The sequence below is a fragment of the Salmo salar genome, chromosome 13 (genome assembly GCF_965601325.2).
Source record: "Salmo salar chromosome 13, fSalSal1, whole genome shotgun sequence".
NCBI lineage: Eukaryota > Metazoa > Chordata > Actinopteri > Salmoniformes > Salmonidae > Salmo > Salmo salar.
This window is the reverse complement of record NC_138303.1, coordinates 56,115,460-56,237,355: the sequence shown is the minus strand read 5'-3', so window position 1 is coordinate 56,237,355 and position 121,896 is coordinate 56,115,460. Positions and strand designations below refer to the sequence as shown.

The 121,896-nt window shown below is 42.4% G+C and overlaps 2 protein-coding genes across 11 annotated transcripts in view; one reads left to right on the top strand and one right to left on the bottom strand.

Annotated features, from left to right (window-relative positions):
- Positions 1 to 12,555: 12,555 nt before the first annotated feature.
- Positions 12,556 to 81,429, top strand: LOC106567420 (ankyrin repeat and KH domain-containing protein 1). Of its 8 annotated transcripts, none has more exons than XM_082960210.1 (34): positions 12,556 to 13,011; positions 33,161 to 33,314; positions 36,168 to 36,324; positions 36,717 to 36,879; positions 42,660 to 42,807; positions 43,608 to 43,841; positions 44,025 to 44,119; positions 44,227 to 44,464; positions 45,574 to 45,765; positions 45,940 to 46,049; positions 46,296 to 46,383; positions 46,549 to 46,676; positions 46,908 to 47,051; positions 47,173 to 47,275; positions 47,462 to 48,355; positions 49,477 to 49,607; positions 49,724 to 49,835; positions 49,994 to 50,139; positions 50,475 to 50,617; positions 53,687 to 53,900; positions 54,040 to 54,215; positions 54,317 to 54,479; positions 54,728 to 54,823; positions 54,952 to 55,068; positions 74,386 to 74,551; positions 75,676 to 76,186; positions 76,424 to 76,579; positions 76,802 to 76,951; positions 77,069 to 78,675; positions 79,389 to 79,562; positions 79,829 to 80,083; positions 80,300 to 80,475; positions 80,589 to 80,753; positions 80,851 to 81,429. In XM_082960210.1, exons 1-34 carry the CDS (start codon positions 12,742 to 12,744, stop codon positions 80,908 to 80,910), a joined length of 7,836 nt encoding a protein of 2,611 aa, XP_082816336.1. In that variant the 5' UTR covers positions 12,556 to 12,741; the 3' UTR covers positions 80,911 to 81,429. The 8 variants fall into 8 exon arrangements, with proteins under 8 accessions (XP_082816336.1, XP_082816340.1, XP_082816337.1 ...); XM_082960214.1 differs by having other exon boundaries at positions 12,557 to 13,011; positions 36,201 to 36,324; positions 36,732 to 36,879; positions 80,270 to 80,475; XM_082960211.1 differs by having other exon boundaries at positions 12,557 to 13,011; positions 36,201 to 36,324; positions 80,270 to 80,475.
- Positions 81,430 to 121,155: 39,726 nt separating this feature from the next.
- Positions 121,156 to 121,896, bottom strand: part of LOC106567418 (teneurin-2) — a 132,539-nt gene continuing 131,798 nt past the window's right edge. For all 3 annotated transcript variants that reach the window (XM_014136636.3, XM_014136638.3, XM_014136640.3), the window contains one exon: positions 121,156 to 121,896. This exon is cut by the window's right edge and continues 902 nt beyond it. The gene's annotated coding sequence lies outside the window, so the exon portion shown is untranslated.

Sequence of the window (121,896 nt, the reverse complement as noted above, 5' to 3'; positions counted from 1 at the left end):
TTATCCAACGGACCAACAGCCATTTTGTACCCTTTTCTCTCTTTTGATCTAGAATCTCCTCCACGTCAAAGACTTTGTCTTTACCCATCTGTACCTTCTGTAGTTCCTTCTCATAAAAAGATCCCTCTATAAGCTCCCCGTTATAATCTTTTAACTTGTAGACAGGGGGTATGCGCGGTAGACATTCGGTAATGATGAACACCTCATCGCAGTAACCTTGCTCATGTTTTTTGTCGAAAACACCCCTCAACTTGGATATACGTACCAAGTTCCCACTATGAATTTAAAATCAATTTTTTTCTTACGGTGAAGGGGGAACAAACCATACAGATTTTTAAAGACTTGAAAAGAGTTTTCAGAAGAGACCTCGGAGGGCTTCATCCGTATACTCTAATGGTAGATGTAGTTGTAACCCTTTTCTAAATCTTGAACTATATCGATATATCTATGTGTGTTGTGAGCTGTAAAATATCTCCACATCTGCTCCTTCAGAGTTATGCTAAAGCGTTCAACAACTGAAGTTTTCAAATCCGAGCCTGTAGCAAAATGTGCTATATTGTGCTTCTTCATGAGTTTCTGAAAAGTATTATTAAAAAATTATTTTCCGCCGTCAGTCTGCACTTTCTTGGGGGCTCCTCCTTCCTTCAAGATAGAGTCAAAGGCCCGGGTCACCTCTGCCCCACTCTTATTTTTTAAGACCCTTACAAATGCTATTTTAGAGAAAATATCTATAACCGTTAGCATGTAGCTATTTCCATCATTTTTATCGGCAAGGTCCTGCATGTCACATAGATCCGCCTGAAACATGGACAAGGGATGAGTAGAAAAAACTATATTTCTTGGAAATTGTTTTCGTACAGGTTTATGCAGTGTAAGCATCCTGCTCTGCTAACCATTCATTCACTTGAGCAACGCCTCACCTGCCACCTGTTTCTTCGGCTATAGCTCTCTGTAAACGCTCCTTACCCCCATAAGACCCTGGGTTAGAGGGGGTATAATAAATGTTTTTCAACATCTGCTCCGCCATCCTTCTTGCCTCTCTGAGGTACAATAATGTTAATGAGCCCCTTTCAAATAACGACATTTCATTTTCATTTTTATTTTTTATTTTATGCAAACGTCAAGTATTACGTATACAGACAATTCAGGATTCGTAGCAGGATACTAGTCCCCGTTTTCTCAATTATCCTTTAACGGCTGTCGTTAGAAGAAAGGGACCAAAGCGCAGCGTGGTAAGTGTTCATAATTATTTAATACTGAGAACACTAGAACAAAAATAACAACATCGAAAAGCCAACAGTTCTGTCAGGTAACAGATAACAAAACAGAAAACAACCACCCAAAAACACAGGTGGGAAAAGGCTGCCTAAGTATGATTCCTAATCAGAGACAACGATAGACAGCTGCCTCTGATTAGGAACCATACTCGGCCAAAACAAAGAAATACAATACATAGAATGCCCACCCCATATCACACCCTGACCAAACTAAACAGAGAAAAATGGCTCTCTCAGGTCAGGGCATGACAGATCCAAGCATGCAACACCCTGTATATTTGGTTTAGATTTACAGGCTTGTGTCGCTGAATTTTTAAAACACACACATCCGCTATATAAGTATATAAACAACAAATATGATACATGTTACCATTAAACGGTGTTTCAAACAAATAAAGTAAAATCTTAGACAAGGTTGTTTCTAGTTCTTCAGAATCATCCACAAGACGGGATACCAGTTGTGTCCATTGTAGGCTCTCGCCCGTATGTCGTACATGATTCATGATTTGCTCCCTTTTTAGCACACGCTCTGCATTACCCCAGGTATTGTGTGTTGTGTAGAACGATACATTGTTCACTTTATTTTCAATAATTTGCTGCATAACATTTGTAAGTTCTCTCAAAATAAAAATTGTATTTATTCTCTCTAACATCGTATGCATATAGTTACCCATTGCTTTACATCGAAATTAAAATATGTATTGTTACTCGGTCTCTTGCGGTTTATTGAGCCAGAAAGTCATCACATCAGCCACCACAGCTTCCTTGTATTTGTTGTCGTTCACCGGGTGTGTCGGATTTCTTTGAGTTTCTCATGGATGTAGATCGCCTCCTTCAGTTCATGTAGGAAAGCCTTGGTTACCCCGTAAACTCTGGGAATAGAAGGCACAAGACCCATAGACTCCAGGGCTCTGACCAGCGAAGGTATAAACCGGCTGGACCACAGTCTTTTCACCAACTCCTCAAAATGGTTGAAGAAGTAGTACCTTGGGGGTTCATATAAACACTGATGACGTCATTGGCTGGGGTGATTGATCTCACAACCGATGCATTTTTCTCTTATATACTCTCCAATCACCACATCTAAAAGTGCGGCTACAGAGGCCTTGATGGTGTTCACAAAAATAGTACTGACCACCGCATCAAACACATCCTCAGGCTGTGTACATGTAGGGAGTGTCGGGGGTCTTGCCTGGGGGGAGTAGAATGGTGGGCTGCGAGGCATAGAGTCCTTAGGGTCTGGCACCCATGACGTATCGGAGTCCTGGTATGTTGTATGAATATCCATGGTATATGCTGAAATGAAGAACCGGAGGCTTTATGGGCACTCCTTTTATTGTTGAACCAGTCCTTTGGTATCAGGGCGTGGTTAACGCAGCCGCGTACTTAGTGTTCTACTGGGGCTGACACTTCTGAGGATGACCCTTCTTGGGGTTCCTTTGAATCATAATCCTCAGGATTCGTATATATTATGCACTTCCTTAGCCGAACAATGCTCTGCCGCTATTGGCTCTGTACAAAAAGAGCGTCCAACAACTCTAACATTTTCATTTCCATTAGATCCCAACTTTTAAAAGGAATAAGCATGCGCAACCTAAAATCCCCAGTCAGGCCACCATCACAAATGTTTTGGTTGCGGGTTTCCTCGTTGCTGATATAGAACTCCACGCACCCATATGGAAGTCCATTCTTTCTTTGTATTTTCACCCTGTGAAAATACTCTTCCTGAGGAGTCAGGGGTACCTTCCCAACGGGTCTCGTAGCCCGTGAACACGCTATACCCCTTTGTGATAACTCTCAGTTCGGGACACACCACCTTGCAAAAAACCTGCCAGTCTTCAAGCCCGTAGTCCACTCCTAAAGTCTGGTCTGTATTTTCTTCTCCTTCGGCTATGGTATAGAGTTTCACTCTACAGGCCGGGTAATCAAACTGATAACCCCATTGCTGTCCATTAGACATCATCACTTGATCTTTCAGCGCAGTTGCGGGCGGTATATGGGTTCTATAAATATTTAGAAACCGCTTTTTTGGCGCATCGTATATTGTTGCTTTATACCTTGACCTTTCTCTATGTTTCAACTGAGGTCCTGCTTCCGTTGTTACAGTCATCACTGCTGTATCACTGATCACAAAATCCATGTTTAATTTCTTTAGTGGTTTATCATGGCCGCATGTGTTGTTCTGGGTCTTATTTATAATGTGTCTGCCCCCTACAATACCCCCGGACATTCCTGCTTCATAGACAACAGCCCTAAGGGCAATAAAATAGGGGGTGTGGGGCCATCCTCTTTGAAATGTTCAAACACATACCCCCCAGTTCATCGAGGTCCCTACACATCAATCATCATGACAACTTCAAAGGAATAGATGCAATATATGCATAAATTATCACACACTCTAACACGTGACAACAGGAACAGGATGCCCTTATATGGGCATAACCACGTGATAACTTCCCACCAGGATGTCCTGACCAGATGCCCAAATATGGGCATGCACACGTCATCCGGACATAGGGTCATAAATCAAACGTTTGACGCGTGCCATCTACTGTATTCTCTCTAGCAGGGCATTGACCCTGGATGCTTCTGTGTGTCGCTCTGAATGGGAGTCTGTTGGATTACTGGTGTAGTGTAGTTCACTGCAAGTATATTGTATGTTTCGGATATTCAATAAAAAAATGTAAAAAATACTTTCAAGTACTTAAGTAGTTTTTTGGGGTATCTGTACTTTCCTTTACTATTTATATTTTTGACGACTTTTACTTCACTACATCCCTAAAGAAAATAATGTACTTTTTACTCCATACATTTTCCCTAACACCCAAAAGTACTCGTTACCCTTTGACAGGAAAATAGTCAAATTCACACACTTATCAAGAGAACATCGCCGGTCATCCCTACTGCCTCTGATCTGGCGGGAGCCGCGCGTCGGGGGGGGGGGTACTGTCATGACTCCCACCGAAGGTGCCTCCCCCTCCTGCTCGGATGGCACTCGGCGGTCGTCGTCACCGGGCTACTAGCTGCCACTGATTCCCTTTTGTTTTCCCTCTTTCCGTTATTGTTTGCACCTGTTCTGTGTTGGGGTGATTAGCGGGGCTATATTAGCCAGTAGGCGCGCCTGCTCTTTGTGCGGGATTGTTTCTCTTTTGTATTGCTTGTGTACATACTGTTGGTGTTTTGCGCTAGTGCGTGTTTTTGCGCCGACTGTGTTTGTCCCCTGTGTTTGGGGCACTTTGTTTTGTGTGTGCTCCTATTGCTATTTGGTGTGGCTTGTGTTTTTGCCGTTGGGCTCATTAATAGCCATTACCCTATATTGCTGCTTTCTGCGTCTGATTCCTCTCCCACAATGCTCAAGCCTTGCAGCGTCTCCTTGCCTATGTAACAGACATACAGTTTTTGGGAAACTGAACGACCTGAATGCAAGCATGAAGTGGAAATACAAAAACATTCTACAGATGAGTGACCGAATCAGTGGATTCAGACTAAATAATTCTTATTGTAAATTATTTTTTGAAGCTTCCCTTGGCTGTGTATGTTTCTAACAGAAAACCGCATCAGTAAGTGTCCCACATGAATGATGACTGCTCATGTCCAACACTTGGAAGAGCACTTTGGGACCTATTTCTCAATACGTTTGACTGTGATCCTGGCGCAGTTGGCATGCGGGTAAGTGAAATAGAACAGCTGATCAAGCTGTCATGTGACCGAATGCATTCACGGGTCACTACGGATGAGTTTTGGTTTCTTCCATCTCCCTCTGAGCATTAATTCCGCGTTCAAAACAACTGGGTACTCGGAAGTCTCCAACTTCAATTAGTTCAAGATAACTGGGAAGTGTGAAAAAACTAGCTTTGACTGGGAAGAATAGTTTAGAGCGGTCATCCAACTCGGAATTCCAGCTCGGGCACTCTGGCCTCTTTCCAGAGCCCCGACTTTCCGACCTAAAGATCACTGTTGTCATGATTTGACGTCATATTCCTCTGAGTGCCCCAGTTGTCTTTAAAGCCCCAGAAAACTCATTTTACCCCTCGCCAGATCATATCTCTGTGAAGCTGGATTCAGTGCTTTCGTCTGCATTAAAACCAAATATCGATCCAGGTTGGACGTGACATCAGCGATGAGGGGCGCTCTCGACCACGACCCCTGACTTTGAAAAGCTCTGATGGGACAACAAGGGCAGAGCACGCCCCCATTCACATCAACGGGGCTGTAGTGGAGTGGGTCCACATCACTAAGGATCTATCATGGTCCACACACACCAACTCGTTACTGGTACCTCATGTAAATAGCCAAGTTATCGTTACTCATTGTGTATTTAGTTTTACTTTTATTATTACATGTTATTACTTTTCTATTATTTCTCGATTTTCTTGCTCTCTGCCTTGTTTGGAAGGGCCCGTAAGTAAACATTTTACTGATAGTCTACAACTGTTGCTAATGAAGCATGTGACACATTCCATGACACATTCCAGGGGTTGGAGCACTATTTTTTTTGTTTCGTTCCACTGTTCCGACCAGTAAAATAAAGTTATGAACCGGTTCTAACCAAAATGAAGTACAGTTTATGTTGTTCCTTTCTGTTCCTTTTTTAACCCGTGAAATCAACAGTTGTTTACTTAATTACTTAACCAATCAGTGCGGATAGAGCAGGCAAGCTTGTTGTTTACATGCGTGATATACAGACAAGTGTGACTGACAATTTTTACATTAATTTTACCCCTTTTTTTTCTCCCCAATTCCGTGGTATCCAATTGGTAGTTACAGTCTCGTCTCATCGCTGCAACTCCCGTACGGACTCGGGAGAGGCGAAGGTCAAGAGCTGTGCGTCTCCTGAAACACAACCCAACTAAGCCGCACTGCTTCTTGACACAATGCCCACTTAACTCGGAAGCCAGCTGCACCAATGTGTCGGATGAAACATTGTGCACCTGGCGACCGTGTCAGCATGCACTGCGCCCGGCACGCCACAGGAGTCGCTAGTGTGCGATGGGACAAGGACATCCCTGCCGGCCAAACCCTTCCCTAACCCAGACGATGCTCGGCCAATTGTGCGCCGCCCCATGGGTCTCCCGGTCACGGCCGGCATCGACAGAGCCTGGACTTGAACCCAGAAACTCTAGTAGCACAGCTAGCACTGCGATGCAGTGCCTTAGACCACTGCACCATTCGGGAGGCGTGACTGACGTTTTGCGGTTGGGGAGAGAAAGGCTTTAGGAGGAGGCTTAAAGCACTGGGCACGTTGTTACGACGTGTATTATATGAATTAGGTCCACAGAATTAAACCTAAGAGGAGCGGCTTCTATGGATCTTCTTTGAATGTCCTTTGAGCTAGCTAGCTAACAAGCATGTGTGTAGAGCTTCACCAGAATTAAAAACACGTCTTATTTTTTTGTAGTTGATCAATCCAACGTGATAACTAGGCCTATAGAATCCTTATCTAGTATTGAAAAAGTTTATCCATTATTTTCTAGTTAATAAAAAATCTCTCCCCATCTTCTCAATCAAGCTTGTAACATCAGTACTGTAGCCTATGCTTCGTAGGAGGGAGGGGCAGGTAGCCTAAACACGCACATGCAAAGGCAAAGATTTTGCAGGCAGACACTACTAAGTTTCTGAGTGACAGAGTGAGCATTTCACGTTTTGTCGTGGGACTAGAAAAAAAATGCCTGGAACCTAAAATAACGTTATTAACCGGTTCCCATGCTTTTAAAATAATGTTACTGTTCCAGAACAGTAGAGATCACTTTCATTCCAGGTTCAGTTTCTGTTCCTTGAAAAATTGTATACTGCTCAAAAAAATAAAGGGAACACTTAAACAACACAATGTAACTCCAAGTCAATCACACTTCTGTGAAATCAAACTGTGCACTTAGGAAGCAACACTGATTGACAATAAATGTCACATGCTGTTGTGCAAATGGAATAGACAACAGGTGGAAATTATAGGCAATTAGCAAGACACCCCCAATAAAGGAGTGGTTCTGCAGGTGGTGACCACAGACCACTTCTCAGTTCCTATGCTTCCTGGCTGATGTTTTGGTCACTTTTGAATGCTGGCGGTGCTTTCACTCTAGTGGTAGCATGAGACGGAGTCTACAACCCACACAAGTGGCTCAGGTAGTGCAGCTCATCCAGGATGGCACATCAATGCGAGCTGTGGCAAGAAGGTTTGCTGTGTCTGTCAGCGTAGTGTCCAGAGCATGGAGGCGCTACCAGGAGACAGGCCAGTACATCAGGAGACGTGGAGGAGGCCGTAGGAGGGCAACAACCCAGCAGCAGGACCGCTACCTCCGCCTTTGTGCAAGGAGGAGCAGGAGGAGCACTGCCAGAGCCCTGCAAAATGACCTCCAGCAGGCCACAAATGTGCATGTGTCTGCTCAAACGGTCAGAAACAGACTCCATGAGGGTGGTATGAGGGCCCGACGTCCACAGGTGGGGGTTGTGCTTACAGCCCAACACAATGCAGGACGTTTGGCATTTGCCAGAGAACACCAAGATTGGCAAATTCGCCACTGGCGCCCTGTGCTCTTCACAGATGAAAGCAGGTTCACACTGAGCACGTGACAGATGTGACAGAGTCTGGAGACGCCGTGGAGAACGTTCTGCTGCCTGCACCATCCTCCAGCATGACCGGTTTGGCGGTGGGTCAGTCATGGTGTGGGGTGGCATTTCTTTGGGGGGTCGCACAGCCCTCCATGTGCTCGCCAGAGGTAGCCTGACTGCCATTAGGTACCGAGATGAGATCCTTAGACCCCTTGTGAGACCATATGCTGGTGCGGTTGGCCCTGGGTTCCTCCTAATGCAAGACAATGCTAGACCTCATGTGGCTGGAGTGTGTCAGCAGTTCCTGCAAGAGGAAGGCATTGATGCTATGGACTGGCTCGCCCGCTCCCCAGACCTGAATCCAATTGAGCACATCTGGGACATCATGTCTCGCTCCATCCACCAACGCCACGTTGCACCACAGACTGTCCAGGAGTTGGCGGATGCTTTAGTCCAGGTCTGGGAGGAGATCCCTCAGGAGACCATCCGCCACCTCATCAGGAGCATGCCCAGGCGTTGTAGGGAGGTCATACAGGCACGTGGAGGTCACACACACTACTGAGCCTCATTTTGACTTGTTTTAAGGACATTACATCAAAGTTGGATCAGCCTGTAGTGTGGTTTTCCACTTTAATTTTGAGTGTGACTCCAAATCCAGACCTCCATGGGTTGATAAATTGGATTTCCTTTGATTATTTTTGTGTGATTTTGTTGTCAGCACATTCAACTATGTAAAGAAAAAAGTATTTAATAAGATTATTTCATTCATTCAGATCTAGGATGTGTTGCTTTAGTGTTCCCTTTATTTTTTTGAGCAGTGTATTTTCAGTTTTCAGTTATGTTCCCTGAACCGGTTCCAACCCCTGATTTGAACTATGGTGTCACGTCCTGACCAGTGTAAGAGGTCATTTTCTATAGTAGATGGGTCAGGGCGTGACAGGGGGGTGTGTGTTTGACAGTCTGTGTTGTGATTTCTATGTTGTGGGTTCTAGGTTTTCTGTTTCTATGTCGGGTGTTGTTTGGGGTTGATCCCCAATTGGAGGCAGCTGTTTCTTGTTGCCTCTGATTGGAGATCGTATTTAGGTAGGGGGTTTTCTTATTGTATGCTGTGGGTTGTTAATTGTGAGTAGTGTGTTTTCCTGCTCTGTGTCACGGCTTTATTGTGGTGTATTTTCAAGTTTATTGTATATGGCCTTCGGTTTCACGATTCAATAAAAGATGTGGAAGTACGATCACGCTGCGTCTTGGTCTCCATTCATCGACCCCTGTGACATATGGAGTATGCGAGCACGGTCGTGCGCTTACGCCTAGCCAAGTTTTGCTAGGAGCAAACAGAACCTAGTCTGCAGTCGCTTTGAACGTGTACAAAAGTTAATCCTGGCTTGCAATACGTTTTTGGAAGCATTCGGAACTTAAAGGAATAATCCACTCAAACTATCTTTTGTTATTTTTTTTATTTGTCCACTATTGATACAGTCCCAAAATGTTTTTCATGCCAGCAATCAAGTTTTCAAAACATTTTTTTTTATTCAGAGCTTGAAAATGTCATTTTGAGGCATTCATTGTGCCGCTTAATTGGTCTTTATATTTCTGCCTGACAAAGTAACTGACAAACATTTAATGTCTGTTACAGAGATGTATGCAGAGGCTGCACCTCAACAGGACAAGAGGAACGGGAAATTCCGTTTGACTCTCTGGAGCAACTGCAGTACAAGCATATGTTCTGGCTGTACCACCGCAGTGCTCAGTAAGTCTTTACCCATATGCAAGAACAGGTTTAGAACCTTAACCTTAACCATGTCTGAAGAACCACAGAATACCTCAGTGAGGCTTTATATCAATCATTTTATCTGTCTGTTTATTGATACTGGCATTACTGCACAAGAAAATGTTCCAGGAGTGTAGCATATTGTTTTATACCTCTGTGTCATAGGCTTGATTTTGAGTACATGAAAGATATCCCCATCTTGGTCCTGGATATTAATGATGACTTCAAGAATGGTCGAATTGAACAAGAAGTTGGGGTGGACAAGGTAAATGTTGGTTTGTACTTCCTTCAAGATATTGCCAATGTCAGACAAATTAAAGTTTGTCTGACATACCCCAAAAGAGTGTTCAGTTCAGGCTTATAACATATTGGACAACTATCCCATCAGGATGTAATGAAAACGCATTCCAAAATGTCAGGGGTGCTGTCCTAAAGTCTGAAATGTTTCAACATGCTATAAGTTCTTACCATGTGATAAAAAAATGATCCATGTCGCCACACAGGTCAGAGAATTCCTCAGCACATTGTGACCTGGAAATGATACCTATGCTACGACTGCACCAGTTCACTGGCCTTTCATGCCTTAAAGCTTATACCAACTACCATGCTGTCAAAATTACACCAGCTCACTGGTCCTTATGGTCTTAGACAACACTGGTCCCTTATGCTTTCTAGCAAGGATATATCTAACTCCTGAGTCCTGGAGAGCTATACTGGGTTTGCAAGCTTTTATTTTAGCTCAGCACATTTTTTTTATTTAACTTGGCAAGTCAGTTAAGAACAAATTCTAATTTACAATGACGGCCTACCCCGGCAGAACCCTAACCTGGATGACGTTGGGCCAATTGTGCACCGGCCTATTGGAATCCCAGTCACGGCCGGTTGTGATACAGCCTGGAATCGAACCAGGGTCTGTAGTGACGCAAAATGCAGTGCCTTAGACCGCTGCACCACTCAGGACCCCTGATTCCAATATTGAGGTTCTAGAAATCAGTTCTGGGGTGGAACAAAAGCCTGCATTCCACAGTAGCTCTTCAGGACTGAAGTTGGAGACCTCTGCATTAGTCTACACCAGCTCACTTGTCCTCTTGTGTCATTCAGACTATTGGCACCATAACGTGCATGTCCAGAGATTAACAGGGATTGTAAATGTATTTACCTGCTAATGACAGTCAGTATACTTAGAAAATATATATTTTAGGGTTGCCAGATTTAGGTGGAGGGGGGTAGATCTTCTGAATTCCTAGTGAAATTTGAATATGTGTATATTTTAAATGTAGCGTGTGTAAAATATGCTCTGTGTTTGTTTTTAATGTAGTCAGTTTAGACTTGTACGTATTTATATTTTGGCACTTACATATTTTTTACACATGCTTAACTTGTGTAAATACATGGTTTGCTGGACAGATTAAGGCTAGTCCTTAAATGTTATTTCAAAGGAGATTCTCAATTGAGCATGAGTTACATTCAAAATTGTTAGATCAAATCTGTTTCCCTTTGCATTACGTTTTTTTTGTGTGTAATATAGAGAAATAACATTGCTGTGATGAAATATACCCCTTACTTACAATTAATATAAGTTGTTTAATGGCAGTTACATATTTGTTCCTGAAATAAATGGTCAAACATGATTGTGAATGCTATTCATATGGCCCTCTTTGAAAAAAATATCAGCCTCAAGTATGATTGAAAAGGGGTTTGTGGTAGAGGAAAGTGTGAAACCATGGCACTGACTGGTGTTTTTTGGGGAGTGGCTTGACTGAGAATACTCAATAGTCCCCATCCATTTTTTGGTCTTTTATTTTTATTGCAGAAACACCAGTATACATACAATAAGTATTATAACAGAGAATGATAACATATGCTAGGGGTACAACAAATTACAGATTATACAAAGACCATAAAAGATACACATGTATTGATTGTTTTAACAGCTTTCTCATGGAAAGAATGTAGAATGGTCTTAATGTACTGCTCGAATTCCTTATAGAAAACATGGAAGAGTGTTTTTTTTATTAGTGAATTTTCATTTATGAATATGAAATTTTTCCATTAGCACAATTTGATTGAGGTAAAAAAATAAATCTTTATCATTAAAACCGAGCAGCACGTTCTCCTTATATTAAACAAAAGTCATCAAGAATGTTAACAATTATAAAACTATAAATATCTTGCCATAATTTCTTTACATGTAGACAATGCCAAAATAAATGCGAAACTGTTTCTGGATGCTCAACACAAAAAGTACAGTTAATGTTAATGTCTTTTTTGAGTTTCTTCAGGTAATGATCGGCAGGGTAATACTTATGGCTCATTCTGAAAGAGACCTCTTTGACCTTGTTAAAGCAGGTGTTTGTGTAATAGTGCCCATCCAGCACAGATGATAATGCATACCAGTGACACATTCTGCATATGCTTACAGTCACCAACATTTGTTCCATGAGACTGTTATATGGAATATCCCGTTTGATCTTTTCCTGCCCCACAAGCCTCAGCCGCGACCCATATGCCAACCTCACCGGAGGCGTTGGAAAAGGGCTTGCTTTTATGGTCTATTAAAAGTGTCATGCTTCAGAGAGTTTGAATGAACAGTGGACAGACAAATGCATTAATTGGTAGCAGTGACTGACATGAAACTGGAACAAAGTAACCACTTATTATTGCATTGGCTATATACCCATGAGAAGTCTGTGGGCAATACATTTACTAACACAGTGCACTGTTTTATTGATAGGTGCAATGATTGGCGTATCACGAAAGTTGGACTTTTTAATACAGTGCAAGGGTCCAATCATCTTCCAAATATTCAAGGCGTTAAATAGCAAAGCCTTTTCGTAAACCTACCTTGACGTCGCGTGCGTTACTCTGACAAACCGTATCCAACCACATTCTATCCAACCATATGTCGGTATTATATTTTCCTGACCAATAATATGCATGATTCTGAATGGAGGCGGGGTAAGATACAACTTGGTCAAAGTAGTTAGGTTGTTAGAAAGTTAATGGCTAGGGGAAAAGAGAATCTCTTCTCGATTCAGGAGAGTTTCTGGATTTTTCTGAAGTATAAACATAATTACTAAAATAGCAACAACCCCAAAGAAAGTTTAAGACAATATTGCGTTAATTAGAATACAAAATACTAAGGGAAGTATGCAGGATGCAGTAGCCGGGGCGGCAATGCTGACGGACGGCTTCGAGGACGAGATTGACTCGGTGACTCCGCGATCCTCTGGAATGGGGCTTGGAACCACACCAGGAGCCAGACTCGGGGGCCTAGGGATTGGTGTTGGTGGAAAGAAAGTCCGCTTATTTGGAGAGGCTGGTGGGCCTGCAGCTGACAGGCTTGATTTCAAACTCGCTGCGGCCGCCGTGCTTTCCTCTGGCCCCGGATCTGGCAGCGACGATGATGAAGTATCTGAGGTAAGCCACTCATGCTAGCTAACCCAGCGAAACTGGGCAAGAAGATAAATGTTAGTCAACGTTCCCTACGAAAAGCCCGTTCCTTTCGACGATATTATTAACCCCCCTTCCTTTCTTCTATCAACTAAAATAGTATCAGTCAGATTTATTGTGTTTTGGCTGATAGTTTGCAGAGTCTATTGGCTACCAAGCTTGCGACATGTTTTGTATTTTGACGTGATATGAGCAATATTTTGGCGGAGGCTTCGACCTAGGCCTAACGTAGTACTGTGGCAGCACACACACAGCGCCATCAACTGCTAGCTAACTAGCTAGCAAATGATTGACATGTAGGTAGCTAAGATTAGGTATACGTTTGTTAGCGTGTTTATGTCAAACTAGACAATTGTTTTGAACAGGTAAGTGAAGACAAGTCGTTCTAGCTCCTGTTAGATATAATAACTGGCATGCAATCATACATCCGCTTATTCACTGTCACCCCAGTTGTCTATTTAGTTCCAACGTTAGCTGGCAAGGCACATTTTCCCTCCTCTCAGAATAGCACGCTAAGTAGTTACAGTAACAAGTCCTCACGACTTAACACGTAGTTTTATGCATTTTTACAGGTACCTCGCTAGGGTTGATGGCACACTTACCAAACCCAACACAGCCTGATATGTTTGCTACAAGCTTTACGTTGAGCTGTCAGTGAAGACGTTAACTCGAGTGGTGGTGATGCAACATCATTCAGTAACTTCAGGGGTTAGAAATGCCCCAGTGATCAAATCAAACGTGACATTTTAGAGTTGGCAAATTATTTCCTCTACCTATTCTGGTCTCTAACAATTTTCATGTTGACATGTTATTGTTTAGGTTTTGTAATTAAAATAACGAATCTCATATGTATGATCAATTAATGTGAAACATTTATTTGTAGGTTCAAGGCAACACACTCGCACATTGGAATGGGTACCTTTTCATGTGATGAGCAAAAATGAACTACAGAATTGCCAGAATTTTTGATTTGTGTACACTTAATAATAATTTTGTCGGTGTTTATTTTACCTATTTCACACTTGTACAAGTGTGTGTTATACGCATGTGTTAATTGGAACGTTTTTTTGTTTGTTGCATATCCCAACTGGTCATGAGACACCCTTAGAGAGTGGGGTCACAGCCAGGGTCAGCCATTATCAACGGTGACCCTGGATCAATTAGGGTTAAGTTACTTGCTGAAGGGTTGTGACTTGAGGGAGTACAGGTACGACTGGAAGTGGCTTCTCGTAGCAGGTTAGGAGAGCATTTTAGCTAACCCTAGCTGTTTTCCTAACCTGCCACGTTAATTATCCTAACATGCTGCATAAATTGTCCAAACCTGCTACGAAAAAGTAACTTCTGGTCGTAGCTGTACCTTCTCAAGTCAGAACCTTGCTCAAGGGCACATCAAATGCTAATCTCTCGTTATTGGTAATGGTGAGGAGTAAGCATGTCTTGGGGGTTATGGTCTTTTTGCCTCTAACTTTGTCACTCATCGTTATTCTCAATTCAGGATAATCCGTAATCATGGTAGCAGCCACTTTAATGTAGAAGATTTTAGAAACATATTATATTCATATTAAAGTGACTCCAATGACAGTACATTATTTACAAAAACTATGTATTTACAAAATGCACAAAAAGTGCTCTAATTTCTAAAAGGTTCGCCCGATATGAATGCCCTCAAATTAATGTTGACAGTCTGCACTTTAACCTCATAGCAGGGTCCAATGTTAACTTTTTTTTATCACTGGCCCAGTCAGGCCAGTTGGCCAAAGATCTACTGGCCGGATCAGAATTTCTACATGGGGTAGTTTGTAAATGCATTAGGGTCATGCAGGGCCTAGGTTTACATGCATTCTATATGTATATATACACTGCTCAAAAAAATAAAGGGAACACTTAAACAACACATCCTAGATCTGAATGAAAGAAATAATCTTATTAAATACTTTTTTCTTTAGATAGTTGAATGTGCTGACAACAAAATCACACAAATAATCAATGGAAATCTAATTTATCAACCCATGGAGGTCTGGATTTGGAGTCACACTCAAAATTAAAGTGGAAAACCACACTACAGGCTGATCCAACTTTGATGTAATGTCCTTAAAACAAGTCAAAATGAGGCTCAGTAGTGTGTGTGGCCTCCACGTGCCTGTATGACCTCCCTACAATGCCTGGGCATGCTCCTGATGAGGTGGCGGATGATCTCCTGAGGGATCTCCTCCCAGACCTGGACTAAAGCATCCGCCAACTCCTGGACAGTCTGTGGTGCAACGTGGCGTTTGTGGTTGGAGCGAGACATGATGTCCCAGATGTGCTCAATTGGATTCAGGTCTGGGGAACGGGTGGGCCAGTCCATATCATCAATGCCTTCCTCTTGCAGGAACTGCTGACACTCCAGCCACATGAGGCCTAGCATTGTCTTGCATTAGGAGGAACCCAGGGCCAACCGCACCAGCATATGGTCTCACAAGGGGTCTGAGGATCTCATCTCGGTACCTAATGGCAGTCAGGCTACCTTTGGCGAGCACATGGAGGGCTGTGCGGCCCCCCAAAGAAATGCCACCCCACACCATGACTGACCCACCGCCAAACCGGTCATGCTGGAGGATGTTGCAGGCAGCAGAACGTTCTCCACGGCGTCTCCAGACTCTGTCACGTCTGTCACATGTGTTCAGTGTGAACCTGCTTTCATCTGTGAAGAGCACAGGGCTCCAGTGGCGAATTTGCCAATCTTGGTGTTCTCTGGCAAATGCCAAACGTCCTGCACGGTGTTGGGCTGTAAGCACAACCCCCACCTGTGGACGTCGGGCCCTCATACCACCCTCATGGAGTCTGTTTCTGACCGTTTGAGCAGACACATGCACATTTGTGGCCTGCTGGAGGTCATTTTGCAGGGCTTTGGCAGTGCTTTTCCTGCTCCTCCTTGCACAAAGGCGGAGGTAGCGGTCCTGCTGCTAGGTTGTTGCCCTCCTACGGCCTCCTCCACGTCTCCTGATGTACTGGCCTGTCTCCTGGTAGCGCCTCCATGCTCTGGACACTACGCTGACAGACACAGCAAACCTTCTTGCCACAGCTCGCATTGATGTGCCATCCTGGATGAGCTGCACTACCTGAGCCACTTGTGTGGGTTGTAGACTCCGTCTCATGCTACCACTAGAGTGAAAGCACCGCCAGCATTCAAAAGTGACCAAAACATCAGCCAGGAAGCATAGGAACTGAGAAGTGGTCTGTGGTCACCACTTGCAGAACCACTCCTTTATTGGGGGTGTCTTGCTAATTGCCTATAATTTCCACCTGTTGTCTATTCCATTTGCACAACAGCATGTGACATTTATTGTCAATCAGTGTTGCTTCCTAAGTGCACAGTTTGATTTCACAGAAGTGTGATTGACTTGGAGTTACATTGTGTTGTTTAAGTGTTCCCTTTATTTTTTTGAGCAGTGTGTGAGTATGTGTGTGTGTGTGTGTATATATCTATATGTGTATATAGATAGATAGATAGTAATAGGTGACGTTTGGTTATGGTATGTATTAAAAAGCTGTGTAATATAATTTAGCAATGTAAGACCATTATTTCAAATTGAATTATATTAATTACATTCAGTTAACTTTTGTTTCCGAGGTATGTCAAATTTTTTGTACATCCCAAATAAGTAGTTGACCCTTTTAAGAAAGGTCTATTTCAAAAGAGATATCCATCTGGCTAGTGGCTACAGTATCAACAGTATGTTCAGAATTGAAGGTTTATTTTTGTAAGTCACTTTCCCTATAATAAATAAGCTCAGCAAGTGGATTGATGAGTGCTTCTTTTTACTCTGGACAGCTCATGTGGGCTGTGTGAATGCATCAATTCATGTACTGCTCGAGTGCTAAAGATGTGAGTTGCGACGAGAGTGGTTGAATCAACGGCCAATCGTACTGCTCAAGTACAAATAGCATGACTTTTCTGCGTGTAGTCTTCAATGGCAGACTGCAATAGAGCAGGTAAATGTCAAACTGAAACATCAAAATGGGCTGAGTACTGGCCTGGTCAGGCCAGCGACAGACGAGATTAAAGGTCGACCGATTATGATTTTTCAATACCGATAATTGGAGGACCCAAAAAAGCCGGTACCGATTAATCCGCCGATTTTTATATAAAAAAAAAATTATATATATATATATTTTTATTATTCTTATTTTTTTTTAAATGCTTTACATTTTTATTTATTTATTTTTGTAATAATGACAACTACAATGATACTGAATGAACACTTATTTTAACTTAATATAATACATAAATAAAATCCATTTAGCCTCAAATAAATAATGAAACATGTTCAATTTGGTTTAAATAATGCAAAAACAAAGTGTTGGAGAAGAAAGTAAAAGTGCAATATGTGCGATGTAAGAAAGCTAAGTGCCTTGCTCAGAACATGGGAACATATGAAAGCTGGTGGTTCCTTTTAAAATTAGTCCTCAATATTCCCAGGTAAGAAGTTTTAGGTTGTTGTTATTATAGGACTATTTCTCTCTATACGATTTGTATTTCATATAACTGACTATTGGATGTTCTTAGGCATTTTAGTATTGCCAGTGTAACAGTATAGCTTCCGTCCCTCTCCTCGCTCCTACCTGGGCTCGAACCATGAACACATCGACAGCAGCCACCCTCGAAGCAGCGTTACCCATGCAGAGCAAGGGGAACAACTACTCCAAGTCTCGAGTGACTTTTGAAACACTTGGCGCGCACCCGCTAACTAGCTAGCCATTTCACATCGGTTACACCAGCCTAATCTTGGGAGTTGATAGGCTTGAAGTCATAAACAGCGCATTGGATTGCGAAGAGCTGCTGGCAAATGCAGGAAAGTGCTGTTTGAATGAATGCTTACGAGCCTGCTGGTGCCTACCACCGCTCAGTCAGACTGCTCTATCAAATCATAGACTTAATATAATAAACACACAGAAATACAAGCCTTAGGTCATTAATATGGTCGAATCCGTAAAGTATCATCTCGAAAACAAAACGTTTTTTCTTTCAGTGAAATACGGAACCGTTCTGTATTTTATCTGACGGGTGGCATCCCTAAGTGTAAATATTGCTGTTACATTGCACAACTTTCAATGTTATGTGATAATTACGTAAAATTCTGGCAAATTAGTTCGCAATGAGCCAGGTGGCCCAAACTGTTGCATATACCCAGACTCTGCGTGCAATGAACGCAAGAGAAGTGACACAATTTCATGTTAGCAGGCAATATTAACTAAATATGCAGGTTTAAAAATATATACTTGTGTATTGATTTTAAAGAAAGGCATTGATGTTTATGGTTAGGTACATTGGTGCAACGACAGTGCTTTTTTCACAAATGCGCTTGTAAAATCATCTCCCGTTTGTCGAAGTAGTATGTGATTGGATTATATGCAACGCAGGACACGTTAGATAACTACACATGGTTGATGATATTACTAGTTTAACTAGTGATTATGTTAAGATAAGTTTAACGCTAGCTAGCAACTTACCTTGGCTTCTTGCTGCCCTCGCGTAACAGGTAGTCAGCCAGCCATGCAAGCTCCTCGTGGAGTGCAATTTAAGGCAGGTGGTTAGAGCGTTGGACTAGTAACCGGAAGGTTGCAAAACGGAATCCCTGAATCCCCCCTGAACAAGGCAGTTAACCTCCGTTCCTAGGCCGTCATTGAAAATAAGAATGTGTTCTTAATCTGACTTGCCTAGTTAAATAAAGGTGTAAAAAAAAATACCGATTGTTATGAAAACTTGAAATCGGCCCTAATTAATCGGACATTCCGATTAATCGGTCGACCTCTAGACGAGATCCACTAGCCCAACACATGGTTTTACTGGCCCATTAATGGCCCATTAATGTCAGACCCTGCTCAGTCATTGTATCATTTCAAATCCAGTGCTGGAGTACAGAGCCAAAATAACTAAAAATGTCATTGTCCAAATATTTTTGGACCTCACTTTATACCCATTTTCTCATTTTCCTTTTCCGCATTTTGGTATTTCATGCAGGTTCGTTGACTTCTAGCCAGGGAAAACATTTTGAGAAATAATTATTTTAGTCAGCTGTTAAAGGGTTTCTATCAACTTTCTGACTTTTGTAAAAAAATATAATGTAAATGGAAAGCCGCAAAATTAAACTGTTGCCGGCCAAAATGACCAGGAGAAAAGAATCCTGTTGCAAAAATGTTTTTTAGTCATTGATGTAAATACCAGTTGATGTAAATACATTTGACTGTCATGCTTATCGGCCTATAGTATAATTTGCATAATTTTGTGGAATTATATTGTGTGTATTTTCGTTAGTTATCCAACATAACTGTCGAACGCTTGCAGCATACAGATCCTATTTTGAGCGGGATTTCTCCTGCTCAAACCTCAGCTGGTTGCTGCTGGAGTAAAACGTGATTTTATAAGCCCATTTATTGTGCAACAATTCTAAATGCAATCTGTGTTATTAACAGTTTTGGTGCACAACTAAAAAGAGCAACAATTATTTTTTTCTCAACTGGTAATTGAAGCGAGCCTCCCATTCAAGTTCAGCCAACCGGCTATCAAGCACATCACCCACCACTTTACAATGTGAGCTGGAGGCAGTATGCAATTTGAAACCATACTTAATTGTTTGAAACCTGAATGTTTTATTTCATATTATGTGGCATGTCTTACCTTGCTTCAAAGTAGCCTATACGCAGAATCCGACCATGGAAACATAGAGGCAATTATTTTATGACTTCATAGTCGGCACGTGAGTTTCAAGTTTGGGGAAGCTTAAAATGTATCCTACCATTTCTACCGTTCTGCGTGCCAGTTAAGATTTTTATATGCGCATTTTTGTGGAAAAGTTTCATTTCAATAATAACTTTTTCAAAATTATAATCAACTAATGTTAGATCACCAGTCTGCCATATGGACACATTGATATACTGGGATCCATTGGCGACTAAAGAAAAGAGCGCATGGAACTCATAGCCTATAGGCCAATGCAGCAGTAGGCCTATACAGTGCAAAGTATTCATACCCCTTGACTTATTCCAAATGTTGTTGTGTTACAGTCTGAATTCAAAATGTATTTTTCTCACCCATCTACACACTGTCGTTTCTCTTTGCTTATTTGAGCTGTTCTTGGCATAATATGGACTTGGTCTTTTACTAAATCAAATCTTGTCACATACACGTATTTAGTAGATGTTATTGCGGGTGTAATGAAATGCTTGTGTTTCTAGCTCTAACAGTGCAGTAATATCTAACAATTTCACAACAATACACACACCTAATGGAATTAAGAATATATAAATATTGGGCGAGCAATGTTAGTGGCATAGACTTAGATACAGTTTATACATATGAGATGAGTAATGGATTATATGTAAACATTAAAGTGGCCGGTGATTCCAAGTCTGTATATAGGGCAGCAGCCTCTAAGGTGCTGGTGATGGCTATTTAACAGTCTGATGGCCTTGAGAAAAAAGCTGTTTTTCAGTCTCTCAGTCCCAGCTTTGATGAGAGCCCACAGTCCTTGGTGGCACTGTGTTATTCTAAAAGCAGGCAAAGAAGGTGATTAGCTTGTCCGGAAGCAAGATGTCGGTGTCTGCAACGTGGCTGGTTTTCCCTTTGTAGTCCATGATTGTCTGTAGACCCTGCCACATACGTCTCGTATCTGAGCCGTTGAATTGCGACTCCACTTTGTCTCTATACGGACGTTTTACCTGTTTGAGTGATTGCCTTTACGGAGGAAATAACTACACTGTTTGTTTTCTGCCATATTCCCAGTCACCTTGCTTGGTTAAATGGAATGGTTCACGCTTTCAGTTTTGAGCGAGTGCTGCCATCTATCCACGGTTTCTGGTTAGGGTAGGTTTCAAAAGTCACTTCCTGATAAACTCAGTCACCGTATCAGTATATATGTTATTATTCTTGGAGGCTACCCAGAACATTTCCCAGTCTGCGTGATCAAAACAATCTTGAAGAGTGGTGGATTCCGATTGGTCAGACCAGTGTTGAATTGTCCTTAGCACAGGTTATTTTTGTTTGAGTTTCTGCCTAATAGGAAGGGAGGAACCAAATGGAGTCATGATCAGATTTGCGGAAGAGAGGGCGGGGAGGGCCCTGTAGGCATCCCGGAAGTTGGAGTAGCAGTGGTTGAGTGTTTTTAGCAGCGCGAGAACTACAGTCAATGTGTTGATAGAATTTCGGCGTTCTTTTCCTTGTTTGCTTTGTTAAAATCCCCAGCTACAATAAATGTGGCCTCAGGATATGCGGGTTCCAGTGTGCATAAAGTCTAGTGAAGTTCTTTGAGGGCCATCGGGGTATCAGCTTGGGGGGGGGGGGATATACACGGCTGTGACTATAACCGAAGAGAATTCTCTTGGGAGGTAATACAATTGGGATTTGATTGAGGTATTCTAGGTCAGGTGAACAAAAGGACTTGAGTTCCTGTATGTTATCTCAATTACACCATAAGTCGTTAATCAGAGATATTTATTCCTGTCTGCGCGATGAACTGAGAACCCAACAGTATATCCCAAGAGAACCATGTTTCCGTGAAACAGAGTATGTTACAATTAGAGGTCGACCGATTATGATTTTTCAACGCCGATACCAGTACCGATTTGGAGGAACAAAAAAAGCCGATCCCAAGTAATCAGCCAATTTTATTTATTTGTTTTTTTTATAAAAAAAAAAAAAACCTTATTTTTTTGTGTATTTTTATTATTATATGTGTGTGTGTGTGTGTGTGTGTGTGTGTGTGTGTGTGTGTGTGTATATATGTATATGTGTATATATATATGTGTGTATATGTATGTGTGTAATAATAACAATTACAACAATACTGAATGAACACTTTTATTTTAACTTAATATAATACATCAATAGGGATATCTTCTGTATAGCACCCCTACCTTGTCACAACACAACTGATTGGCTCAAATGGATTAAGAAGGAAATAAATTCCACAAATTAACTTTTAACAAGGCACACCTGTTAATTTAAATGCATTCCGGGAGACTACCTCATGAAGCTGGTTGAGAGAATGCCAAGAGTGTGCAAAGGGTGGCTAAAATATATTTGGATTTAACACTTGTTTTGGTTACTTTTTCCGTATGTGTTATTTTGATGTCTTCACTATTACTTTACAGTGTAGAAAATGGTCAAAATATTGAAAAACTCTTGAATGAGTAGGTGTCCAAACAGTATACTGTATCTCTTAAATATATTTTAGATATTTTGGAGATTTCGTTTTCAAATAACCGAAAGTGAACAGTAAAGTGAAAAAGGCCATTCGTGAACATGGGGTGAGACATTTTTACTAATCTGGAAGAGAACCAGTTCGGATTTAAGTATAACTTTTGTATGACTGGCACATTTAGTGAGAGGTCTAATGCTTTAATATTTAATCATTTCTGCCCTCCAAATTCATATTCATTATATAAATAGGCCTGTTTTAATTTTGTTTGGCTTGCTGTTCCAAATAAAATTGAATATGTTTTGCTCATATAATTAAAAAAAACGGTCGCTATGTGTAGACAGGACCATAAGCAAATAGGTAAACTGGGATATGACTAAAGAGTTAATCAGGGTGACTTTTCCACAAATAGACAGGTATTTTCCTTTCCATGATAGGAAAAACGAATCCATTTTTTTGCTAACTTTCTATGCAAATTTATTTGGACTGATAATTTCTTTGTTTCGGGATACGTATGCTAGAGGTTGACCGATTAATCGGAAGGGCCAATTTCAAAGTTTCATAACAATCGGTAATCGACATTTTTGGACCCTGATTATGGCCGATTACATTGCACTCCACGAGGAGACTGTGTGGCAGGCTGACTACCTGTGCAGCAAAGAGCCAAGGTAAGTTGCTAGCTAGCATTAAACTTATCTTATAAAAAAAACTATCAATCTTAACATAATCACTAGTTTACTACACATTGTTGATGATATTACTACTTCATCTAGCTTGTCCTGCGTTGCATATAATCGATGCGGTGCCTGTTAATTTCTCATTCAATCACAGCCTACTTCGCCAAACGGGTGAAGATTTAACAAGTGCATTCGCGAAAAAGAGCACTGTCGTTGCACCAATGTACCTAACCATAAACATCAATGCCTTTCTTAAAATCAATACACAAGTATATATTTTTAAAACTGCATATTTAGTTAATATTGCCTGCTAACATGAATTTCTTTTAACTAAGGAAATTGTCACTTCTCTTGCGTTCTGTGCATGCAGAGTCAGGGTATATGCAGCAGTTTGGGCTGCCTGTTGCGAACTGTGTGAAGACCATTTCTTCCTAACAAAGACTGTAATTAATTTGTCAGAATTGTACATAATTATGACATAACATTGAAGGTTGTGCAATGTAACAGCAATATTTACACTTAGGGATGCCACCCGTTAGATAAAATACAGACCGCTTCCGTATTTCACTGAAAGAAAAAAAAACGTTTTGTTTTCCAAATGATAGTTTCCGGATTCGACCATATTAATGACCTAAGGCTCGTATTTCTGTGTGTTTATTATACACTGCTCAAAAAAATAAAGGGAACACTTAAACGACACAATGTAACTCCAAGTCAATCACACTTCTGTGAAATCAAACTGTCCACTTAGGAAGCAACACTGATTGACAATACATTTCACATGCTGTTGTGCAAATGGAATAGACAACAAGCGAGCTGAGGCACGAAGGTTTGCTGTGTCGGTCAGCGTAGTGTCCAGAGCATGGAGGCGCTACCAGGAGACAGGCCAGTACATCGGGAGAAGTGGAGGAGGCCGTAGGAGGGCAACAACCCAGCAGCAGGACCGCTACCTCCGCCTTTGTGCAAGGAGGAGCAGGAGAAGCACTGCCAGAGCACTGCAAAATGACCTCCAGCAGGCCACAAATGTGCATGTGTCTGCTCAAACGGTCAGAAACAGACTCCATGAGGGTGGTATGAGGGCCCGACGTCCACAGGTGGGGCTTGTGCTTACAGCCCAACACCGTGCAGGACGTTTGGCATTTGCCAGAGAACACCAAGATTGGCAAATTCGCCACTGGCGCCCTGTGCTCTTCACAGATGAAAGCAGGTTCACACTGAGCACATGTGACGGTCTGGAGACGCCGTGGAGAACGTTCTGCTGCCTGCAACATCCTCCAGCATGACCGGTTTGGCGGTGGGTCAGTTATGGTGTGGGGTGGCATTTCTTTGGGGGGGCCGCACAGCCCTCCATGTGCTCGCCAGAGGTAGCCTAACTGCCATTAGTTACCGAGATGAGATCCTCAGACCCCTTGTGAGACCATATGCTGGTGCGGTAGGCCCTGGGTTCCTCCTAATGCAAGACAATGCTAGACCTCATGTGGCTGGAGTGTGTCAGCAGTTCCTGCAAGAGGAAGGCATTGATGCTATGGATTGGCCCGCCCGCTCCCCAGACCTGAATCCAATTGAGCACATCTGGGACATCATGTCTCGCTCCATCCACCAACGCCACGTTGCACCACAGACTGTCCAGGAGTTGGCGGATGCATTAGTCCAGGTCTGGGAGGAGATCCCTCAGGAGACCATCTGACACCTCATCAGGAGCATGCCCAGGCGTTGTAGGGAGGTCATACAGGCACGTGGAGGCCACACACACTACTGAGCCTCATTTTGACTTGTTTTAAGGCCATTACATCAAAGTTGGATCAGCCCGTAGTGTGGTTTTCCACTTTAATTTTGAGTGTGACTCCAAATCCAGACCTCCATGGGTTGATAAATTTGATTTCCATTTGTGATTTTGTTGTCAGCACATTCAACTATGTAAAGAAAAAAGTATTTGAGATTTATTTATTTCATTCAGATCTAGGATGTGTTGTTTAAGTGTTCCCTTTATTTTTTTGAGCAGTATATTATAATTAACTCTATGATTTGATAGAGCAGTCTTTCTGAGCGGTGGTAGGTACCAGCAGGCTCGTAAGCTTTCATTCAAACAGCACTTTCGTGCGTTTTGCCAGCAGCTCTTCGCAATGCATTGCGCTGTTTATGACTTCAAGCCTATCAACTCCCAAGATTAGGCTGGTGTAACCGATGTTTAAATGGCTAGCTAGTTAGCGGGTGTGCGCTAATAGCGTTTCAAACGTCACTCACTCTGAGACTTGGTAGTGGTTGTTCCCCTTGCTCTACGTGGGTAACGCTGCTTCGTGGGTGGCTGTTGTCGATGTGTTCCTGGTTCGAGCCCAGGTAGGAGCGAGGAGAGGGACGGAAGCTATACTGTTACACTGGCAATACTAAAGTGCCTATAAGAACATCCAATAGTCAAAGGTATATGAAATACAAATCGTATAGAGAGAAATAGTCCTATAATTCCTATAATAACAACAACCTAAAACTTCTTACCTGGGAATATTGAAGACTCATGTTAAAAGGAACCACCAGCTTTCATATGTTCTGAGCAAGGCACTTAGTTAGCTTTCTTACATGGCACATATTGCACTTTTACTTTCTTCTCCAACACTTTGTTTTTGCATTATTTAAACCAAATTGAACATGTTTCATTATTTATTTGAGGCTAAATTGATTTTATTGATGTATTATATTAAGTTAAAATAAGTGTTCATTCAGTATCGTTGTAATTGTCATTATTACAAATAAAGGGGAAAAAAATCGACCAATTAATCGGTATCGTTTTTTTTTTGATCCTCCAATAATCGGTATTGGTATCGGTATTGGCGTTGAAAAATCATAATCGGTCGACCTTTAACTTATACCGACTATGTCCATCACCGTCATTGCATTTTATTGGTAAACTACACGGTAATGTTGAAATTGTATTTAGTGATCCAATACGTGATCTGGTGCATTTATCATTTGTTTGTAAACCAGAGAGGTTACAAAAAACATGTAGATCCTCTGAGGCTGTGGAGGGATCGAAATTGTGGGTTTAAAAGAAAGCATGTATCCTCAGCTTACACCTTTTGTTTTGAAGCCCTTGATTTCTAACCCCTTGATATTATTGTTGGATCTGATTTTAATAGTTAACATTTTGTTGGCCGTAATAAATATATATGCCGATATTGTACTCCTCATGACAGTTTAACACTTTCACAGATGTAGCCATTATTGACTATTTTACACCTAGGGGTACTATACATAACTTCAACCCATTTTTATAAGATATTCTCCCGCTCTCTCAAACAGAGAATTAGTGAACATAAAAGTTCAATCAGGAGAAACGACAGGGATTATCCAGTCGCAGTACATTTTAATGACCAAAAGCATGACATTTCTACCTTTAGATTTTGTGGTATAGAGAAAGTCAAGATATCAGACAGGGGAGGTGATATTAATAATACTCTGAGCAAAAGAGAATGTTTTTGGATTTTCACCCTCCAGACATTATTTCCTAAAGGACTTAATGATGAAATGCCTATGTATGTTATGTTGTGAATTTAAAATATGTTCCTATTCAAGATTACTTTGGTTTTTCGTATGATGTACCCAATGATTAATGAAAACTTGCTATGTCCTCGTTGTGATTTTATGGACGTGTTCGGTGCGTCTTGTCTATACACTTTTGTAATATTTGTGAAATGCCATATTGTTATGTTTGGTAGCACTTATTTATTTATTTTTCCTTCGCCTCCAACCCCTTTCCATACGTGGAACGGATGTGGGTGGGGCTAGGTCTACATAGAGGTGCTGTTTTCAGAAAATTCACAAAAGCTCTGACGAAGGCCGTTAGGCCGATACGTAAGCTTATTAAATATCAGTGATACTATCAAGAGCAGTGTGCGGTTTCCTTTATTTTCTCCTTCATCCTGTTTCAACTGTTGCCATGCACCTGTAACAAGATTGCTCAGATGTGCGAGTGCCTTTTGAATCTTATAAGATATTCTCCAAAATTGAAATATTCCAGATATTTATACAGTGCATTTGGCAAGTGTTAAGACCCCTTGACTTTTTCCACTTTTGTTACATTACAGCTTTATTGTCAAATTGATAGAATTGGTTTTCTTCCTCATCAATATACACACATGGATGACAAAGCAAAAAACAGGTTTTTAGAATTGTTTTCAAATGTATACAAAATAAAAACTGATGACCTTTACATAAGTATTCAGACCCTTTACTCAGTACCTTTCAGCAGTGATTATAGCCTCGAGTCTTCTTGGGTATGATGCTACAAGCTTGGCACACCTGTATTTGTGGAGTTTCTCCCATTCTTCTCTGCAGATCCTCTCAAGCTCTGTCAGGTTGGATGGGGAGCGTTGCTACAGAGCTATTTTTAGGTCTCTGCAGAGATTTTCGATAGGGGTTTTGTCTGGCCTCTGGCTGACATTCTGAGACTTGTCCCGAAGCCACTCCTGCTTTGTCTTGGCTGTGTGCTTAGGGTTGTTGTCCTATTGGAAGGTGAACCCCGCCCCAGTCTGAGGTCCAGAGAGCTCTGGAGCAGGTTTTCATCAAGGATCTCCCCTGTTCTGTGCTCCGTTTATCTTTCCCTCGATCCTGACTAGTCTCCCTGTCCCTGCCACTGGAAAAACATCCCCACAGCATGATGCTGCCACCACCATACTTCACCGTAGGGATGGTGCCAGGTTTGATGCTTGGCATTCAGGCCAAAGAGTTCCATCTTGTTTTCATCAGACCAGAGAAACTTGTTTCTCATGGTCTGAGAGTCCTTTAGGTGCCATTTGGCAAACTCCAAGCGGGCAATTGTGGGCCTTGTACTGAGGAGTGACTTCCGTCTGGACACTCTACCATAAAGGCCTGATTGGTGGAGTGCTGCAGAGATGGTTGTCCTTCTGGAAGGTTCTCCCATCTCCACAAAGGAACTCTGGAGCTCTGTCAGAGGGACCATCGGGGTCATGGTCACCTCCCTGACCAAGGCCCTTCTCGCCTGATTGCTCATTTTGGCCGGGCAGCCAGCTCTAAGGAGAGTCTTGGTGGTTCCAAGCTTCTTCCATTTAAGAATGATGTTCTTGGGGACTTTTTTAAAGCTGCATTAATGTTTTGGTACCCTTCCCCAGATCTGTGCCTCGACACAATCCTGTCTCTACGGACAATTCCTTCGATCTCATAGCTTGGTTTTTGCTCGGACATGCACTGTCAACTGTAGCACCTTTTATATAGACAGGTGTGTGCCTTTCTATATCATGTCCAATCAATTGAAATCACCACAGGTGGACTCCAATCAAGTTGTAGATGCATCTCAAGGATGGAAACGGGATACATCTGAGCTCAATTTTGAGTCTCATAGCAAAGGGTGTGAATACTTTTATGTGCCTTTTGGTGGGGGGGGGGGGGATTTTGTGTTGATTGAGTTTTTTTATTTAATCCATTTTAGAATAAGGTTGTAATGTAACAACGTGGAAATAGTCAAAGGGTCTGAATACTTTGCGAATGAACTGTAAGTATTGAAATATATGCCTAAGTAAGTTATGGTATTAAGACTAAACAGGATGTGCTCTAACCCTGCAGCTCGATTGGTTATACAAGGCTGCTATACTAAGCCTCGTAATGATAATGGCATTAGTTATTATTATAATGATCATAATAGTAGTAATAACAATTAGAAGATCAAGAAAAATGAGTTATTGTTATTATTTAAAAAAAATACAATTGAACAATTTGGAACAGTGTAAACACTAAATAAATTATAATTAATTTCAGAGTGTCTGTTCTAATGAAAAAGTGTAAAACCTTTATTACAGCATAGCAAATATTAAAAACAGACACATTTGTGAAATTGTTTATCAGGTAGCCTATATATTGTAGACCTAATTAAGTTGGTTTCCTCTCCTCAATTTACTTAGAACATTAAGGCAAGGGCTATTTCTCATCTCCTAACTCTGATGCTGTCTCCGCCACATTGTTCTCAACACGAATAAATGAAATCACATTTTATTTGTAACATACGCCAAATACAGCAGGTGCAGACCTTACTGTGAAATGTTTACTTACAAGCCCCTAACCATAAAGAAAAAAAATAAGTAACAATAACGAGGCCATATACAGGGGTTACCTGTACCGAGTCAATGTGCTAGGGTACAGGTTAATTGAGGTAATATGTACATGTAGGTAGGGTATAGTGACTGCATAGATAATAAACAGTGAGTAGCAGTAGCGTAATATGCAGCTGGACTTTGCTATTATAGCAACATGGTCTAGGAAAAGGGCTGGAACAGAGCGCTGATGTTTCAGAACCACGGACAGGGACTGCTATCCAATGTGGGAGAAAGCGCTTTCGTTATAATATAATTTTTAATTATTGTTGCACCATTATTCTTATGTAATAGAACCATATACAATTTCAGTAACACATGTCTTCGAGTGATTGACTGTGCCTTCCCCACAGCCTCCACAATGATTTAGTCCACTGAGACGGCGCAAATCACCCAGTGTCTTGTTTGCCATGGAAAAAATATATTTTAACGCTATATTTGACTTTTTGTAGCAGGTTAGCAGAATTTAAGCAGCAGGTTAGGATAATTAACATAGCAGGTTAAGAGAATTATGTTAAGGTTAGGAAAAGGGTTCGGGTTAGCTAAAATGCAATGTGTGACGTTAATTTGACAAGCTGGATCCCTTCTAGCCATGGCCGGGCCGGCCCGCCCCACTTCCCGTTCCCGCTGCAATTCAGCACCACAGCAGTGGAAGGAGGACACTCTAAGTGGCCACAAAATGAAGAAATTCTAAAACTGATGTTGGACAAGCAAATAAGTTATCTAAATAAACATAATTCGTTAATGCTGGTTCATTGAGCGAGACCTTATTTTACAATGCTTTTGTGAAACGAGGCTTGCGCCATGCATTTATGAAAGCACTTGTTTCCAACGCTCAAATTCTCACGGTTTTTACATTTCTACTTGATGATGTTAGTAAATGTTATGAATATTGTAACTTGAAATATGGTGGGGTCGTGGCTTGTGTCGTTATATATATGTGTGTGTGTGTGTGTGTGTATATGTATGTATGTATGTATGTATGTATGTATGTATATATGTATATATGTATATATGTATATATGTATATATATATATATATATATATATATATATATATATATATATATATATATATATATATATATATATATATATATATATATATATATATATATATATATATATATATATATATATATATATATATATATATATATATATATATATATATGAATGATTGTGTGGTTTATTGATAACTCTGTTTCCTACTACAGGCAGTTGGCTACCTAGTGATTGTAACGCTCTGATGTGAATCATTTGTTTCCAAGTGCTACTGAATAAGCTCAAGTTAAATGCACATGATACGCATTATTAGTCTATCAATCCATTCAATCACAGTATTTATACTATACATGACACGGGCGACATGTGGATCTTGCCTAGGGCGGCAGCAGAACTACTAGGACCGGACCTGCCGAACACAATTTGCCTCGATTTGACTCTTTTGGGAAAAGAATCCCGTATCGGCGGCCCACTGGAAACGGGGATAATCAACACAATCTTCACCAATTTTACCCAGTCGGGGTACACTTAGCTGAAGTGAGGACTTTGCGTCTTTTGCTTGAAGCACGCACACACCGTACTCTAATTTCCAAGCAGTTTTAACATTTATTAGCCTATGAAATATATTTGGAGCACATCAACTGGTATTTCCATCAATGAATAAAAAGCATTATTTTGGAATGGACATTTTGGGGCCAGCAATTTTATTTATCGGCTTAAAAAAAGAAAATGCTGCCAAAAGCCATCGTTTACCAGCTTACGGAAACCAAGTCATAAAAATATCTGTGGAAATAATTATAAGAAATCTCTTGATTTTTTACAGTGATGTTGGAGGGTAAAGGCAGATGTTGTTACTGGAGAACTAGTGCTTTACATTGAGTGGTTTATTCAAGGTTCCTTGACCACAGGATGTTCTAGTCTTTCATTCCCTGTGAATGTATTAGTTAGCGCTCCCAAAATGTAGACCGACGCACATGCACACATATTTGTGTTGAAGCCTCGAGTACTGGACCATGTTAGTGTCCGCCCTGAGATTTAAAGGTTGGGACTTCGATCCCTGGCCGAGTCTTACCAAAGACTGTAAAAATGGCACCCAGTGCGAGCGTCTCTCTGCTTGGCACTTGGCATTAACAAGATAGAATGGAGTTAAGGCCCTGTGACAGACTATTGTCCTATCCAGGGGGTGTACTTGTACATCAAGCTGACTCACACTACAGAAACTGACAAACTACTGACTGCAACTACTGCTCTGGTCTGCACCAGTTCTGGTCAGGCTCCTGCTCCTAAGAGCTGCTCCGGCTCGCAAAAGCCACCACTCGTGCAAGGCTACTTACTTTGATTACTGTAGCAGCTCAGCACTGTACTGTATTGTCAGTGTGTGGCTGAGGGTCAGGGGTCGACTAGACTATTGGACAGGAAACTTTTAATTACAGAAAGGACCAGTGTCATGTAGATCTGTAGGTCATCACTACACTACACTAAGTTATGTGTATGTTTCTTTGTGGCCACTGACTTGCAGGTAATCTCTTGTGCGCAATACTTGTTGTTTTTCATTGTCATAAGGTTCACATGGTGGCGAGTCAGATATTAGATGGCATATGTAAGTACCGGTTAATGCCCGAGCTTAACATTATGCATTTGGCAAAACAGTGTACCCTGTAGATTGATTGTGTGGGAATGATGCCAATATTTAGACCTTTTTTCATTATTCTACCATCTTAGAAATGATTAACTAATAACCTTAGCAAACATGAGTTTATTGTTGGAATGTCATTGTCACATTCAATGTCGTTTTTCCTCATTGTGCTCCGGTTGAGAGATGTTCTCAGAAGTGCAGGATAATTTTGCAGAAGAGGGATTTGACCAAGGAAGCTTTGCCAGATTGTTGGGAGCAATGATGTCATGTTTCTTGACGATTATTAATCGTCTTCTATTTAACTCAGCATTCTCTGATTGAGTTTCTCCTTACCAGTGCCCATTACCTGCAATTTCCTTGCAGACTAAGTGTAATATAAGATAACGTAAGATAATTTACAGGCTCCATCTCTCTCTGCTGCTCCCTGCATTAGTGTCTCTCTCACACACTTGCGCAGACAGACGTGCATGGACGAGGTAATGAGTCACTTTTTTGGACGTGGTCTCTTGTCTTGCGCTCTCGTTCAGACACACCCCCTGAGACAGATGCTTCCCTGAGTTGAAGCACAGCGCACAACAGTTCCAGCTGTACCGCAGCCTCGGAAGTGAGAAATACCCCAGTATGGTTTCAATTACAGTCACCAGTTTGATCATTTTTCTCTGAGAGCGACATTCGTGGAAGAAAACTTGAAGTGCTGACCATACCCTCCCTCTCTCCTTCCGACTTGGTTCCGTTCATTGGGTCAGTTCTTTTGGCAGAGCCTCTGCTTTTCAGGTCCCTTTGCGCCAGGGACGCTTGTTGATATCATACAGCTATGGAGTTGTCGGTTGTCCAGTCTGTAAAGAACATTGTAGGGATAGTGTACGATTGGGTGTGTTTGTGTTAGTAAACAGATTGTGCTACATGAGCGGCTTTCAGTCTGCTGGTATTCTCGTGATCCAACACACAGCTGTGTCCCTGAATGGTGACTGTGATGGCTGGGATGTATTAGCTCTGCTATGCTGTGCTCTCCCCTGTAGACCATGAAATGACAGATGGACAGAGCCAGCCTGCTGGGTGTCCTGTCCAGTGCAGGACGTCCTGCCCTGACGGCCGTTAGACAGGTGTATGGAGGTCAAGGTCGCAGGGAGGGGAAACGCGCTGATCAGTTCATGTAATTCCACCAAGGCTCAGGTCCTAAGCACTGTACTGCTCTGTCTCCAGGCAACATGCTCGAGGGGGTGGAGCTTGGGGATTCTTTTACTGGTGCCCTCGTGCCAATTACTAGACTATACCTGCCTGTGTCATCATGAAATGGGCCTGCCTATACCTTCCTCAGAATATGCAGAAGTATTTTTTTATTTTTTTTTATTTCCGGTGGTCAGAAGATTTACAGTACTGTACTGTATGATAGGAATCACTATTGTAATAATAACTATTTTTAATTGAGGCGATGGGTTTCTCCCAGCAACTGTATAGGGCAAAATGAGCATCAGCATCCCTCCTGTCCTGACTATCTCTTGTGTTTCTCCTTGTCTCTAGGTGGAGTCCTTCATATTAGACCAGGAAGACCTGGACAACCCCATGCTAAAGACTGCGTCGGAGCTGCTCCTGTCCAGCGCTGCCGAAGGAGCTGACCTCAGAACAGTGGACCCAGAAACACAAGCCAGACTGGAGGCTCTGTTAGAAGCAGCCGGTACGTATAGTACAGGGTAATTGCTGGCTTTTGGCCCCCTTGAACGGGAAAGCAGATTAGATAGAATTGCTGCCGGCCAAATTGACCGGGAGAAAAAACAATCCCTTTGCAAAATAATGCTTTTTATTCATTGATGGAAATATCAGTCGATGTAAATGCATTTGACCGTCATGCTTATCGGTCTATAGGTTCATTTTCAAAATTTAGTGGAATTAGATTGGGCTGTGTGTATTCGTTAGAGGTCATGTATCTCATTCATCGCACAGCATACAGAGCCTAATTTGAGCAGAATATCACTTGTCAGATAGCGCTAGAGCTGCTGCTGGAGTGAAAATTGCATTTACATCCCAAGTCATTGCTCAACAGTTATTAAAGCAATCGCATGTTAAGCCTTTTCATATCAGCTGTCTTTTTCTGTCCAGAAACCAAAGGCCCAATCCTAGTCATATTAACAACCCATCCTAGTTGTTGCATCTTTAGATTCCCCCTCGTTTCTAACAGAGATTTTCATCTGTCACATATGGAACCGCTTGTATCAGGTGTGCTGTTTAGAACTGTGTTTTCCCGGTAATTGCATGATGTTTTATTGGCTGCTTCATTACGGGAGTTGCATGTTCTGTTAAGATGAATTACCATGATGTTAATGTGATTTCTGTCATTTTGAGCACTGTGGGTGGACGTCGTAATGGGCCAGTAAATTAAAATCCTTCCGGACACATTGTCCGGTGCCACATTTTCCTAACGGAAACCCTGGTAGCTAGGCCAGTAGCACCATGATCTGACTCCTTCACCTAGTTTTATTAATGCCCCTGTTTTCAGACCTGCCCACATTTCGCACTCTGCCATGCCCACTATGCATTTGAAACCATGTTAAATTACAACAACGTTACATGGTAAGCCTGCCCAGTCGTATTCTCGTTATTGAATAGGACTGCTGGTCTTTTTTGATTGTTTGAATGCCGAAACCTGCTTGAATTTCCGCCCAATAGAGTATAAATTTAAGCCTACAATTTTGCTGCAATTTAGTTAGCAAGCCTGTGTCTGGTGCTCGTGTTTCTGTTCCTGCTACAGTGTTGGGACATGGCCCTGTAGGTGTGTGGAGTCGGCACGCTGCCAGGGAGAAATACCAACATCACAAACGCTAGTGCTCAACACCAAAAAAGATTCTACACTACACCCCTGCGTTTTATTTTTACTTTGCTTTGCGTCTGGTTGTTTTTATGGGTTCTGTAGTTCACCTTGTTGGACTGTCTATGGAGGGGGGAAAAATTCTAAATGATAGGATCAATTACAGTAATCAGTAAAGTTGGGGCGGCAGGTAGCCTAGCGGTTAGAGCGTTGGGCCAGTAACCAAAAGGTTGCTGGATCAAATCCCTGAGCTGACAAGGTAAAAATCTGTCGTTCTGCCCCTGAACAAGGCAGTTAACCCACTCTTCCTAGGCAGTCATTGTGAATAAGAATTTGTTCTTAACTGACTTGCATAGTTAAATAAATAAAAGTTGACTGCAGGGTGCTCACAGGCTAAGTGTCACAAGGCAATTATCAGACAGACCACAACTGTCTCTCTGGCCTCAGTTGAGCTAAGCTGAATCAGACCGTCAAAGCACTTAACCTTGGTCTGTCTGTATAGAGCCACAGTCATTGCTGCCTCTTTAGAGAAAGAAAAGCTTTCTGAAACAATTAAAGAAGTTAATTGGTCTGATTTGATATGCATGAAGCTGTGGATGGCACGGTGTGGTGTGCAGACGGGCAGCACGTTAGCTGGTCCCCAGCAAGCCAGCCAGTCAGGTAGTGCATGGCGAGCTGGTACAGGCTAGCCCAGCCCATGAGATGAGATGAGATGGGAGGTAGCGATGCTCGCTGGGACACCACGGGGGAGATTAACATGAACAATGGATTTCCATACAGCAGCAACAGCTCCCATCATGACTCAGCACTGGCCTTTAGTAGACTCTGTTGTTTCCGTACGTGTGTCTGCCTCCTGTCTATCTTTGTGTGTCTGTGTGTATGTGTCTTGGTGATTGTTTGTTCCTGTGTTTTTGTCAGTTCCTCTCTGTGTGGTGTGCGTGTCTGAACTGCTGCACATCTGTGTAACCAACCACGTGACACGTGCAGTGGTTTTTGCATACCATAGGCAATATTGGGCTCATTCTTCTGTTGATAAAGCCTCAACGTTGGCTGATCACCAGGCTCTGTTCCATTGATTCAGTGTATATTATGCACACACTTAGTCATGTGTTCAGTTTCCCCAATTGATATTATCAGAAACTATTTCTCCAATAGAAATCCCAGATCACACTTGTAGGCGATGTCACGTCGATGTTGGCTAGCTAAGCTCATCCGCAGAAACGCGTCATTGGGTCTAACGGTCATCTCACTCCAAACTGCAGATATGCAGGCCATCAAATCAAAGGCACAACTTCGATATAAACTGTTTTTGATGAGAATGAAACATAACATGTTCAACTACTTAAGACATTGGCTCGAGTCTAGGTTGTGCCTTTTAGATTTTGAGAAAATGAACAACTAAGGAATAATATTTCACTTCTCAAACCCCAAACCCCGGCCTGATCTGCTTTGTTTCGCAAGCGTTCCTGGAAGTCTCGCGATGTTGCGCCTCTTGGTTTAAAAACTCTTATGTTTCCTCAACACTGTTCAGCACTTGATAATACAGACAGAATGTGTTCTTTGCACTGTGTCTTTGAACATGTTGCATGGTTGGAACATGGGCTAACCTATGCCTGTTTTGTGTGTTTTTATTTGGCCCGGCACTAACTGTGGATGCGTTTGTGGTCACTGCGGCTGTGCTGTGAATGCTGGTGACCCTCGATGCACGGCCCTGTGCCTATGAAGGCATTGGTAAACTGTCCACTGCCGATGGTAAAGCCTTTGCAGATCCAGAGGTGCTACGCCGCTTGACGTCGTCCGTGAGCTGTGCGCTGGATGAGGCTGCGGCTGCTCTCACACGCATGAGGGCTGAAAACACACTCAACACCAGCCAGGCAGACAAGTATGTATCTCTTCTGCTCTAGTAGTCTCATACCACAAAGGTGCAGCACACCAGTAGAAATATGTTCTTGTCTAGGCCATATGTTTCCTTTGTGCTTTCTTCTTCCCCTCTTCATGAACAGTTGACAATTCCTTAGATGAAAACGTAACTGTGCTCGTATTCTGAATAGTTCACATTATTCATAGATGTTACCTTGTTCTCACAAATTCGATCAAACTTCTACTGTTTTACTGAAACGCTTTAAGGCACCATATTGGGCCAAATGCAGTTCATGAAATGCATGTACAGCTCTGCCCCGAGTGAGGCCTTTTTGTTTTCAACACTCTGTAACCTTGTTTTCTGACCTGCTGTTGATTTGCCCTGTGCAGCCACAGTCCCAGTAATTGTAGCAGTCTGGTTATTTTCAGCCGTAGCTTGGCGGAGGCGTGCTCGGACGGGGATGTCAATGCCGTGAGGAAGCTGCTGGATGAGGGGCGGAGCGTCAACGAACACACGGAGGAGGGAGAGAGTTTGCTCTGCCTCGCCTGCTCCGCCGGATACTATGAACTCGCACAGGTAGAGTACACACACACTTTAAATACTTTATTGAATCCCCTATTCACATTACATGACAAAGGACTCAACAATTTCAAGGGCCGTTGACCCAAGGAGACTCACAGGAACAAAAAGCACCTTCTCCTCCACACAGCTAGGCTGCCCCTAACCGCCAGGACAGAGCAGTACTGAGGCAATTGCCTTGCTCTGGTCTTAGGAAGGCCTGCAGTCTGGAGACCATGTACAGTAAGCCTATGTACGTGGCTGAGACTGCCAAATATCAGTGCCACCAACCTGCGTCTTTATCCCAGGTTGTGTAGGAGTGATATGAGAGGCTGGTATTTTAGGAGCATGTCTGCAAAAGCCTGCTCCTATCTAACAGTCGAATGAGCAGCCCACTTCCAGAATCAGCACCTCCCTCTGGCCTCCCCCACAGCAACAATCTCTGGCTCATTCAGCATACAAGAAAACACATTATCATCAACATCAAACCAGGCTCCTCTGATACACACACACACTGTCTCATCTTTGTATTTTGAACTACTCACGTAATACAGCTAGCATTGCTCTGCCTTGCTTTTAATCCGTAGTTCCATCTAGTTCTGTAATCCAATACAGTTGTATTCAAATTAGGGCTAACCCCAATTATTCGACTGTTGGTTGTTAGGCTGTTGTGTGTGTGTGTGTGTGTATACAGTGAGAGGGGGAAAAGTATTTGATCCCCTGCTGATTTTGTACGTTTGCCCACTGACACAGAAATGATCAGTCTATAATTTTAATGGTAGGTTTATTTGATCAGTGAGAGACTTGTAGTTGGCCACCAGGTTTGCACACATGTCAGGAGGGATTTTGTCCCACTCCTCTTTGTAGATCTTCTCCAAGTCATTAAGGTTTCAAGGCTGATGTTTGGCAACTCGAACCTTCAGCTCCCTCCACAGATTTTCTATGGGATTAAGGTCTGGAGACTGGCTAGGCCACTCCAGGAACTTAATGTGCTTCTTCTTGAGCCACTCCTTTGTTGCCTTGGCCGTGTGTTTTGGGTCATTGTCACGCTGGAATACCCATTCACGACCCATTTTCAATGCCCTGGCTGAGGGAAAGAGGTTCTCACCCAAGATTTGACGGTACATGGCCCCGTCCATCGTCCCTTTGATGTGGTGAAGTTGTCCTGTCCCCTTAGCAGAAAAACACCCCCAAAGCATAATGTTTCCACCTCCATGTTTGACGGTGGGGATGGTGTTCTTGTGGTCATAGGCAGCATTCCTCCTCCTCCAAACACGGCAAGTTGAGTTGATGCCATAGAGCTCCATTTTGGTCTCATCTGACCACAACACTTTCACCCAATTGTCCTCTGCCAATGAACATCTGAATGATTCAAACTTCAGACGGGCATGTATATGTGCTTTCTTGAGCAGGGGGACCTTGCGGGCGCTGCAGGATTTCAGTCCTTCACGGCGTAGTGTGTTACCAATTGTTTTCTTGGTGACTATGGTCCCAGCTGCCTTGAGATCATTGACAAGATCCTCCCGTGTAGTTCTGGGCTGATTCCGCACCGTTCTCATGATCATTGCAACTCCACGAGGTGAGATCTTGCATGGAGCCCCAGGCCGAGGGAGATTGACAGTTATTTTGTGTTTCTTCCATTTGCGAATAATCGCACCAACTGTTGTCACCTTCTCACCAAGCTGCTTGGCGATGGTCTTGTAGCCCATTCCAGCCTTGTGTAGGTCTACAATCTTGTCCCTGACATCCTTGGAGAGCTGTTTGGTCTTGGCCATGGTGGAGAGTTTGGAATCTGATTGATTGCTTCTGTGGACAGGTGTCTTTTATACAGGTAACAAGCTAAGATTAGGAGCACTCCCTTTAAGAGTGTGCTCTAATCTCAGCTTGTTACCTGTATAAAAGACACCTGGGAGCCAGAAATCTTTCTGATTGAGAGGGGGTCAAATACTTATTTCCCTCATTAAAATGCAAATGAATTTATAACATTTTTAACATGTGTTTTTCTGGATTTTTTGTTGTTGTTATTCTGTCTCTCACTGTTCAAATTAACCTACCATTAAAATTATAGACTGATCATTTCTTTGTCAGTGGGCAAACGTACAAAATCAGCAGGGGATCAAATGCTTTTTTCCCTCACTGTGTGTGTGTGTGTGTGTGTGTGTGTGTGTGTGTGTGTGTGTATATATATATATATATATATATATATATATATATATATATATATATATATATATATATATATATATATATATATATATATATATATATATATATATATATATTAAAATAGTAAAAATAAAAACCCTTCAATGAGAAGGTGTGTCCAAACTTCTGACTGGTACTTTATAGTTCTCTTAGCTTACTTGAGCTTTTCTTGGTCACTACTGCCATATGTGTGTGTGTATGTATGTATGTATGTATATGTATGTGTGTATATATGTATGTGTGTATATATATATATATATATATATCCCTCACTGTGTGTATATGTATATATACATATACACACATATATATATATCCCTCACTGTGTGTATATGTATGTATGTATGTATGTATGTGTGTGTGTGTGTGTATATATATATATATATATGGCAGTAGTGACCAAGAAAAGCTCAAGTAAGCTAAGAGAACTATAAAGTACCAGTCAGAAGTTTGGACACACCTTCTCATTCAAGGGTTTTTATTTTTACTATTTTCTACATTGTAGAATAATAGTGAAGACATCAAAACTATGAAATAACACATATGGAATCATGTTAGGGTTTGTTCCTTGGTCCTTGTCAATCATTGGCTCATTGCTGAAATTAGCATTATGACTGTCTTTAATTAAATCATTCTAAAACCTGTATTAATGCAATTGCAGACAGAAGTTGACAATCAGGAACATAGCACGCATGTTTCCGAGTAAGTTCTGCATCAAAGAAAAGGTCCCATGTTATTTTATCAAACCCGAAGTCCAGCCCTAGTGATGTCACTGCCTACGTCATTATCTTTTACTCATGAGACCAAAACCATGCCTACACAGCTATATAAACAAGGCTTTTGGTGTGTTATCTAAAAGCTTAGCAGTAAATGTCCAAGTTGATTTATAGTGGAATGTCTGACTTGTCTTGTCTCCTACACTCCCCTGCAGAGTTCTGTCTCAGTCACACATTTCTCAGAGGGGTCTCTTTATAAGAGGCAGAGAGAGAGAACTAGAAAACTATGGAACAATAATATACTGCTCAAAAAATAAAGGGAACACTAAAATAACACATCCTAGATCTGAATGAATGAAATAATCTTGTTAAATACTTTTTTCTTTACATAGTTGAATGTGCTGACAACAAAATCACACAAAAATAATCAATGGAAATCCAATTTATCAACCCATGGAGGTACACTCAAAATTAAAGTGGAAAACCACACTATAGGCTGTTCGAACTTTGATGTAATGTCCTTAAAACAAGTCAAAATGAGGCTCAGTAGTGTGTGTGGCCTCCACATGACTGTATGACCTCCCTACAACGCCTGGGCATGCTCCTAATGAGGTGGCGGATGGTCTCCTGAGGGATCTCCTCCCAGACCTGGACTAAAGCATCCGCCAACTCCTGGACAGTCTGTGGTGCAACGTGGCGTTGGTGGATGGAGCGAGACATGATGTGCTCAATTGGATTCAGGTCTGGGGAACGGGCGGGCCAGTCCATAGCATCAATGCCTTCCTCTTGCAGGAACTGCTGACACACTCCAGCCACATGAGGTCTAGCATTGTCTTGCATTAGGAGGAACCCAGGGCCAACCACACCAGCATATGGTCTCACAAGGGGTCTGAGGATCTCATCTCGGTACCTAATGGCAGTCAGGCTACCTCTGGTGAGCACATGGAGGGCTGTGCGGCCCCCCCAAAGAAATGCCACCCTACACCATGACTGACTCGCCGCCAAACCGGCCATGCTGGATGTTGCAGGCAGCAGAACGTTCTCCACGGCGTCTCCAGACTGTCACGTCTGTCACATGTGCTCAGTGTGAACCTGCTTTCATCTGTGAAGAGCACAGGGCGCCAGTGGCGAATTTGCCAATCTTGGTGTTCTCTGGCAAATGCCAAACGTCCTGCACGGTGTTGGGCTGTAAGCACAACCCCCACCTGTGGACGTCAAGCCCTCATACCACCCTCATGGAGTCTGTTTCTGACCGTTTGAGCAGACGCATGCACATTTGTGGCCTGCTGGAGGTCATTTTGCAGGGCTCTGGCAGTGCGCCTCCTGCTCCTCCTTGCACAAAGGCGGAGGTAGCGGTCCTGCTGCTGGGTTGTTGCCCTCCTACGGCCTCCTCCACGTCTCCTGATGTCTCCTGGTAGCACCTCCATGCTCTGGACACTACGCTGACAGACACAGCAAACCTTCTTGCCACAGCTCGCATTGATGTGCCATCCTGGATGAGCTGCACTACCTGAGCCACTTGTGTGGGTTGTAGACTCCGTCTCATGCTACCACTAGAGTGAAAGCACCGCCAGCATTCAAAAGTGACCAAAACATCAGCCAGGAAGCATAGGAATTGAGAAGTGGTCTGTGGTCACCACCTGCAGATCCACTCCTTTATTGGGGGTGTCTTGCTAATTGCCTATAATTTCCACCTGTTGTCTATTCCATTTGCACAACAGCATGTGAAATTTATTGTCAATCAGTGTTTAAGTGTTCCCTTTATTTTTTTGAGCAGTGTCTATAACCTCATAATGTATATATGTTGTTAATCTGTAGTCTAGGACCTTATAAATGTAAGGAGGGAGTGGTCTTATAACCCTTCCCCTTCTATTAATACAACGTAAGCATAATCAATTATTTGGTACAGCCCCAATCATGACCCCTAGGTGAACCTCTAACATTGTAACCAAAAAAGAGATGTGTTCAGCAAATCAAAATGTTATATTTGAGATTCTTCAAAGCAGCCACCCTTTACTGTGATGACAGGAAGTCATCTGGAATGCATTTCAATTAAAGGTGTGCCTTGTTAAAAGTTTATTTGTGGAATTTCTTTCCTTAATGTGTTTAAGCCAATCAGTTGTGTTGTGACAAGGTAGGGGTGGTATACAGACGATAGCCCTATTTGGTAAAATACCAAGTCCATATTATGGGAAGAACAGCACAAATAAGCAAAGAGAAACGACAGTCCATTATTACTTTAAGGCATTAAGGCCAGTCAAATCTTTTTGATTACTACATGATTCCGTATGTGTTCTAGTTTTGATGTCTTATTCTACAATGTAGAAAATAGTAAAAATAAAATCCCTTGAGCTGGTGTCCAAATTTTGATTAACCACATGACAATCATTTTGAGATATGCAGACTTATTATAAATTAAATTTAAACTCTTCCTCAAATGTGCATATGAAAACTAACTGGCACTCAGATCGGTAGAAATGGTGAGATAAATTGGCATTCCACATGAGGAAGTTTGCTGACTCCTCGTGTAGCCTATTACCGGCCACTTCAGGAGAGTAATAGCAGAATCTCCGAAAGCCAGTAGGAGCCAAGGAGAATGGTCGGGACAGGTTTTGTTTTTTCCGGTTATCTTGATCTCTGGCTCCCTCTTGAGTCATTTGTGTCTTATTTAATAAAACAGTGCGCTTAATGCTTCAGACAAGCTCAATGCATATAGTGGATTTTATTCAAACATATATGGTGTCTGTGTATGAAAAATGACAATCGATTGGTTGAAAGAACATAATAGATCATTAAAATGTTCTACTGCTAACCTGGGGCTTTGTGGTTGTGCCTGGGTATCTGTTGCAAGCACTGATGTTGTCTGTTCTCCTGCAGGTCTTGCTGGCCATGCACGCTAACGTTGAAGATCGGGGCATCAAGGGCGACATCACGCCCCTCATGGCAGCAGCCAGCGGCGGCTACGTAGACATTGTCAAACTGCTCCTGGTACATGGGGCTGACGTCAACGCACAATCCTCCACAGGTAAATACAACAAGTCACATTCACTCAATCCAGACAGTCTCATACCCTGACTACACCGCTCGCGTCGCAAAATAAATGTAGAAATCTATGTTATTCAATTATTGCACCCACACTGCTCTCGCGCGTCAACGAGTGTCTGCGTTGCCAAGGGCTAAAATAGAAGTCCTTTCTATTTCTGACGCAGATCGCGCTGCAAGTCCTGCCTCTCCCATCTCCTCATTGGTTTATAGAAGCAGGTCCCATGTGCCATCTCCTCATTGGTTATACCCATGTGGGTGATTGAAAGACAAACTGTGTTGCCGGTCATCGTGGTAATACTATGAAAGTGTAGATGCGATCACCATAAAAGTTAAAAGATGAAAAAGCCTGGAAGGAGGAGAGATCACTAGAAACGATTCGGTTGACCGTTTTATGTGTGGATTAATTGTCGGAGTAGAGGACCTTCTGTATTTCAGGTAAAATAACTCAATGTTTATATCCCAGGGAAAATTAGCTAGCAACAGCAAGCTAGCTAAATAGGACAAATTAGCTTGCAAGTGCAAGATAACTAGCTAAATTGCCATAAATGTTTAATGCTTTTCGACCTGTCCCCAAATTAATGTAATTGGTTCAGACTTTGTTTTGATATTTTAACCTGTGTGTCGTGATCACGTTTGGTGTAGGGGGACAAAATACATATGCACGAAGGCGCTTGCGCGCAGCCGATTTGGGTTCCATGTCATACTTTCCCACCACATGCAGTTATATACATCTGCTATGAATGTCCACACACACTAACACTCTGTCCTTGTTCTTGTCAGGTAACACAGCGCTGACGTATGCGTGTGCGGGCGGCTTCCTGGACGTGGTGAAGGTGCTGCTGAAGGAAGGTGCCAACATTGAGGACCACAATGAAAATGGCCACACCCCCCTGATGGAGGCGGCCAGCGCGGGACACGTGGAGGTCGCCCGTGTGCTCCTGGAGTACGGTGCTGGAATCAACACACACTCCAACGAGTTCAAGGAAAGTGCTCTTACGCTGGCCTGCTATAAAGGTACGTCCTGGACAATGAACCCTTTACCCATGCATCAGAGCGATCGGGAGTCTTTTTCTAGAAATCCGTGACTGAAGTGATCTAATGTTGTCACATATGTTGAAAAAGTATAAATGTTAAACAGGAATTGTAATTGTAGGGAAGAAGCACCCAAAGCATTGTTCCTCTTGTTCCCACACACAGGGCACCTGGACATGGTGCGCTTCTTGTTAGAGGCTGGGGCCGACCAAGAGCACAAGACAGACGAGATGCACACAGCACTCATGGAGGCTTGTATGGTGAATTGACACATGAACACATTTAGGTTGTGCAGCACTATTAAATTGGACAAGGTGCAGTATGGCTGTGCACGTTGGTGAACCCTGTTGTCTCTGCCTCTCTTCAGGACGGGCATGTGGAGGTGGCGCGGCTGCTGTTGGACAGCGGGGCGCAGGTCAACATGCCTGCTGACTCATTTGAGTCTCCGCTGACGCTGGCGGCCTGTGGGGGGCATGTAGAGCTCGCTGCCCTGCTGATTGAGAGGGGCGCCAACCTGGAGGAGGTTAATGATGAGGGATACACTCCACTCATGGAGGCTGCACGAGAGGGCCACGAGGAGATGGTAGCGCTGCTTTTGGCACAAGGTATGGACTTCTCTCTCTCTTTGACATAAACTAGTGCTTCGGTTTAGAGATTTTTCCCTACTACAGATGTAGGATCTTTATTTGATCACCATTTGTTGCTGAGAATTTTCCAACACTGCAAGAAATGCAGATGAGCTTTGTGATTTACATAAATCCACTGAAAACCCACACTAGCACAGTTATATTAACACTATTGCACTTTTAGGTATCCTTCTTTTGGCCAGCTAATAGCCTAAACACAGATCAAGCAACATTATGGACTTAAACGTTTAAATCCTGTTGCTGTAACAATATACTGAGTGTACAGAACATTAGGAACTCCTGCTCTTTCCATGAAACTGACCAGGTGAATCTATGCTCCATTATTGATGTCACTTGTTAAATCCATTTCCATCACTCTAGATGACAGGTTAAAGAAGGATTTTTAAGCCATGAGACATTTGTAACGTGGATTGTACATGTGTGCCATTGAGGGTGAATGGGCAAGACAAGATTTAAATGCCTTTGAACGGGGTATGGTAGTAGGTGCTAGGCACACTGGTTTGAGTGCTGCGTTTTTCATGCAACGTTGCAGTTTCCAGTGTTTCCTGTGTGTATCAAGAATGGTCCACCACCCAAAGGACATCCAGGCAACTTGACACAACTGTGGAAAGCATAGCAGTCAACATGGGCCAGCATCCCTGTGGAATTCTTTCGACACCTTGTAGAGTCCATGCCCCAACGAATTGAGGCTGTTCTGAGGGCAGAAGGGAGTGTGACTCAAGATTGGGAAGGTGTTCCTAATGTTTTGTGGACTCGGTGTAGGTCAAATTAAGATCCTACATCTGTATATTGTCCGTCCAAGCTTAGTGTTGAGGCAAAATGCAGAAGTCCTCTTTTGGAAATAAAATGAAGGAATGTAATCCGAGTGATATGAGTTTTAAGCTAATTTTCTTACGGAGTTAATGCAAAAGGGACAAGCTGGCTTTTCTAAAACAAATCGAGAAAAAATAATTCTGGGGTCAATATCCAACAGTAGGAATAGATTACTACTCCTTTAAAATTTGTTCCAGGCCAAATCATCTGATGAATCCTTGTCCCTCTGTCTATGTTGTCTCTGTTGTCTGCAGGTGCCAACATCAACGCTCAGACAGAGGAGACCCAGGAGACGGCCCTGACGCTCGCCTGCTGTGGGGGCTTCCTGGAGGTGGCTGACTTCCTCATCAAGGCCGGTGCCGACATCGAGCTGGGCTGCTCCACGCCTCTCATGGAGGCTGCACAAGAGGGACACCTGGAGCTGGTCAAATACCTGCTGGCTGCAGGTGAGCAGAACCTCTCCTAAGAAGGACAGCCTGTCTCTCTCAAACCAAACTCTACCAACCTCATTATTGAAATTGACTTGGCTATAAAAACAATAATTTTCTCAAGGTTTTCTTTATCCTGATCTCACACACAACCCTTAGTGTGTAATTTGACACTTGTGCTCTTGTCTTCAGGCGCAAATGTCCACGCCACCACGGCGACGGGAGACACGGCACTGACGTACGCCTGTGAGAACGGACACACAGATGTGGCTGATGTGCTGCTGCAGACGGGGGCTGACCTGGTGAGACCTCTCTCCGACCCTCTGTCCTGCCCTCATCTATGGGAACACAGTACATGTCAATACATAGCGTTTGCATAAGTGTGGGTGTGCTTCCCGAATGGCGTCCTAAAATATTCCCTTCATAGGAAATGCATTTGGGATGCAGCCAGGGTGTTTTTTAGATGCTGTATACATTGCTGCTTGAATAGGCTCATGTGTTTCTGTGTGCCCACTTGACTCACTTCTGTCTTTCTGTTTGTCTTGCAGGAACATGAATCAGAGGGGGGCAGGACCCCTCTGATGAAAGCAGCCAGAGCGGGACACCTGTGTACTGTACAGTTCCTAATCAGCAAAGGTGTGCCTCTGCCTCCTCCCTGTATAACAACCACACACAACCACACATTTGAACTTGAGCTGCAGACAGACACAACGATACATTCGTCTTAACACGTCGTAGTGTTGCTACTTTTTGCAGGTGTGCTTAGGTTGACCCTGCCCTTTGTCTCCCTCCCTCCACCAGGTGCTAATGTTAACAGGGCGACGGCCAACAATGATCACACTGTGGTGTCTCTGTCCTGCGCTGGGGGTCACCTGGCCGTGGTGGAGCTGCTGCTAGCCCACGGGGCCGACCCCACACACAGACTGAAGGTGAGTTCGCCTGTCCCAAGCTCCTGGGCGGAAAGGTCTCAGGAGAGAAATCTAATGTTAAGAATGCTGCACTGCAAGCATTATAATGGACTCCTGTAAAGACAAACCTTTCTGTTACTCCTATGAACACAATTGTTTCTTTATCTTTTTTAGTTGTCTTGAGATAAATTGTAACTTCACCCAAGAACCTGAGACTAATGGTAACGTGTGTTTTGTACATTTTTCACATAGGATGGCTCCACCATGCTGATTGAAGCTGCTAAGGGTGGACACACCATCGTGGTGTCCTACCTCCTCGACTACCCCAACAACATCCTGTCGGTCCCCACGCCTGACATGTCTCAGCTCACACCCACCTCCCATGACACCTCTCAGGTAGACTGCTGACTTGCCTGTAGACAAACATCTACTATTACAAACATGTTATTTGTCTGGATGACGTGTTGATACCAAATTATACTTTTATGTTATCTTACACTTTACCTTACCCAAACAGGCTCCACGAGTTCCATTCCAAGCCCTGGCCATGGTGGTGCCTCCTCAAGAGCCAGACAGGGTCCCCTCTAACATCACAACGCCTCCACCTGTCATCACAAAAGGTCAGTTCATACAATGTGCGTTAACAACAAATACGTGTCTAACTTTGTTAATTCCCTGGCCAAGAAGCCCACTAGACACCAGTTGACTGCACAAGGCATCAAAATGTTACAGGTAATGATTACTGTAATACTGAATGGTACAACCTCGTAGCTAACTGGTTCTGTTCTCCTGTGCGGTTGTCTCAGGCAGCTCCAAGCAGAGGCTGAGCCCCCACCTGGGTAGCCCCGTCGCTGCAGGCAGTCCAGATGCAGATCTGCTGCCCCCCTTCCACCCATACCAGCCCCTGGAATGCATTGTGGAGGAGACGGAGGGCAAGCTGAACGAGCTGGGCCAGAGGATCTCTGCCATAGAGAAGGCCCAGCTGCAGTCTCTAGAGCTGATCCAGGGAGAGCCGCTCACCAAAGACAAGATCGAGGAGCTGAAGAAGAGCCGCGAGGAGCAGGTGCAGAAGAAGAAGAAGATCCTCAAGGAGCTGCAGAAGGTGGAGCGCCAGCTGCAGCTCAAGACGCAGCAGCAGTTCACCAAAGAGTACCTGGAGGCCAAAGGCCTGAAGGACGACCCGGGTCAGCCGGGTCAGGTGGCAGGGGTGGAGAAGCTCGGCACCCCCCTGCCAATGCAGGCTGAACAGCCGGGCTTCAACACCGAGGGGGACGGGGAGTTCAACCACCACCACGATGGGCAGCTCCACCCCGCCGATGAGGAACAGGAGGATGACGATGATGATGAAGATGATGAGGACGAGGAGGATGAAGAGGTGGACTACGCCAAGCTGCCCCAGGTGGACACCATCCTGTACAGAGAGGCCCAACAGCCCCCGCCAACCTCTCCTCCTCAGACCCAAGGCCTGCAGGCCAGCTTCGTACCCGTCCAGTCCCTGGCCACCCAGCAATCCACAGACTTCAGCACAGCAGACTACCTCGACAGCCCTGACCTGCAGAGGGCGATGGTGAGCCAGCAGCAGATGCTGGGGCAGCATTTGACAGGCCTGGGACCGGGCCTTCTCACCCAGGCCCCTGACGGACTCATGGTAGCCACACCCGCACAGACGCTCACAGACACGTTGGACGATATCATGGCAGGTGTGTGAGCAGTTACTGTAGACTCTGGTTCATCTCTTTCCTTAGTTCTTCTAATAACTATAAATAGTGACAGTGTTCCCTCCCCCATCCATTTCCTTAATACTCAACATAGTTTCAGTACATTTTAAACAGAATTCACAAATGGTCTTGATCCTTAAATTCTGTGATACAATTTGGTTATAATTTGAAAGTTTTGTCTTATTAAAACCTCTTCAGACTACAGTGCCTGAAATCAGGCACTAGAATTACTGATATTATGTTTATATTATGGGGAGTGCTTACGCCTCGATCACACCGATAGCTTTATTGCATTTTGGTACACCAGAAGTACATCCATTTCCAATGGAAATTTGCGTTTGCTTTGCAGCATTGTGTTGCAGAGGCAGTTGCAGTGCGTTGTGTGGTGCATATGTTGGATTTATTGAACGTATCCGTGAAACTGTACACGTTGGCGGCCTGACAGAAATGTTAGCAAAAGGTGAATGTCTAACGTTTGTTGCACACATATCCAGATGATGCTGCATACCATTTTGCGCAATGACACTGTAGATGTGAACAAGGCATCAGAAAATTCTGGTACATCGCAGAGCGATATGAGAGCGCTCGTTGCATTCGTCTCGAGCACACAAATCTGTATATATAACTTGTATAGTTCTACGATAAAGAATGAAACCTACAGACTTCCTTAAACCTAAAATAGGTACAGAAGTCATTTTGTGTGGAAATCAAAAGTTTCGTTACGTCGGAGGCGAACACAAAACATATGTTCAGAACGAAGAAAAATCCCTTTTCACTGTGCTTTTCCCGTTGTTAAGGAAGACGCATGCTGTTTAAATGTCCAAAATGTTAAGATGTTCACAAATGTAGCACATTTTGAATATCACTAATGTCTTGATATGTTTGGTGAAGTAATAAAGAAGGTGAAATCTTTTGGGTAGGTGTTTCTAAAAGTAATTGTAACCATATATGGACATATAAAGTATAAAAAGGCTTATTCATTCACATGTCATGGAGGGGGGTGGACACTACAACATTATTGAAAATATTTCCCTCTTGCTACCATAGCAAAACAGTACAAAGGGGCTGTCAGCTCGAGAGGTTTTAACAACTCTCTCCCTCAGCAGCAGTGAGCAGCAGAGTGCCTATGTTGAACACGACAACCTCGCCCACACCCACAGCACAGACGCCGATCGACGCAGATTCCCCACCCTCCATGCTCCCCCTCTACCCCTCTGTGGACATCGACGCACACGTACGTCACACCACTTATCTAATAATACACTGTGATAATACACACTGCTTAAGCTAATAGTAGTAATACGTGTTGTTTCTGATCAGGAAAATAACGCTGACTGTATCTCTTCTCAGACGGAGAGCAATCATGACACCGCTCTGACGCTGGCCTGTGCAGGCGGCCATGAGGAGCTGGTGTCGGTGCTCATCGCTCGCGGGGCTAACATCGAGCACCGGGATAAGAAAGGTACACACTCCATACTTTTGTCTTTTATATGTTAGTTGTAGCTTTAGTTTTGTAAATGTGTCAATTTTAAGAGAACTTGATCATTTGTCTGTGGGAGTCCATATCTGTGTATGATGTTGGAGAGTAATCTAAGTGTCTGTCCCTCTGTCTGTCCCTAGGTTTCACCCCTCTGATCCTGTCTGCTACAGCGGGTCATGTTGGCGTGGTGGAGATCCTGCTGGATAAAGGAGGGGACATCGAAGCCCAGTCAGAGAGAACCAAAGACACACCTCTCTCCCTGGCCTGCTCTGGAGGAAGACAAGAGGTGCTGCTCTGCATTCAACACCACATCAGTGACTTGTTATAGGATCAGAGACCAAGTAAAATGGCTGAACTATGGGCTCTTAACTGGCCCAAACTGCTGGTTGCTAAACTAATACAAGGGAGCTGCTGGATGAAATCAAGTTCAGAAGTGTTCAGTAGTGTGATCAGAACTGGCATCTCTCAGACCATAGACAGCCCGATTTGAACCACCCCATAGAGAAACAACAGTCCGGACAACCAGACACCAACTTCCTGTCTGGACCAGTTTAACACGCCATACATTTAGAAAAACAATGTGTTCTGTGGATTGAATAACTTGTGGTCCATTCCTTCCAGGTGGTAGAGCTGTTGCTGCTGCGTGGGGCCAACAAGGAGCACCGTAACGTTTCAGACTACACTCCTCTCAGCCTAGCCGCCTCAGGAGGCTACGTCAACATAATCAAGATCCTCCTCAACGCTGGTGCTGAAATCAACTCCAGGTAACCACAACCAGCCCTCCCTGCCACAGTTTGTTTCCATGTGCAGGCTGCACCTCTGCCTTCATCCCAATCTCAAAGTGGAACGGACAGGATTTTAGCAACATGAAATCTTATTAAATCAGTTGAAATACACCCCCAGGAAGAATATGACACCTTTCCTTTACATTTTATGACAAGCAAGCACTTAAATGGTCATTTTCATGTTTTTATAAATTCATAGAATGTTTGGGAATGACATATAGAAAGGCATTTGTTAGCCGTCGTGCGTTTGGACAATTAATAGACACTGCAGTAAATAAAACCGGAAAACTGTCCAGGTCCGGATTCTACGCACACTGGTGCGCCATAGCCAATCAGAGCTACTGTAGGCCTATATGCAAATAAGCCATTTGCCACATAGGCCTGCCGTCATTCACTTAGAACTGGACTGTGTGTTTACAGGCAGTAACAATAGCGTGACTTTAGATCTTTAGAACACATTCACTAAAAGCCACAAAGACCAGAATGGATTTCTGCAAATATGTAACTAACATGAGAGTTTGACATTTTGGAACTTCACAATCTTATTGATCAAACAACCATGAAAAGGTAGGCTCTCTTTCCCTCATTGGCCTTTGCACATCAACAACAAGATCAACAACTAATGCTAGCCAGAGCAAGATGAGCTAAAATCTAACATTCGATAAACCCTCAACTTTTTCACCTAGATGTCTGTCAAAATTGCGCTCATAAATAATGGGTAATAGTAGCCTGCTCGTCCTTCTGTAGCTTGCCTGTCATTGCATGCTTGTCCCAACCTATGTTTTGACAAATGAATGTGAACTTGCCTGCCTGCCCGCATGTTTGATCAATGGCAAATATATTTGATTGACAACTAAGAGATATGCTAACTGTGAATAAGTCGTTCAAGTTCAGTATAGCTAGCTAGCTATCAAAGTGATTCACATTTCTTGCTAGCTAACCAAATGACACCTGCAGCATCTCTAGCTGTAGCCACCGAAAAATTATATGGGGGGAGAAGACGGTCACTCATCCACTCCTCCAATGACATGGCATCCTCCCAGCACCTAGCTAGCTAGCGTTAGGTGCCGTGTTTTTAGCTAGCTATATAAATAGATACGCTAGCCCAGGGGTGTCAAACTCAATCAGTGCACGGACTATATTGAAAAAACACAATTTCGTGAGCCAGACATAGCCTATTTGATTTTGCAAAACAATTTGCGTGCAACTGCGACCCAAACTAGCCATTTGTTTTATTCGAAAAAACATGGCCCTTTTATTAATGTCTGCTGATGTACATAGGATGCTGTATATAGCATTTTAACATATTAAAACAAGATAAATATTTGTCCTGCCTTTGCTACTATACTTGCAGATGTGCATAATATGCTGCAACCCTAATTAAGAAATATTTAACTCCAAATAACAAAATTGTAGCTATAGGTTGTTGTAACATTTAAACTTAACATATATACACTTCCCATTCAAAAGTTGGGGTCATTTAGAAATGTCCTTGTTTTTGAAAGAAAAGCACTTCATTTTTAAAATAACATCAAATTGATCAGAAATACAGCGTAGACATTAATGTTGTAAATGACTATTGTAGCTGGAAATGGCAGATTTTTAATGGAATATTTGATCATTAGAAAACCCCTTTGCAATTATGTTAGCACAGCCGAAAACTGTTGTTCTTATTAAAGAAGCAATAAAACTGGCCTTCTTTAGACTAGTTGAGTATCTGGAGCATCAGCATTTGTGGGTTCGATTACAGGCTCAAATGGCCAGAAACAAAACTTAATTCTGAAACTCGTCAGCCTATTCTTGTTCTGAGTAATGAAGGCTATTCCATGTGAGAAATTGACAAACTGAAGATCTCGTACAACGCTGTGTACTACTCCCTTCACAGAACAGCGTAAACTGTCTCTAACCAGAATAGAAAGAGGAGTGGGAGGCCCCGGTGCACAACTGAGCAAGAGGTCAAGTACATTAGTGTCTAGTTTGAGAAACAGATGCCTCACAAGTCCTCAACTGGCAGCTTCATTAAATAGTACCCGCAAAACACCAGTCTCAACATCAACAGTGAAGAGGTGACTCCGGGATGCTGGCCTAAGTGACCCCAAACTTTTGAACGGTAGTGTGTGTTATATTTATTTATATATTTATATTTATATTGCACTGAATGAATTACTGGTGCGGTTGTATGCTGCATTGCTATATGGCGCACGCAAAATATAGCTATCGTAGTTGACTAGCCAACCTAGACTACCGGTACTGCTCAAATGTTGCTGTAATAGGCCTAAATGTTTCTCTTTTGCATGGTGTTTTGTTGCAGATTTCGTTTTTTTGGTTATTGTCAAGTTTTAAAAACCGAAGCCAGACTGCATCATTTTAGTAGACTTGCTCGGACTGTCCCTCCGCTGCTCGTTGTAAACGGGACACACGAAAGCAGCGCAATTGATGTTGAATTCACTGATGCGAGCGCATCTGGCTGTAATTTCATAAAGTAGATGACTCAACTGTTGATTCATTTATACTCGCTTTTGTCTCCTATTCGGCCCACGGGCCTTGTTTGACACGTGCGCTAGCCTATTAGTCACCATATGACCGACTTGTGATCTTTGCCCTTGCTAGTTTGATTGTATTGACATTCCCAGGCTTAGTCTGTTTTTGTTCTAAATATTCAGTCATTGAAACAGTGCATCCCGAAAGGATTGTGGCAGCAAACAATGTTCCAGACCAGTTGTGATTTACAAGCTGATAAATCTTTTTCGACTACCAAGAAATGTATTGGTGAATTATATGAATCATGCATTGAACTGCGTCCATCTATTCTGCTCACAAAGCCTTATTGTACGTCATGTAATTTTGTCAAAAGTAACCTATTTTTAAAACCTCTTAAAGGTGGTTTTGAAGCATATTTTTGACTGATATTATGATTGTTTGTTTCATATCTGCAAAGTAGTTAAAACACTGTCAGTTCCACTTGAACTGTTTGTGTTATCAGCCCTTATCCCTTGCTTTCCCTGCTCCCTGTCTGTTTCTCTCTCATTGTGTATCTGTTTCCTTCAGGACTGGGAGTAAGCTCGGTATCTCTCCTCTGATGCTGGCGGCCATGAACGGCCACGTCCCTGCGGTCAAGCTGCTGTTGGACATGGGCTCGGACATCAACGCTCAGATTGAGACCAACCGCAACACGGCACTGACCCTGGCCTGCTTCCAGGGACGGGCGGAGGTTGTCAGTCTGCTGCTGGACCGCAAGGCCAACGTGGAGCACCGCGCCAAGGTGAGAGCAGCTGCTATCGGCTGAGCCTGACATGTCGTTATGTGAGCTGGAGTCAAAGACATTAGGAATGAGGTTTGGTGCCAGACAGTGTGTTGTCTGTTTGGTGGAGTATGCCACTGACTCATACGTTCTCTCTTAGACTGGTCTGACTCCCCTCATGGAGGCTGCGTCGGGTGGCTATGCTGAGGTGGGACGCGTGCTGCTGGACAAGAGTGCTGACGTCAACGCCCCACCTGTCCCCTCCTCCAGAGACACGGCGCTCACCATTGCTGCAGACAAGGGCCACTACAAGTTCTGTGAGCTCCTCATCAACAGGTAATTACTGATACAGTCCTATGGCAACAATATGAGATTGAGCATGACATTTCAGTCAGAATATCACTCTTCTACTCACCCTGTCGTCTTCATCCTCACAGAGGTGCTCACATTGACGTGCGTAATAAGAAGGGGAACACTCCCTTGTGGCTGGCAGCCAACGGTGGGCATTTTGATGTGGTGCAGCTTCTGGTGCAGGCCGGGGCCGATGTCGATGCAGCAGACAACCGCAAGATCACACCGCTCATGGCTGCCTTTCGCAAGGTACAACACTGACCCCCCCCCACCACCACCACACAAATGAAACTATACTGTGATAACACTTGTGTGACATGCTCCTTTATGTATATTTGCTCTGATATAGACTTAGTCGAATATCTCATATCTGACACTTTGGCACTCTAGGACGTGCTCCCCTTTCCTGCACCTAGATATTGACCCTGGTGGTGTGTAAATGGAAGTGTGTGTGTATAAGAATCCTGGGAGGTTGACCTCTGACCTCTTTCTTACAGGGCCATGTCAAGGTGGTGCAGTACCTGGTGAAGGAGGTCAACCAGTTCCCCTCGGACATCGAGTGCATGAGATACATTGCCACCATCGCAGACAAGGTGAGAGAAAACAGACAAGGCAACAAATGAATTGAAAATGAGAAAAAGATAAACATGGGTAAAACACTATGCGCTCTGAAAGTGTGGGCGAACTCCCAACGGCAAAGCTTGTTTTATACTCCTCCTAGGACCTGCTGAAGAAATGTCACCAGTGCATGGAGACCATTGTCAAAGCCAAAGATCAGCAGGCAGCAGAGGCCAACAAGAACGCCAGCATTCTGCTGAAGGAGCTGGACTTGGAGAAGGTGAGTAACTTTTACCTTTTTATCAAACAAAAGCTTTTGCATCCCAAATGCCACCCTATTCCCTATATGGATGATTACACAGAAGTGGTGCTATTTGTAGTCCCACCCCAGAAAATTATATATATATATAAAGAAAGAATAACTGTTGTCTTCAAACTTAGGACGTTTATTTACATCATTATACAGTATGTTCTAATTCAATCCAAAGCTAGAACAAACATATTAAATTAATATAGTACAAAATCATTTTTTCTCACACTTCTATTGAGGTGGCTGTCCCAAACCATGACTCCTAAACTTCATGTTTTAAAGTTAAGCAGGTAATGATTTTAGTCATTCTTGTAACACTATTTCAATAGAACATCTTGACTTTTCTATGATTACATTGAAAGATACTGATATAATTAGTAGTTTTGTTTATTTTTTTAACATCCTAAAAAAAAAAATAGCTGCCCCACCTTTTGATGTCACTGCCGAAACACACACATTAAAATACTGTAGAATGAACGTGCCATACTCCACTCCCCTACAAATATCACCAGGTGGTGTGATTTCACCCTTCTCCAGCAGGGCCACGTGGTGAGTAGTCTGTCTGCAAACATTTTGGAGAAAATTAGTGAGCAAGTTGGTCAATCTTCATTTATTTTTAGGAAGTGTCACTACCGAACATCTAATATATCATCAAATATGTACAATTTTGGGATTAAAATATGTTTTCTGGGATGTACATCTGTCCAAATGAAAGATAGCCAGCTATATGTTAGCTATGGGGATTCTTTAAAGTCCAAAGTTACCTAAATGGTCGCAACTCAAACAATTGACACCATAGAGCTATATAGAGGTCTCACCTTTGTATCTGTGCCATTATGGCAGCGCCAATCTCCATTTGAAAGTTGCATGTGCCATGCTCTACCAACTGAGTTACATTGGACCACCATGTAGGCAGTGGACAAGTGCACACTTCAGGAAAAGTGTAGCATATTGAGATGCATTGAGTCTCCAACCCTCCAAGAGCTTTTTGGCCAAAACATAGACGTCTATAATGTACTGTGCTCTACTGTACTGCACTCACGTTTACTCTACTTAAGTTTCTTACCATTGAACAAAGGGCCCATGGACTCTTGATCTAATGGTCTTGAGACGACTCATGACCACATAAATTACAGTCTTTAAAGACATGCTTGGGAATTTAGGCGACTCCTTAGTATTTCTTTAATCTCCCATTTTAAGGTTTGATGTTTCAATGTGTAGTTCATGTATGCATAATCTTTTTTTTAAATTTTTTTTAATGCATAATCTATGAGCAGAATTGCTGTTTTACCTCAATTAGCCACAAAATCCCCAGTTTAAAAGCAACTGTTTTTCTGGAAGCTGTGCTGCGCCATTTTCCCCTACTTGGGCTTTTGGTTTACAAAGCATAGGCAACCTAATTTGAAGACAACACTGATCATTGGCAGTTCACTCCCAACCCATTTAAATCCCCACCCAGTTGGCTAATTTTAAATGGTGGAAGCCCTCAAGGGCAATATCTATACTAAAACGAGTTATATCCATCTAGAGTCCTCCATTTATCTGAAACTTGACACAGACATCTGTTATCAAAATAAAGGTGGGTAAAGTGATAATTTAAACATTAAACAACATAATTGGAGGTATGAATACTTCAGTCAACAAGTTTCAGATTCATACATTGAACATTTTACAGAGAACAATAGAGATTCTATTTCTCAATGTTATTTACAGGTTTTGAAAATCCTATTAAAAATTCTGTTTTTACTATTTAGTTAATTTGGTATGTAAATGCATGTTCTAAAATGTGTCTAATAGAAGGTTAATCACTCTTGTGCATGGTTCTCTTTATTGCAACTTTTTCACTATGTTTAGGTAGTGATACCTTTAGTGGGGTGGTAAGGAATTAAGGTAAATATGCAATACAAAGAAGGTGTGTGTATTATATGGGCCTTTCTTTAAATAAAGGGGCCAAGGTGTGACAGAGTAAACATAATTTGTTTTTAATATATATTTCAATATGTGTTTGAAGTTACAGGAATAAAAGTATACAGTGGGGGGAAAAAGTATTTGATCCCCTGCTGATTTTGTACATTTGCCCACCGACAAAGAAAGGATCAGTCTATAATTTTAATGGTAGGTTTGTTTGAACAGTGAGAGACAGAATAACAAAATAATCCAGAAAAACACATGTCAAAAATGTTATAAATTCATTTGCATTTTAATGAGGGAAATGAGTATTTGACCCCCTCTCAATCAGAAAGATTTCTGGCTCCCAGGTGTCTTTTATACAGGTAACGAGCTGAGATTAGGAGCACACTCTTAAAGGGAGTGCTCCTAATCTCCGTTTGTTACCTGTATAAAAGACACCTGTCCACAGAAGCAATCAATCAATCAGATTCCAAACTCTCCACCATGGCCAAGACCAAAGAGCTCTTCAAGGATGTCAGGGACAAGATTGTAGACGTACACAAGGCTGGAATGGGCTACAAGACCATCGCCAAGCAGCTTGGTGAGAAGGTGACAACATTTGGTGTGATTATTCGCAAATGGAAGAAACAAAAAAAAACTGTCAATATCCCTCGGCCTGGAGCTCCATGCAAGATCTCACCTCGTGGAGTTGCAATGATCATGAGAACGGTGAGGAATTAGCCCAGAACTACACGGGAGGATCTTGTCAATGATCTCAAGGCAGCTGGGACCATAGTCACTAAGAAAACAATTGGTAACACACTACGCCGTGAAGGACTGAAATCCTGCAGCGCCTGCAAGGTCCCCCTACTCAAGAATACATATACATGCCCGTCTGAAGTTTGCCAATGAACATCTGAATGATTCAGAGGACAACTGGGTGAAAGTGTTGTGGTCAGATGAGACCAAAATTGAGCTCTTTGACATCAACTCAACTTGCCGTGTTTGGAGGAGGAGGAATGCTGCCTATGACCACAAGAACACCATCTCCATGGAGACATGGAAACATGGAGGTGGAAACATTATGCTTTGGGGGTGTTTTTCTGCTAAGGGGACAGGACAACTTCACTGCATCAAAGGGACGATGGATGGGGCCATGTACCATCAAATCTTGGGTGAGAACCTCCTTCCCTCAGCCAGGGCATTGAAAATGGGTCATGGATGGGTATTCCAGCATGACAATGACCCAAAACACACGGCCAAGGCAACAAAGGAGTGGCTCAAGAAGAAGCACATTAAGGTCCTGGAGTGGCCTAGCCAGTCTCCAGACCTTAATCCCACAGAAAATCTGTGGAGGGAGCTGAAGGTTCGAGTTGCCAAACGTCAGCCTCGAAACCTTAATGACTTGGAGAAGATCTGCAAAGAAGAGTGGGACAAAATCCCTCCCGAGATGTGTGCAAACCTGGTGGCCAACTACAAGACACGTCTGACCTCTGTGATTGCCAACACGGGTTTTGCCACCAAGTACTAAGTCATGTTTTGCGGAGGGGTCAAATACTTATTTCCCTTATTAAAATGCAAATCATTTTATAATGTTTTTGACGTATTTTTCTGGATTTTTTTGTTGTTATTCTGTCTCTTACTGTTCAAATAAACCTATTAAAATTATAGACTGATCATTTCTTTGTAAGTGGGCAAACGTACAAAATCAGCAGGGGATCAAATACTTTATTCCCCCACTGTAGATATGCACAATGAGACCAGAAAGCCACCTTGCAACAACAAAACATCTACATGTTACTCAAAATGTCACATGAAACATGGACACCGCATGTTTTGTTGTAGCCAAGTCTATTTGTGCTTTAGTTAATTTCCCGATCATTTATAGCCATGCTAACCATTCAAGAAAGAAAAAAGAAAACAGCAATTCAATATACAGTGGCAAGAAAAAGTATGTGAACCCTTTGGAAGTACCTGGATTTCTGCATAAATTGGTCATACAATTTGATCTGATCTTCATCTTGGTCACAACAATTGACAAACACGGTCTGCTTAAACTAATAACACACACACAATTATACATTTTCACGTCTTTATTGAACACACCATGTAAACATTCACAGTGCAGGATGGGAAAAGTATGTGAACCCTTGGATTTAATAACTGGGTGACCCTCGTTTGGCAGCAATAAGTTCAACCAAACGTTTTCTGTAGTTGCGGATCAGACCTGCACAACGGTCAGGAGGAATTTTGGACCATACCTCTTTACAAAACTGTTTCAGTTCAGCAATATTCTTGGGATGTCTGGCGTGAACTGCTCTCTTTGGGGTCATGCATCTCAATCGGGTTGAGGTCAGGACTCTGAATGGGCCAGTCCAGAAATCATATTTTCTTCTGTTGAAGCCATTCTGATGATTTACTTCTGTGTTTTGGATCGTTGTCCTGTTGCATCACCCAACTTCTGTTGAGCTTCAATTGGTGGACAGATAGCCTTACATTCTCCTGCAAAATGTCTAGATAAACATGGGAATTCATTTTTCCGGCAATGAAAGCAAGCAGTCCAGGCCCTGAGGCAGCAAAGCAGCCCCAAACCATGATGCTCCCTCCACCATACTTTACAGTTGGGATGAGGTTTCTGATGTTGGTTTGCTGTGTCTTTTTTTTCTCCACACATAGTGTGTTCCTTCCAAACAACTCAACTGTATTATCATCTGTAAACAGAATATTTTGCCAGTAGTGCTGTGGAACATCCAGTTGCAGTTTTGCAAACTTCAGACGTGCAGCAATGTTTTTTTGGACAGCAGTGTCTTTTTCCGTGGTGTCCTCCCATGAACACCATTCTTGTTTAGTGTTTTACGTATCGTAGAATCGCCAATAGAGATGTTAGCATGTTTCAGAGATTTCTGTAAGGCTTTAGCTGACACTCTAGGATTCTTCTTAACCTCATTGAGCATTCTGCGCTGTGCTATTGCAGTCATCTTTGCAGGACGGCCACTCCTAGGGAGAGTAGCAACAGTGCTGAACTTTCTCCATTTATAGACAATTTGTCTTACAACTCAAGGCTTTTAAAGATACTTATGTAACCCTTTCCAGCTTTATCCAAGTCAACAATTCATCTTAGGTCTTCTGAGATCTCTTTTGTTCGAGGCATGGCACACATCAGGCAATGCTTCTTGTGAATAGCAAACTCGAATTTAGAGTTTCTTTTAATAGGGCAAGGCAGCTCTAACCAACATCTCCAATCTCATCTAATTGATTGGACTCCGGGTTAGCTGACTGACTCCTCACTCCAATTAGCTATTGGAGAAGCCATTAGCCTCGGGGTTCACATACTTTCCCCAACCTACACTGTGAATGTTTAAATTATGTATTCATTATAGACAAGAAAAACACAATTATTTGTGTTACTAGTTTAAGCACACTGTCTATTGTTGTGACTTAGATGAAGATCAGATCAAATTTGATAACCAATTTATGCAGAAATCCAGGTAATTCCAAAGGGTTCACATACTTTTTCTTGCCATTGTAGTTGATATAATAATACAAAATAATGGGTTATGTCAAGAAAATCATTGATAAAAATAATGAAATTCATTTAATCAATAAACTATTCAAGCAGTGTCTCTTACACTATATATCCTATTACACTGTATACCCTATTTTCACTTGCAGCATGTTCTCTGGATTTATGACATTAGATCTCTTTATCACCACTACCATCAATACTCCTCCAGCACTGTGTGTGTGTGATGCTGTCATCCATCTGGTCTCGGGTATATCTTTCAAAGTTCTGGTATGGAAACAAAGAATTACATGAGGTTATTGAAATTAGTCATTTAATATGAAACAAGATTTACATAATGTAAGCAATGTGTTACTTACCATGCAGACTATGAAGTTTCACCTCCATTGCTCAACATATATTCTCACAAACTCCAATCCCATGGAGTCAATCACAGAAGCAGCTGAGGTTTCTGGTTGCCACTACCCAGTTGTTTTTGATGCAATGCAACTTCGTGCTGCCAGGCACTTGCTTCACACTACGGTGACTTGTGTTTCTTTCAGTGTCCTCACTGGGAATGAAGAACATGGTACAGAGGTAATGGGTACAGGTATCTGGAGATGCTTCCTTTGTCAGATTGTCTTTGCTGTAGTTGTAGAGCTCCTTTGCGTTTTTGATCAGGGCTCGGCCAACCTTCACTGCTGTGGTTGCAAGGCTCTTGATTACTTCACTTTTCCCCATCACTGGCACCTTTACTGTGTCTGGAGCCAGAATAGTTACGTTATATGGGGAAACCAAAATCAGACACAGCATAGCTAACATCAGATATAGTTCCTTGTGATGTGTAGTGTGCACCACAGCTGTCAGAGTATCTGTACAACTTGTTGAGCTTCAGATTTCTTTGGTTTTTCAGGTGATCAATAGCTGCAGTTTGAAATGCATTGACCGCATTGTAGTCATGCTTGAGGTCATCTGATATCATTATACAACTTTCTGTGATGGTCATTGGACATTTTCCACATTTGTAGTACATTACCAAGGGGTGCCGTGTCGCACTCTCTTGGGTACAGTAAGCCCCCTGGGCCTCATACTGATACCTGCAAGTGTAGTTTTCTGCAAAGTCCAGGATGCCCAGTGCTGTGTGTTCTGGGAGGTTGGCTTTCACTTTTACAAGTTGGTTGTTCTGCCAGTCCTTGATAAATACGTGTTTGGAAAAAGCTTGAGCCTCTTGTTCATCAGTAAGCATCTCCATAGATTCACGCTTACAGACCAGTGATGTTTTTTTTTTATGGTTTACTCTTGTTTCCCATCTTGTTACTTTTTTTGTCTGACAATCTCCCATCAGTGTCCTTTTTTTTTGCTGGGGGCAATAAATGGATCTTGTCTATGGACACCAATCCTTGCACTGCCATTTGACACTTAGGATGGTGGAAATCCCCTGTAGTTCTCTCACGCATAGTGACACTGCTGAATGCATGCACACCTTCTATGGTTGATCAATATTTGCTCACCAGGTGGCCATTCATTGTGTAATTTCTGTTTGCTATTTTCACAGTATTCGGAGAGGCAAGCAACCCACATGTTTAGCACTTTTCTGTGGTTTAAGGGTTCTTTTTCTTAATCTGTAAAACACAGAAGCTCCTATTGAGTTACATGGGTTGGCTTTGAGAAGTTCTTGGTACAGCTGAGCAATGGAGCGCTTTAGGACGCTGGCTGCGCTCCCAGTCTTCTTGCTCACCTTTTCCTTATTTGGCACTTTGAGAGAGACTGCCTCATATAATTTTTCCACTGCTGAGACTATAGATTACCTCAATCTATGTCAGTTGTCACCACCCTTTTGAGTCAATCACTGAGTCAAAATCCAAGCCAAGATCTACCTTTCGGACTTAAAAAACATAAGCCTATGCAACATTAACCTATTAAAAACAGTACAGTAGTAATGAGGTTTATGCATTAGCCTGTAGGCCCAAAACATTATCACCACCTATTGATTTAGCTTGAATTGCCCTGCCAATGCATTGTTCTTTTCAGACTGTTTTTTTAAATTGTATTTCAACATTTGATGTAGACTATAATAACCTCTATGGGCTAGGTGGGACGCTTGCGTTTTGTTCGTGCGTTCAAGACACTATCCGAAGGGTAAATAAGGGTCACGCGCCCGACGCGTTTCGTGACAAAAAAAATCTAAATATTCCATTACCGTACTTCGAAGCATGTCAACCGCTGTTTAAAATCAATTTTTATGCCATTTTTCTCGTAAAAAAGCGATAATATTCCGACCGGGAAAGCGTGTTTACGTTCAAAGAGAGAGAAAATAAAAACATCTCGTGCCCTCGTGCACGAGCCCCAGTCTGATGGTCCTCTGACCGGCCACTATCCAAACGCGCTAATGTTTTTCAGCCATGGGCTGCCTCGATATCATTCAGCTTTTTCCCGGGTTCTGAGAGCCTATGGGAGCCGTAGGAAGTGTCACGTTACAGCAAAGATCCTCAGTCTTCAATAAACAGAGCCAAGAAGAACAAGAACTTGTCAGACAGGCCACTTCCTGTAAAGAATCTTCTCAGGTTTTTGCCTGCATATGAGTTCTGTTATACTCACAGACACCATTCAAACAGTTTTAGAAACTTTAGGGTGTTTTCTATCCAAAGCCAATAATTATATGCATATTCTAGTTACTGGGCAGGAGTAGTAACCAGATTAAATCGGGTATGTTTTTTATCCGGCCGTGCAAATACTGCCCCCTATCCCCAACAGGATAATCACACCGGTAATAGACCAGTTGTTGTATTACTTGTGAGTAGGGCTGACCCCAATTAGTCGACTGGTCGTTAGGCTGTTGGTCGTCCAAGGTTGTTTTAGTCGAGCAGAAACAAATATTGTAGAATAATAGTGAAGACATCAAAACTATGAAATAACACATGGAATCATGTAGTAATAAAAAAGTGTTAAACAAATCAAAATTTGAGCTTCTTCAAAGTAGCCATCCTTTGTCTTGACAGCTTTTCACACTCTTGGCAATCTCAATCAGCTTCACCTGGAATGTTTTTCCAACTGTCTTGAAGGAGTTCCCACAGATGCTGAGCAGTTGTTGGCTGCTTTTCCTTCACTCTGTGGTCCAACTCATCCCAAACCATCTCAGTTGGGTTGATGTTGGGGGATTGTAGAGGCCAGGTCATCCGATGCCGCACTCCATCACTCTCCTTGGTAAAATAGGCCTTACACAACCTGGAGGTGTGTTGGGTCATGGGATGGTGTATTGCTGCAGAGTGCTGTGGTAGCCATGCTGTGAGTGAGTGCTATGGTAGACATTCAAGTGTGGCTTGAATGCTAAATAAAACAGTGTCACCAGCAATGCACCATCACACCACCTCCAACATGCTTCACGGTGGGAACCACACATGCAGAGACCTATTCTGTGGCAGTTGGAACAAAAAATCTCAAATTTGGACTCCAGACCAAAGGACAGATTCCCGCTGGTCTAATGTCCGTTGCTTGTGTGTGTGTTGGACCAAGCAAGTCTCTTCCTATTATTGGTATTATTTAGTATCGGTTTCTTTGCAGCAATTCAACGATGAAGGCCTGATTCAAGCAGTCTCCTATGAGCAGTTGATCTTGATGTGTCTGATATTTGAACTCTGAAGCATTTATTTGGGCTGCAATTTCTGAGGCTGGTAACTGTAATGAACTTATCCTCTGCAGCAGAGTTAACTCTGGGTCTTCCGTTCCTGTGGTGGTCCTCATGAGAGCAAGTTTCATCATAGAGCTTGATGGTTTTTGTGACTGCATTTGAAGAAACTTTGAAAGTTCTTGAAATTTTCCAGATTGACTGACCTTCATGTCTTAAAGTAATGATGGGCTGTCGTTTCTCTTTGCTAATTTGAGCTGTTCTTGGTATTTTATCAAATAGGGCTATCTTCTGAATACCTTGTCATAACACAACTGATTGTCTCAAATGCATTAACAGAGAAAGAAATTTCACAAATTAGCAAGGCACACCTGTTAATTGAAATGCATTCCAGGTGACTACCTCATGAAGCTGGTTGAGAGAATGCCAAGAGTGTGCAAAGCTGTCATCAAGGTAAAGTGTGGCTACTTTGAAGAATTTCAAATATATTTTTTGTTCCTCACTTTTTTGGCTACTACATGATTCCATATGTGTTTTTTCATAGTTTTGTCTTCACTATTATTCTACAATGTAGAAAATATTCAATAAAAAATCCCTGGAATGAGTAGATGTGTCCAAACGTTTGACTGGTACTGTATGTATATTTGCACCCATCAAAATGGATTAGTTCACTGAGGAGGCCTAGAATAAAAGCCAATTTATGCTTGATTCAAAAATGTGGTGGGAGGCTCCATATGGAGGGTGTGACGCAATTGCGGAGCCTCCAGAGGCATGCGGAGGCCAAATCGAGCTCTGTACCGCATCGCCATGCGCCTCCCAAATGTTGTAACAATGCGGAGGGCTCTGTATAGCTCCGCATTGACATCAAACTGTTAGCTTTAAGTATCAGACAAGCTCATTGCGTATAGCTGATTTTATTAAAACACACAGGGTGTCTTAATATGAAACAATAAACGTAATTCCCCCCCCCCCGACCAATAGATTGAAAGAACAGACGACTTTCGGTCTACCAAGATTTTATTTTAGTTGGGGAGAGCCCAACTTGAGGCACAGCTGAGTGAGCATATGTTTTAATAATTTGCTTTTTTATTTTATTTTACTGGGCTGATGGAGCTTGAATCTGATGGTCAGTCTCAGCGGAGGGAGAGGGCAGCAGACTGAGGGTCTGACTCTTAACATCTCTTCCTTTCCTGCGCTGACTCTGACCAAAAAGGAGCCCAGTCTTCCAGCTGATGGCAACTCGAGTTGCACTGCATTTTCTGCTTCATGCACAAATTAATTTTATTCCTATGACCAGAGAAAGTAAAATATTATTCCTAAATATTAAAAAAGACACAAGCCGCTAATAATAACGCAAGCCTATCGATACACTTTCCTACTCATTCATTGCAGCTGCAGTGCTGGTTGTAGAGCAAGTGGAAGAAGGGAGAACCCACATTTTATGGTTTATTAAAGTGTTGACAGTGCTGAGTAAAAATTTCAACATGAACTCACTAATAAAAACAGCAGTTCTTTGCTGTATTCGTCTCTCTAGTCATGGTTTTCAAACTTTAGAAATGTCAGTATCAAATTTGCTGTAGTTTTCTTTTATGCCTGTTACGTTACTGCTGACACAGTAATCTGAGCCATACGATTGGCCAGTGGTAGGTTTATAGTGCACTTGATTTGCTCTCCCTGGGAAGGCAGAGTTTGTACCTCCAGGCATATAAAATGGTTCACGCATGGCAGCTGAATCGGGTGCGCCAACACCAACAGCACGAGACAAAGAAACAAAACAAAATAGGAACTCAAGGCTTATGGTTCGTTTTTTTTACAGAAATGTTTGCTGATCATCTAGGAATGCCTTGGAGATCAACCAGTGGATCGCGATTGACCGGTTGGTGACCACTGATCTATGTCGACCTCCTGGGTTTTATGTTGTTGCTTGTCTTAAAAGTTTTCTGCTGACCCCAAATCTTTTTGCAAACTGTTTCTATAGTTTTATTTCATATTCATATTCAGTGAACAAGCCAAAGCCTTCCTAGTTGCAGATTGTCTGGACTTTTCATAGGCCTTTGGCTAATTCTTCAACAACTGCCACTTCCAAATTCCCGTCTGTGTTTCTGATCTTCTGACAGAAAATGACTGCCTTCCTCGGTGAGGCCTTGTCAATGAAGTCCACGGTAGCAGTGACATACTGTGTTGCCTGTTTTGGCATACAGGCTTTAGCCTTTTTAAAGTTATTCTTTCTGGCAGATGGAAGCCCAACACCAGCACTGCTGTCAGCAAGGCTCTTTTAGAATGGTCGAGTTGCTTTCTCTGTTATTCTAATTTATCCTCTAGTTCCTTGAGATTAATTATCTTTGCCTCCAATTTCTGTTGTCCTTTCACCTGCTTTGTCTTTTCATTGTCCTGACAATATTTTTCCACATTTAAATTTCTTTCATGCTCCTCTTTTGACCTAGCTGCTCTCTGTTCAAGTTTATTGAAAGCCAGCTTTGCCTTCTTTTTCTATAATTCTGTTCTTGTTACTGTTTTTTCTGCTCATCGGCAGGACAGAGCAGCTACATCTAAGACCGCACTCAACGAGCTATTTAAGGCCATAAGCAAACAAGAAAATGCCCATCAAAAGCGGCGCTCTTAGTGGCTGGTTACTTTAATGCAGGCAAACACATCCATTTTCCCTCATTTCTACCAGCATGTCACGTGCAACCAGAGGGGGGAAAAAAACTCGAGACCACCTTTTACTCCACACACAGAGAAGCATGCAAAGCTCTCCCTCGCCCTCCATTTGTCAAATCTGACCATAATTATATCTTCCTGATTCCCGCTTACAAGCAAAAACTAAAGCAGGAAGTACCAGTTACTTGCTCAATACGGAAGTGGTCAGATGACGTGAATGCTACACTACAGGACTGCTAACACAGACTGGAATATGTTCCGGGATTCATCAAATGGCATTGAGGAGTATACCACCTGTCACCGGCTTCATCAATGTGCATCGACGACGTCGTCCCTACAGTGACTGTACATACATATCCCAACAAGAAGCCATGTATTACAGGCAACATCCGCACCGAGCTAAAGGCTTCAACTGCCGCTTTCAAGGAGCGAGCTGAAGGCTAGAACTGCCGCTATGCCCTCAGACGAACCATCAACCAACCACCATTCTGTGATCACGCTTTCTGTAGCCGATGTTAGTAAGACCTTTAAACAGATCAACATTCACAGAGCCGCAGGGCCAGATGGATTACCAGGACGTGTAATCAAAGTGTGCGCGGACCAACTGGTAAGTGTCTTCACTGACATTTTCAACCTCTCCATGACCATGCCTGTAATACCTACATGTTTGAAACAGACCACCGTAGTCCCTGTCCCAAGAAAGTGAAGTACTCATGTCGGTAGCCATGAAGTGCTTTGAAAGGCTGGTCATGGCTCACACCAACACCATTATGCCAGAAATGCTAGACCCACTCCAATTCGCATACCGCCCCAACAGATCCACAGATGACTCACTCCACACTGCCCTTTCCCACCTGGAGAAAAGGAACACCTATGAGAGAATGCTGTTCATTGACTACAGCTCAGCGTTCAAATACCATAGTACCCACAAAGCTCATCACTAAGCTAAGGACCCTGGGACTAAACTCCTTCCTCTGCAAATGGATCCTGGACTTCCTGACGGGCCGCCCCTAGGTGGTAAGGGTAGGTAACATCTGCCACGGTGATCCTCAGGGGTGCATGCTTAGTCCCCTCCTATACTACCTGTTCACCCATAACTGCGTGGCCAAGGACAACTCCAACACCATCATTAAGTTTGCAGACGACACAACAGTGGTAGGCCTGATCACCGTCAACGATTAGACCACCTTTTAGGGAGGAGGTCAGGCCAGGACAAGAACCTATCCATCAATGTGAGCAAGACAAAGGAGCTGATTTGGACTATAGGAAAAGGATGGCCAATCCGGCTGTCATTAACATCGATGGCTGCAGTGGAGCGGGTCCACATCACCAACAAACTATCATGGTCCAAACACACTGAGACAGTTGTGAAGAGTGCACGACAACGCCTATTCCCCCTCAGGAGATTGAAAAGATATGGCATGGGTCCCCAGTTCCTCAAAGTTCTACAACTACACCATCGAGAGCAACCTGACCAGTTGCATCACAGCATGGTATGGCAACTGCGCGGCATCTGACCGTAAGGCACTACAGATGGTAGTGCGTACGGTCCAGTACATTACTGGGTCCAAGTTTCCTGACATTCAGGACCTATATACTAGGCATGTCAGAGGAAGCCCAAAAAAATGTGTCCGACTCCAGTCACCCAAGTCATAGACTGTTCCCTCTGCTACCGCATGGCAAGCGGTACCAGAGCGCCAAGTCTAGGTCCAAAAGGCTCCTTGACAGCTTCAACCCCAAGCCGTAAGACTGCTGAACAATTAAACAAATGGCCACCCAGTGTATTTTACTTAGTTTTTACACTGCTTTAATTATCTACGGTATGCATAGTCACTTTACAAATTACCTCGACTAACCTGTAACCCCCGCACATTGACTCGGTACCGGTATCTCCTGTATATAGCTCATTATTATGTTCTTGTTACTTTTTAATTTTATTAGTTTATTTGGTAAATATTTTCTTAACCAACAATGCAGTTCAAGAAATAGAGTTAAGGGCTCGTAAGAATTTCCCGGTAAGGTTGTACCTGTTGTATTCTAACATTTTATTTTCTTGACACTCTCTGCTTTTTCTCTCGGCTTTGCTCTCAACTTCCGCATTCTCTGGGAAGCACTGGCATTATATATTTTTTCCGCTGCTGCCGTCTCCCTCTGCTTGAAATGTTCCTCGTTTTTAGCATACTATCAGCAAGGGACATCTCATGTCTATGTTTTGTTTCATCCTTTGACACAATTGACACAAACCATCCTGATTTCATTCTACAAGGTATGCTTTCTTTGCGGTAAACATTTTTTGGGTAAGCTTTTAGAAATGTATGTTTTGTATGCTCATGACACTCATGTTGCGCATGGTGATGGCTCTACGTACATAAGACTGTCACAAGTCAGCTAGTGTTCCACATTACTTTTTCCACATTTTGTGTTACAGCCTGAATTACATAATTTTTTTTGGTCTCTGGCCTGAACATAATACCCCATAATGTCAAAGTGGAATTGTTTTTTTTTAAATATTTTTTGACAAATTTAATGAAAAGCTGAAATGTCTTGAGTCAATAAGTATTCAACCCCTTTGTTATGGCAATTGTAAATAAGTTCAGGAGTAAAAATGTGCTTCACACCCACTCCCGTTGCCTGCTGCACTGCTGCTTGGAATCCACATGGTGATCTGTTCACCGTCTGCCCTGGCTTGTCGCCCTATGTCTTGTACAGGTACCCGCACCACACTACCCCCTCTCTCCCGAGCTTTCGCTCTCCTCCAGCACACAGGCACTGTTGGGGCGATTGACTCTGAACTTACAATGGCTAGCCCCAAGTTGTTGATATATTTTTTCTTGTGCATTTTGCTATTTGCCTCATGACTCCTGCATGCTTTGTTGACTATGAACTTTATTATTTACCCAACCATGGGACTCAGACTCTCTATTGGTTACACTGACTTTTGGCCCCCATCCTATTCTAATCACCTCTCGCCGGCTTTGTATTCATGTTACCTGATGAAATTGCTGTACAACATGATCTTGTTGCCATTCTAATGCACATTCAAATGTCATAAATCAGCACTGCAGAGCTCTCCCTGTCCTGTGCCGTGCTTTGATTGTATTACTGTTGATGATATCTGAAAATGTGCATGTACACGCTGGCCCATCTACTGTTGCTAGCCCCAATTCTGACTTGTGCTCTGATATCTGCTTCACTGACTTCTGCTCCCGTAAAAGCCTGGGTTTTCTGCACGTTAACACTAGAAGCTTATTACCTTAAATGGATCAATTGAAAGTGTGGGTTCACAGCTCCAATCCAGATGTGTTGGAAGAGTGTTTTGAATACTGATAACCTTTCTGGTTATAACCTGATACAGTCTTATACTCAGCTGCTCCCTCCCAGGATTTTGTGTTAAACGCTCAACAACAAAGCTTTTTTTAGTGTCCAACAAGCTTTCCCTGCCCTTAACCTTGTTCTGAACACCTCCAAAACAAAGGTCATGTGGTTTGGTTAGAAGAATGCCCCTCTCCCCACGGGTCTGATAACTACCTCTGAGGGTTTAGAGCTTGAGGTAGTCACCTCATACAAGTACATGGGAGTATGGCTAGACTGTACACTGTCCTTCTCTCAGCACATATGAAAGCTGCAGGCTAAAGTTAAATCTAGACTTGCTTTCCTCTATCGTAATCGCTCCTCTTTCACCCCAGCTGCCAAACTAACCCTGATTTAGATGACCATCCTACCCATGCTAGATTAAAGACGTAATTTATAGATCGGCAGGTAAGGGTGCTCTTTACCATTCGGCCATCAGATTTGCCACCAATCCTGCTTGTAGGACACATCACTGCGCACTATACTCCTCTGTAAACTGGTCATCTCTGTATACCTGTCGCAAAACCTACTGGTTGATGCTTATTTATTAAACACTCTTAGGCCTCACAAATACCCCCCCCCCCCATCTGAGATATTTACTGCAGCCCTCATCCTCCACATACAACACCCGTTCTGCCATTCAAATTCTGTTAAAGGTCCCCAAAGCACACGCATCCTTGGGTCGCTCGTCTTTTCAGTTCGCTGCAGCTAGCAACTGGAACAAGCTGCAACGAACACTCAAACTGGACAGTTTTATCTGTCTCTTCATTCAAAGACTCAATCATGGACACTTACTGACAGTTGTGGCTGCTTTGCGTGATGTATTGTTGTCTCTACCTTCTTACCCTTTGTGCTATTGTCTGTGCCCAATAATGTTTGACCCTGTTTTGTGCTGCTAACATGTGTTGCTGCCATGTTGTGTTGCTATCATGTTGTCATTTTGTGTTCCTACCATCCTGTGTTGCTGTCTTAGGTCTCTGTAGTGTTGTGTGTTTTGTCCTATATTTTCATTTTTAATTCCAGTCCCCGCAGCAGGCCTTTTGCCTTTTGGTTGGCCGTCATTGAATTTGTCATAACAATTTGTTCTTAACTAACTTGCCTAGTTAAATAAAGGTTAAATAAAATAAAGTGAAATGGATTCTCTGTTTGCAGCAATAGTGTTGAATATGATTTTTTTTCTTTAAATGACAACCTCATCTCTGTACCCCACATACAATTACAGTTGAAGTCTGAAGTTTACATACACTTAGGTTGTTGTATAATTAAAACTCATTTTTCAACCACTTCACAAATTTCTTGTTAAGAAACTATAGTTTTGGCAAATCGGTTAGGACATCTACTTTGTGCATGACACAAGTAATTTTTCCAACAATTGTTTACAGACAGATTATTTCACTTATAATTCACTGTATCACAATTCCAGTGGGTCAGAAGTTTACGTACACTAAGTTGACTGTGCCTTTAAACAGCTTGGAAAATTCCAGAAAAGGATGTCATGGCTTTAGAAGCTTCTGATAGGCTAATTGATATAATTTGACTCAATTGGAGGTGTACCTGTGGATGTATTTCAAGGCCTACCTTCAAACTCAGTGCCTCTTTTCTTGACATCATGGGAAAATCCAAAGAAATCAACCAAGACCTCAGGAAGAAATGGCAGACCTCCACAAGTCTGGTTCATCCTTGGGAGCAATTTCCAAACGCCTGAAGGTACCACGTTCTTCTGTACGAACAATAGTACGCAAGTATAAACACCATGGGACCACGCAGCCATCATACCGCTCAGGAAGAAGTCGTGTTCTGTCTCCTAGAGATGAACGTACTTTGGTGCAAAAAGTGCAAATCAATCCCAGAACAGCAGCAAAGGACCTTGTGGAGATGCTTGAGGAAACCGGTACAAAAGTATCTATATCCACAGTAAAACGAGTCCTATATCGACATAACCTGAAAGGCCACTCAACAAGGAAGAAGCCACTGCTCCAAAACTGCCATTAAAAAAGCCAGACTACGGTTTGTAACTGCACATGGGAACAAAGATTGTACTTTTTGGAGAAATGTCCTCTGGTCTGATGAAACAAAAATAGAACTGTTTGGCTATAATGACCATCATTATGTTAGGAGGAAAAAGGGGGAGGCTTGCAAGCCGAAGAACACTATCCCAACCGTGAAGCACGGGGGAGGCAGCATCATGTTGTGGGGGTGCTTTGTTGCAGGAGGGACTGGTGCACTTCACAAAATAGATGGCATCATGAGGAAAGAAAATTATGTGGATGCATTGAAGCAACATCTCAAGACATCAGTCAGGAAGTTAAAGCTTGGTCACAAATGGGTCTTCCAAATGGACAATGACCCCAAGCATACTTCCGAAGTTGTGGCAAAATGGCTTAAGGACATCAAAGTCAAGGTATTGGAGTGGCCATCACAAAGCCCTGACCTCAATCCCATAGAATATTTGTGGGCAGAACTGAAAAAGCATGTGCGAGCAAGGAGGCCTACAAACCTGACTCAGTTACACCAGCTCTCTCAGGAGGAATGGGCCACAATTCACCCAACTTATTGTGGGAAGCTTGTGGAAGGCTACCCGAAATGTTTGACCCAAGATAAACAATTTAAAGGCAACGCTACTGAATACTGATTGAGTGTATGTAAACTTCTGACCCACTGGGAATGTGATGAAAAAAATAAAAGCTGAAATAAATCATTCTCTGAACTATTATTCTGACATTTCACATTCATAAAATGAAGTGGTGATCCTAACTGACCTAAAACAGGGAATTTTTACTAGGATTAAATGTCAGGAATTATGAAAAACTGAGTTTAAATGTATTTGGCTAAAGTCTATGTAAACTTCCGACTTCAACTGTATCTGTAAGGTCCCTCAGTCGAGCAGTAATTTAAAACACAAAATCAACCACGAAGACCAGGGACGTTTTCTAATGCCTCCCAAAGGTGGTCACCTATTGGTAGATGGATATTTTAATAAAAAAAACAGACATTGAATATCCCTTAGAGCATGATGGTGAAGTTATTAATTATACTTGGGATGATGTGTCAATACACCCAGTCACTACAAAGATAGACGCCCTTCCTAATTTCACCATGGGGCCAATGTTGACTTTAAAACAGAGTTTAATGGCTGTGATAGGAGGGCTCTAAGGATGGTCTACAACATTGTAGTTACTCCACAATACTAACCTAATTGACAGAGTAAATAGGATGCCTGTACAGAATAATAATATTCCAAAACATGCATCCTGTTTACAACAAGGCATGTAAGTAATACTGCAAAAAAAATGTGGCAAAGCAATTACTTTTTTTGTCCTGAATACAAGTGTTATGATTGGGGCCAATACAACCCATTACTGAGTACCACTCTCCATATTTTCAAGCATAGTGGTGGCTGCATCATGTTATGGGTATGCTTGTAATGAATGGTTAAGTACGGGGGAATTTTCAGGATAAGATTTTTTTTAAATGGACTGGAGCTAAACACAGGCATAATCCTAGAGGAAAAGCTTGTCTGCTTTCCACCAGACGTTGGGAGATTAATTCACCATTCAGCAGGACAATTATAACAATGCCAAATTTACACTAGTTGCTTACCAAGAAGACAATGAATTTTCCTGAATGGCCTAGTTACAGTTTTGACCTAAATCTACTTGAAGATCAACTACCAAATTAAGAGGTTTAAGAATTTCGGAAATAACAATGGGCAAATGTTGCACAATCCAGGTGTGGAAAGCTCTTAGAGACTTAACCAGAAAGACTCACCGCTGTAATCGCTGCCATAGGTGCTTCTGGTAAGTATTGACTCGAGTGGGAATAATTATGTATTTTAGATATTTCTGTATTTAATTTTCAATAAATGTGCAAAAATGTCTAAAAACATGTTTTCACTTTGTCATTTGGGTATTGTGTGTAGAAGAGTGAGGGGGAAAAAGTAATATTTAATCCATTTTGAATTGACTGTAACACAAAGTGTGGAATAAGTCAAGGGGTATGAATACTTTCTGAATGCACTGGATATCTACCTGACATATGCTGAAGGCATGCATGCTGAGTGTTTTGGAAAAATGTCCAACCTCAATTTGCAACAGTTCTGTAGAATGATCCACTACTTATGGGCCCTGGTCAATAGTGGTGCAGTAAATAGGGAATAGGGGGTCATTTGGGACACGAACCTTCTGCTCCTCATTTATCTGTATGGATTTACAGGTCTCTGTAGATATTGTAATCAACTGTTTTTGCTTGGGGTGTACAGTCTAGGGAGGAAAGTAAGAAGCAAGCCCTGGCTGCTAAGCGTGAGAAGCGTAAGGAGAAACGCAAGAAGAAGAAGGAAGAGCAGAAGAGGAAGCTGGAGGAGGAAGAGGCCAAAGTAAAGGAGGAGGACCTGGAGTTACAGGACCAGGACCAAGACTCCTCCGAGGGTGAGCACCTATTTACCAACTCAACCTTTACAGCCTATAATAGCTTATTCCAGCTTCTGATATCAGCGTTGTATTGCTGTTTAAGATGACCTTTTTCCTAGATAAACTGTGTCTCTGTCTGCGTGACTGAAGGGATATTGAAGTCACAATTAAACAAGCTACTCATTTATTTACAGCCTGTTTTGTTTCCCTATTATAACTGAAAGAAGAATATACTGAACACTTATATAAACGCAACATGCAACAATTTAAAAGATAGCTTTGCTGAGTTACAGTTCATGTGAGGAAACCAGTCAATTTAAGTAATTTCATTAGGCCCTAATCAATGGATTTCACATGCCTGGGAATACAGATATGCATATTTTGGTCACAGATACCTTTAAAAAAAATGGGCCTTGCATTGGTTCTCAGGATCCCGTCACGGGGTATTTCTGTGCATTCAAATTGCCATATTTGAAATGCAATTGTGTTCGCTGTTTGTAGCTTATGCCTGCCCATACCTTAACCCCACCGCCACCATGGGGCACTCTGTTCACAACGTTGACATCAGCGAACCGCTCGCCCACACAACGCCGTACATATGGTCTGTGGTTGTGAGGCCGGTTGGACGTACTGCCAAATTCTCTATAATAATGTTGGAGGAGGCTTATGGTAGAGAAATTAACATTCAGTTCTCTGGCAATAGCTCTGATGGACATTCCTGCAGCCAGCATGCCAATTTTTTTTCTTCAGCTCATGATACATGGGACCAACACTTTACGTGTTGTGTTTATTTTTTTGTTCAGTATACATCTCAACTGAGACAAAGCCACCCAGCGTCTTTCTAATGACCTTAAATTATTTTTTTTATGTTAATTTACAATTGTAAAATAAGGGTAAATAACATTTTCCTTCCTTGTCTCATGGTTTGCCTTCCCTGTGGCTCAGTTGGTAGAGCATGGTGTTTGCAACGCCAGCATGGTGTGTGCAACGCCAGGGTTGTGGGTTCGATTCCCACGGGGGGCCAGTACAAAAAAAAATAAAATGCATCAAATGTATAAAATGTATGTATTCACTACTGTAAGTCGCTCTGGATAAGAGCGTCTGCTAAATGACTAAAATGTAAATGTAAAATGTCTGTGTAGACGGCGATGTCCCCATTGACCCGCCCAGCGCTACCACAACCACCACCATTGGCATCTCAGCCACCTCCAGCACCTTCACCAACGCCTTCGGCAAGAAACGAGCCAATGTGACGACCACGCCCAGCACCAACCGCAAGAACAAGAAGAACAAGACCAAGGACTCCCCCAGCGAGCCCATCATCCTGCAAGACCCCCAGGTGGCGCTGGCTCAGCAGAAGGCTAACAAAAACAAGATCCACGGGGAGCCCAGGGGTGGCGGGGTGCCGGGTGGAAGCGACTCGGACAACTTGGACAGTACCGACTGCAACAGCGAGAGCAGCAGCGGAGGCAAGAGCCAGGAGCTCAACTACCTACCGGACCTGCCCTCTTTGTCTTCCTCCTGCTCTTCATCGTCTGCTCCCTCAGTGGTGAGCCAGCAGCCCCAGCCGGTCCCTGAGAAGAGGCAGTGCACATCACTGCACAGCTCCCGAGACGACAAGATCACTGTGTCCATCTCCAAACCACACCATAAGTAAGTGGCTAGTCTTTTTTGCTCCACTGCTGTGTATCCAAACTAAAAATATAACCTTTTGTTAGTCCTTTAACTAGTATACTGCTGTAGTGGTAAAAATAGAACCTTTGTTAGTTTGTTTTCTCTGGCTTTAGTGCAAAATGCAGAAAGGACACATGCAGGATTCTTCCATCTGAATTGTTTTAGGTACACCGCAGGGTTCTCTCAAGTTTATTATTCCGTATTCTTTCTTCTCAGAATCCATGACCGCATAAACGACTTGACGCCCAGTTCCCTTCCCTCCTCGTTCAGAACCATTTCACTGCCAGTCACCTCGCCCATCAGCAAGATGAACCTCACCAGCCCCAAGAGGGGCCAGAAGAGAGAAGAAGGCTGGAAGGAGGTGGTGCGAAGGTGGGTTGGCTCACAGGAATGTGCCTCAAATCAAACAGTCTCTACTGTAGTTACTGTTATGCATAAAGACAGTAGGAGTACAGTATGTCCCTGTTTAGCATCTCCATTGCTTTAGTTTGTAATGTATAACAATCAACTGCCACTGGTATCTACTACATAGTTGTGGAATGTAAAGACATATGACACATATATATTAATTGAATTGCTTGTGTTTTTTCTCAGGTCAAAGAAGCTGTCGGTGCCTGCCTCTGTGGTGTCTCGGATCATGGGCAGAGGTGGCTGTAATATCACTGCCATTCAGGATGTGACCGGTGCTCACATCGACGTGGACAAACAGAAGGACAAGAATGGAGAGAGGATGATCACAATCAGGTTAGACCAGCCCACTGTTTACTGCTTTCACAGAACAGTCTGTCAGTATATCATATCATAGTCATTTTTACTGTCTGACACACACCTGCTTTTCTTCCTTTCCCTCTGGTCTTTCAGAGGTGGCACAGAGTCGACTCGACACGCCGTGCAGCTGATCAGCGCCCTGATCCAGGACCCAGCCAAGGAGCTGGAAGACCTGATCCCCAGAAACCACATCCGCGCCCCTGGCACCAGCACCAAGATTGGCTCCACCTACACCACCTCCACAGGGGCCACCAACACTACGGCGGCTGGCTCCAAGGGCCTGGCATCAGTGTTGCCGTCGTCCGCTGTGTCCTTCCAGTCGTCCTCCGTCTCTCAACAGGGAGGGAAGATGGGGAAGAACCTGTCTCCTGGAGTGAGGCCCCCTTTTGTTTCACTTCCTCTGGCGTACTCCAACCCCCACCTGGCCCTGCTGGCCGCCCAGACCATGCACCACATCCGACACCCACGCCTGCCCATGGCACAGTTCGGTGGCACCTTCTCTCCGTCGCCCAACACCTGGGGCCCGTTCCCGGTGCGTCCCGTCAGCCCCGCCAGCACTAACAGCTCTCCCAAGCACAACGGGACCACTGCTCCCCGGCCCTTGGCTGCCTCCGCTGCCCATCCAGAGTACACAGCCCCTACCTTTATAGCAGGCCCTGCAGCCACCGCCTCTCCCTCCAGATCTGCACCCTCTGGCACCCCCATGCCCTCCTCTGTCAGGAAGCAGCTCTTCTCTGGTGAATCAAAGACGGCCAGCATGGCAGTGGTCACCTCGATCATTAGTGGTGCGCCCGCTATGCAGGTGGCCGCTGCACCCCCCACCACGCCCTCTACCCCACCCTCCCCTCCTGTGCCTATCGCCCCACCTGCACAGCAGCTACTCATTTCCAAGCCAGAGCCTGCTGGCTGCGCCACGCCTGGTAAAGAGAAGTCCCTTCCAGACACAGCGGCACCTGTCCAAGGTGGAGCATCTGAAGGCTCCAACTCCACCGGCCCCATGCACTTCACAGCTCCCACTGCTCCACCACCACTGCCCTCCCAGCAGCCAGATAGCCGACAGCAGCAGCAGCAGCCCCTCCCCTCCTCCTCCAGCACAGAGCCCAGCCTCCGGGCCGCCCAGCCTCCCTGCTCCCTCCTGCCCACGTCTCGCTCTGCACCAGCAGGGGGCAGCACGGTCACACACACCAGCAGCACTTTACCTCACTACGCATTGCCTGCTCCCTCACGCATGCAGCCCTCGGCCCAGTTCTACCCCATGGCAGCTGGGGCATCTCCACAGGAGCACCAGTCTGTATTTGTACCCTCTGGAGCATCCCAGGAGCCACGTCAGAAACCGCAGCATGCCAGCCAGGGCATGGCAACCCCCTCCATGCAGCAGCAGATGTCCTCCAACATGGGCATGATGAACGGCTCCCAGATGCACATCCACGGGGGCAAGGCCCAGCAGCTGCCCCCCAACTACGGCCCCACAGCCCTCTTCAACCATTTCAGCAGCATGTTTGACAGCAACCAGGTGGGCAACAACCAGGTGTGGGGAGCATGTCACCTGCCTGCCCGGACCCCTCCTGAGCAGCCTTACACCGCTCCGCCGGCCTATATAGGGGGCATGGGACAGATGGAGAACGTGGTGCCCCCTCCTGATGGCTCCAAGGCACCAGGGTTCCGCTGTAACACCCAGAGGATTGTCACCAGTCCAATCGGTAAGCAACAAGGACCATAAAGACTCCACCACACAGACACACACACAGACATAACCCATAGCTCCATGGAGTCCAACTCCAAGACAATACTTTTGTTCCATAGAAACAAAAAATAAACTGATTCCACAAAGCAGTACTCTTCACATATATATATACACACACATACATACATGAATGAACTGACAAAATAAAGGAAACGCCGACATTAAAGTGTCTTAATAGGGCGTTGGACCACCACTAGCCGCCAGAACAGCATCAATGAGCCCTGGCATTGATTCTACAAGCGTCTGGAACTCTATTGGAGGGATGCGACACCATTCTTCCACAATAAATAATAATTAGATGGTGGTGGTAAACACTGTCTCAGGCGCTACTCCAGAATCTCCCATTAGTGTTCAATTGGGTTGGGATCTGGTGACTGAGACGGCCATGACGTAAGGTTTACATTGTTTTCATGCTCATCAAACCATTCAATGACCACTTGTGCCCTGTGGATGGTTGCATTGTCATTTACCTTGCCCTTTAAGGGGTTGAGTGGACCTAACCCATGCAAGGAAAATGCACCCAACACCATAGGAACCAGAACCCTAATTTATTTACTCAACTGCTTCCTTTATTTTGGCAGTAACCTGTATATAGACAGACTAGTTCAGTTTATTACAGTGGTTTGTGCCTACATCATTTAACCGGGTCAGTTGAACTCTTTGTTTCAGGAATGCACCCAATGGACCCTTCGGGAAACTCCATCTCTTCGTCTGCTGCTCTGACTAGCTTCGCCACCAGTATTTCTTGCAGTCCAGTGTACCTGCAGGGTCCGGCCTCCGTGGGCACGCCCTCCTTCAGCCGCCAGCACTTCTCTCCTCACCCCTGGAGCGCCTCCACCTCCTGTAAGAACACAACACAGGGAGAGGGAACAGGGCCGTTGCTTCATAGATGTTCTGTGCCCCCCCCCCCCTCCTGTTTTTTGTTGTTTTGTAAACAAAGTACATTAGCTTCATTGTCTACTGTCAAGGTGGGACACAGAGACAGTCACTTGGTAAAAGAATGAAAGTAAATGTAGCCAAATCAAATGATTTAATCTGATTTTATCCTAAGTATTTGATTAATCTAACATTTGGAAAGTTAACAAGCCAAGCCTTTTCCCCTCCCTCAGGTGAGTCCCCAGTGCCCTCTGTGTCATCTGGGGGCTCGTCCCCTCTCTGTTCATCCATGGTGACCACGGCTCTGATTCAGGCTAAGCCCAGCAGCAATAGCCAGCAAGACCGCAAGGTGCCCCCTCCCATCGGCACCGAGCGCCTGGCACGTATCCGCCAGACGGGCTCTGTCAACCACGCCATGCTCACTGCCAGCTACACACCGCCTGTCGGACAGGGGGGCATCTGGTCCTTCGGAGTGGGCAGTGCTTCTGGTGAGTGTTCAGGGTGAAGGTGGATGGGGTTAGTGCACAATGGATAGATGTAGACCTGATCATCTTTTAACTTCAGAGTCTTAAGATGTTTCTTGTAAGGTTTTGAACTATATTGTCAATGTCTTCTGTGTCTTCAAATGTTTTTTTTTACATGACGATTAACTCTCACACCATCCAAAATCTCAGTCCTCCCCTCCTCTTACCCTCCACCTTCAGAGGCGATGTCGGGCTGGTCTCAGCCCCTGATGGGCGGTCACGTGATGCACCAGCAGATGCAGGAGCAGAGTGCTTTCTCCCAACACCAGGCCATGGAGCGGGACGACACGGGCATTGTGAACCCCTCCAACACCTTCCATCAGCCCATGCCCACCAACTTTATGGACTTCCCAAAGGTAACGGACACCGCTAAGTAGTTGGTGCAAAGATCTCCTGGTGCGAGTGATCCTATGTGATCTATCACAAAAACAAAATGTTTACCACTTCTCTCTCTTATTGTCCTTTCGAGGGTTTGCCAATATCAATGTATGGCGGGACGATGATTCCTCCCCACCCTCCTATGGAAGAGGCCCCCGGGGGCCCCGTGTACAACGGGCTCCATAACGCTGACCCTGCCTGGAACCCCATAATGAAGGTGGTCTCTAACTCTGCAGATAACTCAGACCCCCAGCAGGTAAGCACTCCCGTAAACATTCTTCACTTATTTTCACCATTACTCAGTCCTCACTGTTGTGGTTTTGTAGCTAAGTGATGAAAACTTGTCGTTTTAGGTCTGGCCTGGGACTTGGGCCCCGCACGTTGGGAATGTGCACCTGAATCATGTCAACTAAACACGCGGCCATGAAAGCATAGGACCAGTAACAAGACTCATACACGTTTAAGAGAACCAGATAATTACATAATATTCAACGATATTAACCTAGGGTGTGTCCAGAAAGGAGGAATTGGATGGTTGGACACCATTTTGATGTGCCTAACTAAAAAGACAAATCCAGTGTGGGCTGTAATGTGTTTACCAATGTCTATGAACAAACCGATTTGCCTGTTCAACAGGATCCATTCTCTGCGTAGTATAGCCATTATTTTGACTTTAAAAGCCCCACATGAATTGTTCTTGGTCTGCAGGGCTCTACAGGACTGTACGCTATTTATACTCAGCCCAAGAACTAGGTGATAACATAAAGAGATAAATCAGACCTTTTAGAGTGGTAAATACATGTATAATTGTTTACATACTAAAAAGGGTTCAAATGAGAGTACATTTCATGTCGTATAGTGGCTCTACTTTACGTAGCCTGTATTAATGTGAAATATTTACCTTAATATTCAATAAAAAAGACGGAACTGTACCATCTTCGCCTTTCTATTCTTATTGCATTAACGTCATGACATACACCTCATGATTCTCCATACACTTGTTGATTTGAAGTGTCCTTGGTCTGTAGACTTCAGTGTCATGTTTACTCATGATGATGTCATCACTCATTGACTGCATATTCTGGCAGGGGGTTCTATTTATCATCTTGTAACTGTCTTGCATGCATCAAAAAGTTTCCACAAGAGACTGCAATCTGGCAATTATTTTACATTCAATAGAGCCCCACCAGCAATAAATTGTCTACCCAGATAACACCCAAAAGCTCAGTATGTTTTGACAGATTACTACAGTATCTCGTTATCCTGTTTAAATGGATAATGGCTCATCTGCCTTGTTTTTGAATAAGATGTATTTTGATTGTAAACAAGTAAGGCTGAGGATGTTTGAGTAACTTTTTTTCTTTCAAAACAACCAAGATTGACTGGGAATGACATTTAATGAGACGACTGTCACACAATCTGAGAAAATAAAGCAGTCTTGGATGATAACACTTTGAATAACATTGTCACGACGTCACATAGACAAATAAATAGGTGACATCAAACTTTTATTTCCTAGTCCTCATTTACACAGTACACAAAGATCTAAACGGTCCGCCAGCCCCATTAAATCATGAGACTTGGTTCATTTCCATTCATACTGAGTCAACAATGTTATTGTGAGCTGTAAAAGGTATTTTAGCGCAGTTGTATCATAAATAAGTAAGGTGTGATTGCGACACCGAAACTAAACCATGCCTCTCATCAGCAGCTTTTTCATAAACACCTGCACGTGCCTCTCAGAGCATATTGAGTATGTCAATCTTGACGTGGTGTGTGTCTCCCAGCGGTCCCGTGTTTCCAAACAAACTTTCGAGTTGGCGCAGCATTAGTTGACTATAGGCCAGAGTTGACATTGATCAGCAATAATTTGGCCAGGCTGTTTTTGTTTTGGAACTTTTAATTCCTTTTATATAACTTATTTGTTTATTCATCGACTTTCTGCAATGTCTTCTAATTGTAACTGCAGCATAGGCCTTAACTGCCCTATTCCCAGTAGCTTTGAGCAGTCGAAAGACTGGTCTCAGCTGCCCGACTCCTACAGTCAGACGCCCGGAGGCACTCTGTTCTCCACGACACCTGGAGGTAAGTTATGCAAAAATAAGGGAATTCTGCCGAATACGTGTCATATTGAACAGGGGCATCATGCACCACAAAAATCAAAGGGGGGCAGAAAGTAGGTAAAGATGGCTGGGGGGGTTTGGAGATTTTTTTTCTAACACCTGAAATGGACATAATCATATGCTTAATTCTATGTTAATGTTTTTCTGCATATCTAATCATACCTCTTGAACTATGTATCCTCCTGATTGGTGGTTCTATTTCAAAATAAACTAAATATGCTTTTCTGCTAAAGTCTGAGTCGAAGATTGAATGTGTTTTATTTAGTTAATGCTTGCTTTTCTAAATTTCTCTACCATAAGCTGCCTCCAATGTCACATCCAACCAGCCTCACATCCGCAGACCACGTGTAATTTCGCCAGCCCAGGACCTCCACATCTAGCTTCTTCACCTGTCTGGGGGGGGGGGTCAGAAGACTATTGCTGTCTGTGATAAAGCCATTTTGTGGGGAAAACTCATTCTGATTGGCTGGCCTGGCTCCCCAGTGGGTGGGCCTGACTGTCATGTGGGTGGGCCTATGCCTTCCAAGGTCCACCCATGGCTGCACCCCTGCCCATTTATTTGAAATCCATAGATTAGGGCCTAATTGACTGATTTCCTGAAATGACCTATAACTCAGTAAAATATTTCAAATTGTTGCATGTTGTTTTATATTTTTGTTCAGTATAGTTATGAGATTGGTTCCCAATCTGGGCTAGTTCAAGCCATCTTCCTAAAATTGCTATGTGGCTAGTAGTATTTCAGAGAAACAACGTTTGTTTAAACAGGACAAATCTGAGGGCCCCCTATGGGCATGATGCCTCTGATATTGAAAAACACACTGGAATGTACTGTAGCTACTAGTTTGGAAAATAAAGCGCCTTGCGCACCAGTACCTAAAAGATAGACCTCAGGAACTCGGTGCTGATTTTTTGCCATTTTTAGGAACTTATGTACAGTACTTGCAGTCCTATTGCATTAAATGCACTTTTACCTGTTTCCATAATTTTAGCAGCATCCTTATTGTATGGATCAAGCAAAAACAGATTAAATTATCTGTGTCATGATGAGTTCATCCGATATGTCAACATCTGTGGGAGTGTACATGTTATTTGTATTTATTTTTAACTGTTATTTTACCAGGTGTGTTGACTGGGAACACATTCTCGTTTACAGCAATGATCTGGGGCTATGTGTGTGAGGAGGATAAATCAGTCAGCAGCCTTTCCGAGAGAACTGAGGGAATTAACTGTATGACAACAGGTATATGTTGTCTACTCCCTACCCCCTCTCTTCAGGACACACTGCAGTCTCAAGAGTTGGGTTGCATAACATGTTTTCCCTGCCTTTTATGACCAGATACAGTGAGTGCCTTGAATCTATTCTATCGTGCCCAGAAACCTGCTCCTTTTACTCTCTGTTCTGAACGTACTAGACGACCAGTTCTGATAGCCTTTAGCCGTACACTTATCCTACTCCTCCTCTGGTGATGTAGAGGTTAATTCAGGCCCTGCTGTGCCTAGCTCCACTCCTACTCCCCAGGTGCTCTCATTTGTGGACTTCTGTAACTGTAAAAGCCTTGGTTTCATGCATGTTAACATTAGAAGCCTCCTCCCTAAGTTTGTTTTATTCACTGCTTTAGCACACACTGCCAACCCGGATGTCCTAGCCGTGTCTGAATCCTGGCTTAGGAAGACCACAAAACCCTAAAATGTCCATCCCTAACTATAACATTTTCCGACAAGATAGAACTGCCAAGGGGGGTGTTGCAATCTACTGCAGAGATAGCCTGCAGAGTTCTGTCAAACTATCCAGGTCTGTACCCAAACAATTCGAGTTTCTACTTTTAAAAATCCACCTTTCCAGAAACAAGTCTCTCACTGTTGCCGCTTGCTATTAGACCACCCTCTGCCCCCAGCTGTGCCATGGACACCATATGTGAATTTATTGCCCCCCATCTATCTTCAGAGCTCCTGCTGCTAGGTGACCTAAACTGGGACATGCTTAACACCCCGGCCATCCTACAATCTAAGCTTGATGCCCTCAATCTCACACAAATTATCAATGAACCCACCAGGTACAACCCCAAATCCGTAAACACGGGCACCCTCATAGATATCATCCTAACCAACTTGCCCTCCAAATACACTTGCTGTTTTCAACCAAGATTTCAGCGATCACTGTCTCATTGCCTGCATCCGTAATGGGTCTGCGGTCAAACGACCACCCCTCATCACTGTCAAACGCTCCCTAAAACACTTAAGTGAGCAGGCCTTTCTAATCGACCTGGCCCAGGTATCCTGGAAGGATATTGACCTCATCCCGTCAGTAGAGGATGCCTGGTTATTCTTTAAAAGTGCCTTCCTCACCAACTTAAATGAGCATGCCCAATTCAAAAAATTTAGAACCAGGAACAGATATAGCCCTTGGCTCTCTCCAGACCTGACTGCACTTGCCATTCACAAATACATCCTGTGGCGTTCTGCATTAGCATAGAATAGCCCCCGTGATATGCAACTTTTCAGGGAAGTTAGGAACCAATATACACAGGCAGTTAGGAAAGCTAAGTCTAGCTTTTTTTAAGCAGAAATTTGCTTCCTGTAGCACTAACTCAAAAAAGTTCTGGGACACTGTAAAGTCCATGGAGAATAAGAGCACCTCCTCCCAGCTGCCCACTGCACTGAGGCTAGGAAACACTGTCACCACCGATAAATCCACTATAATTGAGAATTTCAGTAAGCATTTTTCTACGGCTGGCCATGCTTTCCACCTGGCTACCCCTACCCTGATCAACAGCCCTCCACCCCCCACAGCAACTCGCCCAAGCCTCCCCCATTTCTCCTTCACTCATATCCAGATAACTGATGTTCTGAAAGAGCTGAAAAATCTGGACCCCTACAAATCAGCCGGGCTAGACAATCTGGACCTCTCTAAAATTATCTGCCGAAATTGTTGGTAACCCCTATTACAAGCCTGTTCAACCTCTTTCGTATTGTCTGAGATTCCCAAAGATTGGAAAGCTGCCACGGTCATCCCCCTCTTCAAAGGGGGAGACACTCTAGACCCAAACTGCTACAGACCTAAATCCTACCCTGCCTTTCTAATGTCTTCGAAAGCCAAGTTAACAAACAGATTACTGACCATTTTGAATCCCACCGTACCTTCTCCCCTACGCAGTCTGGTTTCAGAGCTGGTCATGGGTGCACCTCAGCCACGCTCAAGGTCCTAAACGATATCATAACCGCCATCGATAAGAGACATTACTGTGCAGCCATATTTATCGACCTGGCCAAGGCTTTCAACTCTGTCAATCACCACATTCTTATCGGCAGACTCAACAGCCTTGGTTTCTCAAATGATTGCCTCGCCTGGTTCACCAACTACTTCTCTGATAGAGTTCAGTGTGTCAAATCGGAGGGCCTGTTGTCCGGACCTTTGTCAGTCTCTATGGGGGTCCCACAGGGTTCAATTCTCGGGCCGACTCTCTTCTCTGTATACATCAATGATGTCGCTCTTGCTGCTGGTGATTCTCTGATCCACCTCTATGCAGACGACATCATTCTGTATACCTCTGGCCCTTCTTTGGGCACTGTGTTAACAAACCTCCAGACGAGCTTCAATGCCATTCAACTCTCTTTCCGTGGCCTCCAACTGCTCTTAAATGTAAAACTAAATGCGTGCTCTTCAACCGATCGCTGACCGACCGTCCAGCATCGCTACTCTGGACGGATCTGACTTAGAATATGTGGACAACTACAAATACCTAGGTGTCTGGTTAGACTGTAAACTCTCCTACTCCTCCTACTTTCCATCTCCAATCCAAAATTAAATCTAGAATCGGCTTCCTATTTCGCAACAAAGCATCCTTCACTCATGCTACCAAAATCACTGAAGCTGGAGACTCATATCTCCCTCACTAGCTTTAAGCACCAGCTGTCAGAGCAGCTCACAGATCACTGCACCTGTACATAGCCCATCTCTAAATAGCCCATCCAACTACCTCATCCTCATACTATATTTATTTATCTTGCTCCTTTGCAACCCAGTATCTCTACTTGCACATTCATCTTCTGCACATCTACCATTCCAGTGTTTAATTGCTATATTGTAATTACTTCGTCACCATGGCCTATTTATTGCCTTACCTCCCTTATCCTACCTCATTTGCACATACTGTATATAGACTTTTTCTACTGTATGTTTGTTTATTCCATGTGTAACTCTGTGTTGTTGTATGTGTCGAACTGCTTTGCTTTGTCTTGGCCAGACCGCAGTTGCAAATGAGAACTTGTTCTCATCTAGCCTACCTAGTTAAATAAAGGTGCAAAATGGAAAAAGTACAGACCTCACACTTTTCTATGTAGCCTGCACTAACCCACCTTGGATAACTATTGTGCACAAGAATACCTCATGGTCTAGACACACTGCTGCACCTCGTGACTTTTGTAGAGTCTCCTGGTACTACTCTCCGTGTTTTTTCTCTGAGACAGACACTTTATGCCCTTTGTTGTTATCGCAGAAACCAGGATCATCTGACAAAGTTCCTGCTGGAGTGTCGGAATATACCAATCGCACGCACCCCCCCATGCTGCCTTCCCCATATCCCAGGGGTCACAGTGTTGGCCCTGCACCCTCTGGGAAAACTGAGGGAGATGGATGAGAACAAAGACATCTCAGGTAAGCCCTTATACTAACAGTGACTACTGAATATCCCATGAGACCCACTAGCCTCTTGCCCTAGCCTGGCCTCTTGGTCACCTGCTCTCCCAAACACCTGACTCCTCGCCCACATGGCTTTGTAGCAGATATAGTATGTGCTTGGAACAGGTTCTCTCTTGTTTTGTTCTTAGAAGTGGTGCAAGGACAATAAATTAAGTAATTGCACTCATTCTGTCAAATAGTTCACAGTGAAGGGAAACAGAAAGCAGTTGCTTATGTCTAAAAGGCGGTTAGGAGAACTATACATTTGTTTCATGGTGCATTTGTTTATATCCTAAGATATATATATACAGTATCTCCTTGTCATTCAGTCACTTGTCACTAGATGTACTCTATTGTGCATTCATATGTTCTGATGTCTCGCCTTCCTAACTTGCCTCATTTTACTGTCTCCTTAAATTTCACTAATAAAAGGGAGTGGACAGGTGGCTTGGTTCAGGCAGATGTCAATAAGGACTTTATTTCAGATAAGGAAGCAGGCTACTTAGGCCTGTTGTCATCAGTGCAGTGTCTATGAGGTGGCAAATGGCCATACTCTCACCTTGTTTGCAAACCAGTCAGTCATTTTTTTTATTTATTTTTTTACATTTTTTGTACCAGCATTAGGGCAAGTTTCAAAGTGAACCGCTCCATGAGAAAAGCAAACATATGTCAAGCTGCTGGCCAAGCCTTGTGCTGCATATCTTCTGACCACCCGATTTAGGTTGCAGGCACCAGAAAGGGCTCTATCAGTGCGCATAGCTTCTTGGAAGTTCAGGAAAGGATATGTCCTCAAAGCTGACTTGTGTTCTCTCTTCTGTTCCTACAGCTGATGATGCCCAGTTTGTAATTGACATCTGAACCTACTCATCCAGACCAGCTCTGTTGGAGAAATTGTATTCCGTTCAGACCACTGGGTGGTCTCTACTGGTCAGCGGACAGAACACTCACTTTATATTCCCTTCTGTTTAATCCTGATGGATGATTCAAGAACCGTTAAAGGCTCAGTTTAACTGAGGCTAGAGGAAGAATTCTGGGTAAATTTTAAGGGTGGCTGTATTCAGTCTGCTAACTGTGCCAAAGAGAGTAACGCATTGTTCTGCTGCTTTTATCTGATGTACTTTTTATTCTGTACACTAGGTACTTTATACATTAATTAATTCTGTGAAAACATAATTAGAGTTTTGTTCATGGGAACAAATATTTTCAAGTTGCATTTTTATATGGTGTGTGGGTTTGCAGCCGAGTATGAGGTGATCCAGAGATTACTTTAATTAATCTCTGGGCTCTTTGATAGTATGTGCTGTTCAGCTGCAGAAAAAATAAATAAAAGAGAACTGAAAGAAAGAAAAAAGTTAAGGGTGTTTTGTGTGTTTTTAATCATCTAATTGTTTGAAAAGACATGGCAATAGCCTGAGAAGGGTGGTGTTCATGTGGTATGTTTTGAAGTAACTCATTGCCAATGTATAGAGAATTAGTTTGGAGTAGGGATCAACTAGATTCAGCTGCGGGACAATTTTGTTCGCACGAACAGACCTATTTGATTACAACGTAATAATTTCAAACCTTGCTTACATTTGTATACGATCACATATTATGGGTGGGAATACTTTGAAACAGATTTTCAAAATTAAAATCACTTGCAGCTGATATGCTGGTGTTTTTAGTCTTATGTCCAACAATAAAACAAATATAATATATATACAGTACCAGTCAAAAGTTTGGGCACACCTTCTCATTCAAGGGTTTTTCTTTATTTTGACTATTTTCTACATTGTAGAATAATCGTGAAGACATCACGACTATAAAATAACACATGTAGTAACCAAAAAAGTGTTAAACAAATAAATGTTAGATTCTTCAAAGTAGCCACCCTTTGCATGGAGGACAGCTTTGCATACTCTTGGCATTCTCTCAACCAGCTTCATGAGGTAGTCATCTGGAATGCATTTTAATTAACATGTGTGCCTTAAAAGTTAATTTGTGGAATTTCTTCTTAATGTGTTTGAGCCAATCAGTTGTGTTGTGACAAGGTAGGGGTGGTATACAGAAGATAGCCCTATTTGGTAAAAGACCAAGTCCATAGTATGGCAAGAACAGCTCAAATAAGCAAAGACAAATGACAGTCCATCATTACTTTAAGACATGAAGGTCAGTTAATACACTACATTTCAAAGTTTCTTCAAGTGCAGTTGCAAAAACCATCAAGCGCTATGATGAAACTGGCTCTCATGAGGACCGCCACAGGAAAAGACTTGGGATAAATTCATTAGCGTTAACTGCATGTCAGATTATCGCCCAAATAAATGCTTCAGAGTTCAAGTAACAGACATCTCAACATCAACTGTTCAGAGGAGACTGCGTGAATCAGGCCATCATGGTCGCATTGCTGTAAAGAAACCACTACTAAAGGACACCAATAAGAAGAAGAGACTTGCTTGAGCCAAAAAACATGAGCAATGGACATTAGACCGGTGGAAATCTGTCCTTTGGTATGATGAGTCCAAATTTGAGATTTTTAGTTCCAACCTCCGTATCTTTGTGAGACACAGAGTAGGTGAACGGATGAGCTCCACATGTGTTGTTCCTATTGTGAAGCATGGAGGAGGAGGTGTGGGGGGTGCTTTGCTGGTGACACTGTCAGTAATTTATTTTGAATTCAAAGCACACTGAACCAGCATGGCTACCACAGCATTCTGCAGCGATACGCCATCCCATTTGGTTTGCGCTTAGTGGGACTATCATTTTGTTTTTCAGCAGGACAATGACCCAAAACACACCTCCAGGCTGTGTAAGGGCTATTTGACCAAGAAGGAAAGTGATGGAGTGCTGCATCAGATGACCTGGCCTCACAATCACCTGACATCAACCCAATTGAGATGGTTTGGGATGAGTTGGACCGCAGCGTGAAGGAAAAGCAGCCAACAAGTGCTCAGCATATGTGGGTACTCCTTCATGAAGCTGGTTGAGAGAATGCCAAGAGTGTGCAACGCTGTCAAGGCAAAGGGTGGCTTGAAAGCATCTACATTAATGGTAGCATCCACATTAATGTAGAAGTGTTTAGAAACAGTCTTATTTACAATAAAAGTGACTCCAAAATGAGACAATACATTATTCACCATTAATTTCTATTGGGCACAAAATAATCTGAAACACAACCAAAATGAACTGCAATGCATCCAACAAGTTTGTAGTCATAAGCTTGATGTAGTCATTGCGTGCTAGGAATACTAATACTAAACTTTTTACTACTTTATAATAATCTTTAGGGGTGTCAATAATTTGACTACTACCTTTTTTGAAAAAAAAGGATGACTTAAGTAAAATCTTTCTCTGAGCAGTTGTATTAATATAAAATATTATTTCCCTTTTTTTGGAGCAAACAATATAGCTCAGTATTTTAATTATTTATTTTATACAGTCATTATTGCTCATCTTTATCAAGGGTGTCTGCCCTTGATAATGGTAAATATGATGGCTGGTTTTGTATTATTGTACATAGACAATTCAGATAATTCCAGCTTCACAAGTTTCTGAAGATGTGGGCCATGGATTTTCTGATGAACTGTGAATAATTGTTTAGTACTACTGCTGACATACTCATTAACACACTCATTATTTATAATTCATCCATTAATAAACTCTAAGGGCTCTATTTTCAAACGCACATTAAGGCCCATGTACACTAGCACAAGATGCCGTACGGTAAAACACCGCTTCCCATTCATTTCAATGGAAGGAAAGCGGTGAGAAGCGGACAACGCGGGGACCTTTGGGCAGTGTGAAGGTGGCATGGGAGGTGGTGAAAAATAAACTTTTCCCAACTTTATGCAAATCACCAGCGGCGACCGCTGGGCGATGACCAATCGAGTGATTCCCTTGACAAATTTGACGCTATGTGACCCAAGGCTGGAGACGTTCTTCAGCAAAGATGGCTGACAAATATACTAGGATGGAAGCAAATGTAAGTGATTATAACGTCATAATGAATCATGCAAAAAAATGTACAGTTGACAGGAATATGTTAATGTAGAGACAAGCGATTATGCATATTTTATCAGAAAGTTAATTTACGAAAATTGTGATTTAGCATGCTAGCTGGCTAGCTTTATGGGTGTTGTGACATGAGTATGAAATTGTAATTCTGGTTGTTTAGGGAATCCTGAAACAGCCAGCAAACCAAGCTGTCGTCTTGTGAAACAGTGGATGTAAAAAATCGAGCTAGCTAAAGCATTTGTATACTTCTGGCCCTTTTTTGGACACTGTGTTAACTAACCTCCAGAAGAGCTTCAATGCCATACAACTCTCCTTCCGTGGCCTCCAACTGATCTTAAATGCAAGTAAAACTAAATGCATGCTCTTCGACCGATCGCTGCCCGCACGTGTCCGCCCGTCCAGCATCACTACTCTGGACAGTTCTGACTTAGAATATGTGGACAACTACAAATACCTAGGTGTCTGATTAGCATCTCCAATCCAAAATTAAATCTAGAATCGGCTTCCTACTTCGCAACAAAGCATCCTTCACTCATGCTGCCAAACATACCCTCGTAAAACTGACTATCCTGCCAATCCTTGACTTCGGAGATGTCATTTACAAAATAGCCTCCAACACTCTACTCAGCAAATTGGATGCAGTCTATCACAGTGCCATCTGTTTTGTCACCAAAGCCCGATATACTACCCACCACTGCGACCTGTATGCTCTCGTTGGCTGGCCCTCGCTTCATATTCGTCGCCAAACCCACTGGCTCCAGATCATCTATAAGTCTTTGCTAGGTAAAGCCCCGCTTTATCTCAGCTCACTGGTCACCATAGCAGCACCCACCCGTAGCACTCGCTCCAGCAGGTATATTTCACTGGTCACCCCCAAAGCCAATTCCTCCTTTGGTCGCCTTTCCTTCCAGTTCTCTGCTGCCAATGACTGGAACGAATTTCAAAAATCACTGAAGCTGGAGACCCATATCTCCTTCAGTAAGTTTAAGCACCAGCTGTCAGAGCAGCTCACAGATCACTGCACCTGTACATAGCCCATCTCTAAATAGCCCATCCAACTACCTCATCCCCATAGTTTTTTTTTTAAATTGCTCCTTTGCAACCCAGTATCTCTACTTGCACATTCATCTTTTGCACATCACTCCAGTGTTTAATTGCTAAATTGTAATTATTTCGCCACCATGGCCTATTTATTGCCTACCTCCCTTATCTTACCTCATTTGCACACACTGTATATAGACTTTTTCTCTATTGTGTTATTGACTGTATGTTTGTTTATTCCATGTGTAACTGTGTTGTTGTTTGTGTCGCACTGCTTTTCTTTATCTTGGCCAGGTCGTAGTTGGAAATGAGAACTTGTTTTCAACTAGCCTACCTGGTTAAATATAGGTGAAATAAAAAAAAAGACTGCAAATTGAATGTACAATTGTGTAAGCTTACCTTGCTGATATTTGCCATGCAATGCAGATGAAATGACGTAGCTAGCTAACTATTTTCTTGCTTATTGTGCAGTGGAGGATAAAATACCTGTATGCCTATGGATGTGTAGTTAGCTATGTCGCCGATCTATGTATGGACCCTAAAACGTTTGGTATACATATTAGTTCAGAACCTAGCTATGAACCTCAGCTATCATTGCCAGTTGTATCAACTTCAAAACAGTCTGAATGACATTAATGAAGCCTTTCTATTGAGTAGAATATAATATAACTTTGTGCCAAGGATGCAAGTCGTATATACGTGTAGTTATTACCATGCATGAGATCTGTACATTTAATATATTCACTGATCATGTACTCATGTTTGACAAATAAAGGTGCAGTTCAGGTATGAATGTCTGAGATAATTTTTCAGTCATATCCAATACCAGGAGTATCAAATTACAGTCTTTGATGCTGTGTCTGCATGTATGTATTACAATTATACAATTCAACAGTGTTTACCAATCCTGGTCCTGGGACATCAATGGTTACACTAACTATGCAATAGACTAGAAACATGATTTAACTAGTTAAAGGCTGATTTGTAATTTATACATACAGAAATAGAATTTAAAAAAACAGTACACTACACTTCCTATGGATCATGTAAATACTCTAAAACCGGTTAATTTCCTTCATCTGCATTGATCTGATAAACACAGGATAGGTGTAGTATTTACTCAAATGAGAGATTAATTTCAACCAGAAGAGAATGTGAAACGCTTTACTGAAAGAAGTTAATTATCCAAGTGTTATAAATATTATAAATACAAGTTCAATCTTTACTTCAATGCGCATCTGTTGTGCATTATAAAAACAGACGAAGAAAGAGGTGGCGAGAGAGGTGTAAAAGACAAAGGGAAAGAGATAAGAACATACAGTGGGAGCAGGGAAGGCAGCATGTGATTAATGAATCACAGTGCTACCCTAATATTCTCTCAGTTCATCACAATTACATAAGGCGGGTGTTTCCTTACCCGCCTTGGGCTCCCAGTCAGCCCAAAGGTTATCTTAAGAGCGGGTGAGGTGGCGATGACGAGACTGGGGGTTGGCATCCTCTCTCACATCAAAACATACCTGCAGACGAGAGACAGATGGAGAGAGCATGTTTAAGCCTTGTTTTTTATAAATTCTAACTGTCAGTCATCAGAGGAGGTGAAATGAAAAACGGACCTTGGATCATTAACTCTGGGACTACTGCATCTCTCTGTATTTCAATGTAAAGCATCTCTTTAATAATACTTCCTGTTGACCTGACCAAGTGACCTCTCACCTCTGATCATGCTGTGCCCTCTATGTAGCCAGTTCAGATGCAGGAGGGGTTCACCAACACAGCTGATATAACCTAGAGGATTTAGGGAGAAAGGGATGAAGTGAAGGAGAGAGACTGTTATTGAGAAAATAAGGTAGTTAAAGAGTGTGTTCAACAGGAATCTGTGTGTGTGGCCTCACCTGGTGTCCACACTAAGTGGCTGCAGTGTACTTTATGCTGAAAAACATGCACGGACACACGAGGACAAACAATATAGCGTAGTTATAGAAATAATGAAGTGTCTTACAATTCTCCATGGTTGGCCCTTTTGCCTATTCTTTGAAGGTGGAAGGAGCCAGTTATACACCTGAGCCTGCTTACTCCACAATACAATCCATCAATCAGATTGTTACATGAGTGCGTAGGTGTGGGTTATAGGATGTCTAATTGTTCTACATTTTTCCAATATGGGTGACTTAAAATAGCCTGTTTTGTTTTTGTACATACAGTCGTGGCCAAAAGTTTTGAGAATGACACAAATATTAATTTCCACAAAGTTTGCTGCTTCAGTGTCTTTAGTTATTTTTTGTCAGATGTTACTATGGAATACTGAAGAATATTTACAAGCATTTTATAAGCTTAGATTGACCATTGCGTTAGGTTTGTTAAAGTATAGCCCTAAGAAACAACATCAAACACGCTACCGGTAAATTCACTGGGTTTCTGCTGACAATGAGAGGCACAGTCTCTGGATTGGTGTAAAACCTTGTCACTCAGTCCTCCCCCTTGACCTACCCCAGTGGGAAACAGAGCTGCTGCCATACTATAGCTTAACCTTTCTGCCAATGAATTGGTCATCTGTTCCTAAATTGAGTGGTTTCTAGCTTGACCTTTTCCATACCCTTGTATAGTTCATTTCTGCCCAATATTCTTTAGTATTTATTGATCTGATATAAAATCTTCTTTCAGGATCTATGGAAATGTATGTTTTAATGACATACTGTGTAACAGCCAGACATATGGGAGCTATACCATACAGGGGGGAGGAGGTATTGACATTCTAATTATTGTTTATTTGGATCCCCATTAGCTTTTGCAGAAGCAGCAGGCACTCTCCTGGGGTCCAGTAACAAAACAGATACACAAGGACATTCCCACAAATTTAAAATAGAAAGAAATACCAATAATAGAAAAAAAATACAAACAATACAACTTAAAATAATGTGTATGTTAGTGTATGTTTGTGTGTCCCTGCCATTCCATTCATTTTTTTAAGGTAATATTGCTGTTTGCTTGAGTAATTGTAGATGGAAGGGAGCTCCATGCGATCCTGGCTGTGTACAAAACTGTGCATTGCCAAAAACATGTCCAAAACGGGTTATGGGAAGGATCACCTTTTACTTCATCTGCCACCGATCACACTTTTCTCCACCACCACGTGTCAGCGACTCATGTGCGTCGTCCACTTTGTCATCAGTTTGACGTTATTCTAGATAACAGAGAGATTGATCTTTTAAACAATCAGAATATTTAAAGTACAAGTAAAGACAAATTGCCCATGCATCTCTGTTATTGCAAGAACAGATCAAAGTGCATCTTTGAAGTGACCATTCCATGTGTGCACAACAGACTCAAATGTGTCAGGATGTCACTCTAAGGCAGGGATTATCAGGGATTCAGCCGTGGGAAGATTTTTTTCTTGAGCAAATGGTCAGGCTGGAACAAAATTACAAATAGTTTGTAGACTGCAAATTGATCGCAAGAAGCCCAAACAGATATAATATGACTAAAACATAATAATTTAATTATTCCATTACATTTCATGAATAATCTTACAAGGCGTCTTCTGTACGGGGGACGTTTAAGAGCCTTGGCAATTGGTCTGAACATTAACACACATCGCTTGCATTACCGTTTTGGAAGCATAAGGACCTTATCTTCAACATTTTTTTAAAAACAAAACATTAAATTGATACAAACCTTTATAGGGTTAGGGGTGTGTGTTCCCACATGGCCATATCTCCATGTTACAGCTCATGTTAACGGAAGACAGACGGAAGACAGAGGAACCACCTGTGCTAATTAGCTATATAGCATGCACTGAACACCTGTGTGTAATGGAAGAAAGCCGGCAGAAACGTGTTGTCACTGAGAAATATTGTTGGCTGCAACTGTGATAAAGCTGGTTAAAACAGTATACAGTAAGTATGCATTTTGTATTTGTGAAATTATTTAGATTTGATATGAAAGTAAAGGGCTTTACGTTTCAAGAACCGTATCGCAATTCAGAATCAATTCACATTTAGATGGAGTAATTGGCTGTTTTGTTTTGGCTGAACATAACATAAGCTCCTTGGACCTCAAGGGGTAACGTTAAGCTCCTTAAGAGTACATCTTGGGCTAAATCAAATCACACCTTGCTTACATTTGCATACGATCCAATATCTCTATGCGTGGGAATACTTTGGAAAAGATTTCCAAAATTAAAATAACTTGGACCTTATTAGCTGGTGTTTTGACAGTCATGTACGAAAAAATAAATTAAAATAATTATAATTTTTGCTCAAACTTGGGGGCCAAAGAAAATCACCCGCGGGCCAAATTCGGCCGCAGGCCGCTAATTGGGCATGCCTGCTCGAAGGAATGTGACACCCCCACCACTCTGTTGACTCTCCTAAATATGATACTCATGCTAAAATGGATAGTAAACCAGAAAGCCCACTTTTAGCCCATACCACATATTCAAATAGTTTATGTATCTTGTATCATAATGCTGAATTAGTACTGTTGGCTATCATGACATCATTATTGACCAGTGAAATCATAATGTGATATAGAACTGCCATTTAGTGGTAGCTATGGGTTGCTAGGCATAAATAGCCAATACAAAACTTCCTCTTTATGAATTTCTGTTTCCAATCCCGATGTTTAAAATTTCGGGTAGTTGATGGAGTTGTATGGTTGTATTTATTGTGGGGGGAAATGCTGGGATATAAATACGGTGATTATGAGGTAAAGGCAAATGGTTTACGTGAAGGTAGATAACTTAGTGAGATGGGACGATTTAACAAGCTAGCCTTTGCCATTGCTTAAATTAGCTAGCTAATGACGGAAGCTAGCTAACTAGTGTAACAATTTTAGCCAGATTTTAGCTAGGTTAGTTTTGCTACAAATGTGTGAATGCACCTGCTAGCTAGCCCTATAAATGCAGAGCATACTGTAGGGCTACTGCTAGCTTGCTGTCCCAGCTACAGTAGTTAGGGTTATAATAGTGGTGATTAGTGTCGAAATTAATGGCATCAATATATTAGATAAGAAATGTAACAACAATCGTGTCAGAGAAATTAACAGGAATTTTAACCCTGCTGCAATTTTTCAATATTAATTTGATGTGAAATGGCAGAGTGCGTGGACTAATCCACATAAATATTTGATAACTAATAAAGTAAAACAAGTCTCTTAGAAGATCCTTCACATATGTTATCCTTGTAATAGTTGTATTTCTAATATGTAATTAATGTAGAAAATGAATGTAGCTTTTGTGAATCGGAAAATGAGACTAGAGAATTAATTTTGTGATTGTTTAGCGAAATATTTTGGACAGGTATGAAAATATATATTAGTGATAAGATGGGTAAACCTATAAGCATTACTGCATTTAATATTATTTAGATATTTTACATGCACACACAGTGACTGCCACTACATTGTGAATTTGTTAATTTTATTAGGTAAATGTTTCATCCATAAAATGAAAATCATCGGTAAAAAAAAAACTTTAAATATTTTTCTACTTGATTTACAATATTATATAACATCCTTAAAATATATAAATACCAAATTATCAAAGAAGTGTCTATAGTATTTGTGAATGTAACTTGTCTACACCGTAATATACTTTTTATGTGTCTCTCTGGATTTATTTATTATATTTTTGGAGATCTTTGTGTGATATTTGTAAATTGTTTTGTATAATGTTTGTGTAATGCAGTGGCGATTTTAGCATGTAAATCTTGGTGGGGCAAACTCAATTTCTTTTTTTAGATGCATGTCAGAAAGCCACTTCACAAAACAATACATGACTTGCAATATAACGGTGCCCATAAACTGTTAGGGCCGACATAAAACTGTCCCAACAGCAGAGCTTTTTTTCAGCACCATGGAGTGAATCCTTACCACTGCTACACCTGGCTATCAGGTAAGCCTTGTCTGGCAGCGAAACAGTTCATTCTGCCTCATTTACCGCGCTATTGAAAAACATAGCTGATATGGCTGACTGTTGAGGACAGACGTTCCGCAAGCCGAACGCCTCGCCAATATCCAATGGAAGAACGTGGCGCGAAATACAAATACCTCAAAAATGCAATAATTTCAATTTTTCAAACATACGACTATTTTACACCATTTTAAAGACAAGACTCTCGTTAATCTAACCACATTGTCCGATTTCAAAAAGGCTTTACAGCGAAAGCAAAACATTAGATTATGTCAGGAGAGTACATAGCCAAAAACAATCACGCAGCCATTTTCCAAGCAAGCATATATGTCACAAAAACCCAAAACACAGCTAAATGGAGCACTAACCTTTGATGATCTTCATCAGATGACACTCCTAGGACATTATGTTATACAATACATGCATGTTTTGTTCATATTTATATCCTAAAACAGTTTTTTACATTGGCATGTGATGTTCAGAACATGCATTCCCACCCAAAACTTCCGGTGAATTTACTAAATTACTCATCATAAACGTTGACAAAATATATAACTATTATTTTAAGAATTATAGATACAGAACTCCTTTATGCAATCGCTGTGTCAGATTTTAAAATAGCTTTTTGGCGAAAGCACATTTTGCAATATTCTGAGTACAGAGCTCAGCCATCACGGCTAGCTATTTTGACACCCACCAAGTTCAGAGCTCACTAAACTCAGAATTACTATTAGAAAAATTGTATTACCTTTGCTGATCTTCGTCAGAATGCACTCCCAGGACTGCTACTTCCACAAGAAATGTTGTTTTGGTTCCAAATAATCCATAGTTATGTCCAAATACCTCTGTTTTGTTTGTGCGTTCAGGTCACTATCCAAAGGGTAATGTGCGAGCGCATTTCGAGACAAAAAAATTCAAAATGTTCCTTTACCGTACTTAGAAGCATGTCAAATGCTGTTTAAAATCAATTTTTATGGTATTTTTCTCGTAAAATAGCGATAATATTCCAACCGGACAATAGTGTATTCATTCAATGAGGAAAAGAAAAAACAGCATGGTCGCGTGAATGCGCATATCCAATCTCTTTGTCACCAGGCAGACCACTGACAAACTGAGCTACTATACTCTGCCCAGAGAAGAAGACGCCTCAATCCGCTTTCTGAAGGCTTTAGAGAGCCAATGGAAGCCTTAGAAAGTGCTACGTAACCCCACAGATACTGTAGTTTCGAAAGGAACTAGAAAGAAGAACTACAAATTCTCAGACAGGGCACTTCCTGCTTGTAATCTTCTCAGGTTTTTGCCTGCCATATGAGTTCTGTTATACTCACCGACACCATTCAAACAGTTTTATAAACTTCAGAGTGTTTTCTATCCAAATCTACTAATAATATGCATATTCTCGTTTCTGGGCAAGAGTAGTAACCAGTTTAAATCGGGTACATTTTTTTCATCCGGCCGTGAAAATACTGCCCCCTATCCCAAACAGGTTTTAACATGTGGTTTCTACTGATAATTGAGATGTACAAACTATGACATAAGAGGACGAAGAGCGGATAAGAGGGAATCCGTAATTTCGATTAAGACATTAATGAGCGAGCGATGACAGACGTAGTCAATATAACTATTTGTTCAGCACTTTTGAAATGTACAGCGACAGAATTCAGAACACGGGCCGTTCTTACAGTGTACTCCCTGTACAACAAGTCAGAACCGTAGGATAAATAAAGGGGGCATATAAACAAACAATGAAAGCTCTTACAATATTCGATGATTACGTTTCTATAAAACAGGTTATAGGCTACATGTGCACCACCAATTTAAAACAGTAGGTGAAATTAAGAGGTGAAAATAGACCAAATTATTAGGGTGAGGCACATTGAATGCCATTTGGGATTTTACATGTCAAAAAAGATACTGGTAAGCTTTTAATTTGACATGTCAAATAACACAATTCTATTATAGAATGTTGTGTGTGCTGAATTTGCACGTGCAAGCCAAGCACCACCACTACTATCAGTAGCACTGTTAAAGCTCTACAAATAAAGTTTGCAAACAAGCACACACCGGCCACGAACGATGTGTTTACAATACCGCATTGGTGAAAATAGACCAAATTTTAGGGTGAGGCACATGGGCTACTAACAGCTTACTACACAACATACACTTAGTATTACTTTCTTAGCTACAGTATACATATCTCCCTTGCATAATACATAATTTATGCAGCAGCATACAATACATGTTTGGACTCACCTTGTGAAGGTGGTCCTTTGTGGGCAAATTTTGTCATCAAACTTTGTCATCAAAGTCTGGCATTCTCTGGATTTATGGTGGGAACTCGGAAAAAAAAACACACAGCCATTCCATTGAATAGGAGGCTAGAGGATGCTTTGCAATGTTTGCAGTTAGCCACTGATTCCAAACCACTCATTGTTGAATTTGACATTTCCAACTTGTTGTGTAATCTTTATGTCCAATGGCAGATGAGCGCCGATACGTTTTATCTATAATTTCTCTTCATTATTTCTCTTCATATGACACGGATTAAAAATGATTTGCCAGTAGATTGCCAACTTCATTCATGATGATGCCTGCTAGCTAGACTTTGAAGATGTTGACATGAACAGTCCAATCAAAGCTGTACATATAACATGATTTGACGTCATTTTATCTGTGGCCAATGACCTTGAGCCTTCTTGGAAGGGCACTTGCAATATAACTCTAAGAGCTGAAATATTGGATGTCTACCCTTACTTAGGACCTAAACTTGGCGATGACGTAGTGTCCCCATGAGTGACAGAACACTGAGCCAATCACTCCACACACAGAGACGCATACAAAGCTCATCAATAAGCTAAGGACCCTGGGACTAAACACCTCCCTCGGCAACTGGATCCTAGACTTACTGACGGGCCGCTCCCAGGTGGTAAGGGTAATCCCTGTTCACGGCCAGGCATGACTCCAACACAATCATTAAGTTTGCCGATGACACAACAGTGGTAGGCCTGATCACCGACAATGACGAGACAGCATATAGGGAGGAGGTCAGAGACCTGGCCATGTGGTGCCAGGATAACAACCTCTCCCTCAATGTGATCAAAACAAAGGAGATGATTGTGGACCACAGGAAAAAGAGGACCGAGCACGTCCCCATTCTCATCAACAGGGCTATAGTGGAGCAGGTTGAGAGCTTCAAGTTCCTTGGTGTCCACATCACCAACAAAGTAACATGGTCCAAGCACAACAAGACAGTCGAGAAGAGGGCATGACAAAACCTATTCCCCCTCAGGAGACTGGAAAGATTTGGCATGGGTCCTCAGATCCTCAAAAGGTTCTACAGTTGCACCATCGAGAGCATTCTGACTGATTGCATCACTGCCTGGTATGGCAACTGTTCAGCCTCCAACCGCAAGGCATTACAGAGGGTAGTGCGTATGGCCCAGTACATCACTGGGGCAAAGCTTCCTGCCATCCAGGACCTCTATAACAGGCGGTGTCAGAGGAAAGACCCTAAAAATTGTCAAAGACTCCAGCCACCCTAGTCATAGACTGTTCTCTCTGCTACCGCACAGCAAGCAGTGCTGAAGCCCCAAGTCTAGGTCCAAGATGCTTACAGCTTCTACCCCAAGCCATAAGTCTCCTGAAGTTCTAATCAAATGCCCCCCCCCACCCCACCTACACCGCTGCTACTCTCTGTTGTTATCACTTTAATAACTCTACCTACACGTACATATTACCTCAATTACCCTGACTAACCGGTGCCCCGCACATTGACTCTGTACCGGTACCCCCCTGTATATAGTCTCGCTATTGTTATTTTACTGCTGCTCTTAATTATTTGTTACTTTTATTTCTTATTCTTATTATATATTTTATATTATATTATAGTGTTATATATTTTTTATTAAACTGCATTGTTGGTTAGGGGCTCGTAAGTAAGTACCTGTTGTATTCGACGCATGTGACTAATTCAATTTAATTTGATTTGATCATGGCGCAATACTCCTATTTTCTGCTGGCTCGCCCCACCACCACAGAAATCACTGAGTTAGGCTGAAACACCAGCATTTTGGAGCTGCCTTACTAAAGAAAACAAAAAAGAGACCATGTTTTGTATTCGGCTTTATTAACTCAATGATATATATATATATATTTTACATTGTCTGCAAACTGATATGTGACACGTATCAATGCAAAAATAACATGCAAAACAGGCAAATATGCCCCCCCCCCCCCCCCCCCCCCACAGCATTTTTTGGGGGCTAAAAATGTGGGGCTCAAAACAGGTGGCTCTGCCCCACCTGCCCCAAATGACGGGTTGCCACTGATTGTTATACTTGAGTAAAAGTAAAGATACCTTAATAAAAAATCACTAAAGTGAAAGTCACCCAGCTAAAATATTCTTAAGTATCTAAAGTAAAAGTATAAGCATAAATCATTTCAAATTCCTTAAATTAAGGAACTAGACGGCTCCGTTTTCTAGTTTTTAAAATGTACAGATAGCCAGGGGCAAACTACCACACTCAGACATAATTTGCAAATGAAGCAAGTGTGTTTAGTGAGTCTGCCAGATCAGAAGCAGTAGGGATGTCATCTTGATAAGTGCATACATTGGACCATTTATCTGTCCTGATAAGCATTCAAAATGTATGGAGAAATGTATGGGAAATGTATGGAGTAAAAAGTACATTATTTCTTGAAGAATGTAAAAGTAAAAGTTGTCAAAAATATAAATAGTAAAGTAAAGCATAGATACCCCAAAAAACTACTGAAGTAGTAATTTAAAGTATTTTTACTTAAGTATTTTACAGTTTGTCAGCTGCGCGAGTGGGTGGGAGATGCCTGTGTGCTTCGATGTTTACCTGATATTTTCTTGAAGATCACTCCCAGTGTTGCCAACTCATTTTCAGGGTAAGTGGGTCGCGGAGTGATCAGTGATGCAAATTTCGCAATTTTGTTGCTAGATGTAGCAACTTTTCATAGTACCCTGGCAACTTTTTTTTCAAACAGCACCTAGCAACATTTAATTTAGCACCTTTTTAAATTTTATTTGGAACTTTTAGCAACTTTTGAAAAATGACTCAAACGCTAAAATGCACGCATTCTCACTCTAAATGACACAAAACTGTAATATTCATATGTGAATACATACTGAATTATAATTGGATGCATTTTACCGCCGTATCATACTGTGCGGTGATTGGTTAAGACCACGCAGACGGTTAGGTCATGGGCAGTTGATCGTGGTTGGAGATAGGCTAACAGGTAGTTGTAGCTAGTTAATAAAGAGTTATGTTAAGAAACATCCTGTAGTTCTGCGTTTTATTATTTTGTACAAAGTGTACAAAACAAAACAAAAACGTTTTTGTCTGTCACACATTCAGTCACAACACACGTGCCTGGCTGCAAAAGTGCGTTGTGAGTGACGTCAGCAGTAGGCGCTCAGCTCGTGCACAGGAAGCAGCAGGCCAGCAGCAATTTCAGAAAATTGCAAATCATTGTTGGGTGACTGCAGCAGCAGTAGTACGGGTTCGACGAGCCAAACCCAGTGAACATAGTTGGTCACGAATGTTTGATCTTGAACAAAACTTACAACATCAATCAACATGTCACAATCAAAATTGTAGAGCCAGAAGTACAGAACAGAGTGGGAGTCTGTACCCGAACAAATGTCAAATCATATTTTTTGGCCGAGATGGCCAGTCAGTTTGAGTGACGTTATTGTGTATGCTTCATAATGACGCAGTTTTACGTTATCACGCAATGACATCCCAACGTCATTTAGCAACTTTTAGCAACAAGTCAACCTGCCTCTCGCCATCACTCACCGCTGTCATCGAATGGACTCAAGCTAGCAACACGTTCTGTTGTTGAGCTCAATTGTCGAGCTCAGTTGTCATGAAACGCAAAAACAGCGACGAGTTGCTCTGTCTTGGTTTAATACACACTTTGAGAAATAACGATGTGTTTTGTGTGGGTTAGTGCTTAATTAGTCTCTCACTGAACAAATTAAAACGACACGTCCTGACAAAACATCCACAGCATGACGGTAAAACCCAGTCAGTTATTTCAGAACAGAGTAGAATGCTTCAGGAAACAGTGCTTCGACAGTGGAAGAGTGAGTCTGCTAGCAAGGCGTTGTTGTCATTTTATAACAGGTATAATAAGCAAAAATAACTCTATCTCTCGTAGTAGTCGATGTGTGTTTCTCTTTCAAACAATCCCCTTGTACACAGCTAATAGCTAGCTAGCTAACGTTAGCCAAAGCAAGCTAGCTAGCTACTGACAGTGCAACCGGCATAAGTAACAGTACATATGAAGTTGAAACATGATCAGGCCTACTGTACATCTTACTGTAGAAATTAGGTTGGAGTCTAGGTTGGAACTGTTGCTGTTAAAATACAAGTAATATTTTTTTTATTCTGAACTGGAATAAACCGAAGCAAGATGGTTTTTGAGGCAAACACAAAGTTATGGGTTTCTTATCTACAGCAGGAAGCAGTCTCCTGCCTGGCTGAGAAAGCACCAGATGTTCTGATCCAGTTTGTCACCACATACACTACCGGTCAAAAGTTTTAGAACACCTACTCATTCAAGGGTTTTTCTTTATTTGTACTATTTTCTATATTGTAGAATAATAGTGGAGACATATGGAATCATGTAATAACCAAAAAAGTGTTAAACAAATCAAAATATATTTTATATTTGAGATTCTTCAAATAGCCTTCATGACAGCTTTGCACACTCTTGGCATTCTCTCAACCAGCTTCATGAGGTAGTCACCTGGAATGCATTTCAATTGACAGCTGTGCCTTCTTAAAAGTTAATTTGTGGAATTTCTTTCCTTAATGCGTTTGAGCCAATCAGTTGTGTTGTGACAAGGTATACAGAAGATAGCCCTATTTGGTAAAAGACCAAGTCCATATTATGGCAAGAACTCTTGAGTCTTCCGCCACAGTTCATTAGAGTTCACCAGCCTCAGAAATTGCGGCCCAAATAAATGCTTCACAGAGTTCAAGTAACAGACACATCTCAACATCAACTGTTCAGAGGAGACTGTGTGAATCAGGCCTTCATGGTCGAATTGATGCAAATTAACCACTACTAAAGGACACCAATGGGCCAAGAAACACGAGTAATGGACATTATACCGGTGGAAATGTGTCCTTTGGTCTGGAGTCTAAATTGGAGATTTTTGGTTCCAACCGCTGTGCCTTTGTGAGACGCGGTGTAGGTGAACGGATGATCGCCGCATGTGTATTTCCCACCGTAAAGTATGGAGGAGGAGGTGTGGGGGTGCTTTACTGGTGACAATGTCTGTGATTTATTTAGAATTCAAGGCACACTTAACCAGCATGGCTACCACAACATTCTGCATCGATACACTATCCCATCTGGTTTGGGCTTAGTGGGACTATCATTTGTTTTTCAACAGGACAATGACCCAACACACCTCCAGGTTGTGTAAGGGCTATTTGACCAAGAAGGAGAGTGATGGAGTGCTGCATCAGATGACCTGGCCTCCACAATCCCCCGACTTCAACCAAGTTCAAATGGTTTGGGATGAGTTGGACCGCAGAGTGAAGGAAAAGCAGCCAACAAGTGCTCAGCATATGTGGAAACTCCTTCAAGACTGTTGGAAAAGCATTGTAGGTGAAACTGATTAAGAGAATGCCAAGAGTGTTCAAAGCTGTCATCAAGGCAAAGGGTGGCTATTTGAAAAATATCAAATATATTTTGATTTGTTTAACACTTTTTTGGTTACTACAAGATTTTATATGTGTAATTTCATAGTTTTGATGTCTTCTACAATGTAGAAAATTGTAAAAAAATAAATAAATAAAAACCCTTCAACGAGTAGGTGTTCTAAAACTTTGGACCGGTAGTGTACCTATGTGAGTTAGGGTTCTCAACAAGTACAGAAACAGACTCCATGCTGAGCATGACCTCGGGGTTGCACTGTCAAAAACTGAGCCCAGAATAGACCTGCTTGTTGAAAACTTCAACCAGTCACACACCTCTCATTAGGACTGTGTGTGTGTGTTTTCTGGTCTACATCTGTGTGCTGCCTCAAAAAGCATCTTGCTTAAATCAGTTTATTCCAGTTCTGAATTTAAATGATTTCTTGTATTTTAACAGCAACTATTCCAACCTAGACAGATATGTAAGAGGGATTTTAATGGGGAAAAATAAACATGAATAGCTATTTATATGGGTATATAATGTAATTGTTATTTGTCTATATTGCATTTGTTTTAGGTATAAGGGCAATGAAATGTGCTGATATTTACATATAGTTGCATGTTTTCATTAAGCTTGGGTCCCAGGAAAACAGAATTTCTAATTTGGGTCCCAGGGTGAAAAAGTTTAAGAAACCTTGCTTTAATGATTACAACATGCCAAAGATTAGGCTACCATATCTCACATTCTCCCACATTTAAGGTTGGCAACACAGGGAACCCAAACATGAGCAAAAAACGGTACTATTAATACAAGATATTACCCTTTTTCACAGAAATGATTTTGTGACAGACAAACTAGGACCGACAATAGTAGCCTGCCTCTGACTTTATCAGAAACTATAACTATCAATATAATGCCAACCAACCTCTTTTGACCTTGCATTATACTGCCATTGTACTATGATAACTCACAATTAATAAAGATGGTACCACATTATCATTTTTAGTAGCATTTATCAGAACCCTTACAAAAAATATTGCCGTTTTGAAACTGCAGTAAAAATGCACCATGGTACATTTTTGTAAGGGCCCTGAGTCCAGGTTGCATAAATAGCCATTCAACCAGTTTTGAAAAGAGAAAACAGCATTCTGCTCCATTTAACTCCAATGTAAAGTGCCTATATTTGACCACAACTGTACTGTAATATTACAGTCCTACACATAGTAGGTTACTAGGGGCTAACAATGTCTTAATTGCTGACACAAAAAAAGCAATGTTTGGGAACAAAAATGGTATGTGGATGAAGGTCATGCTTAAGTGAATAAACTATAAAGGGAAATAAATGGCTACAGTTTACACTTTTTTTTGTTATTTCATGAAATGTTGTTTTCAGAAAAGGGGTGTTTTTTAAAAGTACCGGGGTAACTAAAAAAATATTAATTTGAATATAATATTGGAATGGAATAAGGTGCATTTGGAAAGTATTCAGACCCCTTTTTCCACATTTTGTTACGTTACAGCCTTATTCTAAAATGGATTCAATACATTGTTCCCCTCATCAATCTACACACAATACCCCATAATGACAAAGCGAAAACAGGTTTGTAGAAATAAAAAACAGAAATACTTTGTTTACACAAGTATTCAGACCCGAAATTGAGCTCAGGTGCATCCTGTTTCCATTGATCATCCTTGAGATGTGTCTACAACTTGATTGGAGTCCACCTGTGGTAAATTGAATTGATTGTACATGATTTCGAAAGGCAATCACCTGTCTATATAAGGTCCCACAGTTGACAGTGCATGTCAGATCAAAAACCAAGCCATGAGGTCAAAGGAATTGTCCGTAGAGTTCCGAGACAGGATTGTTTTGAGGCACAGATTTGGAGAAGGGTACAAAAAAAATGTCTGCAGCATTGAAGGTCCTCAAGAACACAGTGGCCTCCATCATTCTTAAATGGAAGAATTTTGGAACCACCAAGACTCTTCCTAGAGCTGGCCGTCCAGCCAAACTGAGCAATCGGGGCAGAAGGGCCTTGGTCAGGGAGGTGACCAAGAACCCGTTGGTCACTCTGACAGAGTTCCAGAGTTCCGTGGTGGAGATGGGAGAACCTTCCAGAAGGACAACCATCTCTGCAGCACTCCGCCAATCAGGCCTTTATGGTAGAGTGGCCAGATGGAAGCCACTCCTCAGTAAAAGGCCCATGATTGCCCGCTTGGAGTTTGCCAAATGGCACCCAAAGGACTCGCAGACCATGAGAAGCAAGATTCTCTGGTCTGCTGCAATCAAGATTGAACTCTTTGGCCTGAATGCCAAGTGTCACGTCTGGAGGAAACCTGGCACCATCCCTACGGTGAAGCATGGTGGTGGCAGCATCATGCTGTGGGGATGTTTTTCAGCGGCAGGGACTAGGAGACTAGTCAGGATTGAGGGAAAGATGAACGGAGAAACATACAGAGAGATACTTGATGAAAACCTGCTCCAGAGCTCTCTGGACCTCAGACTAGGACGAAGGTTCACCTTCCAACAGGACAACGACCCTAAGCACACAGCCAAGACAACGCAGGAGTGGCTTCGGTACAAGTCTCTGAATGTCCTTGAATGGCCCAGCCAGAGAGCCCGGACTTGAACCTGATCGAACATCTCTGGAGAGACCTGAAAATAGCTGTTCAGCGACACTGCCCATGCAACCTGATAGAGCTTGAGAGGATCTGCAGAGGAGAATTGGAGAAACTCCCCAAATACAGGTGTGCCAAGCTTGTAGCATCATACCCAAGAAGACTCAAGGCTGTAATCGCTGCCAAAGGTGCTTCAACAAAGTACTGAGTATAGGGGCTGAATACTTATCTAAATGTGATATTTCATTTTTTTTTTTTATACATTAAGCAAGAATTTCTAAAAACCTGTTTTTACCTTGTCATTATGGTGTATTGTGTGTAGATTTGATGAGGGAAAAAAACTATTTACCTTGTCATTATGGTGTATTGTGTGTAGATTTGATGAGGGAAAAAAAACGATTTAATCAGGCTTTAACGTAACAAAATGTGGAAAAAGTCAACGGGTCTGAATACTTTCTGAATGCATTGTATATCTAATAACACTAACAAAAACATAGGAATATAAAATTGAATAACAATAACTTAACTAATTAACTTGATATGGCAGCTCTCTTATGCTCTGCTTTTGCACAATTCTAATTTGTACATAGGTCACAAATAAAGCTATCCCCAGTGAAATTGGAGCACAATTTATGAGCCCACCTCCTGCACTGCTCACACCATACCTGTGACTAAAAACATGAGGAGAGATGCCAATTGAAAAGTTCTCTCTTAGAAACATAGCTATCTATCCAGCAATATAACATAAAATGCTGTGTAAAATAGCTAAAAGGCTATAAAGTGACAATAACTGTAAATCTATCAGTCACTAGTGGAAACAATTAAGTTACCATTGTAATGTGTTTTACCTCATGATCTGGTAGTAAGGTTGCTAGCTAGCACTCCTAGCAGCTTATGCTAAGTAGCTAGCCGGCAAGCATTTACTGCTAGTGAAGTTGCTAGCTAGCAAGTTAACATAAACTAGCACTAACTGGGCTAGTCATTGTCTAAATGATAGGTAGAAACACATTTATAACAATAAAGGGGTAACTTAGCCCCCAGGGGCCAGCTACCCCTTCGTGTGGGGGCAAGTTGCCCCCAACACACTCATCCAACATATTACTGTTGACTAAACCCATTCCATACAAATTTGCGCAACCACGACATTCAAACGAGGCTGCAATGAAAACTAATGGGACTGTAGCGACTGCGTTGGCACGTGTGAACTATGTTTCTATTCAAGCGTTGATTGACATGGTAATGGCCCGATAGTATTGGAGAAAAGTAAAAAAAACTGACCCCTTTGATGCTGTATGTTAAATTGTGACGTGTCATGACGGAATGTACAGCACACATAATGCAACTCATTCTGTATCGTACAACCTCTCTCCACCAGGTGTAGCGCTTCTCTCGCAGATTAAAAACAAGAAAGGGACAGGGTAAGGGGGGATATCTAGTCAATTGTAAAACTGAATGCATTCATTTTTTGCGTTATCACTACAAGCCATCATGACTCTCAAAAGCTGCGACAGCCGCTGTTTACTTCTGAAGATTACTTTAGCGCCGCCCTAAAAACCCGATTCAAATTTGACACAAACCTTCAAATAGGTATGTAATTACATATTATATAAACTCTTTATAGTGTTTTATTTATATTTTAGAGGTGATAAGTTTGACAGATCGGGTAAAAAAAGCAGTTTCCCCACACGGCTTATCTCCCTCAATCCCTATCCACGCTGTAGGTTTACCCCAGGGGGCTAGTTACCCCCTATTACCCTAGAAGTATTACAATTAAATGCCACCAATGTAAAGTTAAAATGTGAGTGTGATCAGCAGAGAGTAAAATTACTCATGGTTGTGACGTAAGGTTATGAGAGGTGGGGGGAAAACCGAGTCAGATGATAGTAGGCCAAAATCGGCCGACCTGCTCAGCTGTCTCTAAGACATCAACGCACCCATCAGCTAGTTTTCCGTTGCAGCCAGTGAAAACGGTTGAGCGCGCCAGCAAGCAACACTCAATGGATTATACAACTTAAATCAAGAAAAAGGCTGTGTTGATGCCAATCCGAACCAAGAAGAGAGAAAGAAAGCGCATTACAGATTACAGTTCATTCAACCCGAGGTAATACTGGAATTATTCACTCAGACACACTATAGGTCGTTTTAACAAGGGAAGAGTAGAAATGGTCTGCATGATTTATTTATTCTTGAATGTTGAATGTCTAGAATCTGTCTAATGAAGTAAACTAAGGAAAGTTTGAATACAACTTTGGTGCTGAAGCTGCCTACACTACAGTTTAACTTTTCTTAAACGGCAATAACTGTGAACAAATTACCCTAGAATAGTATTTTATGGATTGGAATAGCCAACCACTGAATGGGCTCTTGGCCATACGATCCACATACTTCTCCTGATTAACTGTGTCTGTGGAAGTGGAAAGTATTGCCTATAATTAAATTCAGACTCTGGCCTTGTCCACTCATTATCATTACACTGTTAAAATAGTTGTGCATCCAGAGTGGAATGTCACCTCTCAGACTGAGTCAGTCTTTCACAGTCAGTCACAGGGCTGACATCACCCCACTCGTTGCAGCAGCAGGGCAACAAAGCTCTCATTCACTAGAATGGACTGTTTTCAGTTAAACTTAAGCAGCATGCACATTCTACACTCCAAGACAAGGGAATCTGACAGTCAATTGTCGTGGCTTTCTCATTATGTTTCTGACATTTGGTCAGAGACATTACTTATCACATGCCATATTTATGCTTTTGTTGTTTTGTGATTTCCCACATTCCTAGGCGGATTCGTCTTGCTGTCCACAGATGAATTTTGATCAGCCGCCTCCTTATGGGGGCCCTGGCCCCTCTGCCCCAGGATACCCTGCCCCTACAGCACCTGGGTATCCAACCCCCATGGCCCCTGTGTACCAACCCCAAGGGTTCCCAGATCAGGGATACCCAGCCCAGGGATACCCTGCTCCGGGTTATCCACCCACAGATCCATCCTACTCTAACTTCCCCCCAGGACCCCCAGGTTTATACCAAGGGCAGCCAGGTTACCAGGGTTACCAGATTCCCCCTCAGCCACAGTTAGGATGGCAGGATACACCCCCTGGTGCACAAATGTATGGAGAAGCCCCTAAGAACACAGGTGAGATCTTGGAATTATGAAGCAGCTATGGAAATTAATACATAGAATAACCCACTGACCCACTTTTGTCTGGCTGTGTATCTGAATAGATTATTGTATACAGGGGTTAAATTGGGAATTCTGAGGTGGGGAGCCCTATTTTGGCCGGGTTAGGTTAAGCCAGGGTTGACTATAAGACTAAGGGTTAGAGATAGATAATAGGCCAAAATTGGTGTTAGGGTTCTTTTTAGTCTTCGTAATGGGTTGCCAAATGACCTCTGGGAACTCCTTCACGTGATGTGATTGAGATACTTAATATCAAAGATGTTTGCAGTCACGCCACACCCTTACTGTACCCACGTGACCTGTCACTATAAAAGGCAGTGTGGTGTGACATTCTGTCTTTCTTCACTCTCACATTTGTGTTTTACATTACGAGATTGCTATTAATCCCCTTCGGATTACTTCCTTACGGAATTACAATTCTTCAACAACTTGGAGGTGCTGTGAGTAGTTGATGTTAATCTAGTCAAATCAAAGAACATTTTATTTGTCACGTGCCGAATACAGCTGTAGACCTTACCATGAAATGCTTACTTACAAGCCCTTAACCAACAATGCAGTTTGAAGAAAAATAAGGGTTAAGAAAATATTAACTAAATAAACGAAAGTAAAAAAATAAAGGAGCAACAAATAAAATAATAATAAAGAGGCTCTATATACAGGGGGTACCAGTACCGAGTCAATCAAATCAAATCAAATTTATTTTTATATAGCCCTTCGTACATCAGCTGATATTCTCAAAGTGCTGTACAGAAACCCAGCCTAAAACCCCAAACAGCAAGCAAAGCATGTGAAAGAAGCACGGTGGCTAGGAAAAACTCCCTAGGAAAAACTCCCTAGAAAGGCCAAAAACCTAGGAAGAAACCTAGAGAGGAACCAGGCTATGAGGGGTGGCCAGTCCTCTTCTGGCTGTGCAGGGTGGATATTATAACAGAACATAGTCAAGATGTTAAAATGTTCATAAATGACCAGCATGGTCAAATAATAATAATCATAGTAGTTGTCGAGGGTGCAACAAGCACGTCCGGTGAACAGGTCAGGGTTCCATAGCCGCAGGCAGAACAGTTGAAACTGGAGCAGCAGCACGGCCAGGTGGACTGGGGACAGCAAGGAGTCATCATACCAGGTAGTCCTGAGGCATGGTCCTAGGGCTCAGGTCCTCCGAGAGAAAGACAGAAAGAGAGAAAGAGAGAATTAGAGAGAGCATATTTAAATACACACAGGACACCGGATAAGACAAGAGAAATACTCCAGATGTAACAGACTGACCCTAGCCCCCCGACACATAAACTACTGCAGCATAAATACTGGAGGCTGAGACAGGAGGGATCAGAAGACACTGTGGCCCCAGCCGATGATACCCCCGGACAGGGCCAAACAGGCAGGATATAACCCCACCCACTTTGCCAAAGCACAGCCCCCACACCACTAGAGGGATGTCTCCAACCACCAACTTACCGTCCTAAGACAAGGCCGAGTATAGCCCACAACGATCTCCGCCATGGCACAACCCAAGGGGGGGGGGGGGGGCGCCAACCCAGACAGGAAGACCACGTCAGTGACTCAACCCACTCAAGTGACGCACCCCTCCCATGGACGGCATGGAAGAACACCAGTAGGCCAGTGACTCAGCCCCTGTAAAAGGGTTAGAGGCAGAGAATCCCAGTGGAAAGAGGGGAACCGGCAAGGCAGAGACAGCAAGGGCGGTTCGTTGCTCCAGCCTTTCCGTTCACCTTCACACTCCTGGGCCAGACTATACTTAATCATAGGACCTACTGAAGAGATAAGTCTTCAGTAAAGACTTAAAGGTTGAGACTGAGTCTGCGTCTCTCACATTGGTAGGCAGACCATTCCATAAAAATGGAGCTCTATAGGAGAAAGCCCTACCTCCAGCCGTTTGCTTAGAAATTCTAGGGACAATTAGGAGGCCTGCGTCTTGTGACCGTAGCGTACGTGTAGGTATGTACGGCAGGACCAAATCGGAAAGATAGGTAGGAGCAAGCCCATGTAATGCTTTGTAGGTTAGCAGTAAAACCTTGAAATCAGCCCTTGCCTTAACAGGAAGCCAGTGTAGGGAGGCTAGCACTGGAGTAATATGATCCAATTTTTTGGTTCTAGTCAGGATTCTAGCAGCCGTGCGGGGGTCCAGGTTAGTCGAGGAAATTGAGGTAATATGTACATGTAGGTAGGGGTAAAGTGACTATGCATAGATAATAAACAGCGAGTAGCAGCAGTGTAAAAAGGGGGGGGGGGGTGGGTGAATGTAAATAGTCCGTGTAGCCATTTGATTAGCTTTCCCCTAGGAGTTTATGGCTGCAGGGAAGTTCCATCTACATTGAAAGTGTGTACGGCAGCCATCTCTATGGATCATGACTAGATTACGGATGCATTACTACGGGCACACCCTCTAGTATCGCAATTCATGAAAGGTGCCCTCAGGCTACGGCCACCCAAGGCTCCTTCAGTACCCTCATGGGAGTTAGATGTTGTCCTACGATCATTTCTGAGTCCACCATTTGAGCCCGTCTTCACTTGAGCTATAGGAGCTCTCAGTCAAGACTGACGTTCTATTGGCTATGGTGTCAGCCAAGCGTGTTGGAGAATTACAGTACATGCGCTTTCTATCCATCCTTCATGCCTCACTTTAGCAGAAGATGGATCTAAGGCAGTGCTTTGGCCAAATTCAACATTTTTACCTAAGGTCCTTTCATCATCATATGTTAACCAGCCCTTAATCATAGTAGCATTTCACCTGCCTCCCTACTCACAGGAGAGTCGTGAGTTGCATACACTTTGCCCGGTTAGGGCATTGAGTGCCTATATTGCTGCAACAAGAACTGTTAGTCAAACAGAACAGCTTTTTGTGTGTTATGGGGAAACACTCTCTCAACCCAGATACAGTAAGTGAGCATACCGTGAACCTTGTACATACTTATCAACCATCAGTGAGATGGATGTTCTAAACAGAGGCCTTCCACTCTTGGTGCTGTTGCACCCAATTGAAGCCTCATGTTGTAAGCTCTAGCTTTTAGCTTGCTTGTGTAAACAGTTGTATATCACAGTTGAAATTATTTCTTATCCTGTTGGGTAATTATATTCTGTTGCATCCTGTGGTGGATACAAGGGTTAGTTTAACCCTTACTTAAAAAATATATATTTTATTCTACTTTTCTCTTTGGTGCTGGAGCTTTTTTCTGGATCAAAATGGTGGTGGGTGTGACAGTGGGCGTGGCCAATGGCGTCACTGCTGACCAAAAATGTTTGAGGCCCCCCTGTTGGCCGCAGTGACAAAATATTGCTGTTGTAAAGCTAATTTCCTGCAATTCTATACATTTTACAATGGGATCTGAGATAAAAAATTACAGTTTTAAGCTAGTTTCCTGTAATTCTACACAGCTTGCCATGGGGCTGAGAACATTTGCAGTTTTAAACCAACATTATATTTACAAAAGTATGTGGACACCCCTTCAAATTAGTGGATTCGGCTATTTTTAGCACACAGCCATGCAATCTCCATAGACAAACATTGGCAGTAGAATGGCCTTACTGAAGAGCTCAGTGACTTTCAATGTGACACCGACATGGGATGCCACCTTTCCAACAAGTCAGTTTGTCAAATTTCTGCCCTGCTAGAGCTGCGCCGGTCAACTGTAAGTGCTGTTATTGTGAAGTGAAAATGTCTAGGAGCAACAATGACTCATCTGCGAAGTGGTAGGCCACACAAGCTCACAGAACGGGACCGGCGAGTGCTGAAGCGTGTAAAAATTGTCTGTCCTCGGTTGCAACACTCACTACGGAGTTCCAGACTGCCTCTGGAAGCAACGTCAGCACAAGAACTGTTCCTCAGGAGCTTCATGAAATGAGTTTCCATGGCCGAGCAGCCACACAAGCCTAAATTCACCATGCGCAATGCCAAGCATCGGCTGGAGTGGTGTAAAGCTCGCCACCATTGGAGCAGTTCTCTGGAGTGATGAATCATGCTTCATCATCTGGCAGTCCGACGTACAAATCTGGGTTTGGCGGATGCCAGGAGAACACTACCTGTCCGAATGTATTGTGCCAACTGTAAATTATAGTGGACGAGTAATAATGGTCTCGGGCTGTTTTTCATGGTTCGGGCCCCTTAGTTCAAGTGAAGGCAAATCTTAATCACTACAGCATACAATGACATTCTAGACAATTCTGTGCTTCCAACTTTGTGGCAACAGTTTGGGGAAGGCTCTTTCCTGTTTCAGCATGACAATGCCCCCATGCACAAAGCGAGGTCCATACAGAAATGGTTTGTCGAGATCAGTGTGGAAGAACTTGACTGGGCTGCAAAGAGACCTGACCTCAACCCCATTGAACACCTTTGGGATGATTTGGAAAGCCGACAGCGAGCTAGGCTTAATCGACCTACATCAGTGCCCGACCTCACTAATGCTCTTGTGGCTGAATGGAAGCAAGTCCCCTCAGCAATGTTCCAACATCTAGTGGAAAGCCTTCCCAGAAGAGTGGAGGCTGTTGTAGCAGCAAAAGGTGGACCAACTCTATGTTAATGCCCATGATTTTGGAATGAGATGTTTGACGAGCAGGTGTCCACATACTTTTGGTCATGTAGTGTAATTTCCTTACATTTTACACATTTTGCCATAATTTATGCTATCTGAGTGACTCAAACATGATAACATAATCAATAAAGGGAAAGGGGATACCTTGTCAATTGCACAACCAAAATGTTTCTTCCGCATTTAACCCAACCCCTCTGAATCAGATTAGTGTGGGAGCTGACTTAATCAACGTCCAAGTCATCAGCGCCCGGGGCCCATACCATGACAAAAATGATCCTGAATGCATAATGTTTGGAAATGTTAGACTGTCTAGCTTTTATTTTGGTGATTGTTAGTAATTTTGGTGATTTTGGTCTAAAAAAATATATATAGGCTCATTATCTTCTCTAAATACTTTACACTGAGTGTACAAACCATTAGGAACACCTGCTCTTTCCTGGACATAGACAGACCAGGTGAATCCAGGTGAAAGCTATGCTCCCTTATTGATGTCACTTGTTAATCCGTGTAGTATCCACTTCAATCAGAGTAGATGAAGGGGAGGAGCCAGGTTAAAGAATGATTTTTAAGCCTTAAGAGACAATCGAGACATGGATTGTGTGTGTGTACTATTCAGAGGATGAATTGTAAGTGCCTTTCAACATGGTATGGTAGTAGGTGCCAGGCGCCCTGGTTTGTGCCAAGAACTGCAACGCTGCTGGGTTTTTCACTCTCAACAGTTTCCCCTGTGTATCAAGAATGGTCCACCACCCAAAGGACATCCAGCCAATTTGACACAACTGTTGGAAGCATTGGAGTCAACATGCTTTCGACACCTTGTAGAGTCAATGCCCCGACGAATTGAGGCTGTTCTGAGGGCAGAAGGGGGTGCAACTCAATACTAGGAAGGTGTTCCTAATGTTTGGTATACTCCGTGTATATTTGGTTTTAGTTTAAGTTTACACTGAAAAGTTTTTCCATCCCGAAAAATATGAACTAATTTCTAGTCTTTTTTGACTGTTTGGATTTAGGTGGCCCATAAAATAAATATTAGATGGCCTGCCCAATACTTTTCCATGCAGAAAAACCCTGCCTTTGACCCAAGGTGCAGGAGCCAGGTTTCGTGAAGCTGAGGCACAACTTAACCACTGCCTGTGCATAAATCAACTATTTTACCTTTTTATAGAAAGGATTCTTGATGACTAGTCGAGGTGCAGAATTGTCAGTACAACTCACTTAGGCCAGTACAACTCAATGAACACTAATATATAATTTTCCCAGCATGGAGACAGTCTGGGCCAGGCAATCTCTGGCTCTGTGACGAGGCCAAAGTGATTAAATGGATTTGAACGCTCATAGGAATGAAATTCAACTTAACCCATATGACACTAATGGCAGAACTGCTGGCTTCTCACTCAGTGAGAGTCTGATCAGACCCCAGGGGCATCCAATTCCAGCTCCCAGTCTAAACCCATCTCGCTCTTGCCGGAAGTGAGGGTTTGTGAATCTGCCCTCATTCCCTTAGCCCACATTGAAATTACTAGTGCCTTGACAGTAATACGAATTAATGCCTGATAGCTAACGAGTGTCGTAACATGGAGTGTCCTAGTTCTGGCCAATTACTAGTATAAGTATCTAAATAATGGATACAAGCTTTTTGTTTTTCCAATATTATGAACATGCATGTGTGTCAATGGAGGCTGCTGAGGGGAGGAAGGCTCATAATAATGACTGGAATGGAATAAATGGAATGGGTTTGATGTATTTAATACCATTCCACCGATTCCGCTCCAGCCATGACCACGAGCCTGTCCTCCCCAATTAAGGTGCCACCAACCTCCTGTGATGTGTGTAGATAAGAGGGACTGGGAATACAGCATTGAATAACTTCTCTTTGTCTTCATCTCTATCAGTGTATGTGGTGGAGGACAGGAGTCGAGATGGCGGAGGCGGAGGGGAGCACGCCTGTCTCACGGCCTGTTGGACGGCCCTTTGCTGCTGCTGTTTGTGGGACATGATGACCTGATCACTGAACCTGGCGAGACGAGACCTCACTGTTGCCTCACCATGTGCTCCCCAGAGAAATCTACCACGGTGTAAAACCGTCTGCAAGTTAACTGATCTTTTACTTCCTGCCTCTTTGTCTTATTTGTTGTAACTTTATTATGCTCGCTAAATTGTTGCATATGTGACTTTGTACATCATACGGCAACTAAAAACCTAGCCTGAACACTCAAAGTACTAAAGCTAACTTTTTTTTAATATATAAATATTGACACATCTTCACTGAAGAAAAATGTATAAAACAATGTTGAATAATCAGTCTTAATAATTAACAGTTTATATTTAATTATATTTGTTTGTTTTTCATATTAGAGATGTTGGAAACTTACGTTTCTCTTTCATCCCCACCTTTAAATATTTGGTTTTCATGGTAAAGAAAACTAGACTGAACAAAAATATAAATGCAACGTGTTAAGTTTTGGTCCCATGTTTCATGAGCTGAAATAAAATATCCCAGAAATTTTCCATACACACAAAAAGCTTATTTCTCAAATTTTGTCCAATTTATATCCCTGCCAAGATAATCCATCCACCTGACAGTTGTGGCATATCAAGAAGATGATTAAACAGCCTGATCATTACACAGCTGCACCTTGTGCTGGGGACAATAAAAGGCCACTCTAAAATGTGCAGTTTTGTCACACAACACAATGCCACAGATGTCTCAAGTTTTGTCCACCAGAGCTGTTGCCAGAGAACTGAATGTTAATTTCTCTACCATAAACCTCCACCTAACATCGTTTTAGAGAATTTGGCAGTACGTCCGAATGGCCTCACAACCACAGACCACGTGTAATCACTGCAGCCCAGGACCTCCACATCTGGCTTCTTCACCTGCAGGATCAGCTGAGACCAGCCACCCAGACAGCTGATGAAACTGAGGAGTATTTCTGTCTGTAATAAAGCACTTTTGTGGGGAAAAACGAATTCTGATTGGCTGGGCCTAGATCCCCAGTGCGCCCCTGCCCAGTCATGTGAAATCCATAGATTAGGGCCTAATGAATTTATTTCAATTGACTGATTTCCTTATTTGAACTGTAACTCAGTAAAATTGTTGAAATTGGTTTCCAAGAGTTTGATACCATTCCATTTATTCCGTTCCATACATTATTAAGAGCCGTCCTTCCATCAGCAGCCTCCAATGGTTTACAGCTAGAGCTATACACATTTAAATATGCACATTTTAGCTGTGTGTCTTAGTCAGGTGCCTATATTTGCACAACTTATTTTGGGCAGTGCTTCTCACCCCCCTGGCTTAAAGCTCTCATGTGGGTTGAGTGTGGGGCCAGGGAGGTCTGTGATTCTATTTCTGAAAGGTCAAGATTTAAGTCCTGTTTATACCTGGTGCTAACATGTGTACTGATCTTGTCCACATTCTGATCACCATCAGTTATTTTAATCATCTACACCTGTCTAAAAATGTGGGCCCAATCAGAATGTGGACAAGATCAGGACACATGTTCGCACCAGGGTATAAACAGGGCTTTGGACAGGGAGCAGTGAGTTTGATCTGCTGTGTGTGAAAATAGCTGCAAAGGGGGAGGTGCAACTCGTTCAGAACAACAGTCCAGACTGCTGAGTATCTCTGCTTACCGCTGTTCTATAGAGGTAGATGATTCTACGGTCACGGAGTGGCTCAGTCCTACTGTATGTCAATGGCGATGTTAATGATTAAATCTGCTTGTTAGCTTGGAGTCCCAACCTCACACTTCACTGCAGTACTCCAGTCTTTCATATACGTTAGTGTTGGGGGTCAAAGATGCTTCTGGCAGGTGCTAATTAAAATGGTAAAAATAACCTGGGAGCCATGAGAACCCACTGCAGCTGACAGGAAGAGGTTTGCCTCCAATGATCTCAATTTGAATAATACAATACCTGCCTTTAATATACATTTACCTCAGTAGTACAAAGGAAGCCAATTTTACCTGTCAATCAGTATTTGACAGATTAAATTGCTTTGATTTATTCACAATTTGCTAATTTTACGCTAATGACAAAAATACTGTAAGTGCTCAATGGAAGTTGAGGGTAGGTAGTTAATAGTCTCAGGAAAGCACGTCGATCCACAGCTGCTTGCTGAAAGTGGAAAAATAACTTCATGCAACATGAAAAAACACGTTTATTCTGATAAACCTTCCACATAATCCTCGTCCTAGTGTAAAGAATGTTTCATGATACCTATTCATGTACATATTGACATCCATACTGTGGTTCTTCACAGTGAAAAGATACTTTTTACATATATGGTTGGTTACAGAGAAACCACTAGGTAAAAAATTAATTAAAATCTCCAGTTTAAAGGGGATGTTTGAGTTTTGGCAATCAAATCAATCAAAGATCAGTATGTAAACATCTCTTCTATGGATCTTCACAGAACTATAGTTAAACCACCTTTTGAGAAATTTACAAATTAGACAGCTTTCAGGACATGGATCTCTGTTGCTGAATGAATGTGAATGTACACATTTAACTTGGTAATGTATAGGGAAACATGTTTCACAGTTGTAAAGACAAAAAAAGTAAACAATATAAAAACACAACATACACCATAATTTAGGTAGACCTTTACTTGACACCCAGTGTCATAACACATTATGACACGGTCATAACAACTGACATAACTTGTCATAACACTGTCATGTGTCTTGTCCTGCTCCTGAAATCTGCTCCTGCATTCATCCCAGTCATCAGCAACAGAGCATTAACGTAAGTGCATGTCTGACATCAATGTGTGCGCAATTACAATGATAATTTAATATGGTCAATTTCAAAAATGTTTATATAACAAGCATACTGTTGACACATAGGCTATGGTGTAATGGAATGTTTTTCCTTGTGTGGTATATGCGTCATGACAGTGTTATGACCATATTATAACAGGTTATGACAAATTATGTCAGATGTTATGACCGTGTAATAACGTGTTATGATGCTGGGTATCAAGTAAAGTGTTACCATATTTTATCTGTAACATGTCTTGGGCTGCAAATTTAAATATGTATTGAGAATACTTTAATATATATATATATATTTTAAAAGACATGTATTTCATCCTCAATACAAATTCTTCATGATTGTCATATAGTGCAAACAAAAAGAGCAAAAAAAAAAAAAACTATCCTCTGATTCCATTTGTATTTTTCTTGAAATTGTGAGAGAGTTATCCTGACTTATCTTGGATAGTGTCCAAGTGAATGTCTTGTTTCAAAGTCTACAGCACAGGAACATACAAATCTACATATATGTCATATCCTCAATCTCTGTTGTTGTTAAATTAAACCATATTTTACTATGTACTCTGAATGAAGAACAATTGAGCGTCCTTAAACATTGCTCATGGTTATGATGATGTTGGCAAGTGATGGCTCTATGTTCTTCAGATGGTGGCCTGAGACAGTTCAAGAGTTGTTTAGCCATTAGAAATAAAAGCCTTGACTGTGTTGTCATTGTCTGCGTTGGGTCGGATACGTCTGATAAACTGTTGGAATAGCAGTTAACCTCACTGGCATCAATACCAATCCCTCAAAAAAGAGTGAAAACTATTTTCGATTTTTTTCCTCATAAAAAAGTCAGTACAGTTCATATCAT

Excerpts from the sequence above, each read along its gene's own strand:
- LOC106567420 (XM_082960207.1), top strand. The coding sequence starts at position 12,742 with ATGCAGGATGCAGTAGCCGGGGCGGCAATGCTGACGGACGGCTTCGAG. Across the intron at positions 36,880-42,659 it reads GATACTATGAACTCGCACAG|GTCTTGCTGGCCATGCACGC; the intron begins GTAGAGTACACA and ends GTTCTCCTGCAG. Across the intron at positions 46,384-46,548 it reads ACAGTTCCTAATCAGCAAAG|GTGCTAATGTTAACAGGGCG; the intron begins GTGTGCCTCTGC and ends TCCCTCCACCAG.